The sequence below is a fragment of the Podarcis liolepis genome (genome assembly GCF_965112155.1).
Source record: "Podarcis liolepis genome assembly, chromosome: 2".
In the NCBI taxonomy this organism is placed as follows: Eukaryota; Metazoa; Chordata; class Lepidosauria; order Squamata; family Lacertidae; genus Podarcis; species Podarcis liolepis.
The window spans coordinates 56,229,748-56,366,191 of record NC_139555.1 but is presented as its reverse complement, the minus strand read 5'-3'; the positions used below and the strand labels follow the sequence as shown (position 1 = coordinate 56,366,191).

General features: G+C 42.6%; 1 protein-coding gene across 1 annotated transcript; it reads left to right on the top strand.

The window, feature by feature from the left end:
* The first annotated feature begins 59,827 nt into the window (after positions 1-59,827).
* PDLIM4 (PDZ and LIM domain 4) lies at positions 59,828-123,319 on the top strand. Its single transcript, XM_083487927.1, has 7 exons — positions 59,828-60,290; positions 74,665-74,816; positions 84,232-84,316; positions 113,390-113,568; positions 115,133-115,290; positions 118,409-118,529; positions 119,532-123,319. Exons 1-7 carry the CDS (start codon positions 60,198-60,200, stop codon positions 119,734-119,736), a joined length of 993 nt encoding a protein of 330 aa, XP_083344053.1. The 5' UTR covers positions 59,828-60,197; the 3' UTR covers positions 119,737-123,319.
* Positions 123,320-136,444: the final 13,125 nt, after the last annotated feature.

Genomic DNA, 136,444 nt, shown 5'->3' with positions numbered 1-136,444 from the left:
AGATCCTGATGATTTTCACAGACGACTGTGTGTGGTTCATTCATGGAAAACAAGAGAAGAAATGCAGAAACTACCTCTAATAGAAACAACTTTCCAATGAATATATTGTTATGTGTTTCTGGGTGCCAGACTCCATTGGGTTACAAGTTTCTGGGTGCCAGACACTGAACCCCTGGATTCAGCAAATGTTAACATATAAGCCAGGCCAGTTTCCTGGTGAGGAAATTTCCTGGGGTGATGGGCCATCAGGAGAACAGAAAGCGGGGGATGAGCCATTAAGGAAGCCAAGGAGAGGGGTGTCTGAGCCAGATGGCATATGGGTTGGGGGCCCTTCTCTATCCTGGAGAAAGTGAGAAGAACAAAAGCCAGAGTTGAGGGTTTGCTGTGATGTGACCTAGAGGAAGAAGCTGTAGGCTGGAAAGGCAAAGAAAAAGGCATGGCTAATTCCTGCTTGAATCCAAGGCTGTGACTATGGGAGAAACAAGATCCCCTGGGGGTGTTGATGCTAATAATAATAATTTATTATTTATACCCTGCCCATCTGGCTGGGCCTCCCCAGCCACTCTGGGCAGCTCCTAACAAAATATTAAAATACAATAGTCTGTTAAACATTAAAAGCTTCTCTAAACAGGGCTGTCTTCAGATGTCTTCTAAAAGTTCGGTAGTTATTTTTCTCTTTGACATCTGGTGGGAGGGTGTTCCACAGGGCAGGTGCCACTACTGAGAAGGCCTTCTGCCTGGTTCCCTGTAACCTGACTTCTCACAGCAAGGGAACTGCCAGAAGGCCCTCCGCACTGGACCTCAGTGTCCGGGCAGAACGATGGGGGTGGAGATGCTCCTTCAGGTATACTGGACTGAGGCCGTTTAGGGCTTTAAAGGTCAGCACCAACATTTTGAATTGTGCTTGGAAACAGACTGGGAGCCAGTGTAGGTCTTTCAAGACCAGTGTTATATGGTCTCTGCAGCCGCTCCCAGTCACCAGTCTAGCTACCGCATTCTGGATTAGTTGTAGTTTCCAGGTCACCTTCAAAGGTAGCCCCATATAGAGCACATTGCAGTAGTCCAAGTGAGAGATAACTAGAGCATGCACCACTCTGGCGAGACAGTCTGCGGGCAGATCGTAATAGTCTCAGTTTGTACATATGTGTAAATAAACCAAACATCTTAAAGGCATCACAGTCTCCACTGTTCCTCATTCCCAAAAGCTGAAGACAAGGGGGAAGGTGATGCCTCAGAGAAGGGTACACAGGCTGGAGTGGAGGAGCTGCTTCTCATTGAGTTCTCTCCTCCCTGGGAGCCTGCTGTGAAAAAGGGGGTGCAGGAGGGAAGTACTGCAAAGAAGGGTCAGCTGCCTGGAGCTGAGGAGCTACTGCTGATTTGATTCCTCCACCTGTTTCTGCTGTGTCTCATTTCCAGAAAGAAACACAAACCCTAGCTGAACACCTGGAATCTCACACTGCTCTGAAACGGGGGTGGTGGTGGTCTTGAAAAACAACTTTTAGTGAACCTTCTCCATTTGTCAAACCACATAACAGCCTTGCTTTGTTGGTGGACTTACAACAAACAATTGTGCTGCTACCTACAGATATATTGCAATGGGAGCATTTAAGTGGAAGGATTAGTATTTCCTTTACGCTGCTTTCAATACAATACATAAGAAGAAAACACTTGCCTGTATACTATTATTGAATCTGTCAGTAACATGTTGACTGACAGCCAGAGGAAAAGCATTCTTAGTAAGACTTCTTCTTACTAAAGGATCCTGTTCTTAAGGGTTGTGTTCATGTTAAATTACAAAACAAGAAGAGCATCTGGTTTGCAAATCATCCTTCAAACTTGCCTGGTTTGTTTTAGATTTTGAATTACTAATCAACAGCGGGCACTGTTCCTAGAACAATCACTTTTAAAACATACTGGTTATACTGAACAATGCACAAATCACGCTCTGAATGTTTTTCAAGGTTCTAGTCTTTTCGTTTAATAGTCTTTAATTTTCTTTGATTGCAATTCATCTCCTTTGTATTTCTCTTAACACATTTTTTCTCTCCCTCTGTTAAATACAAGTTTGTGTATTGATGTGACCCATGGGAGATGCCCAATGGAGTAAATATTAGCTTTAGATGGGGCAATTTCAATTGGGCAAATGGTGGTAAGGAAAGTCTCAAATCCCCTTTCCCCTTATACCATGATCCTACTCTGAATCAGGTGCCTGCCTGCCCCTACAACTTATTGTAAATTGCTACTATTTTAAAACAAACCCACTAGAAATCCTACTCACAGGTCTCCCTTGTCATGTTCAGTTTGGCCCTCAGTGATCTATAAGGTAATTGTCTTCATGTGCTTGCATTCCTTGATGGCAGAGATGTAACCATGAAATCAAATTGCAGAAATTACGGCAGCAGAATTACATTTCCCCCTTTTAACAGGTAGAAGCAAGAACTTAACTGACCAAAACCAAACTCATATATGATAGGAAAAAGCCCTGTTCAACAATAACATTCTTTTGCTTCTGCTAAATTTAAGAAACCAAGTATTGGCTGGCTGCAAAGTAACGGAAGCATTTAGAACCAAACCCAAGGGATGGTTTTGGAGGCTCATTTAATGTAATTATGGTAAAAGCAAATGATTCTCTGGCAGCCTTAGAAAGCATGCCCTCCTGCACGTTCGCAAAGGCACCAAACTGACATTTGGAATACGGGAAGCCCCAGCAATTGCCTGTGGCTTGCTTTATTTTTAAAATGTCTAAATGTTACCATGTGGCCAGACATGTCTCTGAGAGGTCAGAACCCACGGTGCATGTAAGGAGAAGATGGATTGATTTGTCTTTTTATGTGCAACAAATATAGCTTAAACGGTTATCACAAATGTTAGCATTTATTGTTATTCCACACCGGCAAAACTTTAGCAACGTTGTTCATATCCTGTTTTGTACAAGGTCATAGATCTACATTTTAAAATTGAGACATGATCTGATTCTCTCTTCTGCAGGAGAACCCCAAGCTGGGCTCTACAATTTTTGAAGGTATATATCAAATGGAATTTTCCCATTGTCTTCAAAGCGATGTAAATTACAGCTGCTGCTTAAAAATAGGCATGACTACATTTCTCAGTTTATAGTTACACGCTACTCTGTGTTGAAAAGAGATTTTGGAATATCTGAAGGTCATAGTCTATTCTTTGCTGCCAGCTATATAATATTTTAACAGTATTTCATAAACACGCCAGAAATACACACCTCATATTGTGCATGAGTGATGCCATTTTGGCCACATAAGGATGGCACTTGGAGAATGAGTTCACTATTAGTTTTTTGGGGGGGCGATCCCCTTAAATTCCTGGGTCTAATAAAAATTAGAATGAATCAAGGTTTGATTAAACTGTGCCAAACTCTGCTGGATTCAGTTCATGCTAACAATCCAGCCCAGTCTGGCATAGCTTGCTGAGTGTGGGTCATTGGAGGAACAAAGCTAATAAGGGCTGAGCCATTAACCCATCAAGAAAGCCATTAGGAGAGCAAAGACTATGGCAGACAAGGAGGGGTAGTACTCCTCCTCCAACTGTGTGCTAGTGGACAGAGACAAAAGGGTTTAAAGGGGGTAGGGTTTCAGTTTGGATGATGTGAGCGAATAGGAAACAAGGGTCAGTTTGGGAAGCTGGAGGGGGGCAGAAAGAAGGTGGGCTCAGTGGCAGAGCTTCATACTCTGGCATGGGGGGGAGAGCAGGCTGGGCTGGGGCTGGCGCGCATCCTGGGGGCGTGGCACACGTCCTGGGGGCGTGGTGCCCAGCGCGGGCGGGGGAGGCAGCCGCGATGACACCCCACCGGGACTGCGCTGCTGGGAGCGGCGCGCTCCCCCTGCACTCCTCTTCCTCCACCAGTGGGTGGGCTGTCTGTTTTATTCTGCAGAGAGGGTCAGACATGATTTGGGGGGGGGGGAATCGGAGGCTGCAGCAATGGAAGGAGCAGGGCCCTATTAGCATGTGAATGCTCTGTACTCTCTCCATCTAGACGCAGATTGTATATATGTGCAAATAAACTGTATATCATAAAGACACCACAGCGTCCGCTGTGCCTCATTGTCCAAAAGGAAACACAGACTCTGCTAAGCGAATCTGGTACCCTTGGAATCTCACACCACTCAGAGATTGGGGGTGACATGTAACACTACTATTATAAATGGCTAGTCCATATAGTCAGAAGCTGTGACTCATTACTCCCCACCTTAAATTAGCTCAAAATCTGATACAACGGTGTAACATGGAGAACTGTACGGGATTTGGCTTTCCCTTCTGACCACACAGCATTACTTATTTCCATGAGTCATGCTGAAATATTGTCATGCACTAAAGCTGTTCTCTGTGGAACACTGTAGTCTGGAGGTGTAGTTGATTCTGGGATGGGGGAGCAGTTGGTGGTTTTGACTTTGGAAAGGGAGTTCAGTTTTGGTCTAGTACAACTGTGATTCTGTTTTAAAAGCACTTTTCTCTCTCTACACATGAGCAGAATCCCATGCATGTGCTACCCAAAACTAAATTTTTTTTGATACTTTCAATATCCTTGTCCTCAGATCTGAAACATTTTCAGTAGCTTGATTAGATAAATGAAATTATTGCTGAGGTATCCTCAAGGTTAAAGCAGTAGGTTTTCTTCATTGCCTTGTCAGTCATTAGCAGGGGAAGGGAATGAGGTAGATTCCTCGAGAAATGGTTAAGTGATGGAGTTCGAAGAGTGCTTGCTGAAGTGTTTTTTGATTTTAAGCAAACTTCCTGGAGTTAAACTATAACGCCTTATTCCTTGTTGGCAATTCCTTGGGCCCTGTTTGCATAGCAGAAGCAAATAGTTGGATGACTGAGCATGTAGACTCTTCAGAGGGCTGATTTATTAAATAAATTAACCAGCACACTTCACAGGGGCTCTTAGAATACGAGAAAGGGATTTCTCCCCTCTAGTGTTCATACATCAATACACGTACAGTTTCTGGATTATTTTGAAAGGGATTTATTTTTATGTTAATCTTAGGATTTATGAGTAGAAATGCATACTTTGTAAAAAATAAATAAATCAGTGTTTGAACTCTTTCGTAGTTATGTACAGTGGTATCTCGGGTTATAGACGCTTCAGGTTGCAGACGCTTCAGGTTACAGACTCCGCTAACCCAGAAATAGTACCTCGGGTTAAGACCTTTGCTTCAGGATGAGAGCACAGAAATCGTGCTCTGGTGGTGTGGCGGCGGCAGGAGGCCCCATTAGCTAAAGTGGTGCTTCAGGTTAAGAACAGTTTCAGGTTAAGAACGGACCTCCGGAATGAATTAAGTTCTTAACCCGAGGTACCACTGTACTTAAGAGTACATTCTAGAAAGTTATTTTATAACTTTCTAGACCAATTAAAAAACTTTTAAAAATGGAATAATTCCTTCCTCTCCCTTGGGACTGTACACACACCATACCTTTAAAGCACACTTGGAGCACATACTGCCCCCCAAGAATTCTGGCACTGTAGTTTGTTAAGGGTTGCTGGGAGTTGCATTTCTGTGAGGGGTAAACTACAGTGCCCAGAATTCTTTGGGCTAAAGAACGTGCTTTGAATGTGTTTTAATGGTATAATGCATACACAACCAGGGACTAAAGGTTTCTCCCCCCCCAAAAAAAAATACTTATCCCCAGCCCCTTTGGGGTTCCTTTTCCCTGTACTACACTACAGTCACACATGCAGGGGTAATACAGGTTTTATTTACCACAGAAGCAAACTCATTCTGCCTGTACCATAGATGTCAGCTCCTAAGGGTCGAGGCACTTTCACACACACACACACACACACCGTGTTTGTTTTTTAGGGGGCTGGGCCCTTCAACGGTTCAGAGGACATTTGGCTCTGCCCCTGGCTTCACGCACTAACACTAGCATGACTTCAAGAATCACATTAGGTCCCCTCAATCATCTTGAGAAGATGGCACCTCTGGCCTGTACCAAGGGCTTCATGCTTTTAGTATGTACCAAGAGTGGCCTGTGTGTAGGGATGGCGCTGTGGAGCCACTTTCCTGACACCAAGATTGTTGCACAGCTACACGGTATGGTAGAGCTGGATTGGCTCCGTCAAAGCACCCACACAATCCCATCTACCCACCACCCTGTCCCACCTCAACCTCCATACAAGTGAGCTGCAGCAGTGCTGGTGTCAGAAGGGTGGCTCTGTCCGCGCCCCCCCCCCCATGGGCCACTGCATGTATGTGGCTAAATATATAACATGTGAATACAACACAAGTGTCTTTGCAAACACCAGAGTTATGCAAACGCACTAGACAGAGGAGTAGGATAGGATATGGCTTCCTGTCAAGGGTCCATGTGGTGGCAAACCCAGGCATGGCCTCAGTGTCATGTGAGAGACAAGCCTATGGTGAAATGAAGCCCCTGGGATGATGCTATTTTAGCCAAACATTCATACAAAACTAAAGGTTCTGCAGTGCAACCAGAGTACAAAATTAGAGTGGAAAATAATTAGTTTTTCATTGAATGTGCATGCTGTTGTTTCCACACTAGGTGTGTGGAGTGCCGCAGGGCGCAATCCTCTCCCCGATGCTTTTTAACATCTTTATGTGCCCCCTTGCCCAGATTATCCGGAGCTTTGGGCTGGGTTGTCACCAATATGCTGATGACACTCAGCTCTATCTGCTGATGGATGGCCATACCGACTCAATCCCTGACACACTGACCAGATGTTTGGAAGCTGTGGCTGGATGGTTTCGTGGGAGCCGTTTGAAACTAAATCCTTCAAAGACAGAGGTCCTCTGGCTGGGTCGGGATGGTATGAGAATGAGGGACCAACTCCCTTCTCTTGCGGGGGCCCAATTAGTGCCATTGCCTTCTGTTAAGAGTTTGGGTGTAATCCTTGACGCCTCCCTTTCCAGGGAGGCGCAGGTTACAACAACAGCCAAGGCAACATTTTTCCACCTTCGCCGCATCAAGCAGTTGGTCCCTTACCTTTCCCGCCCCGACCTGGCCACAGTAATCCATGCGATGGTCACCTCCAGGCTTGACTACTGTAATTCGCTCTATGCGGGGCTGCCCTTGAAGCTGTCCCAGAAACTCCAGCGGGTGCAGAATGCTGTAGCAAGGCTCCTCACAGGGTCTCTGCCATGGGAGCATATTCACCCAGTGCTTTTCCAGCTGCATTGGCTCCCGGTGGAGTACAGGTTCAGATTTAAGGTACTGGTTTTGACTTTTAAAGCACTTCATGGCCTAGGACCCTCGTACCTATCAGACCGCCTCTCCTGGTATGCCCCACGGAAGACCTTAAGGTCCATATATAGCAACACCCTAGAGGTCCCGGGCCCTAAGGAAGTTAGATTAGCCTCAACCAGAGCCAGGGCCTTTTCAACACTGGCTCCGGCCTGGTGGAATGCTCTGTCTCTTGAGACCAGGGCCCTGCGGGATCTGATCTCTTTCTGCAGGGCCTGTAAGACAGAGTTGTTCTGAGGCATCAGGCATAAGCCTGCATTTTATTAATGTTTGATCAGGACTTGTATATTAGAGAGAGCCTAAAAGATTTTCAAATGTTTCAATGCCAGGCAGAGAAAACCTTGGCCATTCTCCTAAGACAAGGGGCCCCTTTTGATTTATAGCAGAAAACAATTCTCAAAGTCGTAAAAGCTGAAATTACAGACTAAAAGCAGGACATTGACCCTACATGTTACAGAAGATAAAAAAACAGAGATAAACATAATTAGGAATGGGCAAATAGTAAAATGATACCATGGGCCTCTCTTAAACCTTGAGCTGTATTTTCTAAGGCCAGAGGTAAATGGGAGAAAAAACATCTAGCTGACAGAGAAAGAGAGGCTTTTTGGGAAGTCTTTTTAAAGCATCTAGCTGGGAAGTCTTTTTAAAGCTGTTTCTTCCTTAAACAGATAATGGGAAAAGCAGCTTGCTGAAGGGGGGGGAGGCTTCTTCTGAAACTGTTTTAAACTGAGTCCTTTTCTTTCTTTCTCTCTCTACTTTAAAAAGGCCTTATTCCTTTTAAGAGGCTATCTGTGTTGTGTATTAAATATGTTGGCTTAAATGTAATTATGCAAAGGATTTAACAAATGCTAGAAGAGTTGTATTTATCTTGAAATTAAGTCAGCCACCAGTCCAGCCTCTTGCCAGACAAGAAGACGCCATCAAATGCTGTCCTGATATATTAGCTGCCAGACATTTGTTTAGAAACCTTCAAATGAAGGATATCTTTCAATGTTGATGTGAAACTCAAGATCCTTGACATATGTTTAAGATAAAAATTTAAGATTAACCATTTGTTTTAGAAGGCAATAGGGCAGGGAGGGCAAGAGGTGAGCTGGTAATTAAGATTCCTTGTTGAGACACATGTAAGATATATTACTACTTATTTGTCATTTATAGATGTAACAATATATAGCTGTTTGTGTTCCTTATAAGGACAGAAGGATATGGGTGTATCTTTTTGTGATTGGTTATAGCAATCAGCCAATAGGAAATCCAACCAGGCTGATTGGACAGAGGCAGCCCAAGGAGGAGCAAAGGGGGCTGGATTAAGGGAATATAAGTGCTGGCCATAATGGCAGGAGGCCAGGCCAGAGCTTGGTAACCATATACCACTGTGCCTCTCATTTATTTGTCTGACAAATAAATAATTATTTTAATTTCTCTATTGCTGCGTTGAATATTTCATTCCAGCTAAGCGTTAACCACAAGCAGGGTGCTACATTTTATGGTGCCCTGTGACTCGGATAAGTGGTCTGCTGGAACGCAGCCCCTTCGCTCTACTGAGCAGGGTACAAGAGAGAGGATCTCTAAACTGCTTACCCAAGCGCGCACTGGTAAATTTTTCCAGGGGGAACGCAGAAGTCTCGTCTGTCTGATACCCTGCTCACTGGCGGCGACGGACCGGGGGGAAACGGAACCAACCAGGGGTAAGTGCACTAAGGGGTTTTGGCCCTCCAATTAATTGGGAGGAAGAGAAGTCCTGATCAAACTTCTGCGTCTCAGTAAAGGGGAACTGAGTACGCTAGGTGGCTGGGTATATCAGATGGTGATCTGGTGTAGGGAAAAGGGAAGTTGGGAGGTAGTGTGTGGTGAAGTATCCAGCGCATTGTATGTGTGAGAAAGTACAGAGCAATCTGTAGCTGACCTGAGTGTGGAGTGGGTAGTACTTCGGTTCCCAGTGAGGCGACTCCATCTGGGCAAGAAACCCCACGAAGCGTGTGTGTGAGTGACTGAGTGGATACTTCACAGGGCCATACAATGGGAGTTGGGGGTTCAAAAGGGGAAAATACACCTCTTGAATGTATGTTAAATAATTTTAAGAAAGCCTTCTCAGGGGCATATGGAGTCAAAATGACGCCAGAGCGCCTGAGAACGTTATGTGAATTAGAGTGGCCGAAGCAAAATACTGGATGGCCATCTCAGGGAACTTTTGATATAAATTTAGTAAGCAAACTTTGGTCTAACATTGCCAAAGAAATTGGAGGGTGCCCAGAACAATTTTCATATATAGATTCCTGGCTGAGCACATTAAATAAAAATCCTCCATGGATAAGGGAATGCAAAGTCCAACGATGCAAATTATTGGCTGTAAAAGCCGAAGCTAGGAAAGGAATCTTGCCAAATAAACTCAAACCCATTTTTGAGGGACCAGAGGAAGAGCTGCTTCCACCTCCACCCTATGCTCCACATCGAAGGGAGCCTAATCCAAACACTCCACCAGTTGTAACCCCAAGGCAAGAAAGTGGAATGAATAATGGGGCTGGAGTCACAGAACTTGATTCCTTGATAGATTATGATAAATATCTTCAGGAGGCATTGGAGTCCTATAATAAAGCCCAAGCAGAAGTGGTTATTCCATCTGTGAGTCCCAGTAGAACTCCATCTACAGTCTCTTTTAGTGAAACAACTGATTGCCTACCCCAAACTCCTGTACATCCAAATCCTAGAGAATTATTACAGAAGTTACAGGGAGACCTTAATCGGTCAGCAAGCAATACAGCCAGGCGTATAAAGCTGCTAAAAGAACGCCTTGGGACAAATACCATCCCCTATGATTTAAGGCCCCTAGAGCAAAGCGAAGAGAAAGATCACGTAGTAGCCCCTCTCAGAAGAGTATTTGATGCACTTGAGGAGCCTGTGCTGGTTAACGGGCTACCTGGACCAAGGCCACCTCGAACTTCGACCCTGCAATATATTCCATTCACGACTACAGATCTGATGAATTGGAAAACACACACCCCATCTTTCGCAGAAAAACCTCATGCTATGATGGACTTGGTGACTTCAATAATAAATACTCATAGTCCTACTTGGACAGATTGCCGCCAGCTCCTGAATACTCTGTTCACCACTGAGGAAAGGAGAGACATAATTGAAAAGGCACAGATATATTTGCGTGAGCAGGCCAGAGTGGGAAATATTTTTAATATTGACCGTCATCTCCAAGACAACTTTCCCTTGGAAGATCCTAATTGGGATCCAAACAATGTAATTCACCTGGCCAGGCTTACCACCTACCGCCAGACGCTTGTGCAAGGTATCCGCAGGGCATGCCAGAAGCCCACTAATATGTCTAAAGTCTCAGAAGTAGAACAGAAACCAAATGAGAGTCCAGGAGACTTTTTAGAGAGGCTGCAAGAAGCCTATCGTATATGGACTCCTTTTGACCCTGAAGCCCCTGAAAACAGCAGAATGATTACTGCTACATTTGTGGCCCAGTGCGCTTCTGACATTCGTAAGAAAATTCAGAAATCAGAAGGATGGGAAGGGATGCTGATGAGCCAAATTATGGCCATTGCACGCCGAGTTTATCGGAATAGGGATGAGGCTGAGAAACAAGAGAAGAAGAAGTGGCAGAAGGAAAAGATGGTAATGCTAGCCACAGCAGTGAAGCAAGACTACCGCCCCTTAAATGGAGGAAGAGGGCGGGGAAGGAATCCACCACTGGGAAGGAATCAATGTGCAAATTGCAAGAAGGAGGGTCATTGGAAGCGGGAGTGTCCTGAACCCCTGAGGTTGGAAGAAGTACGCCCAGGCCCAGGCCCAGGCCCAGGCTCCGGCCCAAGAAACCAGGGACGGGGACGGGGAATGATTCGAGATGGAAGATATCAGAGACCTGGACAAGGACGGAGTAGGGACAATGTCATTGGACTGGCAGAGGAGGATTTTACCCAAGACTAGGAAAGACCGGACTCCATAAAGTTAGGCTTCCAGGAGCCCACGGTCACGATCCAATTAGGAAGCCATTTAATAGACTTTATGATTGATACTGGGGCTGAATACTCAGTACTCCCAGAACTATTGCAGAAAAAGGCATCCAAAAGTGTAGTCATTAAAAGTGCCACTGGTCAGTCAGCTAAGAGGTCTTTCCTCCAACCTTTGGAATGCCAGATTGGGGGACATCGTTTAACCCATCAGTTTTTGTATATACCTGAGTGTCCAATACCTCTCTTAGGTAGAGATATGCTGTCCAAATTGCAGGCCCAAATCACCTTCACTCCTCGAGGTCCAGAAATGAAATTGCCATCAAAGGCAGCAGGAATAATTTCCCTCTCAGTACCTAAGGAACAATCATGGCGCCTAATGTCAGCCCTGCAAGTCCAACCTACATTGGATACAGAGTTAAACAAGCTCCTCCGAACTCTACAGGTGCCACCAGGAGTATGGGCCGAAAATAGCCCACCAGGAATGGCCAAGAATATAGCTCCAATTGTAGTAACCTTAAAACCTATGGCTACCCCTGTATCTGTAAAGCAATATCCTTTACCCCGGCGAGCAGCAGAGGGCATCCAGAAACATTTGGACCGCCTATTAAAATATGGTCTGCTTAAGCCCTGCCAATCAGAGTGGAACACACCCCTTTTGCCTGTTCGAAAACCTGGGACAGATGAATACAGGCCAGTGCAGGACTTGAGGCTCGTAAACCAGGCTATCGAGACCTTGCACCCAAATGTACCAAACCCATACACCCTGCTGAGTTTGATCCCACCAGAAGCAACATTTTTTACTGTATTGGACTTGAAAGATGCATTCTTCTGTTGCCGGCTGGCACCACAGAGCCAACCTATATTTGCCTTCCAGTGGGAAGACCCTTTAACAGGAACAAAAGGCCAGCTAACTTGGACAAGATTGCCCCAGGGATTCAAAAATTCCCCAACTTTATTTGGCACTGCCTTGGCGAAGGATCTAACAAGTTACCCCTCAATACCTGGAGAAAAGGTGGTTCTGCAATATGTAGATGACCTTATACTAGCAGCAAAGGATTTTGATACCTGTAAAGAAGGTACAGAGGAACTGCTCCACTTGCTCTGGCAAGCTGGCTACCGAGTTTCCCAGAAAAAGGCACAGTTATGTTTAGAAAAGGTCAAATATTTGGGCTTTGACATCTCACACCAACAACGAGCATTGAGGCCAGAGAGGAAAGAAGCTATTTGCCTTATTAAGGAACCTACCACAAGGAAACAACTCAGAGGATTCCTGGGAACAGCAGGGTTTTGTAGACTATGGATACCTGATTTCAGCAGTCTGGCCAAACCCTTACATGAAAGCACTCGAGGTGCAGAAAAGGACCCATTTGTATGGGGACCTGAGCAGCAACAAGCCTTTTTAGTTATCAAACAACGACTTATGGAGGCCCCAGCCCTTGGACTGCCTAATTCGGAAAAACCCTTTCAGCTGTATGTACATGAACAGAATGGGATTGCAGCGGCAGTCCTGACCCAGAGATTAGGAAGTTGGAACCGTCCAGTAGCTTATTTGTCAAAACAATTGGACTCAGTAGCAAAAGGATGGCCTCCATGCCTAAGGGCAGTAGCGGCCACTGCAAGCCTTGTCAAAGAAGCTGATAAATTTACCTTCGGCCAGACAATGTATGTGAATGTACCTCATGCTGTTCTGACACTCATGGAATATAAGGGTAGTTATTGGCTAACGAACCCAAGGATGGCTAGGTACCAAGGCCTATTGTGTGAAAATCCCAGGATTCATCTACGAGTAGTGAATATGCTCAATCCAGCGACTTTGCTGCCCCTACCAGAGGTAGATGATGAAGAATCACATGATTGTCTCCAAATAATGGATGAAGTTTATTCCAGTAGACCCGATCTGAAAGATGAACCATTGAAAAATCCAGATGTTGTATATTATACTGATGGTAGCAGTTACCTGCATGAAGGTGCCAGACGAGCAGGATATGCTGTGGTCACCAATGAGGAAGTAGTGGAAGCTGAAGCTTTGCCTGCTGGCACCTCAGCACAAAAAGCTGAACTTATAGGTTTAACTAGAGCTCTGCAATTGGCAGCCGGATGTAAGGCAAACATCTATACTGATTCTAAATATGCCTTCTTAACCCTGCATGCACATGGTGCTCTATGGAAAGAAAGAGGTCTAATAGGAGCCCACGGGAAGGCCTTGAAATATGGACCTGAAGTAGAAATCCTGTTAGAAGCAGTATGGGCTCCAGAACAGATTGCTGTAATGCACTGCAAAGGTCATGGACGAGGAAGGGATCCAATAACCAGAGGAAATCATGCTGCTGACAAAGCAGCCCGAGAGGCAGCCCAAAAGCCTGTGGGAGGATTTATAGCAGCCCTCATACCAGAGGTAGCTCCAGAAGAAGTTAAACCTCACTATACCCCAGAAGAGAGGAAGTGGGCTGAACAGGAAGGAGCAGTTGTGAAGGACGGTTGGATGATCCTGCCAGACAATAGGATTTATGTACCTCATCATCTAGCAGGCACAATTGTAAGAAATTATCATGAATCTACTCACCTTGGCGGTACTGCAACCAGAGAGAGTCTCAGTCGGAAGTTGTATATTATTAACCTATCACAATTAGCAACTTGCATTTCACAGAAATGTGTTCTTTGTGCTAAAAACAATCCCAGGCAGGGACCGGTACAACCCCCTGGAATCCAACATGTGGGATATGTCCCCATGGAAAGCCTAATTGTGGACTTCACAGAACTGGTCCCTTCTAAGGGATTCAAGTATCTCCTTGTGTTTGTAGATACTCTTACCGGATGGGTTGAAGCTTTTCCCACCCGAACTGAAAAGGCACGAGAGGTAACTAAGAGACTCCTCACTGAATTGATCCCGAGGTTTGGATTACCTAGATGCATTGGAAGTGACAATGGGCCAGCGTTCATTGATCAAGTAGTACAAGAAGTATGTCGAGTCCTACAAGTGAAATGGAGACTGCATGCAGCCTATAGGCCTCAGAGTTCAGGGAAAACTGAAAGAATGAATCGGACTCTGAAAACCCAATTGGCAAAATTAACCCAGGAAACGGGATTGGGATGGGTAGATGTGTTACCCATAACACTGTTTCGTGTTCGGTGTGCACCCACAAAAAGACTTAAGTTGTCACCTTTTGAGCTCCTGTATGGGAGACCGCCCTCCTTTGTTCAGGATATTCCAGCTGATCTTAAACAAATAGGAGACCATGTGACACAGGGACAAGTGCAATCTCTCTCCCGTGTTTTTGTTTCTCTTAACAGGTGGGTCCTCGAGCGCACGCCGTGCAGCATTGCCGAGCCGATTCATCAGTTCCAGGCTGGCGATAGCGTATGGGTGAAAGAGTGGAAACGTGATCCACTTGCACCTAAGTGGCGTGGACCTTACACCGTCTTGCTCTCTACTCCAACAGCGGTGAAGGTAGCTGAGGTGACCCCCTGGATTCATCACTCCCGTTTGAAGAAGTCCGAAGGCAGTTGGACGTGCAAAGGTGACCCCTCTAATCCTCTTAAACTGACTCTCTCCAAAAACCCCTGTATCTAGCCCTACCGGGAACGGGCTAGGTCACGGGCAACATTAGACGACCGGCCTGCTGCAGCCACAACCTGGAAGCTGGCTGACCTGCGCACGCCTGAAGCTTGAGGAGCATCTGAACCAGCGATTGTGAAAGGAAAGATTCTCTTATACAATTAATTGACTGCCCACCCCCTTGTGGAACAATTATCAGAGATATTACTCATTGGGGATCCTCGGGATATATGTTTTGGTCTTGGTGGTTCCCCATTTCTGTCACTGGGGGAATTATATTGGGACTAATATTTATTTGCTATCACTATAAGGTAATCTTTTGTGGAAGGAATGCATATGCTAGACATCAACATGATTCTATTATTAATCCTGATCCCTTGGGAAGGGGAAGGGTCCTTGAATCTGGCCAAATTGACTAAATATGGATTCCACCATGACCACAATATGTGGGTAGGTTTAGCTGAAATGGTAGCCAATGTTGCAAATAGGACCAATTGCCTTGTTTGCTCTCTTGGGCCAGATGATTCAGAGGGAGGTATGCCCTTATTACCGATACCATTAGATGCCATTGGTATGGTAAGCGAAATACCAAACCAGACAGAAGTACAGAATTTTCCCGGATGGAACTCAACTAAACCATTACGAGTTATACCTGTACAAGGGGAATTCTGTGTACATAAATCATCAGATGCAGCTGATTCTACCATGATAGGCTCTCCTCATTGTCACTATACTTGGGATAATATTAAGAATACCTGGGCACACGATACTACCTATCGAACTCGGGATGCCTTGCCCTGTGCACCTCCTTTTATTCATGCATGGAAAGTGGTATGGAACATAACTGTGACAGAAAAAGGCAATCTAACATACTGCACTGTGAACTCTCTACCTCTTTTGCTATTTCGCCTTCTGTACTCCACGTACCAAAGACCTCAGACACGATGGTTGTGGTGGATATGTGGAGAATGGGCATACAAGAAACTCCCCTCCAAATGGAGTGGGACTTGTTTCCTGGGATGGGTATTACCACCAATGTGGATTATGCCTACTAATTTGCCCAAGCGAACACGAAGAAACGCTGATATTTCTCGTATAGCAGGAGGAAGTACCCAAAGTTGGAGCGGTACTGATGATTGGCCACCAGAACGCATTATAGCCTATTATGATCCTGCCTCCTGGAATCCTGGTGAGCTCATACAAGGGGCACGGGATCCTATTTATAATCTAAACAGAATAATTCGATTGCAAGCAGTAGTGGAACTTGTAACCAATGCAACGGCCCGGAGTTTGAGACTTATTGCACAACAGTTGGATGAAAGTAGAGCCGCCATTTTGCAGCTGAAAATGGGAATGGATTATGTACTTGCCAAGCAGGGAGGCCTATGTGGAGTCTTGAACTTGACAGGGAATGCCTGTTGCTTTAACATTTCAGATAATGGTGAGGCAATCCGTGTGTTGGCCACAAAGATGGAGAATATAGCACATGTCCCAGTACAAACATGGGAAGGATGGGATATGGGATGGCTCACCAATTGGTTACCTAATGTCACAGGACTCAAAGGGATACTATTGTCTTGCTTGTTTTTCTTGACAGTAGTGGTAATGGTTTTATGTATGATGCCATGTATCATTTCATGTTTTAGAAGTACAATTAGCAAGATGGTTTCAAATGAAACTCTACCTCATATCATGGCCCTATACAGAGCTTTACCTCAGGAATATGATGAAGGTCAAGCTATCAAGGACACTTGGGACGAAGGTCCTTGAGCTTGAAAGGGGGGAATGAGGCATCAGGCATAAGCCTGCATTTTATTAATGTTTGATCAGGACTTGTATATTAGAGAGAGCCTAAAAGATTTTCAAATGTTTCAATGCCAGGCAGAGAAAACCTTGGCCATTCTCCTAAGACAAGGGGCCCCTTTTGATTTATAGCAGAAAACAATTCTCAAAGTCGTAAAAGCTGAAATTACAGACTAAAAGCAGGACATTGACCCTACATGTTACAGAAGATAAAAAAACAGAGATAAACATAATTAGGAATGGGCAAATAGTAAAATGATACCATGGGCCTCTCTTAAACCTTGAGCTGTATTTTCTAAGGCCAGAGGTAAATGGGAGAAAAAACATCTAGCTGACAGAGAAAGAGAGGCTTTTTGGGAAGTCTTTTTAAAGCATCTAGCTGGGAAGTCTTTTTAAAGCTGTTTCTTCCTTAAACAGATAATGGGAAAAGCAGCTTGCTGAAGGGGGGGGAGGCTTCTTCTGAAACTGTTTTAAACTGAGTCCTTTTCTTTCTTTCTCTCTCTACTTTAAAAAGGCCTTATTCCTTTTAAGAGGCTATCTGTGTTGTGTATTAAATATGTTGGCTTAAATGTAATTATGCAAAGGATTTAACAAATGCTAGAAGAGTTGTATTTATCTTGAAATTAAGTCAGCCACCAGTCCAGCCTCTTGCCAGACAAGAAGACGCCATCAAATGCTGTCCTGATATATTAGCTGCCAGACATTTGTTTAGAAACCTTCAAATGAAGGATATCTTTCAATGTTGATGTGAAACTCAAGATCCTTGACATATGTTTAAGATAAAAATTTAAGATTAACCATTTGTTTTAGAAGGCAATAGGGCAGGGAGGGCAAGAGGTGAGCTGGTAATTAAGATTCCTTGTTGAGACACATGTAAGATATATTACTACTTATTTGTCATTTATAGATGTAACAATATATAGCTGTTTGTGTTCCTTATAAGGACAGAAGGATATGGGTGTATCTTTTTGTGATTGGTTATAGCAATCAGCCAATAGGAAATCCAACCAGGCTGATTGGACAGAGGCAGCCCAAGGAGGAGCAAAGGGGGCTGGATTAAGGGAATATAAGTGCTGGCCATAATGGCAGGAGGCCAGGCCAGAGCTTGGTAACCATATACCACTGTGCCTCTCATTTATTTGTCTGACAAATAAATAATTATTTTAATTTCTCTATTGCTGCGTTGAATATTTCATTCCAGCTAAGCGTTAACCACAAGCAGGGTGCTACAGTTCCACCTGGCCTTTGGCTCAGAATCAGTTTGATTCCCTCGCCCTCTTTCTTTTTCCTTTCTCCTCCTATGAAGAGATTGCTCCCTAATTGTTTTAATGTTGTGTCTTAATCTTTTAAATTGTATTTTAATCAACTTGTTTTTATTATTGGTTGTTAGCCGCCCTGAGCCCGGTCTTGGCTGGGGAGGGCGGGGTATAAATAAAATTTTTTATTATTATTATTATTATTATTATTATTATTATTATTATTATACAGCAAGAGGCTCTCAATCTCTTGGTCATGGGTTCAAGTACCATCCTGGGTGAGGTGACTCTCATGGTCTTTTCCAACTCCACAATTTATGATTCTGTGATTCTATGAAATGTAGTAAGTAAGTAAGTAAGTAAGTAAGTAAGTAAATAAATATTCCTGAACTAAAACAAAGTAGGACAGCTTGGCTTCCCTGCGGGTATCACTGTATCATGGGCATAGCCAGGTTTTTTTATTAGGCGGGAGGACAGAACTTTTGTTGGGGAGGGGCAGAACCGAAGTGATTGGTCAGTTAGTTAGGTATTCTATTGTTTTACTTGAGATGGGGGGCACAGTTGCTCCCCTGCCCCCCTTGGCTAAACCCATGCAGTCTATACTGTTGATGTATTGCCTATGTACAAACAAAACAAATTCTCATTAGAAACTCCCATCTGATCATGATACTTGACTGAACCTCAGTTTGAAACTGACTGCTGCTCTAAACCGGTGGTTAGCTGGCCCAAAGCATCCTTCCAAGGAATGAACTATGTGTTAATACAGCATGATTTTTCCACAAGGGGGCACCAAAATGTATGGCACTATACTGTATAGTGGTACCTCGGGTTAAGAACTTAATTTGTTCCGGAGGTCCGTTCTTAACCTGAAACTTTTCTTAACCTGAAGCACCACTTTAGCTAATGGGGCCTCCTGCACGATTTCTGTTCTCATCCTGAAGCAAAGTTCTTAACCCAAGGTAATATTCCTGGGTTAGCAGAGTCTGTAACCTGAAGCGTATGTAACCTGAAGCATATGTAACCCGAGGTACCACTGATATAGCTAAAACAGGGAAACAACTAAATATGAACTCTTTCTTGCTTGGGAAATAGTTGCTTTTCTCTCTTCAGATTATAGGAAAAATACATTCATTCTATTCAGTATTTTATTTAAGAATAGGACCAGAATACAGAACACTGCTGCAGTTTTCTAGGCTCTGGTTTATATTTTCTATGTCACTACAGGACTTTGATGGATGTGTATTCTTTCCTGGCAGACCTTGATGATGGGGAGAGCATCCATCCGGGGGGGTGGGGACAAAGGAAAGGGTGTGGATTCTGACATTGAGTTTTCCAATCCAGTGCTCTGAGTAACAATATTGCAAGGTACTGAACAAACAGAAACAATGGATGGCAGTCACAAATTACAACCACATGCTCAATTTAAAAAACAGGTGATTTCAGTGTCGTATGTTGTGAATAACAATGTCTGTGCGTTCCACAAATGGAATTTAAAATATTATCATAGTAAGGTTTTATGTATCAGAGCAGCATAGTACAACATGCAGCTGAGTAATCAAGAATATATAGGAATGTTCTGACAATATTGGGCTACATGAAGGATACAGAATAAAAATGAGTCAGAGGAGGCTAGGAAGAGAACAAAAATCCAGCAGAGACAAGTAGGTAGGTATCTGGGACACCTGAATTAAAACCCCATCTTTAGCTTCATCCTGTCTGGGTAGCCTTGGGGAAAAGCTGTTCTCTGTCCATTTTTATTTCCCCATCTATAAAAGAGGAATAAAGTTAACTTAATTCAAATCACAGGCAGTAGTGGCTGGGACTTGTGGGGCTGAAGGCAGGGAATCTGACAGTGGGTGGTACCAGTTATAATTTTGTCCCCATCTTTCTGCCTACTGTGTTCTACAAGGGCAAAACTGAGCCTAAGGAAGAAGAAGCCAGCAGTCAGGTCCACCAGCCCCTACTGTGGATGTAAGTAAGAAGGCAGGGAGGTGGAGGCTGACTGAGGGCCGTGGAGGTTGGTGGGTCAGAGCCCTGTTTACCTTAGTGGATGGGTAATAAATGTGACCCCCGCTGGTCATGGGGATGTAAGTAGAATGAACAAAGTACCGGATCTTAACAGTGCCATACTATGCCTAAGTCTGCAATTGCACAATTGTTCTGCTGAACTCCACAGCGCTTACCTCTGAGCAGGTAGGCAAAGGATTGCACCAGAAACCAGTCAAGCATTTTAATTATTATATGTATTAATAATGACTAATAGTCAGTGACTAATGACTAATAGTCAATGACTAATGACTCGTTGTTCTACTGTGACAAGTTTGACGCATGAATTTAAAATGCTAGGTTCTCTTGCATTCTAATATTAAGCCACATATGACTTGCTTATTTTTTATATTAAAAGAAAACAACCAGTGTTTCTGTTGCATCTTTCCTACAATGTACACAAGGATATGTTAACAGTATGGCCATGAGGGGGAGCCTTGGCATTACAGATTCTCATCTGCAGACATTCCACTATGAAATGGTAAAGGAACAAAGAGCAAAGAGCAAGGCTTTACTAAAAATGCCTACCAACAATAATACTAAAATATTACTTTGGGTAACCCCCTCAAGGGTCCTTAATGTGCTCTCAGTTTTGCCCAGTGAATGCAGCTGGAGACATGGGACGCACGCCTGGGAAATGCAGGTACTTTTCCCTCTCTGAGAGATCTACCTTCCAAACAGGAAGATGGGCAGACACTGTTTAGATCTGTAGCAGTTCCTGGCAATAGTGAGACCTGCAGTTTCTGTCCTGGGCTCCTTTGGGAGGAAGGGCGGGATATAAATTCAGTGAATGCAAACAAACACTGTGGACCAAAAGGGGAGCAATGTAGGCAGCACTGCCCTTTTGGCATCACTGTAGCATGCCAGTTGCTGGGGAGCAGAAGTGAGGAGACTATTGTTGTACCCGGGTCCTGATTTTGATCTTCCCAAAGACATCCTGTTGGCCACGATGGGCCTTTGGCAGGCTCTTACTAATGTTGCTACTACAGTGTGTGTATATTATTATCATTATCATTATTATTTTAATTTATATACCACCCTATACCCAAAGGTCTCAGGGCAGTTCACATAAAAAGATCACGGTATATAAAATTAAAATATAAACAATAACCCAATAATACCCTCCCCACAAAAAGAGCCACATTTCAAAAGGGTATGGGATGTTGAAACAGTGCAGCAGCTCCCTACATCTGGGATTTGTGTTTGCATCTCTGATACAGAGTGAGGAGGGCGCTAGGGAAAGCATATAGCTGATTGCCATCAACATGACCCATCTACACAGTTTTGCATTTTGCTCTTGTTGCAGAACAGCTATGCAAGGTAATATAGGAAGCTGCCATGTACCAGATTATTTGTTCATCGAGCCTGGCATTGCCTACTGTGACTTCTGAATTTCGGAAAAACATCTTCCTACCCTGGGAGAGGCCAGAGACTGAACATAGTTCTTTCGCATGCTGAGTGTGTGTTCTGTAGTATTAGAGGAGATGGGCCTGTGCCCATCAACTGTCCTGCCAGCAAGGCAGGAAAGCCAAAACATTTCCAAGTATAACTGTAAATGTAAATGACCAGATATTGGGTTATCCTGGCAGATAGCAGAGCCAGGTGTCCCTGCCCAGCATGTCAGGTTTAGGATGCAGCTTTAGCAGTACAAAGCTTGCCCAATATGTGCTTGTTTGGACCTCCCAGTTTCTAAAATGTCAAGATTTACAATACAAATATGAGAACAAAGCAAAGAATGCCAGTACATTATCCAGGAGCAATCTCTCCCAATTTCTTAGGAACCCACACAGACTTGTATTCTGTGTGCGCAAAGGGGCTGAATGGGGTTGACACCCAACTGAAGAAATGTCGGTTAGTAGTGCGTATATCAACACGTTAATCAATTGGTCCGTCCATTCAGTCTGCAGAAATGTATATATGAATGGCAATAGCTGTAAAGAAAAACTGCATTTTGTTCTTCCATATGTAAGGCAGGAGGCACCATCTTAGGAAGCATTCTCTCCTGGGAAAGAGGATGGCCACTGTGTCCCCCACAAATAGCTATCTACATATTAGCATGTGGGTGAATGGTAGTCATTTGCAGCACTTTTAAAAAGATGTGGGTCTCTTTCAATGAAACCTAGCGGGTGGAATTCAAGGATGCACGATTCCGCTTGTTCCATCTGCACAAGCATCCCAGTTTGCCAGGTCTGCTGCCCTATCCCTGTACAGTCCTGGAGTTGTTCACACCCCTCTGAAACAATTTTGGGGTATGTGGGTACAGGGTCTGGGGGGGGGGGGGAAGAGAAAGATGGAGAAAAGCCCCACCGGGCAAGCAGAAGTCCTTGTGCAGGGTTCCACTGACAGGGCTTGTCGGTGAATCCCGCCCGGTGGCTTTTCCAGAATATTGAGAACTTATTTCGTAAAGAGTTCCAAGGCATCATGTGGATTTACCACCACTGGTATGAATGAAGCTTAAAGATTAACAACCACTGCATTTAAACTGGTTCTCTCATATGCCATAGAGAATTACACCAATGCAGACACATAAGCTGTTCTGACATACTCCCCTAATGCTGATCAGTGCCTTTGATGCACTCTCATAAATGCACTCTCACAAAAACCTATCTTTGTGGAACTAAGCCAGGGAATTGTGGCATGAGTACACAAACAAAGCCAGTTCATTGAGATGTGGCTGACAGCTCATTTATAAACCTTGGCATTGCGTCTCACTTGTTATTTGCATGCCACCGTCAGGTTTGTTTATGAAATATTTCCTGAGATTCAAGTCATGGGACTCTCTTTGAAAGTTGCGGGAGTCCTGAAGCAAACACCACACCCAGCTTTTTGAAAATGGCTACATTCCATCCTACCTCACAAACATTAAGCTTTTTGTCTCTTAATGTTTACTATTGGATAAATCCTATGGGCCTCAATCAATATTTTGTTCACCTTGGAAACAACACTTAACTCTATCAAAATGGCTGCCAAGCCCAACTATCAGTGCCTCCTTGAAGGCCAGTTGTGTGTCGAGACCCTGAGACCACCCCCTTGTTGATGAATAAGACACAAGGACACAGATATTAGGTTAATGTTATTGGGCAAATTGAGGCCACAACTTTATGGGTTACAGACTGTGAGCGGTATTGGCTTAGGCATTGAAATTGACCCAACTATATCTGACTCCTGCCCTCATGCAGGGAGTCCAGTAAGGGTCAACCACCGGTAGGGGGAGCCCCATCAATGCAAACCAACTCGAGTTCCCCTGGGTTCCCGTGGCATGGCCCTAGCCCAGCCCTGGACTTCGGACAAGATCCACACCCCTGGATTCCTTTAACGGAATACCCTTAAGATTGGAGGGGCAGGTGATGGCCACACCTCCCCTCCCCCATCATAAGTTCAACCAATGCCTAATCACCAAACCTGACAAAGCTGTGATGATTGCTACAAGGTAGGCGAAAACCAAATGGCCCGTGCCAATTTGCCAAGTGGAAAAATTCCTGCCAGAAAATATCCAGGGACAGAGAACATCCCTACTGAAAATACTAAGGTGGAAACCAGTACAGTGCAACCTGAACAGCAGGAAAAGCTGGATGGAGGGAAATACATATTGAAAGCAAATCCCCTATTAGAATTGTTAAAAACTGAGCTGCACAAACAGTGCTGGACCCCTTCAGGTAGCTATGACTTTAGGCATGATAGTAGAGGTCCAAGAGCATTTTGCCATGCATGGCTTTCTGAATGTTCCCCTTGGTTAGCCTTCTCTGTTGTTTTGAAAGCACCTGTATGCTGTTATTGCATTTTATTTCCCCACAAGGGGTACAGGGTACATTTAATACCAAAGTCTGTACCAAGTACAAACAGCACTTACAAAGTCGATGGCATAAGGTTTCACATGAAGATGCTTTTATCTTCCTTTCTATCATGAACAGGAAAAAGGTGTCATTTGGCTTAATAAATCAAATGCAAGAGCTATCGAGGAAAATAAACAGAAGCTATATTCTAGATAATATCAACCATTGTATATTGTGGATGACTTGACTTTGCTCTTTCTTGGAAAACCAGTACAACAGGTAACAGGATAGACCTTTTGAGTTCTTGTTGAGGAACAGGATAGAATATTCAAAAAACAGTTGAAAACAGGCAGGAAATACTAAGCACACATTTGCAAGAAGGCACAGAATGAGTTAATAAATTTGTGTGGCCAAATTTTGAGGGAGACTCTCAGTTTTAGCAGATGAAGCAGCATACATTTCTAGCATAGGACTGTCTCTTGGTATGAGATCTGTGGTTGACAGTGATGGGAATGCATATGTATATGCTGAATTCTTTGGGTTCATTTCAATCTCAGACCAAACTATGGTAGGCATATAGGCAATGCAATTTGATATACTTTCTGATTTTGGACTGGTGGAGGCGGAGTGGTCCCTTGTAAGGGACCGTAAATACAATAAACACCAATACATCCATCTTAATTTACACATACAGATTGATTGTATGCCACCCAGAGGTGCCTTTTATGCCTCTTTTCCAGCTCTGCAACAACCTTTGTGGGAAGCAGTGAACAGAAACTTGTTGGTGTTGAAATACCTTTTTGTATGGAGGAGCATACAATTGTGTGAGCCCCCAGCACAAATAGAACAGCCCAGACATATTTTTACTATTTTGGTGCCCAGCTCTAATTGTTGACACAAGCCTCCAGGGTGCAAGCCAAACTAACAGTTAAAGGATTTGTTTGTTTTTTGCTCCATTGCCTCCTGCTGTACACTGTAAATTATTCAAAAAAGGCTCCCTGCCAGCTTTTTTTTTTAAAAAAAGTCTCTTCATTTAAGCATTATTTATTATCAAGGTTTATAAGCACAGCTGGGCCTACCGGTATCTCCAGTGGCACCCACAAAAGGTTTCAGTAACTGTTTCCTCAGAAATCCACAGCACACAAGAGACTGTTCGCTTTTCCTGCTCAGTTCTTGTCTGCACTGCCTCAGTTGCTCTTACGGCGAACGCATCTGATTAACATGCCTATGTTTCATTGGATGCCAGGATTGAATGCTCACCCTCCCATCTGTTCTGAACAAAGAGCTTATCTCTGTGGGCCTGCACAGTGGTGGCTGATGCAGGTACCTCCTCAACCCCACCCCACCGCCGACATTGATGTGGCGGCTGATGTGGGGTTAAGGGTTGGTGAGGTATCTTTTTCTGCTCTTATAGACCCATTATCCCATGGCAACCATTTTCTCTCATGCCACATGCTCCACAGCAGCCATTTTGTGCTATGCAGTTCCCCCATGGCAGCCATTTTGTGATCTATCTGGCCTAGTGCCCATGGCAGTCATTTGTAACTAAAACTAGAACTTTTTCAATACTCCTTTGGCTCAAAAAGGTTGGCAACTCCTGGCACATATGATTCCCTTAGCATCACTGTTATGTATTGGGTTTAGCACTTTTTATGTTACGAGGTGCGTTCTAACCAATCATATAAGTGTTGGTAGACGAATGTTCTAATGGCAAGTAAGCGCATGCACTTTCAACTGTCAACTGTCAATGGTCAGTTCATGTTGGGGCTTTTATTGTGTAGTCCTGTGAGTTTGGGTTTTGTTTTCCTAAGAGTGAGCCATTGTCACTGACAATGTTGAATAAACGTAGTTGAGGAACTTATACTGCCTTGGGCTTCTGACTTTTCCAAACATTTAACATTGGCAATGAGGATGGGATGTATGAGCTCCCGCCGGCTGCCAGAGGCCCAAGACCGCACCGCAGCACCACCGCCTGCCACCTCGCAGTAAGCGCGACCTTACTGCCCCGCTGGACTCAGCAAATAGTCCTGGAAACAAGACCGTGCCTGCCACTTCTTCACAACCACCCACAATCGCACAAGTGACTGCTCCAGGTCTGAGGATGGCCACCAGTCATAGTTGGCCGCCACCGGACTTCGATATGAGCCATCCTGCAGAATGGCCACAGTGGCTCCACTGAATAAGGAGCTATGCCCGACTACAAGGCTTCACTAGGGAGGCAGACAAGGTGGAAGTGCTACTGACAGTGCTGGGAAGTTCCGCCATCACTCTACTGGAAGGTCTGATGGCACCCAGGGACATAGAGGCATGCACTTTTGATGAGCTGGCACAGGCTATGACAAAACACCTCGCGCCCCAGCCAACTAAGAACCACCGCCACTATGACTTTGTGCACAGAGAACAACAAGCGCAAGAGTCAGCAAGTGAAAACATCACAGCGCTCCAGGCGATTGTGATGTATTCAAGAGAGCAACAGAATTCACGAGAGTAAATTCAGAAGGATCCCTCCCTGCCAAAATCCTGTTGTTGTTTTTTATTTGATGGGGGAATTTTCAACAGCAGCAACCCTACTGTAAATAAACTATTGACTCTGTGCTATGTGTATGTCAGATATCACTTGTGCAGGAAAATTGAAGGGCTGGATGTATAGTAATTAAATATATTCTAAAAAGTGGCATTTTTTTATTTTAAAAAAGCCGTGCCAAGGAATTCCACATTTTCTAATGTCATTGCAAGCTAAAATGGCACAATGCTCTTAACTGTGCCTGTGTTTATCAGGTTCCTGTTCCAAGTTTCCAACTTTGTTTTCTGGGAATGGTCACTATTTCATAGAAGACACACCAGAGAAAGACAAAATAAAAGTGAAGGCAGCATAGTGTATGTTGTCTTGCTTATAAACAGAGGGGTAACTGTAAATATGCAGACTGCAGGTCAAACGTCTGCCAGAAGTTGATGAGAGCAGCAATTTATATGGAAAAGGTCACAGTGAATTAAGAGACTAGCAAGTGAATGAAAGTGGTAATTAGTCATTCATATTTAGCTTCTTAGTTACTTTGTTTTCCAAGACCAGAGCTCACTATGTGGCCGGCTCAAGATGTCAGCCTTCTTCACTGTAACCCTTTGATATTTTTGGTGTTCCCACAGCAACAGACGTTGGGCCATTATTGTTTTTTTCCATCTGCTCACACAGTTTCCACTAAGCTTTGGAATGGAAACCTATGTCACCATGTCTGTGAGAGAAGAAGCATGCCTGCGTACAGCATCTGAAATGCTTGCACAAAGAAAGGAGCTCAGGAGGAAGCGAAGTCAGACCCTCACCAGGTATAAACTGCTGGAACTCATTTGAATACTCAGATGCTAAATTTGATTTCGAGCACCTTGGTTTGGTTCCCATTCAATGTGACGGCAATGAAATATGGAAGCTAAAGACAATACAAAATGGAGCAAGTTTTTCAAGAGCTTGCTTAGGTATTGGCCAGATCATGAAGGGATGCAGATCAGTGCATGCAAAGGTCTGGGAGAGACACTTATCCAGAATCATGAATAGTCGCTGCAAGTCAGTGTGGACCAGCTTCACCCATATGTTGTTGAACTCCAGATCCAGATCATAAAGAATGATGGGAGCTGTAATCCAAGAACATATGGAGGATACCAGAGTGCTGTAGACAACGCTGAGCTTGTTGTTCTTCTGTACCATTTCCCCTGATTGTGGGATTGGCATCTTTAGAGCTTGTTTTGTTCTGTTGTCATATACTTGCTTACATCTTGACAGATTACATCTTGATCAGTCAGTAGAGCATGAGATTCTTAATCTTAGGGCATATTGGGCAAAAGATTCCTGCATTGAAGGTAGTTGGGCTTGACAACCCTCACGATTTCTTCAGATTCTATAGTTCTGTGATTTTATTATTCCCTCTCTTCACTGCAACACGCAAGAAATAAAGACCAGGAAGCTGATGCCCAGAAGTCCATGGCTGAAACGATAGCTCCAAGGTAGTGGCTAGTTTCTTCAGGATTCTGAAGGGGAAAAGTACACCCAGTGCAGGCCAGCTAATTGGGTATGCCCACATTATGAATAGCGTAGAAGTAGACAACTTGCCAACTGAGAAGAGTTAGAACCAATCAGCAACTCTCCCCTCTTCTACTTCCCCACTGAGCTCAGACTGCTCCAGAGACAGCTAATGAGTGCTTCACACAGTTGCAGGAAGATCGTTCCCTAACACCAGAGGCATTTTCAGGGAATAATGTTGAAATATGAGATGAGCCAAAGGCAATTTATTGTGGTCCGAGGCTGTTGCAATCCTTTCGTTGAGCATGCTTATTCTACACAAAGGCAGTTAATATGGAAACTGGCCCACGGCCAAAAAGGAACAAGAATCAGAAATAGACTTTCTGGTCCAACAACATGTTTACGTTTGGGGATTTGGGGTTTTTTTGGCGGGGTGGTTTCAGATGCTGTGAATCCCTTGACACTACATATCATTGCCTGCTGAGTTAAAGCTGAAGTCATTCTAAGGTAGGAGGATGTCAAAGACTGTTGTGAAGATGACTATTAGAGTTAGGAGCTAACAATCATTCACAATGCATTCAGTGATTTTTCAATTAGGGCATTTGTTATGGGGGAGAGGCAGAAGGTGAGAAGGCAGAAGAGTTGGGTTTATTTGAGGGCAAGGGGTTTGGAAGGAAGGCTATTGACAGTGTTTGTCTGTTTTTACACTGCCATCCCTTTCTACACAATTGTAGCATAGAATTCTCAGGCCGAACTGTCTCCTGAAAACTAAAGACACCATGCCAAATAGTTCAGAGCAGCTGAAACCATATTTTGTGTGATCAACCTTCTGCAGGAACAGACTGCCAAAACAGCTAGCAGCAGGCATGCAAGCAATGCTGTGGTTGTTTCACACAATAATCAGATCTGATCCACTCAAACATGCTTTAATTTCAGAGAGCAACTGTTGTAGCACTGTGGCAAGTCAGATGGTACACATCAGCACAAAATCAGCATTGCCATTGCTAACTTCATTCCCATGGTTTAGATTTGGACCTGGTCCTGCCATCACTGCCAATATGTTTAATACCTTCCAGAACCACCACTGATGCACTGACATCCAGGCTGGTGGAACCTCTGTGATGTGGTTGCAGAAAGTGCTAGATGCTGCTGAGTCCTTTCATTGGGATGGGAATGAGATTCTAGAGAAAGTCACTCAAATATATGCAATCTCCCTTGAAAGAGACACATATGCACCAGGCGAGTATATGGACAAAGTGATGGGGGACGTGCATATGTCTATTGGAACACAGAAAACTGCCTTATACAGAGTCAAACCACTGGTCCATCTCACTTAGCATTATAAACAGTGGCTCCACAGAATCTGAGACAGGAATATTTTACATCCCTCTACTGAAGATATTAATGAGTGGGAAGGTACATACAGGCAGCAATACAAGTATCTTGGTCCAGAGCCATAAAGGGTTTTGCATTGGGCTCAGAAATGAACTCAAAACCAGTGCAACTGGTATAATATGATAATAGCACCCGGGCAGTAATCTAGCTATCATGTTCTGAACTACAGTTTATTGTACCAGCTTCAAAGACAGCCACACATAGAGTGAATTATAGCAATCTGTCATGGAATGGTTGGGTGCAGAGTAATGGTGGGAGGAACCAGCTGGGGAACCCCCAAGGGAAGAAGGCTCAGAGCCAGGGCATTGGTGGTAGGACAATGACAAGTGGTCAGAAGGAGAAGAGGGAGCAGACTGTCAGAGGCAGAAGCTGAAGCAGAAGAGGAGGGAGGCCAAGAGGCAGAGATGAGTCTGGCTGGTGAAGAGGCACAGGTGTCGCCTCCTCCTGCTGTGACAAGCTCCCCTCCCTGCTGGTTTCCCAGAACCAGAAGAGACATGAAGCGGGAGGAGCAAAGCCTGACACGCAGGTCTCAGATTGCTTGGGGGCAAACCCTGAAGAGGAGGGGACTTAGACAGCTGTGAGGAGATGAGGACCTTCAGTCTCCACAATGGCTTCATAGGGGCAAGACCTGCCGAAGAAGAGTTGCTGTGTTTCTTAGGCATGACACTCCTGTGCAGATCCTGTTTTCTTTTCTTTTTTCTAATGAAGAGTTAACTCCACTTACTTTGTGTGATTCACTGCTGGCTGGCTTGCTCCTGGCACAATCTAACCTGGAAGTTATCAGAGCATGGATCACTGAGGGATGGAAGTCTCTGCCCAGGGAGTATTGCAGATGGCATACCAGCATAGACTGTTAAAGGGTATTCCATATCACAAAAGCAAAATGTGCCTCCGGTGTCAAAGATGGATCATGGAGCACCCTCAAGGGCCAACCTGTTGCTTTGGGGAAACTGTGGCACCTTCTGACAGAGGATGAACACACTCCTTGGGGAAAACGAACCCGTCTTGTGGTACCGCCTTCTTTCTTTTTTTAAAATTGAGGTTCAGTTTATTTGCCTCCAGCCCACCAGTTACTGCAGTTAGGCACTGATTTACCACTTTCAATATTTCATCAGAATATGATTTTTGGGGTTGTTGTTTTTGTTTGTTTCTAGGTCTTTTTTCATTTTATTGCATTTTGATATTTTTATTGTAATTCACCATGCTGCTAATTTATGAAAGGTGGTATAAAATAAAGGATGTCCATATAAACATACACACAAGTAAATGTGGGCTTTCCTAAAGTTGGGCCTCGGTTTCCTGCTGTGAGAAGGCTAAATTAGTATCTGTCCCTGCTTTTTCTGCTTTTGTATATGTAGCATGAGGTCCTGGAAGTCTTTACGTTGTCTCTGTTTTCCAATTGGAACATTCCTGTCATTTTGCATCATTCCTGGATCATGTTTTCCATTAATATAAATTAACATAGCAACACACTGGCTTCAAAACTGGCTTTCCCCAGCTGAACATCTGTTTCCTTATGCACAATTCATTTTTGTCTTCAGGAACCTGGTAAGAGAAATGCCACAAGATTTCTAATCTTAAACAAATCCAGGCAACAGATTTTTATACCCACCTAAAAGCTTGCCTCTCAACCCTCTCAGTATACAGAAATGGATTCAAGTGTTTATTTCAGAATGTATGCCTATATCGTCTCGGGCCTATCTAATGTGTAAAGTTGGAAAGACTTCTTCTTCCCAACAAGCCTGAAGTTCTTCTAGTTTAGAAAGCAGCTTTGCTTGGAAGAGATGCACATTTTTTATTTTCTCTGCTCAGAGGCGGTTTTATGGTAGTGCAACCGATTATAATAAATAATAATAATAATTTCTTATTTATACCCTGCCTATTTGGCTGGGTTTCCCCAGCCACTCTGGGCGGCTCCCAACAGAATATTAAAAACTTGATAAAACACCAAACATTAAAAACTTCCCTAAACAGGGCTGCCTTCAGCTGTCTTCTAAGTCATCTGATGGGAGGGTGTTCCTCAGGGCAGGTGCCACTATTGAGACGGCCCTCTGCCTGGTTCTGCTTCTCGCAGTGAGGGAACCACCAGAAGGCCCTTGGCGCTGCACCTCAGAGGCTGAATGATGGCTGTGGACACGCTCCTTCAGGTGTACTGGGCCAAGGCCGTTTAGGGCTTTAAAGGTCAGCACCAACACTTTGAATTATGCTTGGAAATGTACTGGGAGTCAATCAGGACCAGTGTTATATGGTCTCAGTGGCCACTCCCCGTCACCAGTCTAGCTGCTGCATTCTGGATTAATTGTAGTTTTCAGGTCACCTTCAAAGTAGTCCCACACAGAGTGCATTGAATTAGTGCAATTCCCTCACACTGGGCACTGAGTCAGTGTCCGGTATGCACTTTCCTGGCTACGGGAAGGAGGCACGAGGGCTCTGACTGTTACCATAAAGCACCAATGCTGCAGCAAGCAAAGGCTCCAGCAGCTCAGTCAGCTGCTTGTGGCTGGAAAGCCAGACAGGATGTTTGTGACTGTTGCCATGGAAACAAAGGGGCAGTTCATTCTGTACTGAGCACCGGATGTTAGCTCAGTGTGTGTGTGTCATATGACCCGTACTGGAAGTACATGGGTGGAGTTTCTTCTTGCTGTTGTCGAGTGCAGACATGTTTCTCTGTACTGATATGAGAGACAGAAATAAAAGATGTAAATAGTTTTCTGTCTGCTTCTTTCCCCTCCTGGGGGCCACCAAAGGGGAGAGAGGAAGAACGGTGTGTTCCTCTCACACATCTGAGAAGAATCGCCGAGACCTCGCCTGCTTATCAGCAGAGTGGAGACGCGGGGAGGTCGACAGGAATATCTGCCGGTGCCTACGCTGTGGCACATTCCTCTGACCCAGGCAGAATTCCAACAGGGTCCTAGAGTCCCTCTTCCCGCTTCCCAAAGCCTAATTCAGGCTTCCTCACCCTTCCAGATGTTTTTGGCCTACAACTCCCATGATCCCTAGCTAGCTGGACGAGTGGTCAGGAATGATGGTAAATGTAGACTCAAAACATCTGGAGGGCCAAGGTTGAGGAAGTCTGGCCTAGTTAATGCTTGTCCAACTTTGGGAAGGAGATGGGAAAGCTCTAGGACCCTGCCAGAGCTGTCAGACCTCCTTCCCAACGCCTGACATGGTGTAAGGGGCTGGGCAGGTTGGGAAGCAAATATTGGCCTAGCTCAAGGAGCCATAGTATCAAAGACCACCCCTGCTCTGCTATTGTCCAGTATCTGTCCAGTTGCATGCCTTCCTGGCTACTACTCATGATGGCTGTACCCTACTAACCCAATGTGTGTGAGCCAAGACATTGAGATAATCAGATCACTGGATCATCATGCTTTTCCACACAACTTGTTACAAATTGAAAGGCAGTCTCCTAAAGTGGGGAGCCTTATCTACTTCTGAAGGCTCCTTGCATTATTTCTTTAAAAAGTTAGACGAGGAATCCATTGGAGTTGAACTAAGGTACTGGGCAGGGTTTTATAATCCACTCCCTGCTGTTATTTTTGCAGTTAAAAAAAACCCCACCAGAAGCTATTTTCTCCATAAGGGAAAGGTTCCAAGTAGTATAGGAAAAGAAAAAACCTTTGCTTTGAACAACACTATATGGATTCCTTAACAAAAAAAAAAGCAGTATAGGTAAATAAGCACCTTTTAAAGATGATTTCAATTGGGGAAATAGCATAGGCTGAAGAGGCTGGGAAACCAAAGGAAAGTGTGGCTATATGGAGGTTAAGTTGTAATTAAGCAATCACAATATGACGTGAGAAGAAGTATCCTACTTATACTGCAGGAAGGAAATTAAACAGTGGCGTAGCATGGGGGGTGCAGGGGGGGCCGGCCGCACCGGGCGCAACATCTGGGGGTTAGGGAAATCCACGGGTTAGGGGGCGCAAATCCATGGGTTAGGGGGCGCAAATTACTTGCCTTGCCCCGGGTGCTGATAATCCACGCTACGCCACTGAAATTAAATCCGGCATTTTAACTTGCTATTTCTATGTTTTTGGGTGCAGGAGTGAATTTGCAAGCACCTTAATTGTTAGAGAATTTTAGAATTGTATTACATCTGTTTCTTTAGCTGTAAGGTAAAGGGATAAAGGGACCACTGACTGTTAGGTCCAGTCACAGACGACTCTGGGGTTGCGGCGCTCATCTCGCTTTATTGGCCGAGGGAGCCAGTGTACAGCTTCCGGATCATGTGGCCAGCATGACTACGCCGCTTCTGGCGAACCAGAGCAGCGCATGGAAACGCCGTTTACCTTCCCGCCAGAGTGGTACCTATTTATCTACTTGCACTTTGACGTGCTTTCGAACTGCTAGGTGGGCAGGAGCAGGGGCCAAGCAACGGGAGCTCACCCCGTCACAGGGATTCGAACTGCTGACCTTCTGATCAGCAAGCCCTAGGCTCTGTGGTTTAACCCACAGCACTTGGCACTTAGCAATGGAATAGCATGGAAAGCCCTAATTTAAGCTGGGGAGGGAAACCAACGGACTCTAGCCTTTGTTTCGGGTCCAGATACTTGTGTTTAGTTTCCTGTTTAGTTGCTTGGTTATAGATATGTGGTACAAAGGCAGCACTTCTCCTTATAATTAAAAAGAAGAATAAATAATACGTTGGGAGAGAAGCCTAAGAAGGTGTTACAAGAGATTTACTATGGAAGAGAGTTCTAATGATTCATCCCAAGCTTAATCCTTGTCCTCTGAGTGCACGTAACTCCCATTAGCATTCCTGGGAACTTTGCCAATGCACCAGGAAAAAATGGAATAAACAGTGCTGTTTGCACTTGAAAATAGTGTTGCTTAGAGAGTGCGGCATAATCCTTTAAAACAGCTGGAGCACGTGTGCAATCGATCTCCCTACCACCATGACACTCTTTGTTTATGCTGAACATCAGGCTTTCCTTGTCAGCCCGCCAGGGTTGGACCAGACCTCTTTGAGCAGATACTCAGAGCTAAAGTAGTCAAATATGCATGTGAAGCACAGCAGATCTCAACTTATTGTTGGCTATACAGATATCGGACTGCTGCCATTTGCCACAATTGTGCTTCAAGGAACGTCAAAACTCAAATTCTACATGACTTTCATTTGTTTCATGGAACAAAGTCCAGTGGCCTTTCCATCAAGAAATCGCCAGCCTTGGCAGCTTGAATTAGGGTGCACAATCCAAACGATATAAGAAACACTGGTAGGGCAGATCTATCTTTACTAGATAGGCAAAGAGGTAAAGTAGTGCCTTCCAGATGTTGTGAAATACAACCCCAGCCAGCAGGGTCCACCAGTGGCGTAGCGTGGGGGGTGCAGGGGGGCCGGCTGCACCGGGCACATCGGGGGGGGGCGCTCGCACTCGAGTGCTAAAATCCACAGGTTAGGGGGCGCAAATTACTTGCCTTGCCCTGGGTGCTGACAACCCACACTACGCCACTGGGGTCCACAACATCTGGAGGGCAGAAAATTGCAGGCTCTGGTATAGAATCATCTCAAGGCACATTCATGAGTATTTAACCAATAAGGTTTATTAAATCAGAGCATATATTGTAGAAGCAATATACTTTCGTATTGACAGCACAACGTTTTTCATGTGAATATTCCTCTCTGCTGGGAGAAACAAAATTTACATCAGAATCAACACATTTTAATTTTCTTTAAAAGGGGGTTTCCCCTGAGGTAATCCAAAATGACGGTGCACTATGTTATCCAGAAGTCCATAAGATTCTTCTGCCTGATTTATGTTGGGAGGGCCAAATTCCTGTTAATGCCACGGGATGTTTCTGTGCTTTGCACCTCCAGATTTGACATGGGAAGCTTTTCACCTTATTACAACACTGATACAGCAAAGATAGCGTGGCTGCCTGTGATGGGAGAGGCAGAGCAGGCGAGGCGGTACCTTTTCCTGGAGCAAGAATGTGCAAGTTCCAAGGAGGTCATCTTCAAACAGAAAAAGAAGTTGGGTGCAGGGAGAGTAAGCAGGTTTAGACTGCAATGAGGAGTAAGCCTTGTTGAACACAATGGGCCTCACTTTGGAATATGCATGCCTAGGACTGAGTGGTCAGGAAGCAATGGAGTGTTCGAACAAATGGCTGAAATTCTGGTCCACTATTGCAGTCACAAAGAAGTCATAGGCTGTGCACACATGACAATGGCATCTTTCCTCCAGAGAGGTCAAGGTGGCATACATGGCTCTCTCCCCACCCCCATTTTATCATCACAACAACCCTGTGAGGTAGGTTGGGCTGATCACCCAGTGAACCTCATGACTGAGTGGGGGCTTAGTGCACTCATTAAACACTCCTCCAAGCTAAACTCACACACTCCACACGGTGTGCTGACTTACACCAGATGAGAATTTATGCCACAGAAAAAGACCACTTGACAGTTTATAGTCAATGAGGCAGAAACTGATTTAGAGGACAGCTTCCAAATGCCTTAAGAAAAACCTAATAAAAAATGCCGTGCCTCCTAATCCATGTCTACTCATTTTTTGGGAAAGAGTTGAGAAGATCCAAAGCCAAACCTCCCAGCTGCAGTCACTGTGAGAAGACAGGCCAGAGCTCATGGTCTTCTATCTGAGAGATGTATGGACATGTTTTCTTTAATTCTAGGGTGCAGTGTCAGCAGGCCTGAAAAAAAGAACAGCTGGAAAGACACATCATGCTAGCAGCTGAAAATAAAATGCCATTTCAGCTGTCTGAATGTAGCCCAATAGCAATGGAGTTGTGTTATAACAGTCTTCATCAGCTAACCCCATTCGTAACCCACACCATCCCTACCTGGGCAAACGGGTGCAGTATTCTGCTCCAACAGCAAGCACTAACTCATAAAAAGTTGCTGTCCAAGATCTGAAATGGGTTTTTCTACCAAGTGAGCAGAGGCAACGGTTAGGAAACTGCAGGCTACATCTGGATAATTTGGCTTCTTTTCTTTCAAGAAACAGAACCCCGGAAGCCATTTGCTATGGCAGCACTACAGTTTTTCTGTTGGTATCTTGTAAATAATATTTGGCAAAACAAGTGGAACCATTCTTTACTGCTACATGCATGTTATTATTTCCTCCCTCCGGGATGGAAAAATTATGGCACAACACGCGATCAACTTCTTGCTTTCCTTAATTGCACAAGTAGATAGAGTATGAACTTGGAGACCAGAATTATTGATCAGTGTCACCTCAACTGGAAACTTAATAGCATTCTGATTGCATACTTCACAAATTCCTTATTGTTTTACACACACCTATGATGGTCTGGAACACACCATTCAGCAAAGGCAGAGGACAGCCATCTTCTGTGTATTCAAGCAGCATCTAATTAGTCATTTCTTCAGGAACACACAATGCTAGTTATGATGAAAGAATCACAAAACATGGTCTTAAACTGTTTTATGTAATCAGTTTTTTTGGTATTTTTTAAGATTTTGCCTGCAGCCTCAACCAAAATTTCTTTGCCCCCCCCCCCCCGGCCTGAAACGGTACCTCAGATTAGAGTATGAAATCTGATGAAGTCTAGCCAAGACGGCAAGCTCTGTAGGGGGAGAACTACAAAACACAGACCCCAAGAAGCTGATGACACATCCATGAAGTGGTAATGACAGAGAGACATGATACTCTGTTGTAATTGCTGCAAAATATTTAGGAAGCCCGAGCAGCATTTACACGGAGTTGAAAGGTCAAAGGTCAACACGCGTGAGAGCGCACATAGATCCCACTGGACTAACACATTGCTATAGCATAAACCATTCCAGATGTCCAGAAGAACCTCCGGCGGATATTCATTTGTGTCTGGGATCTGTACAGCTGAATTCCTTGATAACATCTGCCCATTGGTGGTCCAGGAAGACTATTTCCTATAAAAACAAAGAAATAAGAGGCAAGACCTAGACTTTTACAGGTCATTTCATGGCTATCTTTGACAGTCTGTGCAACTAGAAAAACAAAGGCATGACTCGGCATGCTTAAAAGCACAAAGGGGGCGGAAGATTATGATCTAATTATGATCTAAAACACCGCTATGTTTGTTTACTTTGTTTCCAGTAAAGAAGTTCATGAAGCAAGCCATGCACAGTCTAATATGAAACTGAGAAAAATCCAAAATGATTATAGATAATAGCTGTGTTCAGGATTACCTTTCAGTGTTCAGCAAACAAGTGAGGGGCAAGAAGTGGGAATGGATGTGCTCCCTCCCTCCCACTCATCGTCATTTCTTCATCCTCCCTCTCAGCGAGGGCAACTTTCTGAAGTCAGGAGCCTCCTAGACCTTGGGAAAACAGGGTTCAACTAAAAGGTGTGGGGTACCTTCATTAGTTAAGAGTGCTTCCACTTCTGCAATGCTTTCCCTGCATTAGTTGGAGAGCAACAGAAAGCATAATTGAAGGGGTCGAAGGAGACTGGGAATGGGGATTGAGAGGGCAGGGGGTCAAAGCCTGACATTTCTTATTCAACATTCAGCTCTCAGTGGGAATGAAGAGCTGAGACAGTACTGCCTCCAAACCCCCAGCTTTCTTAATGCACTGTGCCAAGCTAATCTAAGTGAGGATAGCTTTTGCATATCCGATAAGTTGAAGGTGATTTCATGCAGTGATATTTATTACAAGGGCATGCAAAATGCGTGTTCTAGCTATGGATATCCTTTTTCAAGCAGAGGATTGGATTTAGATGAGCTACAAGGCCTTCTCCAGCTCTGTAAGTCTATAAAGATTCATGGTTGCATCCAAAAGCTTCACTCCACACCTCCCATCCTCCTCTTTCATTGGAAAGATGTGGTAGAACAAAATACGTCAGATCTGATGTCATATTACATCCTTTGTTTGAATGCATATTATGAGGAGATAAGAAGAAGAGACACAAGACTGTGGCTTTTGGTGGCAGCCACACAGTTCCAGCAAAACCAGGTCTTTGCACCCAGAAATCATCACTAATCTTCAATTAGAAAGTGATTTGGTTGCATCACTCTGTTCAATGAGTAGGATAGCATATGAGGCAGATTCTTGTTCATTTAACTTTTTTTTTAAAAAAAAGGTTTTTTAGCAGCTAATAGTGTAGAAGTTAGAGGTTAGCCCTTTTGAAATAACAGTGTATAAGGATAGAAGGTCAAGCAGTACCAAATACAGCTTCAGTGAATCTAACAAAGTCACTACTGAGAATCTGATATTTTTAAGTAGTCTCCCAGCTGGAAAACTTCATATAAACCTAGCACTTAAGGAGTTATTTGGGGGGTACAAAATGAGCCTCCTAACTTGATTGGATTATCATAAAAAATTTCTCTCATCTCTAACAGCCACAAAGTAATGCAATATCCATGCTGAAGTAAACGAACTCCATAAATGGAAATATTAGCAAGAGTTCAAATTCAGACCAAAATCAGCTCTGTGGTTTTGCATAGGCTTTGTGCCCTGAATATTTCATGCTGTGATTAAGTACCAGAGAGCAGCTCTCCTGCTCCAGAAAGTTCTAACCCTCAGAATTCTTGCTGAGATATTATGTTCTGTGTCTTTCATACACATTTATAGAAAATAATTAACAGAGTAGCAGCATAAACAAAAAGGAAATAGCTTATGACAGACAGGCAAATAGGCAGTCACCAAGTAAAAGAAATGTCACTTTGATCCATCTTGGTATATCTTAGAAAGTAATGTTTCCTAGTAGGAAATTCCTGCCTTTATTTCAACTACAGTGGTGCCCTGCAAGACGAATGCCTCGCAAGACGGAAAACTCGCTAGACGAAAGGGTTTTCGGTTTTTTGAGCTGCTTCGCAAGATGAATTTCCCTATGGGCTTGCTTTGCAAGACAAAAAACGAAAACGACTTGCAAGTTTGTTTCCTTTTCTTAACACCGTTAATACAGTTGCGACTTGACTTCGAGGAGTAACTCATAGAACGCGGTGTGGTAGTTAAACTTTTAAAACTTTTTGGGGTTTTTTTGGATTTTGGGTTGGGGTGTTTGGAATTCAAGGACTTGGTGTTGGGGAGGGGTTTGCAAGAATCTGGAAGCTTGTGTGTGTTTTTCCTGCATTTTTATGATTTTCTGTGACCATTGGGTCACTCTGCTGTTTTTTTAAAAAAAAATCTGGATTTGAATTTCTGTGTGGTGGGTGGCTGGGGGAACAGTTGAGGAGGGGGTTCTTCAGCAAGAAGCAAAGAGTGGAAGAGGAACCTTCTTCAAGTTGTCCCCCAGAGTCTTAGAAAATGTACTGTACACTTTCTTGATTTTTAAATGTTTTTCTGTCATGTTTAGAAACTTAATTTATTGTTCCTTCAATTTTTGAAATGCTCTTTACAGTATGTGTGACTTTAAAGAGCACTTAATAAACTCTTGTACCAAATTTGGCTTTGTTTGGACTTTTTTTGACCATAGGAACGCATTAAATGAATTTCAATGCATCCCTATGGGATTTCGTGCTTCGCAAGATGAAAAATTCGCTAGACGAAAAAACTCGCAGAACGAATTAATTTTGTCTTGCGAGGCACCACTGTACTTGCAGCTACTACATAAGTGCATGGCATTTCAAGATATCTGTGAAGCCTGAAACAGTGCACTTATGGAAGCATTGAATTAGGCTAATGTATGGAAAAGGCCAGTGCAGGAGTGGACAAATTTCAGGCTTGCAGGATCTGCTTTGTTTTTCACTAGAACCTGAAGATCCACCAGCTGGAGCCCAATGCAAAAGACATAGACTTAGAATTACAGAATTCTGAGCCAAAGATTTTTTTTTATTATTCAAGTGCCAGAAGTAAACAAGACTCAACAGGCCTTCCACACAAAAATAAAATTATTGTTACCATCTTCCAGCTTTCTTTATTTCAGGAAGGTATATAATTTAGGGGAGGAGAATCACTCTGCTGCTACCATTGTTAAACACCAGTAATGATAAATCCTTAATGATTTCATATCACCCAGAGATCTGATTTACTTCCTGCCCACCCTTGCTTTTCCTAAAATGCTTATATCCAAGAAAACTCATTTAAAAAATTGACTCGCAGCATCCAGTGAACTTTTACAAGTGCCAACTATCCAAAATATCCAGCACAGAGGATGATTTTAACCCAAGCCAGAACCAAACCTATATTTAAGACTGGACATGGACTGCACCGAAGCAAAAGTTTAGTTGAAGTTCTGAGCCACAGAGACTACTGTCTATCCCATAAGGGCAGAGGGCATTTTATTCAAAGTGACGAAAGCAAGGAGTCCTTTTTCTGGTTCCAATACAAGAGAAAAGTGCAAGCAATGAAGAAACAACAGAGAAGGACTAAATGAGTTGTAGAACATGAGGGAATAGGGTGATAAAGAACAGGACCAGAGAAATAATGAGCTTTTGAAGAAGTTCAGAAGATGAGGCATTTCCTAAATTTAGAGTAGTCGGATCCCAGAAACAGTTGAAAAGTTGACCTTGAAGGGTAAGTATTGACTAGAAACTTTCACACCAGGTAATATTTAAAGAGTGCTGATGTGTTTGGTGTTTCCTTTGTGTGCCTAATAAAAAGTTACATCTTATTTGCAAAACTGGCCATAATCAAATATTGTCATTGGAAGTACATATGATTATCACCTGGCCTGTTCCTGCACTTTGCCATTTGATTTAACACAACCAACAAGTCCCACTTAACAGGAGAAGCTAAACATTGCCACCCACTAATTGTTGTTCTTCATGAAGCTGTGAAACGTTGGGTTAAATCTGTACTTGTTTAAGCGTGTATGATGGCCGTCTCAAATGTTCACTCTCTTCCAAAGTATGAAGCGAATGTGGCTTCAGTTTTCTAGCTGGACTGAGGCTGGTTTGAGAGGGGTGCAACAAATAGCAGTATTGGCCAAGAAGCTACAAGATCACTATGGATTGTGGCCAACATCGTGTGAACGTGGCTTCAAAAACTAGCAATTGGAACACAATGGATGCAAAGTAAGCAGTAATTTGTTTGTTTTTTAAGGCCTTGCAAAATATACATATATTAGGATCAATAAGCTGGAAAATGTCCTCCTACATATGTTTCAAAGGCTTACTCTTTTCCCCGAGATGTTCAGAGCATGCATACTCTCGTAACAAAAGCAAATGACAACATTATCAGCCCATCTCTCTCTCTCTCTCTCTCTCTCTCTCTCTCTCTCTCTCTCTCTGTGTAGCAAAATTGATACCTATCAAAGTAGTTGTGAAATGAAGCCTCATTGAGAAATATGATGCTCATTATTTGGGGTGTCTCTTTAGAATTCCAGATAGAATACCAAGCCACTGATAAAATGGGAAATTGCCAAGTTCTTTGATGTTGCAGCATTCATAGTGCATGCAATGGCAAAATATGGTAGTTTACAAGCATTTTACTCTCAAGAAACATTCAAGCCAGTGGTACACTGACATAAACCTTCTGGAAAGTGGGGGGGAGGGAGGTAACCTGATCGTTAAAAGAACATTAAAGCCATGCTGAAACTTTAATCTTCAAAGCTTCCGAGATGAATTAAATACCTAACTTATTCGAGCTTGCCATTTTATGAGACACAAAATTACTAGCTTTTGCTTGATCTTTGTAACACCCCCCTCGCCTTACCATTCATAAGCACCATAAAAAGCAATATTCCTTAGCAATCTTCTCCTATGTTCCATATCTTAATGATATAATACAATATTTATTTTGATGAATTAAGATCCCTTTAAGTACTGCAAATTAGTGGCTTTCTGTGTAGGTCATGTCAGGAAAAAAATACTTGGCATATAACCTTTGATGTGCCTTACACTCTGCTTCAATGAAAGATGAAAGCTAATAGAGATGTGTTCCTTAGCCTTAGAAGTTATAAAGAAAGCTTTTACTTAGTTTTGTACAACACTGGAGATCTTTTAAAGACCTTTAAAGTGAGTTTGGATTAATTCGTTTTGTGGGGCATGTTTTGATTAATTCCCAGAGAAGTGAAACACTGTGGAGGTAACTGTCTGGCCCTTGACCATATCTGGTCCCAGTTCTCTTGTCTGCTGCAGATATTCCTCCTGGAACTTACACAGGGTGACCAGGGGAAGAGCTAGCGCACTCATCCACACTCCTCCCCTCATATGTTTATTTAAGCCCCTATATCACGTGTGAAAACATCAGGATTGAGGCAAAACATGACCCTCCAAGGCCTTTCTGTCTGGCCATTGGAACTTCCTCCATGACACACCTTTCCTTCTCACGCCACACCCCTCAGAGTCCTACACCACTTTTAAGTGCTTCTGCCCAGCAAAAACATGGCATTGCCTCTTGCTTGCCTGGATGGAAGAAGAAGGAGAAGTGAGTGAGTGAGTGAGTGAGTGAGTGAGTGAGTGAGTGAGTGAACACCTCTACTCTCTGCCTGTTTGGAATCCACCCTACTATACAAGGGTAAGAATCATAGAATTGTAGTGTGGGAACAGATAATGACAGTCATCTAGTCCAACCCCCTGCCCAACATGGGGCTTGAACCCATAACCTTGAGATTAAGAGTCTTGTACTCCTGTCTGTAACAGGTTATAGCGATTAATTGGAAAAATGCAGAAGAGCTAGGGGTGAACCAATGGAGGAAAAAACTGAATAATATTATAATTTTATAATACCTAACTGTGAAGATACATAAAATGAAAGGGTTTAAGGTCAGTGAGAAAGAGGAGGATTGGTTTGAGAAGATATTGAATTATTTGAGTAGGTTTGAACAATTTGGGGTAATTAAAATGTTAAAAGTTAAATAAACCTTGTGGAAGGAGGAGTGTAAAGGTATATAGAAGTGTACATATGGTTGATTTGAATATGTTATTATTGAATGTTATTGAATATGTAGATTATTGAATATGTATATTATACCTAACCCTGGGGGGTTTCACTGTTTGTGTTTTGGTGGCTGGTAATAATAAAATATTAAATATTAAAAAAGAAAGAAAGAAAAAGAGTCTTGTACTCTACTGACTGAGTCTCCTCTGTTGCTGCTTTACTTACTTTTTGCTTCAGGCCACTGACATAGGGTATTAATTACCAGGCTCCGTAGTCAGCACAGCCCATATTCACAATTTAAAAACAAGGTACATCTCTATCCCTTCTACGAAAACAGTTAAGAAACAAAATGTGCAGGTACAGTGGAAAAGGGCTTCCATGTAGTGCTCACTTTTTATGTATAGGATTGTGGAGGAGGAAGAGCAGCAGCAGTATTCAGTTATGGAAATCAGGGGTGGGGCACCTGTAACCTTTCAGATATCACTGGAGCCCCAGCCAGCACTCCAGATGGCACTGGAGCCCCAGCCAGCGTGGTCAAGAGACAGGGAGGATGGGGGTTTGTAGTCCAGCAACATCTCAAGGTCCCCCAGCCTGATGTAATTTCTGAAGACTGAAGTAGTACCTGTGGGACTCAGGATTACCAATTTAGAGTGCTACGTGAGACCTATGCCCGGGTATAAGTTATTTTATGTAAACTCTTTAAAAATACTGCTTATATTCTACAGTCCCTGGATATACAGTGCAATGTTAAAACATTTCACTTTCACAGTTCAATTTTTAGAAAATCTATATACACAAAAGCCAAATATAAAATGCTTAAAATATTAGGATTTATATGAGGCATGAGGGACTGGAGTTACAGCTGGATAAACCTAAGTCTTTCCTCTGTTGCCTCAAGTGAGAAATAATATAAACATTTAGACAATTCTCCAAAGCATAAGTTGCTCATTTAATAAGAGACAGAATTCTTTATGTTCTAACATCTCCCCTAATTTATTAACAATTCTCACCTTTAATGCATTAAACATGTTGTCATTTTCAGGATCAGCATGTGCCTCAAAAGCCCTTAATCCAACTTTAAACTAGAAACAAGGAAGAGTAACATGGAATACGTGCAAGGAAATTAATATATTACGAACTAGATTTCTTTGAATCCCTGCCAAAATGGAAAGCAAGACTTAATTACAAATTTTCCTCGATTTCATGGCTATGAAAGGCAGTCATATTGAAAACTGATTTGTGACTATTTGATTCCAAGCATCTTCAACACAAAGTTAACTTAGAATTGCTTATCTTTCGACTAGACGCATCTGTGTGCTTTTTTTATTTTTCTCCAAGAATGACTCACTGTTGATTTAGATTTCTCTTTTATCTCCAATTTGATGGAGGAGTCTAAATCAACTAATAAAAGCTGTGAAACTAAAGATCTAGAGCAGCCTTGGCCAACTTGCTTCCCTCAGTCTAGCTGTTTTTGGATGAACACTCCCATCAGCCCAAGCCAGGTTGGAAAAGGTTTGCCTAGTGAGAGGTATGGGAGTGGTAAGCTGGTGATTTCCGTGGGATGGCCAGCTAAGGTTGCAAAATGTTTCTGAAAGCCAATCAAAGCAAAAACAGTCTGGAAGTATTTGGAGCAGGGAAGAAAATAACATGGGAAAGAGTAAAATCTCCTACTCGCTCACTCCCAATCACAGCCTCTGGAAGCAGAATTTCCTCTTCTAAAGAGCCGTCAAGGTATCAAACATTTTGAGGTAACAATTAAAGGGTAAAGGGACCCCTGACCATTAGGTCAAATCTTGGCCGACTCTGGGGTTGCGGCGCTCATCTCACTTTATTGGCCGAGGGAGCCGGCGTACAGCTTCCGGGTCATGTGGCCAGCACGACTTAGCCACTTCTGGCGAACCAGAGCAGCGCACGGAAACGCCGTTTACCTTCCCGCCGGAGCGGTTCCTATTTCTCTACTTGCACTTTGACGTGCTTTCAAACTGCTAGGTTGGCAGGAGCAGGGACCAAGCAATGGGAGCTCACCCTGTTGCGGGGATTCGAACTGCTGACCTTCTGATCAGCAAGCCCTAGGCTCTGTGGTTTAACCCACAGCGCCACCCACGTGGGTTTAGCCCTATTTAGGTTAGCCCTAAACCAGAAGACACACAAGACTGATTACAGAAGGACTATTTGACCTGGTAGCTCTAGATTTGTACTTAGGTCACTCTATATCTGTGTGAACATGCACATGCATGCCCACACATGTCCAAACACACTTGTGTTTATCTTTATTCCTCCAGTCCTGGAGCGCTCAAATCCCCAAGGCTGGGATCCTCAGACTTGTATGAAGAGTGGCTAACACAGCAGAGAAACAAAATGCTTCCTGAGGTTTAGAAAATTTCTCGCTTACAAAATACGACAGTAATGCATGTGTCTGAAACAGAAATAGAACGAAACAGGACAGAGAACCATTGTTCAGCACAGTACTATCCTGCAATTTATATCACATCAGAAGTTTTGACTTTCCTCACCCAACTACTGTTTCTTACAGGAAATGGATCAGTTTAATCCCATAATAAGAGTAATTAATGTTTCCAGAAAAACCCGCCACTGGCATAATTATATTGTCAACTTTGAAAATTACAATAGAATTTTCTTGGCCTGTTTGCATGTGTGCAATCATTTGGTTAGCTGCATAATTTATGGAAGCTGTGCCCTTATTTGTCAAACTGACCTTCCTATGGCAACTCATGACCTGGTGACCCCAAAGCCAAGTTCCCTGTAATTACCTCCTGTGTCTGTTTTTCGGACTTGTTCAGAATGTGCCAGCATTGTTACTACTTTTCCAGGCATCCACGACTAAATTATAAATTATGCCCATCCTTGATGTCAACAAGCAAAGTCAATAGGATTTTAGACCAGAGTGGGGAGTCTGTGGCCCTCCAAACCTTTTTGGACTCCAACTCCCCAAAGACCTAACCAGCATTCCCAATAGTCAGATATGTTGGGAGTTGTAGAGCTATAGATTCCCCATTCTGGGCTCAGGATAAGAACACAGATCATCTGGTTTGTAATGTGCTGCAAAACTAGAAAATAATAAATGGGTAGAAGTGAGAATTTTGTCAGGTGACACTAATGGACCTTTCCTTAATATCTGACCACAGACAGTAGATAATAGATATACCGTAATTAAACAGCACCAATGTTTTAAATGATCATTTACCCTCTCATTTCAATATCTCAGGAATGTGAGAAGAGGCAGGACAAAGCGGAAACCTGTAAGCAGTAACTCCCTATCCACATCTTTATTCAGTTCAGTGACCTTTTAGCCAAAAAAGAACAAAAACTGACCAGACTATTCATTTTACATCCTAAATAGGTAGTAGTGGCATATCAGCTAGGGCATCATTGTCTGGGAAATTAGGTTGGAAATTAAAATTATGTACAGTAAAATAAACTTGCTACACTGTAAATGGTTTCTCCTTTGAGAGACTCAAGAGAGATATACGCACCATTGACCCAAGTGAGGTGGTGTGAGTAAACATGCATAAGATTGTTCTGTATGCCTTCTTTTACCAGCCTTGTTGACTTATCACACCTTGCCTGGTACTGCTAGTCTGAACATACACATACAATGAAATCTGCAACCATTTATGACCCCAACATACACTCTGGTAGCCCAGTTTTGGGTTACAATCAATGATTAAGGAAGCATTTTGTGGAGGCTTTGCCTTTTTCTAATGACATTCAGAGGAATTTGTAAAAAATAAAAAGGTAAAAGCCCTTCAGCTTTAGTTCTAAGTACTACACAATGCAAAACATTGACTGACAGGTAGAAAAAAATGCTTGAGTAACTATACAAAAAATATCTTCAAAGTAACTGTCAAGTTAAGCATGTTTAATAACATACCTCTTTTTTCCCCATTTTGCGTAAACACATAAATTTTCCTAACAAATGCCTGCTTCTCATTGCTTTGACTTGTTTTTGAAAATATGGTTCTGTAGGCAGATAGGTACGTGAAAATGTATTTGGTCACCTGTTTTAGATTTGTGTTCATTATATTTGTGTTCATTTTCATTTGACTTATATGTGTACTGTTTAAAATGCCTCAGGGGCCAGAGCACTTTAGAAACTCAATAATATGAAACATTGCTATTCATCAAATTTAGGCTAGATAGGACCACATGTCCCTTTCCACCCCCACCGCCAGCCAGAAGCTAATTCATTTCCCAACCATTCATTTTCTCAAGTTCTTCAGCTGGGTCTGATGGCAATTTGGAAGAACCACAGTTGTTCCTTTCGTATGCCGCCAGATATGTGGCCAATAAGTTTCTTGTCTGAAGGTTTGAAAGGCTTAAAGAGCACTACTGGGGCTGATACTGATCCTTTTGGTGATTGCCTGGATATAAGAGCAGTTGGGTTTAGAACTAATGGGGGAGGGGTGGAGATTGTTGAGTATAATTGTACATTGAAATGGAGAATAACTCTGTATGTGTGTTGCTAAAGGGAACATGGAAAATTCCAGTGGAGCTAAGTGCCTAATGGGTTGATAATTACCGTATTTTTTGCCCTATAGGATGCACTTTCCCCCCTCCAAAAATGAAGGGGAAATGTGTGTGCGTCCTATGGGGTGAATACAGGCTTTCGCTGAAGCCTGGAGAGTGAGAGGGGTCGGTGCGCACCGACCCCTCTCACTCTCCAGGCTTCAGGAAGCTCTGTGCAACCCTCGGGAGCCCGGCGCCAAGCCATGCCGGGCTCCGGAGGGTTGCGCAGAGCTGCCTGCACTCCCGGGCTCCGCGCAGCTCTGCACAACCCTTGGGAGCCCAGTGGGAAGCCGCGCCGGGCTCCCAAAGGTTGCGCAGAGCTGCCTGCATTCCAAAGCCTGGGGCGCGCTGAAGAGCGCGCCCGGGCTTCGCGCAGCTCTCTGCAAGCCTGGGGTGACTGGTGCGGCTCCCTAGGCTTGCGGATAGTAGGCTGTTCTGGGGGCTGGGGTCGGGGGAAGCTCGGGATTCCCCCACGCCAGCCCCTTGCCTGGGGGGGAAATAATTTTTTTTCTTCATTTCCCCCCCCAAAAAAACTAGGTGCGTCCTATAGGGCAGTGCGTCCTATGGGGCGAAAAATACGGTAACTGAGAATGTATTTCTGCTGCTCCCTCATGTTGTGCTTAACTTAGCAAATCTCCGTTTTGTGTCAGCTGGTTGTCTTTGTTCTCAGGCCACCAAAGACAAAGGGTGTGCTAATGATGTCTCTCCTGGAGAGAACACAGCCTTGGGCTATAATGGAGTCTGTGTGGAGAGAAAGAAATTTGATTTCAGTTCTGTTTGAAATAATTTTATATTTCTATGATTTTCAGACTGTGCTTGGACTATTTGGATTTATCAATACTGTTGAAAGTCTGTTTTGGAATAAGTTCTGTTCATAAAGCTTTGGTACCATATTTTTGGTCTGGATAATTTTTATCTCAAGAGAAGTCTGTTTTTATTCATCCTGTTGCTTCCATATGTACAATATGAATAACCACATGGACAAATATCTAGACCTACATGCTTAGCCCCAAACCTATTGCTGGGCCTGCCCTGGATATATCTCATTTCTGTTAACTATAGCTCAAATGTAAGCCACATAATTAGAAGCATATCCTATTCTGGGACAGGGCATGACTAACCAACAAGCAAAATTCTGGTGTCCTGAGAAGGCCTAGACATTCCCCAAGGATGTTTTCCTCCAACGCTTTGATCAAGTCCCTCAAAACCTGCAGCTTGTCACATGGCAATCATGAATTCCCTACATGTTCCAGCTCCACTGGCGGGAAGTAAGCCTGGTTACAGATGCTCCATATTTTCATGGGTTACAAGAACGCTTGACTCCTCTGCTGATTGATGGCATGCTTCCAACATGTTTGCACAGACACCCATTCCCTTTTGCCCTGCGAGTAAGAAAATGTCCAAGTAGCATGTACCTGCCTAATTGCCTGTTTTCATCCTTGGGCACCATTCCAAAAACACACTATAGCATTTAAAGGCTGGTGAAACAGCACATCAGCATGGATTTGTCAATATTTGTCAAGCCTGAGCCCTTCAAAACTGAAATTCAGCAGATGCATGGGCAGGAGCCTCTGTATATAACTGGGCCAGTAAGACCCTAGGTCAAAGGGCACATTTGACCCAACAAGTATTCAGCTATGTTTTATTTAGAGTAGATGTGTGGGTTAAACCACAAAGCTTAGGGCTTGCTGATCAGAAGGTCAGTGGTTCGAATCCCTGCAATGGGGTGAGGTTCCATTGCTCGGTCCCTGCTCCTGCCCACCTAGCAGTTCGAAAGCATGTCAAAGTGCAAGTAGATAAATAGGTACTGCTCCGGCGGGAAGGTAATCAACGTTTCTGTGCGCTATTCTGGTTCACCAGAAGTGGCTTAGTCATGCTGGCCACATGACCCGGAAGCTGTATGCCGGCTCCCTCAGCCAATAAAGCGAGAGGAGCGCTGCAACCCCAGAGTCGGTCACGACTGGACCTAATGGTCAGGGGTCCCTTTACCTTTACCTTTATTGACATTAATTAGCATGACTAAGTTAAATTCATTAATTTCAACATGTCTACTCTGAGTCAAACTTACCTGAATACCACCCAAAGTACTGAATCAATAGCATAATTCACTGAAGCCCATTAAGGATGTGGCAAGATATATTCCAACCTGTATTCCCAAGGGACTTTCCTTGGCTCCACCCCAAATGGGGAGAGGCACAAATTTTGTATTTGTTGTTAGATATGTAGGCCTAAGACCCTCCCCCTCCTTGAGGTCCTTAGTAACTTGCTACGTTTCTTATTAATTGATTTAAGGAAATTATACCTTGCTTTTCACTATAGCGTCACATCTTGCCTGTGGGCCAGAAGTTCTCCACTCCTAGTTTATAGCATAAGAAATTCTAATGTAGTATATAAGTATTTAAAGTTATTTAATCTTTTACATTACCACTTGGCTTTTTTGCTATATATCAGTCTTATGTAAATTATTATAAACATTTTATAAATGTTTTAAACACACATGTGCAGCCACAGCTCTCGGCACATGAGGATGTTCCAAAAACCTTTCAAACGGCAAAATAACTCTAAGCTGAAAGTTTCTGCAGAGCCAAGCCTATAAATTAAGTAATCCTTTTCAAATCTCAAGTAAATTCTGCCTTAGGGTTCAGGTTTGCTGGGACATAGTCCAAACAATGAGATTCAAAGATTTGTCTATAAACTCTCTTGCAAAGATGCCATAATTTGAAAGAGTTATTATCAGACTGTTCATTTAGGTTGAATTATTGTCAAACTGCTGAGTTTGGGACTGGGTCACTGAGGTATATGGGGATGAACTGAATTATACTAAGTAATAAAAGCATTATTGTTGGTTGGACAGTGGACATAATCTAAAAAGAAAAGACCACCAACTAACAAAGAATTAAAAATACTATACAAAAGGAAGAAGGATGGTTGAACCAGAAGCTACAGTTGGTGTAAAATGTGATGGCTTGACTGCTCACTGGAACACACTATTGCCCACTTTACCCCACTGTTGAAAGAATTGCACTGGCTTCCTATTTTATTTTATTGATTTTATATACCGCCCTATACCTGGAGGTCTCAGGGTGGTTCACAGAACAAAATCAAAATATAAAACTACAAAATATATAATCAAAATGAAAACAATAACCCCCCTCAAAAAAAATCCCCCACATTTTAAAAGGGCATAGGATGTCAATCAAATCAATATTACGTATTGGCTAACAGACTAATTTCATAGCACTGGCAGGGCTTTTTTTTTCTAGAAAAAGAGGTGCTAGAACCAAAGCCATTGAGCTTACCTCCTCCACATAGCCCCAAGCGCAATGCCGGGGAATGGCTACGCAACATTGCAGAGGTGCTGGAATGCATAAAAGAGATGCTGGAACTCAGTTCCGGTGAGTTCCAGCTGAAAAAAGCCCTGTAGCTTGGGACCAGGATACCTGAAAGATTCTGTGACCCCTTATATACCAAATCCGTCACTGCAGGAGGTGAGGGCTTCCTGCTGTTGTTGGTTGGCATCTGTCTGTCTCGAGAGGTAATGGAAAAGTGTGCCTTCAGGGATGATGTCAAACCATTGGCGAGTTACAGTGCCTGTTGTGGCTGTAGAGATCAATACAGGAGAGGCTGGTTGTGTTGTTGTTGTTGATGATGATGATTTCATGCAAGTGTACCATGGCGTTACTTCTTTCTGAACTCCTCCCAGTGGCCATTCCTCCTCTGGTCACTGCTGTGGATACGCGACCTGTCTGCCTCCAGGCGCTTTGGTCATCTGCAAGGGATTCCCACATGGCAGGCCTGATGTGTGACAGCCGTCACGTTTGCAGACATCTTTGTAATGCAGAGTTGGAGTGCCAATGAGCCTGATGTCGGAAGCCAGATCCTCACAGTGCACGTCCCTGGGGATCCTGCCACCTTCCATTCTGTGGAAGTGACCAAGCCGGCATAGACGTTGCTAAAACAGGAGTGTGAACAGTCTGGGAATGTGGACTTGGGACAGCACATCTTTTGTGGGATGTGAGACACAAGAGCAGTCAAGTACAACATCCCTAGAGTGAACATAAAAGAGGATGTCTGGACCAGCCAGTCGAAACTTCCTGTTTCTCCTAGGCTGGGACAGACTTCCTCTGCATGTGACTAGAGGTGGGTGTGACCTCACCTGCCCAGGTAGCAAAAGAGCAGGACTGGTCAGCCATCTCTCTCTCTGACCACATTCGTTGATGACACAACATCTGCTTAGGACAAAGGGACTTCTCCTTATGGGATAGTTTCCAGGTGTATATTACTTTTGTAACTTAAAGTCTGCCTTCTGGGATCCATTTGTGAACAGAATGTGTGAGTAAACTCATTTTATACTTTTATAGAAGACTGTGTCAAGTCTATCTTTTTATGAGGGACTAAAGGGGAAATTATAAACAAAACATATTTTAGAGGCTTTAGCGAGCCTGAGCAAATGCATCTGCTGTGCAAGTTTAAAAAGGGGAATTTTACTCTGCTAAATTGTAGAACTTGTTAACACAAGTTGGAAAGGATATAATCAAACAATATATCCTCTCCCGCATCCCTGAACATTCCCACATCTTTGAGACTCTGTCCTGCCATGTGATGCCCAAAATCTTCCTAACACACAGCATGTGGTGTCTCTCCTGGTGAGTGCAAGTTGCCCACATATCACTACCATAAAATAGAGTGCTCAATGTACAAGCCTAGTAGACCTTCTTCTTGGTGCTGACTTTATCCTGCAAATGCAGGAGACCTGTTCTACACAATGTAAGAATTAGGCCTTTTATGTTGTGGCACCTTCCATTGAATATCAGGCAGGCACCATCTCCATTTCTTTTCAGTGTCTACCAAAGACTTTCCTCTTTCAACAAGGCTTTCAACAAAGCTCTTTCCCAGCCCCCATCTGTATTGGAATTGTTTTAAAGTGGTTTGTATTGTTTTATTGCTTGTTATTTTGCCTCCCTGAGCTCCCTTGGAAGGGAAGGATATAATTTTTTTAAATATATAATGAACTCAGTTATAATAGTGAGCTAGTTAGTGTAGTGGTTGGCATGTTAGAATTTCGCTGAAGATACTTACCTTCACATCCCGCATGTGGCAAAACTGAAATCCTGTGCATGGTTACCTGGGAATACATTCCATTGAACTCCGCGACCCCTACTTCTGACTGCATAGGTTCAACTTGTATAAAACACATTGTGGTTTTCATGAGAGTTCTTCCGCCATGTGAGATGCAGCCATTAGCTTTTAATTAGAAATGGAAACCAGCAAATAAATATTACCATTTAAACTGCTCCCATGAACCAGGAAACAGTATCCAGCCTCTGCTTGATCCTTTTCCTCATTCCCATATCCTCTACTAAGCTGTTACAAACAACAGTAAAAACATGAAAAGCTTTGTTATCACCTCATTCACTTATCAGAGCAAGGAGGGTCCATTAATTACCCTGGTGGACCAAGTGGCCATGTCATCACTCCTGCTCTGAATATGTCCCAGAGCTGTGTTGCCTTCCCTCTAGGCCTCCACACCATTGGCTTTGAAAGGGACTGCAGACCATGTCTTTATTTTCCAGTCCTAGTTCTGCCTATTGAATGATCTGAAATAGCAGCTTGCTTCTCACTGATGGGAAATGTGTCATTGTTAAATGGAGCAAAGCAATATTAACACCACTAACAGCATAAAAGTAGCTGATAAATGTGTGTGCTTAATTTTTTTGTGTAGTCAGCTGCTTCCCTTGAAGATATTTCCAACTTTTCAAATATGAAAATTGTGTTCTTATTAAAATATGCTCCATCATCCTTAATGATGCTTACATAATAACCACAAGTATACAAAATTGTTATTGCGATGGAAGAAGAAAAATCACACTCTTGTACCCAAAGGTAAGGCGTAAGGCAGCGGGGCTGTAAAAATATCCCCCTCCTATTCTCCTTTCCCCTTTGGCTTGCAAGCAGACTGTTTGAACTCTCAAGAGATAAAATTAAATATAGTTTGGTGTTTCATGTCTGCCACATTACATCTGAGTGCAATAAGAGCTCTTTCAGAAAACTCATTCAGCTGGAACCTTTGAGTGAAGTAACTATAACAAATGTTGCTGAACTTGATGGATGTCATTTTAAAAATGACTTTTCAGAGCCTGTTATTTTTCTTATTAAATAGGAAAGCACAGTTCTCTGAAATTTTGGAAGTTGCTATCTACTTGCGAAAGAAAACATGAAAGGGATATATGACAGATCCAGTTGGAAAGCTGCAATCATTTCATCCGTATGGAAGAAACAGGACTGTTTTACAGTGCTCATAATCTTTTCTTTTTCAAGTTTATTATTTTTCCTGCTACTACAGTATAGGAACAATGATAGCCATGCACCTTCATGACAGCATGGCTGGGAAATTCCGGACATATAGCAACCCTACCAGAATGGTGTGCCAAATGGGAAAACAGGTTCCCGTACTTACCTCCAGCCCACTATGATACAGTTAGCTTAAGGAGATGGAGTGGAATTGCAATATAAAGGCCAGCGACTTACTGTCTGTACTTATAATTATATGTACCAAATGATGTAGCTGTGATTTTCATAACATTATGAAATCAGTTAATCTTGATTAATCTCAGAACTCAGCGTGTTGCCTCAGACTTCATAGCTGACTTCCAATCCTGATGCTGATGAAGGAACGTTTTGAATATATGGAAGTGCCACCAATGGGGCAACATATTCTTCTTGTCAGGATGATAGCTGTCAGCTTGAGCTTCCATACTGAATCAACACCAACAGAGGAAATGGAGGGAAATGCTAGCTTAAGACTGGTCTTCAGCCATTCGCCTGAGAAAAAGAAAACCTTTACTTCAACATGTGGGTGGCAAATGGAAATAGTTCGCCTTAAAAATAGTAAATGAAGTTGGACTTTGTATTAAACACATGCCTTTTGTGGACAGATGAAGGGAGATATTTGCTTTAAAAGAGACCAGAATGGAGCATTGAGATAAAGAGATGAAAGCCTTGCAGTAGAAAGAGGAATGGGAAACAAGCGTTTATCAAAATTCTGGGGAGGCAAGAGGTGGGGGGGGGGGAGACACCCATCTGCTGTCAGAATTGTTAATAAATTCTATATTTTGTTTTAATGGCAAATATAAACATGAATGAGCAAATGTGTAAGCTTTGCCTGCAGTTTCTACATCGAGGCAGCACACAATAGGGCTAAACTAGTAATAAAGGAGAATTATATTTCAGTAAAGTCTTTAACAGCCTATCATTTCACACTCTGTTGATGCTTCTCAAGTAAGACAGGTGTTACTTTTCAAAAGGGACTCAGACTTCAATTACTTATTTTAATGACTTGCACTCCCATACAAAGAGTGACATAGACAAGGAACTACTACCATAAAAGAAATCATTGGGGGAGGCTGCTGCTCAGTCTATGCAGGATGTACGGTATGTTCAAACCCCAGCATCTCCTGGGAGGCTGAAGATCTTGGCTGCAGTTCTGGAAAGCTGCTACTAATCAGTGTAGATTAGGGGTTGCTAATTTGGTGCCTGTGGATGCACAGGCACTCATAGAGACCTTCTGAGGTGCCCAAAGGGTCCTATCTTGTTTCCAGCTGAAACTAGGATTGAATAAAGAATTTATTGAGGCCAATAATATAGGATGTGGCTTGTGCTTGTTTGCAGTGTGGGTGTGGTTGCCCGTGAGTTTCTTCAGTTTGCAAATGTGCCCCCAGGCCCCCAGAGATTGGCAAACCCTGCTGCAGACAATACTGGGCTAGATGAACCAATGGTGTGACTCAGTATAAGGTTTCTTACTACAGTATTCTACTGCGAGGTAAATGGCTATGGGTCCCGCCCCCCCTGCCCATAGTCTTGTCCATTTTACTTAGCATTCTCTGTTCAGGATACGCAAAATTCTTGCAACATATGATAACTGCCAATGTCTCTTCTGCCACATAATTACAATTCCTACAGATCCTGCCATCACAAATCCGTGGACACATTTCATGCTGGTTTCATTCAATACACTGAGAAGCAGTGCATAGTATTGCATTTCTGCATGTGTCCCAGTATTGCTAAACCAGTGGTTATAGGAACTGTCATGCAAGTGGCAGTGATATATGGAATCAATAAATCCCCTTGGGCAATCTGCACGTAAAATGTTGAAATGTGCATTGACAATACTAGGCATACTATTGTGATTGCATCAGCAATCATATCTTAGTAATGAGATTTGCCTAAGGTAGGCTAGAATAGTTGGTATACTGTTACCCAATATGGGCCTTTACAACAGGGTAGATTATAAATCCGGTCAATCAATCAGACTGCAATATCACTTGGGAAAGGTTTATTCAAATCAAATCAAAACTTTATTAGCAAAGCCAACAGGCCACAGCTGTACAAGAGTTAAAAGTGAGAATAGGGATAAAAGGAAGAAAAGAACAGGCAAAAGGAGGTCCGTCGGATGAACAGGTCTGTCACTCAGATGGTGGCCCTCAATTTCGCAGCTCTCTCGATGTACCTCGCGACCTTCTCTGTTATCTGACTATCCGTATCAGATAATAGAAAATACAGTGTAATGTCTGGTGAACGGCCGGGGTTGGAGAGAATGAGTGGAGTAATAATCTCATTCCTTAGGTCTTTGTAAAGGGGGCAAGAAAGAAGGACGTGGGACACTGTTTCCGTGTTACCATCTCCACATGGGCAGAGTCGTTTTTCAAGTGGAGTCTTTTGGTAACGCCCTTCGAGTACAGCAGAGGGAAGAACATCCCATCTAGCCAATGTAAAGGCACGTCTGTATTTTGGGATGGTTAGTTTAGACAAATATGAGGCTGGGGAGTCAAAATGAGAAGGGGGAAAGTAGGTATACCATGGGCACAGTTTCTTTAAGATAGTCAGGTTGTTTTGTCGTTCAATGTCTTTCAGGCGCTGGCCTATTAGACTCTTTGCTTTAATGAGGCCCATTGATAGTAGGGACTGTGAGTGCAGACCGCATGTAAGGAGTTTTTGATGCACAGTTTTAAACCACTTGCTTTTGTGAGGGTCTTGCATTACTAGCGGCAGTAGACCAGGAGGATTCAGATTAAGACGAAGCCAATAATTAAATGTTCTCTGCCAGGTCCGAGTTTCCACAGATGGAAGGCAGGCCTCGAGTCGTAATGCTGCATTTGGAACACAGGAGGGGACACCGAGTATCTGCCTTAGAAATTTGGACTGGACAGTTTCAAGACTGGAGCAATGGTTCCCCGTCCAGATTTGCGCCCCGTACAGTAACTGCGCCAGAGGTTTTGCTTGAAAAACTTCAAGGGCTGCTGGGATGTATCTGCCCCCCTTCGTGTAGAAGAAGCGGGACAGCATCTTGGTGCTTTGAGCAGCTTTTTCTTTGGCACATTTTTGATGGACATCCCAGGACCCGGTCGACTGGAAAACGATACCCAGATATTTGAAGGCTTTGACTTGTTCAATTGTCTGGTTATCCATCCTCCAGCTGTACTGTCTGTGTTTCCTTGCAAAAACCATGATTTTGGTTTTCTGATAGTTTATTGCAAGTTGCTCTCTCCTACAGTATGCTGAGAATTCACCTATGAGCCTATTTAAGCCTATTCTTGTTCGAGATAGGAGTACCGCATCGTCAGCGTACAAAAGCACTGATATTGCTTTGTCAGCCAGTTTGGGGGCGTGGAAGTCCGGAGATGACAAACAGTTAACCATATCATTGATGTAGATGTTGAATAAAACTGGGGCCAGGATGCAGCCTTGCTTGACCCCCTTACTGACAGGAACTGGTCCTATAAGATGGCCATTTAACGAAGTTCTTACATGCAGCACCGTGTCTTTGTATAAACAGCTGATCAGAAATAATAGTCTTTTGTCTATGCTAGAGGTGCTCAATTTATCCCAGAGTCTTACACGTGGAATTGAATCGAAAGCAGCCTTTAGATCGATAAAGGCTGCATATAACACCCCACGGGATTTTTTGGCATATTTGTCAATTAAATAGGCTAGGGTGAAGCAATGGTCTATGGTGGATCTGCCTTGCCTGAAACCCGCTTGCTCTTCCGCTAGAATAGCTTCAGTTTCCAGCCAGCTAGTTAGCTTGGTATAAAGATGTTTGGCATATAGTTTGCTGGGTATAGGCAGAAGGCTGATTGGTCTATAACTCGCCGGATCTGTCATGGGTCCTTTTTTATAGATTGGAATAATTATTGCCTCAGTCCAACCATCTGGGAGGAAAGGTTTATTACTAGGCAGCTGCTTTTAAATATCCATGGTGTTAGTTTTATGTGTAAGGACTTTTTTAAAGTGTTGTGTTATTTTGTTTTATTCTAATAATATGCTGTGCCCTATCTCGTGTCAATGACAGAGTTGCCTTTAAAACTTCAGTAATGAAAGGAAATGTGATTGCCAGTGGGGCCCTGTGGCTCACAAAAGCTGCAGAGGCTGGGAATTTTATAAGTTACTGCATTCCACTAGCCACAAGACCACAGCCACTTCTTTACAAAACTTGCACCTCTCTCTAGATGGGGGGGGGGTGATAGAAATGGAAAATGAAGTGGCATCAATTTAAAGCACTGTTTTACTTAAGTAGCACAACATATGAGGAAGTAGCTTTTTGCTTTTTTTTTACATCTTTTTCTTGGAAAAGGTAATTTGATGTAAATGCACTAGTTGAAATTGGGTTGAATATCAAACCACTAAAATCAATGAAATCAAGTTTGGTCATGGCAGGTTAATGTCAATGGAAACTTAAGTTCTACTGATTTCAATGGGCATTATCAGAGGGGGTGAAAATGTGAGGGAGTTCAGGTGAAATTCCCAAATTATGTGAATTCCTAAACTAATTATGAGGTTCCTCAACACATGACTATATATGTTTGGAAATTGCATTAAAACATTTGATACAAGCAAGCTGAAAGTGTTCAGAATCTGATAAAAATCAAATGAGCAGATATGAAGAAAGTCCAGTTTTGACACCTGTGCCTGAACAAGTTCTCAGTAGTAGATCTCTTGGTATATCGGGTTCTCTCTCTCTCTCTCTCTCTCTCTCTCTCTCTCTGTGTGTGTGTGTGTGTGTGTGTGTGTGTGTGTGTGTCTGTCTCAGAGTCCATTTTCATAGAATCATGTTTCAAACAAAGGCAAGTTTGTTTAGACTTCCTTGCAAGAATGACTTTCCTGTTCCTGCCTTTACTGGAAAATGAGGGGTTTTCCACTTCACTGGCAATGCTGATGTATTTCCTTCCCATAATTTCCATGCAGGTTACTTCCATGATTCCTGCTAATTGTAGTTACAGGTGCCAGGAATTATTTAACTCACCAAGACAATGTTCAGAAGAAGGTGATCACATATTCTATTTTATTCTCTCTCTCTCTCTCTCTCTCTCTCTCTCTCTCTCTCTCTCTCTCCCTCTCTCTCTCTCTCGTGTCTCTCGGCCTTTGCTTTCTCTATTACCGGTAACTCATTCTGTTCCAAAGGAGAAATTAATGGGAGCAAGTCCTTTCCTCCACACTCTGGGACTGCAAGAAGGATCAGATAAAGAATTGTTAGAGCCTCTCACAACTGCAACCCAGGTAGACTCTTTATACCATGCTACCTCTGAGAATGCACAGAGACCAGGTCAAGTAAAGGTCACAGAGTTGGGTTGCAGGAGCATTTGGCACCTTATCAATTATTTGCACAATAGCCACCAGTGAAGACAAGCCTACAAGTCTATGTGCTTGCAGGGAGCAATGTCAGCATGTGGTTGAAACAAGAGGGCATCTAAGGAATCTCCTTTCATGTCTTTGGGTTTTGGTTCTGTGCCCTAGACAGGGTGATTCCCAACCTGCCAAAATGTGCATGGTGCACTGGCATAGACTTTTCATGACCTTCTTCAATTATGCTACATTCCAAGAGGCAGGCGAAAAGGCATGTCACACAAAACTCCTTATTTTGCAAGTAGACAACTAATCAGAAATAGGTCTGTGCATGGGGGAAGTGACGCTATTGTTTTTAGAAGTCTATGATATGGCTAATTTGGGGGTGCTGGTTAGGGGCTGGGGCTTGTGGGTTTTATTACTTTATCCAAGTACCTCCTTTAGCAGAGGTGCTTTACGTATTCGCAAAGCAGATGGGGACACCTGTGGGGTTTAGACCTTGGCTTTAGGACCCAGCCCCTATTATAATCTCTCTCTCTCTTTTGACAGCAGGTGAGCTACTGTTTGCCAAGTTGTTTTAGAAGCCGTTTTCGTTAGAATTTTCCCTGGCTCTGCTCTTTCGTTTTATGTTTTTAGTCCGACACTCCCTCACATATGTATGCTTTCGGGTGGCTTTATCCAGCATTTATCTGTCCTGCAGACAGTTTTAATCACACTTTTGTAGGCCCCTGGGGAATGTTTTCTATGAAAGGAGAAGGTAAGAAATGTTCTATATACATAGCCCAGGCTGCTCATTTCTTCTTCTGTGTAATTCGAGAACTGGTGAGCAACCCACTAGTCCTTGGTGAGAAAACAACAGGTAGGAAGGGCTTGTGTGTGTTGCTGTCTAACTCCTACAGCTAAGAGAAGGGCCCTGAGCAGAAAGCCTGAGAGAGAGAAGTTCTCCAGCTTCTCCAACAGGGCTCCTTGGAGCGGGAGGGTCATCCTGAGGACACCTGAGCGCGACCCGTCGGGCTCCGAAGCCCCGACCGCCCTGCGCGCCAAGCGACCCGCCTCTCCCCGCCTCTCCTCTCCCGCCTCCTCCGCCTCCTCCTCCTCTTCTCCCCGAGGTGGAGAAACAGAGAGACGTCAGGCCGGACCGGAGATTAGCAGTCGCTTTAAGTGGATTAGAAAGCAGCCGAGTTTGGGAGAAGCGAGCGGAGAGTGAGCGGAGCAGGCGCCGCTTCCCCTCCTCAGGCATCAGCCTCTCTCTCTCTCTCGCTTTCTCTCTCGAACTGAGGCGCCCCGCCATGCCCCAGACAGTGGCTCTGAGCGGCCCTTCGCCGTGGGGCTTCCGGCTGGTCGGGGGCAAGGACTTCAGCACCCCGCTGACCATTTCCAGGGTAAGACTCCCGAGGGAGAAAGCGCGTCCCTTTGGTTTTCTTCAGTGTGGGGGGAAAGGGGCGGGCTGCTGGCTTGAGAAGCCTCTCAGGCACCGGCCGGCGCGAGGCTGTCACCATGCCCTGACCCGCGTTGGGCTCAGCTGGGCTGCCTTCTGAGGGGACGGCGACTTGCGCGCAGCTAGGCGAAGAACTCTGTCAGTTTGGGCAGCGCGTGAGGCGAGGGAAACCAGCAAGCTTTTTGCGCCATTGGGCTCTCAACCGACGGGGGGTGGGGAGACGACGGTGCCCCGTCTTCTTGCCTCCCGGGCGCCGCAGCCTCTGAGGCAACTGGGTCGCGGCGGGGAGCAGCAACGGCAACAAAGGCGGCATTCCAGGGACGCCAAGCGCTCCGCGGAGCATCGCTCCCCGCAGAGGCACTTGTTGCGCGCCTCGAGTTCCGCTCGTCGCTGCTGGATGCGGGAGGGTGGCATGGCTTGTGAAAACTTAAGACGACAGAGGAGGCAGGATCAAGACCCGCCTTCAGGGGGTGCTGAGGCAGGAGGCTGGTTTTGCCCAGCTGCTTTGGTTTCAAAACTCAGGAGTTTCCTCTCTGGTGCTGTAAGTGGAGAAGTGGGATATTATTTGGGATCGGAGTGTGCGCTAAGCAAAGCTGGGTAGCGACTTAGATTTAAAGGAGAAGGAGAACCTGGAACCGTGCTGAGCGGACCAGAAAAAGATGTTCTCCTTTAACAGCGATGGGCTGCTGCTGCTTCTAACTAGCGGGCTGGATCGCCTGAGATCTGTTCCAGGGAAGCAAGTGAAAGAGTTTGCACAAAGTGGTCTGACTGGGTGTTGTGTTTGGCCCACCAATGAATGCAGCGCGTCAGCGCAGAGCAGGGAACCTCCAGCCTTTGAAGCGATTGGATTTATCTGCTGTTTATCTCTTTTCTGCTTGGGTCTCAGCATTTTCGAGCGCTGTGCAGGCAAGGCAATCCTTGGACCAGTTATTTATCAGGAATGGCTCTCCTGAAATTATACCTGGGGTGCATGACTTTCATATCTGGTTTAAACAAGCTGATCCCATTCATGTTGACTGGGAAGTAAGTTTTCCTGACAGTCGTGGGTCTTAGCTATGAAGTTAACTTGTGTTGGGTTGGACTGATCACCTCAGCTTACAGTCCTAAGTATACAACAGGGCAGCGTCCTAAAATGTCTGAGAAACAAGCTTAGGATAATTCATATGAATGAAGCTTAGGACTCGTATGAATAATAACCATTACTAACTATTAACCACCCAAAGAAAATGATTGAAGGGTGGCTTGAAACGCCTACTGATTAGAATGTTTGATTTCTAGAAGTGTTTCAGAAAAACGCAGGTCTGACATTGTATAATGTAAAAACGGGTAGGGATAGTTATTTCACCATTTAATTTTATTTATCCCAAGGCAGCATTACACTTTAGTCAGTTTGGCCACTGTGAAAACATCCACATCTGGGTACTGTAGATAGCATGGCACTATTCCTACTATGTTTCATTCTGGCACAGCTACTCCTGAGCTATCAATGTAATACTTACCTTTAGGATTGTGGCATTATATATTGGAGATCCTGTCCTGAAGTATTCTGGTTCTTTTGCTCCATACAAGATCTCTGGATTTCCTTGTGAAAATGGCATTTATTTCATTTTTTTACTTTGTTGTAATGAAAAATGTCCTCTGTTTGGCCCACAGTTCAGTAAATCACAAATCCCTCCTCCAGATATGGATATATGTACACTTCTTGAGCTTCATTAAGCAAGTGAATGTACCACAGTGACAGGGAAACAGTGGTTTTAAGAAATGAGTAAAACTGTTTCCAACAGGAGCCCAGTAACTGGCAAGATGTCCTTCTCTCTTGGAATTTTTGAAGTGCCTACTTCAAAACATGCCTCTAACAGAAACCATATATTTAGATACTAGAGAGCATCTGATTCTTTCCCTCTCCCCCATCCAGCCACGCAATGACTGCAATCCTATACACGCTTTCTTGGAAGTAAACCCCTTTAAACAGAGTTAAATACATTTCTGAGTAAACAATGCATAGGCTTTGGATGCAAATGTCAACTCAAAATGCCATAAATATTTTCAGTGGTTCAAATTTGAAATACATAAATAGAGACCTATGCAAATTTGTGGATGCAGTTTTCTCTTTTGCTCTTACATTTGTCCTGTTCAGATATACACCACTCACAAACCAAATGGCCTGCTTGCATGTTTTCCTGTCGCCATCTGGTTGGCCTCTGTGACACTAGGATGCTGGACTGGGTGGGCCTGATCCATCAGGCTCTACTTATGTTCCTACATAAAAATGCATGGGAGGAGTACCCCCCCCTTCAACCAGCACCCTTCAGGCACTCCTCCCACTCCAGCTAATTAATTTCCTGTTTGACTCTTTCTGCAAACCATTCCTGGTGCCTACCATAATGGTATTTTAAAAGCAGTGAATATGTATTTGTTGTCATTTTTCAAGGGGGAAATGTAACAGGGCTTGCTGGGAGAAGAAAGAAAAGGTACAGCCAGTCTAGGCAATACCTGTCAGACTGAGTTTTCCACAGATATTAAGACATGAATTGCTAGACCAGACCAGGATTCATATAAATCTGTGGCATGGAAATTTGCAACCTGATGTAGAGGTAATGAGGGATATCTATCATTTCTGCCTAGGATCCAGCATTCTGTACTTCTAAATATGGAGTTTCTATTGAGCTACCGTAGTTGCCAGCCACTGACCAACTTTTGCCCCCTGAACTGAACTGTTGCAATGTTACAGAAATATGGGGGTCATAGGTGCCAGAGATATGCCTTAGTTTTATTGTAGAGGCCACATGTGAGTTCCTAAGCATAGTGGCCTGAAGATGAGATGAGAGAGGAACAGAACACGAATGAAATTTCTGAGAGCTGAAAATTTCAGGTAGGAGGAAACTCTCTCATTAGATCTGGCTCTCAGCCAGATCTAATGAGAAGAAAAGCTCAAGGGAGGCCTTCAAAGCAAGAAGCTTTTAGACACCTGAACTTATCACAAAGGTGATTTCACTGTGCTGGAGGATTGAAATTCATGTGATAAGACCAGCAGCAGGTGATGTGAACAGAGCTTGGAGCACTTTGAAACGGAATGAGCCATAGAATACAATGGTACCTCTGGATGCGAACGGGATCTGTTCCAGAGCCCCATTCGCATCCAGAGCGGAACGCAGCCTGCATTTGCAGGTCGCGATTCACCGCTTCTGCACATGTGCGTGACATCATTTTGAGCATCTGTGCATGCGCGAGCGGTGAAACCCGGAAGTAATGCATTCCATTACTTCCGGGTCTCTGCACAGCATAACCTGAAAATGCTCAACCTGAAGCAACTTTAACCTGAATTATGACTGTAATAGAGGGACGCGGGTGGCGCTGTGGGTAAAACCTCAGCGCCTAGGACTTGCCGATCGCATGGTCGGCGGTTCGAATCCCCGCAGCGGGGTGAGCTCCCGTCGTTCGGTCCCAGCTCCTGCCCACCTAGCAGTTCAAAAGCACCCTTAAGTGCAAGTAGATAAATAGGTACCGCTTTATAGCGGGAAGGTAAACGGCGTTTACCGTGTGCTGCTCTGGTGCCGGTTCGCCGGAGCAGCTTCGTCACGCTGGCCACGTGACCTGGAAGTGTCTTCGGACAGCGCTGGCTCCCGGCCTCTAGAGTGAGATGAGCGCACAACCCTAGAGTCTGTCAAGACTGGCCCGTATGGGCAGGGTACCTTTACCTTTATGAGTGTAATAGAATTGTAGAGATGGAAGATATCATGAGGGTCATCTAGTCCAACCCCCTACAATGCCCGAATCTTTTGTCCAACATGGAGCTCAAACCCATGACCCAGAGATTAAGAGTCTCCTGCTCTACTGACTGAGCCATCCATCATGAGCCATCTTGCCAGTCAGTGATCATCAGGACCTGCCAGTCCTGTTAATCAGATCAAAGCTTGTTCAACTTCTGTTAAGCATGGAGGGATGCTCCCTTACTATTTAGGAGGGTGCCAAATGGTTGGGTAGTTGTAAAGATTTTTCTTGTAGGCCTACTGCAAGCTATGCGAGGAACCTGGGCAGACTTTACATTGTGGTGGCTATAGTCATGGCTGTAGTCATGCCAGCTTTTTAAAATCCTAGCACTCTTTTTTTTGGTTTTTTTCCCCTAAGGAGAAAAACAACAGTGCTTTGGAATACCAAACAAATCATCTGTTTAAAATAACAGAACTTTATATTTTAAAGTCTCTTCCCCACCTCAGCTTGAGAAAGGGAATCAGTACAATAATCTCATGTGATAAGAAAACAATTGAGGTACTATTTCTTATTCACCTGGAAACACAAAGCACATGACATGTGACCACCTGGCCAGCAGCTTTCCAGTGTCGCACTAGATTCTGCCTGCAGGAACACTTTTGAAATCTTGTTTTCATGAACTGAGTTTCAGGGAGAGGAGACAGTGCAGAATTTGGCACGTTGTGTGCTACAGGCTTGTTAATACAAAGTTAACCTTGCTATGATTTAACCCAATGGTTAGTAATTAAAGAGTAGGGCTGCATTTTGCCTTTCAGAGAGGCCTTTTGAAGCAGCTTCATCTGCGATTATGACCATTTTAGTAGTTAATAAAAATTAACTTTGAATCCTCCTCCCCAAAAAACAAAATGTTTACACTGATAAAGCTAAGCTATCCAACACATTCCAAGCTCTTTTCCTAATATTGAACATCAGCTACTGTCCCAGAGACATAGGGAACATTTAATCTAAAACTGAAATATAAAGTACTCCTACAATAGGTTGTTACCCATTTCTTCTTCAGGCTACCTTGAAAAATGGATATGTAAAAGTCTTATATACATCACAAAGCAGCGAGGAATTTTTTTTAGTATTAAAGCAGTACCGTATTTTGTCACAAAAATACAGAACTTGGTAAATGAGTTAGCAAACATGGTACTATGCTATTTAGACCATTCCATTTTGAGTATTTGTTGTGTCAAAAATACTAACCTCCTTTGTCTTTTCATTGCAAAAGTTTGCGAACTTTGAATCTTGGGAGTGTCTTAAAGGACTGAACATTTCTCTTTGAAGTCAAATAGATAACTTGCCTTTTTATATCACTTTTGTAGCCATTTTGTGTTTGGGATAGGTATACATAATGGCTCATAAAACTGTCACATACATTGCAAGGAGAAACAGCTGCTAAAAGGTGTTTCCCCCCATGCAGCCTGCAAAATTCATTCTCTGTAGCTGCATTCAGTCTGGAAGAAGTCGCTGCAGTAAATGGGAATCACATCCAGCAATCCTAAAACAAAATGTCAAAGACAGGCAAATGAATAACTTTTCAAAACTATTCTATTTGTAATTGTTACAGTCAATTTGAATATATTTGGCTGCAAAACTCTATATATTCTTCTTAATTTAGATAGGTTTTGCACAAATCCCATTATTTTAATGGGGGATTTTAATAACACAGACCTTGAGTAGTAGCAGGCAAGGAACATGTGACAAGGTACTGATGAGGAGTGAGTAAAATAATACAGACATCTGTTAAACAAGCACATAATAGATATGCCCAGAGGGAAAGCAATTGGTCTCTAGGCATCAACACTTTTTGTTTATTTAAAAAATGTTTGCTAGCTCTCTGCCATTCTCCTTGCCACCCTTTGGTCTTAATGGAATTTATCATATCCAGAGAACCACCAGATAACCTATTCTTAAGCGGTTTTAAGTGTGATCCTGTTCAGGTTCACTCAGAAATTAGTCTCACTGTGTTGTGAGGTTTATTCCCCAACAAATGTGCATTGGACCACAGCCTTACAGAGCAATCCTATGAATGTTTACTCAGAATTAAGCCCCACTAACCAGGCACTGTGAAAATTTTGGGCCAGTGGGCACATCTGGAATTTGGACAAAGGGCTAATCACAAAGTTGCTGCCATTGGGGCATGGTGTCAGGGGCGTAGAGTGGGTAGCTGGAGCCTGGGCCAGGGCAAGTGTTGCATCCCCCTGTGTCAGGAACTGGCTGGATGAGGAAGAGTGGTGGAATCCACCCAACCAAGAGCCCCACAGGGAAGGCACAGAAGAAGAGGATCTCATGCCTGGGGACTGGTGGTGCGACTCTGGTCTTACCTCAGGGGAGGGGAGAAGCTGGGATGTGCTAGAAGTAGGGTGCTTGTGGGATAGTAGGGTGCTTGAGGGATAGCAAAGAGAGGACAGGGAGAGGAGGTTCCCAGTTTTGATGTAGGTGCTGATAGTGATGACAGAGGGGAGGTAGAACCTGCGATTCTCCCTCAAGGCCACTTTTCTGCTGACAGCTTCCTATGCCCCACCGAACAACTGCTTCGTTAAGACAGGATTGCCCTCTGTGTGTTCTTTGTTCTGCTTCCTTAATAAAGAAACTAACTGCAAGTTAGCCAAGTGTTTCTCTCTCTTTCTCTGACTTGCAAACAACCTGCTCTCCCTGTCGGCTTCCTGACACCCTGGTGGACTGGGCAGCAATCAGTTCATTTGCTGGCCAGCATCTAATCAAGGGAGTCTCTCCTTGCAAACTAGCCCCAACCTGGGAGCAGAAATAAGGCAGAGAAACGTGAAGCCAATAGCAATGCTGTGTCGCCTTGACCTCCTGTCCTTGCAGCTAGGTGCTCTGGGCAACACACGTGGCTCTGGCATTGCTTTCCCACCTTCCTCTTCCTCCCTGCCTCTTCTGTGGGTGGTGGTGGCACAAGTGCAGCTGTCCATCTGCCAGCCATGAGGAGGCACTGCCACTGCCCAGCACCAAAGGCCTGTCCCAGGTGTGGCTTGCCTCCCTACAGCTCTGGCCTCAATGTGGGAACCTGTTGTGGAGGTGCCTGGTTGCACCCCCTCATAAATTTGCGCCCGGGGCCATGGCCTCCCTGGTCCCACCCCCACTACATGACATAGCACAAACATGGCTGTCATGGCAGCATAGTGTAATGGCTGCTTCATCAAAGAAAGCACAAAAAGAGACAGAACTATAAAATAATGCAGGTTTCTCCCTTCGCCATCAATGGGGGAAATGCACCTACATCCCACTGTCAGAGGAGATGGTAGGATGAATGTCCAATCCTGGCGTCCATGAAATGTGATCATGTTTAAGGGAGCTAAACTAATGCAAACAGGAGCTGAGCAGGAAGTCCAAGCAGTCTCTCATGTGGATTTTTGATGGAATATTTCTTGAAACCTTTCATGAGTATCATAGGATGTATTGGTGGGCACACTGATGCCCATGAGCATCACATTGGCAACCCCTGTGCTAAAGGGAGATGTTTCCAGCTCATTCATATCACAGTCATTTGTGTTTAGGTTGGGAACATGTGCCAACAACTATCAATGTCATAAAACGTTACAGATATATACACTAGAGCAAATCTAGCTTTTGAGTGTTAATTTGAAGCAAGGAAAATATTGGTTGGCTGGCATCCATCTGTCTTGGGAGACAATGGAAAAGTGCCCTTTCAGGGGTGAAGTCAAACTGTTGGAGAGTTACAGCGCCTGCTATGATTGTAGAGACCACAAAAGAAGCCTTTGTGTCTTATGGCTGGAATATGCTTATAGATCTACTTGTGCACTATCATGTAATCCATGTGTATAATTTAATCATGCAATACAGCATGGGTGGTGTTTCTCAACAAAAATGGTGTAGCTGCATTAATGGTTATTATTTCCTCTATTTAACAGTGGTTGGCTCCTGATAAATTACTAGTTTTTGGATTTACTGTAGAAAATTCAGTTGTGTTTCTTAAGTAGTAATGTGCAGGTCTTTATGACTCAATTTTAAATTTCCCTTCTTTTGAACATCATTATGAACTACTCTTACCTTATGCACTTAATAGTGCTTTTCCCCCACAGAAAACTAAGATAATCTTGACTTTGTGCATAAAATGAATTACTTTAATTAATCAGTCCCACTGATAATCTGGGATAGGAAATCAGACAGAAGAGATGATTCATGTTGTTCCATTCCTTCAAGGTCTGACCTTGGTGGAAGCTTAACAAAATAAACCTCACACACCCTAAACATTTTCAAGCTTTGCCAAGCTGGACAAAACAAAACACATTCAGCCTAATGGAGGGGATTTACAGAACTTTTACAATGTTAGTGTAATGACATCAGTATTTTAAAAACAAAGTTTAAACTATTGTTCTCCTGATGCAGGTGCTCCAAGTTTCTGTGGAAATAATATGCAAACATCAAGGTTCCCACTTTGAACCAAGACCTGAAACCATTTCATCCATTTCTCAAGTAGACTGTCATGATTTGACATTTTCAACAGAAAAACAACCAAAAACATTTTAAAATAGAAAGTGTCACTGAGTCCAAACCTTGTACCTGAAATAAAATGGGAATAGGACAGGTTCCCAGTTTATGACAGTGATGTTGCTAACACATAAGTATATTTGCAATATGTAAATTTAATAGCTTGGTATAGTAATCAGATCAGTCCAGCTACTCTGCTTATATTTATTCAAAAGAAGCAAAAACAACAGCATCCAGTTTTAAAAGGATTGTTTTCATACTCAACCATTTGTTGTGCAAAAGCTCTAAAAGGGAATAAACAGAGGGCAGTGAATTGAATTACAGAAATGGTAGTAAGAAATAATATATATATATATATATTATTGCCAGTGATAAATTGATACACAAAGAATATAAATATATTTATATTGTTAGAGTGAGTGCATCAAGAGGTACTAATTATATGATTCACAAATGAGGGAGATTTGTTTCATTTAATTAGATAAGCACAATGGCTTTATTGGGCTGGGTGCATGTGGTACCTCTTGGGCTCTCTTTAAAAATATTTTTCCAGCACTGGGTGGCACAGGGTAAACACTCCAATAGGAATAGAGATTCCTGTAAATAAGGGTCCCCTGCTTTGGCTTTTGAGCTTGGCAGATGGGTTTGAAAAGTTCTTGTAACAAGTCACAGTCACCAGATAGGTCCACTAGGGCTCATCCTTGAATAGAAGGCCCACTGAGAAAGGAAAATGCTCTACATTTGTGCATTCCCTAACAGTCAGGGGTGGCCAACACATGGAGCCAAGTGAGGTGATTGTCTCAGGTGGCAAGGTACCCAGGGCCAGTAGATCCCAATGTTGATCTTCCTCTCTTTCCCCCAATCCGTTCCTAATGCTGACCTTCACTCATTCCTTCTTCACTGGCAGGGAGAGGGGTAGCTCCATTCTGGGGTTGCCTGAGGTGCTGAAATGTCTTGGGCCAGCCCTGGTTACAGCCCCCATGCTTGCCACTGGCCCTCAACAACACCAGCCCTATGTCTCCACTTCCTATCTTTCCCATAACCTTTGGTACAAAATGTGTGACATGATGTCACTGAGCTGAGAGTCTCTTTATCCATTCTCCAATTGATTCCCTTGGCTTTCGAGGGTTGGGATTGGCACATTATATGCTTTGTACTGTTAAATGTTTGCCGGGGGAGGAAGGGAGAAAGAGCTGTAAGGTTGCTGCTTTTGGCAACAGCCATATGATTCCTGTAACTGAAACATATAATTCTACCATTAGAGGATGACATGGATGGGGGAAGCCAAGCACTGTGGTGCTCTGCTTCCTTTTTCCTCACTCGTGAGATAACTCAGCTCTTCTTGGCTGGCAACAAGATTCATAACTAAAACCATACATTTTAGCAGCAGGCTCTTGCAATCTCTGGAGAGGGATAGCTTTATACTGTGAATGTGAAGGAAATGTGTCAGTCTCCGGGGGACAGAGCTGAGCACTCCACACATCAGCAGATGGAAGCAGCCCTCACAAAGGCAGTCATTGATCCTGTTCTCCCACATTCATGGCTAGAAGAGAAGTTGTGGGTAGTAGCATTCAGAAGGTTGGAGGGATAATGGGATTACAAGACCTTATAAAAAAACAAAAACACAACCCTAACTCTTGCCTTTCCTTTACCAAGCTCGCACAATTAACTGGAAATATTTAGTGTTCCTTTGCCACTCATCGGGTTGGAGTCAAAGAAGAGCAAGCAGAACGCCACTCATGCAGTAAGGCTTTCCTGGCTCCTTCCACCGTTGTACCCTCATTCACCCTGCAAAAAGACATTCTTGGGAGTTGAGGGACCCTTTGGAACAGCATAGGGTGTTTGCAAACAAACCAGTATAAAATACCAGCCATGCATTGTACTGAAATATGATTTACTCAGGACTCTTTTCTATATTTTGCAAGAAAAAAAAGCAGGGAGAAAAATTACAGCAATAATTAGCACAGAAAATCATATTATCATTGACAGCCAAAATACATGCAGCACCATTTTAACAGTAAATAGCATGTTTAGGAGGGTTTGATCTATGCTGGAACCCTAAAGGCATAGTAGGTGGCTCTAACCTTTTGCCCCTCATTGTGGTTACAATCCAGATTGGGTACCCTGTGTCTGCTAACTGCCACATAGTAAGCTCTTTCTGATTCATAGTTCAGTCTCTAACACTATGCTAAACCAGAGAAAATGCAAACAATATATCTTACCTTCGGAGGTCATGACTTCATTTCCCTCATGTGTCAACCCAACCATAGTAATCACGCAAACAGATGAAAAGCAAGGAACTAGGCTGGAGGATGCCTGGCATCCCTTTCAGTCCTGCAATGAAAGCAGAAATGAAGGTACCATTGTCTGTTAAATAGCCCTGCTGTGCTTGGCTTTCTACAAAATACAATAGAGAACTTTCAAGTTCAGAAACTTTTCTAGTCTAGACAAAACATCCAAAGGAAGGTGTCTGTCATGCACTGACTCACTTCATTCAGAATTATGTAAGTTCATTTTAAGTTTTCCTTTGGCTTGCATACGTTTTCCACCCCCATACCAAGAGAGTTAAACTTGCATGATTGTCAATTGCAACTCATCTGCTTCTTGCCAAAACTGCCTGTGGCAATTGTAATCAATAACAGTCAGTGATATTTGCAATCCACTAAAACAAACTCTTCTGTGTTGTTTTAATAGAACCCAGTTAATGAATCTTGTTAAAAGCATATGCTTATTTTAATACAGTGGTACCTCTGGTTAAGAGCTTAATTCATTCCGGAGGTCTGTTCTTTTTTTAAAAAAAACATTAATTTTTATTAATCTGATCGGAGGTCCGTTCTTAACCTGAAACTGTTCTTAACCTGAAGCACCACTGTAGCTAATGGGGCCTCCCACTGCCGCCACACCGCCGCCGCACAATTTCTGTTCTCATCCTGAAACAAAATTCTTAACCCGAGGTACTATTTCTGGGTTAGCGGAGTCTGTAACTTGAAGCGTCTGTAACCTGAAGCGTCTGTAACCCGAGGTACCCCTGTACAGTTTTTGTCTGGTCTCCTTAAGGAACTGCTAGTTAGGGACAATTCTAAACTTAAACCATTTTATGGAACATTTTAGTGTTTGTGTTTTGGTTAATAAAAATATGTTGCTACACAGGTGTTCTTTTTTATGCTTTTTAAAAATCTAGTCCTTTAAAAGTCAGCAATAAGCTATTTATTCAACTTCCTCTCGCCACCATCTCAGTTCTGAAAGAAATGGGCCTATAAGGGGTTTAATAAAAGGCAATGGCTAGAAGGGTCAGACTGAATGTTTAGGTTTCATGACACAGCATCTGTGTAATATTGTTAAGTTATTCTATACAACATCTGAATAGAAAAGTGACTCTGTCAGTACATACTTCCAGGGTTGCTGCATGGGAGTGTTTTTTATGAAATAGAAAGCTTGAGAAGCTGAATAAAATGCTTCTTATACAGCTGCTGAGGTGTATATAAAGTAGGATTATAACAGACAACCCAAGACTATAGCAGATTAGATAGCAGCCAAAATAGCTAGGGGAGTTCCAAAGCCTGATTTATTTATTTATTTTTTAAAAAGCTTTAAGTGCCTTCCTAAAGGTAAGGAGTGAGGGGGCTATTCAAGAGGGGAGAGTTCCAGAGGTGGTGGGCCATCACAGAAAAGGACCTGTAGAGTATTGTCACCTTAGGAGTACCTGAAGGTATGGTTAGAAAGGCTTTTTAATCTTGGGCAGGATTATAGTCCTAACCTGACACAGTTCCAATGGACAATTCTGCAGTGCCAATCTTGCATACGTTTGGGTGCTGATGTTAATGGGGGGGGGGGGAGACAGAGAGATGAGGGGAATTGCCTGAAAGGCAAGGAAGGAGCTTGCCTTCTGTGGATTGAGGGGTTTGCTAAATTCAAACAGAAAACGCTGGGTTTTTGTTTTGTGGCTTGGACCCTACCTCTGTTTTATACTTAATTTTGTTTTGTGATGGCATCCTCAATCATTTCTATATAAAAAACACTCATCTAACCTAAAGAAAGCAGGTTTCCAATCTTACATCATTCATGTGCTATGCAATTCGTTTCTGAAAAGCCTGCTTCAGAGAATTCTGCTCTTTTATTGTTTGTTGTTTATTTGTTCTGTTACTTTAAATTATTACTGGCATTCTGTGAATTAATAGAAAAGTCGTATATAGTTACAGTAAGCTATTAACTAAAAATGACTGTGGTGAAAGTTTTGTCATCTATGATCCATATTAAGCAGCAAGTGCTTATTTATTTGTAAGAAAATAATTCTCAGCTTATTTAAAAGAAGTTACACATCTCTTGAGGAAACAGAATTATGGTTATTGCGATAAGAATGATCTCTTAACACAGCAAGATATAATTAACCAAAACTCCAGATAAATGTTTCATTAGATAACACTGGGGAAACCCAGGCGGATGGGTGGGGTATAAATAATAAAATTATTATTATTATTATTACCATAGTAGTCTAGCTTTTCATGGCAATTGTGCTTGGAAGCAATAACATGCTGTGAATGACTGTGGAGAAAGCTAGAGGGTAAACATGGAGTTAAATTATTCACAAATTCATTGGCCACTAATCTACTTCCATTATATCATAATAGATTAATCTTGTGCACGAAGATTATTTGTTCTGATACCCAGTGGTTCAATGGAGTGTAGAATCCACTCCCCATTTTTCTTTCAAATTCAAACTACAAATTCAAATTACAGGATGTGTCATTAGCCTCCTTCAAAGGGAGTTACAAGCTTTGCAAGATTTTGGCATTAATACAAAAACAGCAGGAGGGGAAGCGATAAAGATTTAATAAACAGCATGATATTTCATGCATGACTGGAAAGTGACAGGTAATCAGGGGAAGTCGTTGTGGAAGATAACACCCTGGCAGAAGGCTGTTAGAATAGTTGCCACCATGTTGACTGTTTCTTTCAATTATAGAAACAATTTCTCATTTGTCCCTTGAACTGAATGAGCTGATCCGAAGCATGTGACAAAACAGTGAACCTTGGCAATAAAAATGGGGGTTTCCAAGGGCCAAATGCATTTGCAGTCTGCTCATAGTATAAGATTCAGCTTGGATTTATCTAGCTTCTGAATGAGTCTCAATTGCAAATCCCCCCCCCCCCCCCGAATATCACTAATAAGTTAGCAAGGTGCAAGTTATATCCCTGTGGCTGTTGTCTGGTGCTGGAATGCCCAAGCTGAACATCTACATACTCTGTCTTCAGCTGCATATTGGACAGAAAGTGTGCTTTATCACCTCTCCGCTAGTACACACCTCCCCCATAATGCAACACTGACTTCCCACTACTCTATGGTCCTTATTCACCAGGCCATGGAACTGTGTTGGAGTACAAATGCTGCACTGGTGGACTCTTGTATGGCAACCGCCGGATGCTCTTGCAAACAAGGAGCATGAATACATGGTGCTGGAAGTCTCTACTGGATCAAAGAGCATGAGAACATTGTTGGGTGAAACCTAATTCAGTACAGTGAAATTTCAAAAATCCAGCAGAAGCAGATTCCACAAGCATCCTTAACACTCTTTATTGACTCCAGTGATTCTCCAGTGATACTTGGCCATACAATCATGGCCTGGGTTTCAAGCTTCTAACCTGAACTATTGTCAATGGAGACTAAGTTCACCAAGCTGTTTAACTCAAAATAGGCATCATGCTGGCCACATAACATATGGCACTCGAAAGAGAAAGAAAGAGAAAGAAATAAGCCAATACATTTTAACCTTAGTTACAATCCTTATGAGCTGGAAATCGTTGCAGATAGACTTTGGCCGTTTGTAATGGATCAGCAGTTTTCCTGTGGGTTTCTCTGTTCTTTTCTGCTGGCTCTCTCAGTTCAAAGCTGCTTGCTCAGGGAAGCTCTAAAAACAGTGTGCTACCAGTTTCTACTCTGCTTTCTTCACTCTCACAACCCCAACAAGAATAAAAGTCAATAAATGTCCTGGACCTGCTTTTTCTCCACATGCAGTTTACATTGAGGAACAAATCTGACTCGTTCGCTATTAAAACTTCATAGTAATCAAACTTTTCTTTCTCTCATGCAGATTAATCCTGGAAGTAAAGCCGCCCTTGCCAGCCTTTGCCCAGGTGATGTCATCTTGTCAATTAATGGTGTGAGCACAGAAAACATGACACATCTAGAAGCACAAAACAAGATCAAAGCATGCCTGGATCAGCTGACCCTATCTGTGAACAGGTAAACTATCTGTGCTTGCCTCTTCATGCTGACGCACTACGTCTGTGCACATTCACCAAAATGTATGTACTGAACCTGTGGCTGGACTTATGCATCTGCTTGCACCTCACTCACAAATTTGCCATGTGTAGTATCCTAAATGTTGGAGGGTACATTCCTATATCCATTGAGTGGTATTCAAGCAGGTTTTACTCAAGAGTAGACCCATTAAAATAAATGAACATGATACGCCCATTAATTTTAATGGGTCCACTCTGAGTAAGACTTAGTTGAATACTGCCCATTCTCTCAAAATGTTCAACTTTTTACTTTCTAGGAGTAAAGATGACCCTTTTAAAAAAGTCAACATGCATAGGGATGTGTGCATAGACATATCAGAATGTGTGAAGCAACTGACAGAGCACAATCAGTCGGTCATTTCCTACCTAATGTTCACGATACACACTTGTGGGTTGTATAATGGATTTTTATCACACTACATTTTCAAGTGCAACCTGTCCTTCTCTCACCCCGAGGAGTCGCCCTCAGGGCAAGTGAGCAACCTGCCCCAACAAGGGTTGGAAGTGAAGCTGAGGCCTTTTGAGCCTCTGCCTCCTAGACTCTTCCCACCTTTGGAGAACTAGAGCAGATCCACACCATACATTTAAAGCACATTCAATGCACATTTTAAAGCGCATGAATTCTAGCAAAGAATCATGGGAACTGTCAGGGCTTTTTTTCTAGAAAGAGGTGTTGGAACTTGCTCAGCACCCACACAAAGCTGTTGAGCTTTTTTTTTTTAGGGGGAACAGCCACTTTTGGCAACCCTGCTGCCGACTTCCACCTCCGGCGCACAGCCACAATTACATTCACTGTGCCAACACGATCGCTGCAGCAACCCAATCGTCACACTGCACAGCCACAACCCTAAAGGGCTGCTGGAATGCACCTAAGAGGTGCTGGAACTCAGTTCCGTTGAGTTCCAGTTGAAAAAAAGCCCTGGGAAATGTAGTCTTTTAAGGATGATAGGAATTGTAGCTCTGTGAGGGGGAAACTACACTTGCCAGAATTCTTTGGGGGATGCCGTGTGTTTTAAATGTATGTTGAATGTGCTTTAAATGTATAGTGTGGATCTGCTCCAAGTATTTTAAAGCTCCAGTTGCTGCCCTTAAATATTTGCCGCCTGAGGCATCTACCTCACTCTGCCTCTTGGTAGGGCTGGCTCTGTAGAAATGTAGAAAAGATCAGAGTGGTAGTAGGCGGAGGACATTACAGGGAAGTGTCTCAACTCTAATGATAGCTTAGCAATAGAACACACTCAATAGAGAAGCTTTAAAATGCAAACTGAATTATCATCAGTTTCAGTGAATTTAAGTATTGCAAGTCTACAGATACGCTAGATGATATCTGGGGCCCTGTTTCTTGCTATCATTCTCATATTGTAAGACAATGAGCTATGTGGGGGTGTTTATCTCTAGTACAGCAGGTCTCCAATAACTGTGATTGAATGAGACCACATTGTTAGAGACAACATGATGTAATGCTTTCAACACCACATGTGTTTTCACATAACTTTAACTAGCATATTTCTGCACCGAAATAAACTCTATTGTGGCTAAAGTAGATTTCTGCCCTTTTGATAAAAGCTTAGCTGAACCAGGGAAATGAGTTTTGTAAACATTTGTGCACCCCTCAGAAACTGCCTCCCATTTTGGCTTCATCCCACCACCACCACCCTAGAAAGGATATAAAAGCATTTGCCCTGGGGGAGGAATAACCCTTGCAATATCTGAGAACTGGGAGGGCAGCTTCTAACATCTTTGCTCCATCTGCCTTCAGAACCAGTGAGAAAGTCTTGGCCTGTGAGGAACTCAAACCTAACTGCTTATGCAGCCATGTTTTCTAGGAGACCTCCAGCCAATTGGTAATCAGAACATCTGGCATTTTTGCTACCCAGCGCCTCCTGCATTTGCACTGACCGGATGTCACTGAGTAGCTAAATCAGGTTGGCTCTATGGCCCCAAGAAGTCATCACAATAATTACATGGTCTCTGAAAATTTTATCAATTATTGAAGGAGAAATTCATGGAGGACAAGCCTATCAATGGCTACTAGCCAAGATGGCTATGTTCTGCCTCCACTCTTGGAGGCGGTATGCCTCTGAAAACCAGTTGCTAGGAATCATGAGTGGGGAGAGTGCTGTTGTGCTCAGGTCCTTCTTTGGAGCTTTTCATCGGCATCTAGTTGGCCACTGTGAGAACAGGATGCTGTACTTCATGGGCCATTGGCCTGATCCAGCAGACTCGTACATATTTAGGAAGACAAAGCCCAGTTAAAGTGTTTTTTTAAAGTGCCAAAGTTTGAGGGAACAATGGCTGCAAACGTAATTAAAACTGGAAAGAAGAGTTTGGGGGAGTGCACACATTCTCAGAAATGTGTGAGAATGGAAATTCAACATAGTTCTAATTTTGATCACAAATCTTTTGCTTTGTAATTCTCCGATCTGTTGGAGAATAGAGCTGTTACTTTTCCACAATTCTTCACTATTGTACTCTGCTCTTTCTTGTAAGGATTTGATTCCTGTCCTGGACCTACTAACATCACTGGATGATACAGGAGTTGGGGTATCTTTTGTTCCTTTCACTTCTCCATGTCAGGTCATTATTGCATTTATGAATGCTTTATAAAGAATTTGAATCTAAAATATATTTGCCTCCAAAATTGAACAACTGCCTCTTTGTAAAAAGCAAGGTCTCTCCTAATGGGGAAAATCAATTTGTTTATTTTGTGCTTCAGCTAAAGCAACTACAGTAACATTTTTATTGATTCTGTTTTTAGACTGGACCAAATTAAACATAGGGGTGATGTGGGTTTTTTTATTTCTCCACTCAGCATTTAGCAATTTGTTGAATTCCTAACCATTCTGTCTGGCCAATAAAAGTTAGTCACTATTCAAGCCACATCCAGGTCTATTTTGTCACTGAGAATGAGTCATCCTTGCATAGCAACGCTTCTCAAAAGAAATGGGAAGCTACCCTTTTGATAATTAATCTAGACCTCCCATATCCAAATACTTCTATAAAATCAGCATGTTTAACATCCATTCCTTACCAATAAAAATACATATGTGTTTTATGTCCACAAAACCCCTGCATTGTGATGTTCAGACATCAGAAGCACAGAATGCATTTGCTTTCATTTTCCTACTTTCAGAAAAAATATTGCATTCTATTACATAAAACGGATTTAGCATTTACACTGAGCTGACTTTCACTTATTAGATGATTAGGAGAAATGTTCAGCTTACTGTTGGGAACTGGCGTAACCTACAAATACCTTGCATTTCCCTCCAAAGTAAGTCCTGTTGAGTTCAATTGGACTTCAGCCTTGGCTGCATCAGTGTAAAAAATAATTTAAGGCCCAGTCTTCAGAAACTCTATTCAGTTTGGACCTCACTGAAAGGAATAAAACTTGCAAGTACTTAAGAGTTCAGTGATACACATTCCACAGCTTATAAACTGGGGGCTACTGTTTTAAGAGCATTAACAGTTAGCTGTCATTTATATTCTGTGATTCAAAAAATGTTTTTTGAAGGATTCCTGTTTATGTTTTAATATAATAGCCTTCTGGAACCTAGTGGATGCCTCTTAATGAAGTATGTTGTTCTTCTTAGTACTTCACAAAACAGATATCATAGCTTCTCATTTCATATTTTTTAAATTCTGTTATTTCTTACCTTGGCAGACTTGAGGGACTTCAATGAGATTTGAGATATTAAGTTCCAGTGCCAATTGGAAGTATGATGCTTTGGTTTTCCTTCAGGTTGGAAGGATGATTATATTTTTATTTTTTTAAAAAAAGGCCAGTCCTGTAGGCCAAATTCTCAGCTGGCATGTATTAGGATAGCTTAGTTGGTACTAAGATTTTCACTGATTGCATATGTACCCTTTAGGTTTGGATTCAAGCTAAACTTCTAAGAAAACACAGACAGGGAGGCTGGCTGTTCTTAATAGTTTGGATAAGTAGTTCCTGTAGTTTTGAGACACTGTGTTTTCACACACATGCATTCCTATCAATGAATTATGTTTCTGCTTTCCTGTTTATGTCCTTGACATGTTCTACTTTGTTTTCTTAATTTATTTTCTACCAGACAGAAAGGAGGGAGGGAGGGAGAAGAGAAGTGAAATAATAATAATAAAACCACTTTCCTTATTTTCCATTTAGTGAGAGTTAAGAAAAAGCGCTGGGGGGACTTCTGTAGACCAATTCAAATAGCCTAGTTGTTTATGATTTTGTTTCTCTTTATATATGCTGAGTGAATCCTCATGGAATTTGTTGCTGCTCACTCTTTGCCAAATAAGGTTCCATGGATACCCAGCTATGGCCATGTGATTAATGGTCATGTCAAGAGAAAGGACATGTCTCAATGAACATCTTTCATCCTCTGGCAATTGTTTTTCCATCCACTGTCCTTCATTAAATGAATTATTCCCATTGTGATATGTAAGAATCGCCCCTCCCGCGGCCCCTCTTCATACTATGTTCAGCCAATGCCCTTTCACTCCCATTGGAAAGTTCAGTAGGAAAATAGCAAAGTGACAGAATATTTCCATGTTACCAGTAAAATAAGGATTTTAGTTTTGAACAGTGGCTGGGTTAGACACCAGAATCATTGTTCTAATTTCAGAAGTGTGCCTTAGTTATCATTTTGATATATTTCCATATAATAAAATTTGATTTTATTTATTCATATATTCTGCTCTTCAAGGATTCTCAGAGAATCTCTCTCTCTCTCTCTCTCTCTCTCTCTCTCTCTCTCTCTCTCTCTCTCTCCACCCAAACACACATTCATTTAAGTGTAAATGAAACTATAAACATTAACGTTAGGAATAATGAGAACAGCACTGCAGGGACAATGCAAGCATTAAACAGACGTCAGACTAACAAATCTCAGAGACCTGCTGTATTCATACATTATATTTAAAGGTGTACACTTAAAAGCATCCTTGGTGTACATCTGAATGTGTGAAGGTAGAACACCCACTGACTTCAAAGCATAAGGATTAAGCCATAGATATGTGAGACTACTGTGTTGACTGAATAAGGGTAAGACAGTAGCCCATTTGTTCAGATATGAGGCAGTGGAAAATTCTGACCAGTTCCAAACACATCCAGCTTATGGAAGTGATTCATTTGTGGTAACTGACATAGATGAGGAATTACCTAGACATCACCATGAAAGCTAGCAGATGGTAGGTCTAAAGTCCTTTTAGACGCAGGGGCAAAACGTCAAGGCAATACAGTAGTAAGGTGAGCTAGGAGTAGCACACATCAACCATTTTATGTGGGAGAAAGTAAGTGATGGGGGTAGGTGAAGTTTTAGCAGAGCAATTTAGGCTATAAATCAACTTATTTGCTTCTGTGTCTTCTTTGAGCCAGCGTAGAACATGGTTTCATTTATTACTCTGATGTGGCCAAAAGAGACTAAAATATCAAGTTTATAGCAGATGTTTAAGGAAAGTTTTCTAACACGATTCTCTATGAATTCTGGTTCACAGAAATGTGATGTAAAGATATTTGCTGTTTAGCTGTTAATGATGCATTCAGGGGACTTTAAGAAAACATTTTCTTTAATAATTCTTCTTGCATGTCAGCTTTATGAACAACTGAAGCTGTTTTCTTCAGTAAGTAAAGAAAAGCATTCCAAACCAGTAAAGAATGCATGATATAATGCAGAGAATTGAAACAATATGGGTTTAGGAATTGACCTTCCAAGTTTCCTTAGGCTGAAACTCTGAAGGGTACTACTGAGCACAGTGGTCACATAATAATGATGTGTAGTGCGCAGAAGGGGTGCAGTATGTGAGGGCAGTGGTTTGTCATTGCGATGAGTAGAGGGAATGCCACACTCTGTGCTGTGTGCCCTTGCCAGCCCACTTCCTGGCAGAAGGAGCACAGGACGCAGGAGCCAATTCCACTTCATGGCAGCTGAAAACCACAGACCCAATCCATTAATTTAGGCAGTGTGTTTGCAGCACATTTGGGTATAAAGCAAGGCTCCTTTGACAGGGATGCCCTATATATGTTCGTTCTGTGCCGAGTATGGAAAGTGTTACTATGCATGACAGTCTCAAGTTTCCAAAGAAGGTGCCACTGAGAAAGTGAATCACACAATTTTCTTCTTGTAACTCCTCAAATAAACATGTGTGTGTGTTAAAAGTATGCAACTAATGGTCCAAGGGCAATATAGGCAGCTATCAATCAACCATTTTAATTAAAACCTATTATTAGGAGAAAAAGAGATACTACCTTCTAAAAAGTTTATGGGCATTTCAAATAGTAAGCAGATTTGGACAAGCAATCTCAATAGTTCTGTGTATTCTTTTTATAGCATGAAGGAACTCTCCCACATACATGTGGTTCTCCTCTGATGAGGACTAAGTTATGATGTGACCAATTTGCATCCCATTTTATACTAGACCAAGACTTAGGGTTTGTGAGTTGGACACCCCATATGTGAAGGTACAGCGCTGCAGATGTATGCCCCCCCCCATTTTTCCAGGGCTGCTGAAGTGGGCAGAAAGGATCTCCGTGTCCAATGATGTGCAGTTGCCAACAGTCAGATCTCATGATGGAATAGAATTAAGCTGAAGTAATGCATTTGTCTGGTGATTCAGAAGTGTCTGGTTGGAAGAACTTTCATGGTTGTTCTCCAGTGCTTTTTTTTCACAGTGCTGTAAATCAGTACTGTAATATTTTTACCAAGAACTTTACAATCAAACTGAGATGAAGAATTGTCTCACTGTAGTTTGTTTCAGACAGCTGTATGGCCAAAAAATGAAACTCAGAAGCATTGTCCTTGCTTTCCTTGGGCATTTTTGTATACCACTGAATCAGATTGTTTTCCAGTGTTTCTAAGTAGAAATTTTGATGGGGAGAAAATGTGTCAGCTTTGGCCCTGGCAGCAACATTCACAGCTATACAGATTCTTTGCAAGCCCAAAATCTAAATTTCTATAATACCCGTAATGTCTCTGCTGTTCTGGCTTTAAACCTAATTCTGAATACATTTACTGACTACATTTATTTGAAGTTCTCCTTGATCACAGTAGAACTTGCTTCCAAATACTGTATGTCTGTTTAGAACTCAGTTGTGGGCATAAATTCTTCATGCAGCTGTGGAAAAGTTTATTTGTGTGTTTCATTGTATCTTTCATTGTGTCTATTTCCTGTTCTGCTTACTAGCAAGATTTATTTAAGGATTTTGATTATATAAAAAAACCACTTACTTGCCGTTTGATTGCAATCAGAACACAAACACTGATTCTTGCCACAAGCAAATATCAAACTAATTGGGCTCATTCTGATGTAGCCTGAAACCATGGACTTTATTTGGGGGTAAACAAGCTTTGAGTTTCTGTGTTCCACATTCTAGACAAACTGGTTAGTTTTAGCTATGGTTTAGGGAAACAAGCCGACTTCAAATCATGGTTTATGATCCTGGTTTGCATTTCTAAACCATTTGTTGTTGTCGTTTAGTCATGTCTGACTCTTTGTGACCCCATGGACCAGAGCACACCATAGTTAAGGTTAATCATGTCTTCAGGTTCATGCCTAACTATAAATCACAAATAATTGAAAATGGAAGTGAAAGCTTCTTACCTCCTCATGGCCGCACCAGAGAGGGAGGAGGGCACTAGACCAAGGGTTGTACATATGACACTGAACCATAGTTTAGCATTACATTTGAGCCAGATCAAATGGATGGATGGAAATATATACACACTGCCAGTCTAAAAGGAAAAAGTTACACACACACACACACACAAAATTGCTTACGTACACCTACAAGGATACTTTCTTTTTGCAAATGCTGGCTAAAACCAAAACAGCAACTTGCAACTGATTATTTCAGTTTTAGATGCCAACAATGATAATGCACTTGGGCGGTTTCTGTTCAATAAGATACATAAATGAAAATTCAACTGTGTTAGGCTTCACTCAAGAGGAGCTTAAAGCATCAGAACCCTTCCCATGGGTTTCAGTGGCTCTTCTATTAGACTCAGCATTTTTCAGAGTTCTGAAGTTAAAGCAAAAATCACATTAGTTTTGAAATAGAAGTCCCTCGGTTAAATTTCCTTGCTTAAGTTGCACATGTGTCCTACAACCTTGCTGCTTAATAAATGCCATCAATTCATGCTAAATACAACTGTAGTGTTGGGCAGATTGGGACTGAAATCTAAATAAAAGATTATGGGCTACAACAGTAAAGCTGTACCTACCAGGAACAAGAAGATCCATATTTTCCAAAGTGACATGCATAGGTCTCCTAAGGCTGAATGGAAAGTTACACGTTATACACAGAAATAGTCCAGTTTTTCCCTAGATTCACTTTCATGGCCAAAATGAGAAATACAGAGGCTTGGATCCAGACAAGTGCCAATGGAAGGAGGTGGGTGGGAGCTACTCACAGGAGGTGCCTCGACCCAGTTTTCAATGTTCCCCATTTCCTACTCATCCCCCTTTCTCCTTAGCCTACCCTGAATTCAGGAAAGTCTTGGGGGGGTGTTGGCAGAAGTCTGAGATAAAGCTCTTTGATCCAGCGGTGACTTCCATCAGCAGAATGGGAAAGGAGACAATTATTACAGTATTATTATTAATAATAATATTACATATATATTTATACCCTTCTTTCCTCCCCCCCGACAGGACTCAAGATGGCTTACAGATAAAGACAAGAACCGCTAAAAATTAAACACTGATAGAATTAAAACCATATACATATAAAAGCCCAGTAAAACCATACAAGTATTTACAATACAATACAGCATGGCACCAGCCCTTTCATTACAGGGAATTCCAAAGTCTGGGAGCTGCCACCAAGAAGGCCCTCTCCCGCGTCCCTACCAAGCTTGCTTGTGAGGATGGCAGGACAGAGAAGGGCCTCCCCCAAAGATCTCAAAATCCGGGCAATTTCTGCTAATCCCTCTCCCCACCCCCTGCCACAGACCCCTTCCCATGTTCTTCTCAGGGGTTCACCAACCCTTTGTATCAGTTTCTCAGCAAAAGCTAGAGTTCCGTGGGCAGCAGCCTGGATGGGGGAATAGGGCTGCTGCCCATACATCTATGTGATTGGTGTTTGTTGTATTATGGTTCTGTTCTGGGTATTTCAATTCCTGCTCACACTAGGGGGCAGGAATGAAGCAGGAGGTATCCTCACATTCACAGTAAACCATTCTATGGCTTACTACAGCATGTAAACTGGGCCAGTCTCCTCCAGGCTATTGATTTGACTCTTGGATGTGTATATATTTTCATTAGAAGAACACCAATATCTTAACTCTGCTCAGCTTCAAGTTTACTGGAAAGTAACAAGCTATATTGTTATATAAATATATAAATTATATAAATATATGACTTTGTGTTTCGTATTGCAGAGCTGAAAGCAAGGCTTGGCCCCCTAATATTTTAGAAGATGGAAAAGCACAAGCTTATCGAGTCAATGTAGAACCAGAGCCACAGGTATGTGACCCTTTGACACTATACTATCTGTGCCATTTTATAAGATAAAGCAGGAGGCTACTTCCTCTCACCAATTAGCTGATCAACAAATAAATAGACACATGAGATGAAATTTTAAAAGATAACATTTTTAATGTACAAAGTGCTTTCACTCGTATCCCGTATACAGTGGTACCTCGGGTTAAGTACTTAATTCGTTCCGGAGGTCCGTTCTTAACCTGAAACTGTTCTTAACCTGAGGTACCACTTTAGCTATTGGGGCCTCCCACTGCCACTGCGCGATTTCTGTTCTCATCCTGAAGCAAAGTTCTTAACCCAAGGTACTATTTCTGGGTTAGCGGAGTCTGTAACCTGAAGCGTCTGTAATCTGAAGTGTCTGTAACCTGAGGTACCACTGTAGTGCCAAGTGACTGTTCGTCAGCACAAGGGTTTCTACTTATGCAACAGGACTCTCCCCCCCCCCCCGCTCTGGGTTCTGTTCTGGATTCCTCCAACCCTCTGGAGCAGATTTGGGGAGTGTGCAGTAGGAGGGGGGAGTCCTCTTGCACTAGCAGAAATCCTTGCCCTAACAGGGCAAGGGAGTTGAAAACATTTACTGTATTTCATTCATGTTCACTACAAACCTTGGCTTAGCTACCCTGCCACACTGAGCTAAAATCTTGCTTTTCTCATGATATGTGACTGGAATCAATTTGTGGTTCTCTCAAACACATGTCACAACACACAATCAGTTCAGTGACTAATGGTACATTGTTCTATGAGGCTTTCCTCCAAGCCTCTGGCTGAAGTGAGGTGGGCAGCAAGGGGAGGCTGGGGCTTTTCCATTGTGACACCTTGTCTTTGTAGTTCTGCCCAAGACAAACTTGCCTGGCATACTATCAGTTCTCTTTTTCAGCACCACTGGCATGCGCGCGTGCACACATACAAAGTCAAATCTTTTGTTCTTCATCAGGTTTGCTTCTCTGGAGATTTAACATGAGAAGCAAAGTGGCATTTAAAGATGTTGTGGTGGCTAGAGTAACAGCTGAAATTAATCCACCTACTACCTGCATAGGAAATGGTGGTGATAAGAACTGATTTGTTCTTTAACAGTTTTCACTTCTTCACTGTAGTTCCTGGATTACTGGAGAATTTGACTGCTGGTGCCAAAATGGGGTTCTGAGTGCATCTTGTGCTAATTGCTATGAATGTCTGATAGCAAATTAGACTGAGTAGGAAGTTCAGTTTCAGTGACACTTTAGCCAAAGCAGCTCAACACTTCTGCCTGAACAGAGTTGCAGTAGAATACCAAAAGCCCAAGTGCACAAACAACCTTTTAACATAATATTTTGCCACTCAGTTAAATGAGCTCCTGCTGACCAAATGTGCAAGGGACTCAACAGAGAGAGAGGGTTAGTCACTAAATCAGATGGCCATTATGTACAAGGTGTTGAATGATGATGCGTACATGGGGGTGTGTGCTTTAAGTCATTACATTTCTTGCTTTTCAGTTTACATTTTCCTCTTAGTATTTTTGGTGATATGTACAATGACTTTGTATGTGGAGCCAGCACAATCTGAAATGAGGAAGGGGGAGGGGGGCAGCAGAGATGGTGAGGACTGTAAATCTCTGGATTTATGGGAGTTATGGTAAACCATCAGACAGATTGGAGTAACACCCTGGGGTGGGGGGAACAAAGGCTGGTTATAAAGCAGGCACAGGAACGTCTGTCCACTTCTGGTCCTTATCACATTTTTACCCATAACTGCATTCAATTTCTGCATTATTTTTAACTATCTAAAAAAAAGTTCCCAGAATACAAGAGGTGCGGATCAGGTCTTTCCAGATAGAAACTTGTAAGCATCAAATCCCTCAAGAATTCCTGCTGAAGAATATTAGGTGCTCTGACTGAACTCAGTGACACTTTGTTCTGAACAGACTCGCATGGGATTGTGCCAAAACAGACTGAGTTGTAAACCAGGGAGTATGTTGGGCTAGGTCCTGAGAGACCAGGATTCAAATCCCCATTTTGCTCTGCCCTGAAGCTTACTGGGCGACCCTGAGTCCATCGCTGTCTCTCAGCCATTACCTACCTTCTAGGGTGGTTGTGTGGATAAATTAGGGAGGAAATGTGGAATACGAATGTAACCATAACAACTCTCCTTTAAAAACTACAACAGCTATCTCTGTACCCGAACACAGCCATTTTCCTCCTCTAAAATAGAAAGAATGCCTGTGCCACTGAGGAAAGGAAATCATTAGTATAAACTCTTATGTGCTTTGTCTCTTATAGATTGTTTTTTAGTCAAAATACACCCACATGGTGCTAATAAAAGAATGGGTTGTTTGCTTTCTTGACCACTTGCATAGTGCCGGATTTGACAGCTTGCTGGCATAACAGAGATTGGAAACTCATGTTTCAAACTGTGAGGTCAGACTCTGTTCTTGTTAATTGACAGTAGTTGCTGATTCCTGGTCATTAAGGAGAAGTGGGGAGGGGGGAGATTGCTGAAAAATGGGCATTAGCTTTGTGGAAATTCACAAGGCTGAAACGGGAACAAGGAAACAAAGGGTTTGGCAATACATTGCAGAGCCTTTCACTGCACAGACACTGGTTCGTTTCCACTCCAAAATAAAAGTGATCAAAAGGTTTTGGTGAATTTAGTCTTGGGTGTCTGTGGTCAAAGATCCCTGATAGTAATAATAAAAAAGTTAGCCAGCCAATGGAACCTGGTATTTAACTATCCATTCCTCTTGATTACAGCTTTATCAGAAAGGCCTTGGGGTCTCAAAAGCAGCACACAGAGCCCAGATTTGTTTGCTTAAAGTACACATCACTCTTGGCTTCCGGTGAAATAAACAGCTACTTTTGGTTGGGCCAGTCATACCACCCACATAAGTGTCTTTTCATTTGTCCTTTTGAAGTCCTACAGGACAATAGTTATAGCATTAGTGTCATTCTACTAGTCAAACATGCCACTTAGCTGTGTTTATTTCCTGTGGAACAGAATTCTCTTAATGGAAGCACCATGAAACAATGAGTTAAATATTAATTATTTTTTAATAGATGTAGCTCCAGTTTCTCCTCTTGGACAGACAAAGAAGATAATGTTTCATTTAGAGATAATACTTAAAGCATGTTTTCAGTTGTTATTCTTAACATAGAGTAAAAAAGAGAGAGCTATAAATGAGCCATGACGTTTCTGAAATAAATGGCAGGTTGGGAGACGCCACTAAACCATTTTGAAAACAAATTCCTGCTTCACTCATGAAAATTGAGCAAGCCTAATTATCCCTGCATTTCATATGAAAACAAGCACTTACAATACTACATCTAACGTATGTTTAATTCTGCTGTGCTAACTGTAATTGGTTGCATATGTAGTAGATGTATTTTGAAAGCAAGGCTTTAAAACATAGCTGGTTTTAAAGAATTTATCATAGAACCTTAGGGATGATTTCCTTTACCACTTGAAGCTGCAATGCATATTTGGTTTATTTCAGTTCACACTAATGCCCCAGTTCTTTGCAGGTGCCACACACGTGGGACCAGATTTTCTGCATGACATTGGAAAAACCACCCTAAATCCATATTTAGATGGGATGGAATTCAGGGTGGGGAGCCATGGTCCCCCCACTTATTTGGGGCCTGCCTTTGTCTTGAGTTAAAATTCCATCCTGGGGTACGAATAGCTGTGTGCTAAAACTGGGTTCCTGTGCTTGATGGTTACTGCACAGAATCAGTGGGCACAGCAATTCCAAGTGGTCACCATGTGCCCATATGATTATGTGAATGGACTTTTACTCAGGATTGCTTCCTTGGTTATTCTTTTTGTTCTCTTACTTCCCAGTGATAGCAGACTTTTCATAATTTTCATTGCAGTTAATTTGGAGTAAGGCATAGAGGTTAATTGTCATTGTCATCCACATGTCTTGACTAAGGAGCTTTGGAACAGATTTCTCTTATTAGCTGACAGTTGGAATGAGAATGTCCCATCTGTATGGAGTGTTCTGTTCTGGCAACCTTCCAGTATTAGCTGATGTGGAAATGATCCCATGATATGGAAGTGGTGGTGGTCCCTTTGGGGATATACTTTATAGTGGTGGTATGGAGAAGATCCCACAGAGTCAAATTCAAGCAACATAGTGTTGCAGGCCACCCCAATCTCCGAGTGGTGTGAGATTCCAGGAGTTCCAGGGGTTTGTGTTTCCTTTGGAATGAGAAATAGTAGAGACTGTGGCATCTTTATGATATGTGCTTTATTTACCGTATTTATACATATATACAACCTGACCCTACAATGGAGGAGTTCACAGCATAAACACTCCAAAGAGTCTTGTTTCTCCCATAGTCTTGGATTCAAACAGAAATCAAACATTGTTCCTTCACTTTCTCCAGCTTGCTTTTCCTCTAGTTCCTGTCACTCCAGACTCTGGTCTCAACTCTGCCTTTGTCTTTCTACCTATTTGCAAGTTGGGAGAGGGGCTCCACTCAATTGCCATCTCACACAGAGCCCCTTTGTTCCTCTTAATAGCCCATCACCCAGGTGATTGCCTTACCAGGAAGCTAGCATAGCATGTATTTTAACTCCTGCTGGATCCAGGGCTTAGAAGGGTCTTGGTATACAGCCTATTTTCCCCTGCCTAAACTCATAACATGGGACGCGGGTGGTGCTGTGGGTTAAACCAGTGTTTCCCAACCACTGTTCCGCGGCACACTAGTGTGCCGCGAGATGTTGCCTGGTGTGCCGCGGGAAAAATTAAAAAATTCGAAAGTTTTTTTTTTTTAAGTCAAATTTTCAATTGGGGCGCCGTCACTAGATGACCCCTGGGGTTCCCTCCCTCCTCCTCCGGGGAGGCCCTTCCTGGCTCTCGGCCAAGGCTTGGCGGCTGCCACTCACTCGCTCGCCCACCCGTCCCTCCATCCCTGCACCCGGCCTCTCCCCCTCCGTCCCCGGCGCGGGGGCTGCTGGGATCCGTAGTCCCCTCGCCCTTGGGCTCCGCGCCTGCGCGGGGTGCGTGAACTACGTTTCCCAGCGTGGCCTGGCGGGCCGGGCGTTTTGTTTGAAGCGCTCTTCTCCCGGCCATGGAATGAGCACAGCGGCGGCGGCCGGGCGGGCAGGGGCTCTTCCGCGCAGACCCCGCGCAGCCTGCCTGCGCCCCCGCGGAGATCGGGCGGCAGGATGGAGCCCGGGGATCCCCGTGGAGGCGGAGGGGACGCATCGGACCGCGGGGAGACCCCTTGGCGGGTGTGCAAGGCAATGCATGCGTGCAGGCGTTGCATGGAGTGCAGTGCAATGCAATGGCAACGCGGCGCCCTGCATGCATGCATGCAACTTCCACCGGCGCTCCGGACTTGGCAGGTGAGGGGGGTCCCTAGTGGGCAGCAGAGAGAGCCAGGAGGGCGAAGGGGAGCCGGGGGGGAGCAGCGGTGCTCCCCGAGCCGAGCCCGGGGGGAAACTTCGGCGTCGTTGCGCCGGGTGTTGGAAGCGGAGGCTGGCGGGGGCCCCTCACCTGCAAAACCTGGTCGCCTCTCATATATTTCGTGCATTGCATTCACCGCCCGCTTTCTCCTCCCAGGAGCTCCCGGGGGCGCGCGTGGTTCTCCCCGTGTTATCCTCGCAACAACAGCCCTGCAAGGTGGGTCAGGCGAGTGGCCCAAGGGAGCACCCAGGGATTGTCCTGGCCAGGTGGGGTGATTTGAACCCTGCTCTCTGCCCGGTCTTCGTCCTCATTTAGCCCCCACATGTGCATGACTGTGCATGACTGAGGTTTTCCCCCCTCGTCTTGGCTATGGTGTGAGTCTGTGCTGTTAATTAATGGGGTTCTGCCTTCGGAGAAGATGAGCCAGCCCTCAAGGAGGTGATTATGTAATTTGCTAGCAATTCATGTCCCTCCCGGCGTGACGCTGCGCGCTGACGTCACGGGGCTGTAATGGTGGTGTGCCTCAAGATTTTTTTCATGAAACAAGTGTGCCTTTGCCCAAAAAAGGTTGGGAAACACTGGGTTAAACCACAGAGCCTAAGGCTTGCCGATCAGAAGGTCGGTGGTTCGAATCGACAGGGTGAGCTCCGGTTGCTCGGTCCCTGCTCCTGCCAACCTAGCAGTTCGAAAGCATGTCAAAGTGCAAGTAGATAAATAGGTACCGCTCCGGTGGGAAGGTAAACGGCGTTTCCGTGCGCTGCTCTGGTTCGCCAGAAGCGGCTTAGTCATGCTGGCCACATGACCCGGAAACTGTACGCTGGCTCCCTTGGCCAATAAAGCGAGATGAGCGCCGCAACCCCAGAGTCGGTCACGACTGGACCTAATGGTCAGGGGTCCCTTTACCTTTACCTTTAAACTCATAACACTACATCAGTGGCTCCCAATCAGCTAATCACCCTTGTTTTTCAAAAGCTAAGCCTACCCCATACTTTTGAAAATGTTGATATCTCTGTATAGTTTTTGTTATGTGAATGGTGCCACGGACCCCCTGGGTGGGTTACGCCGACCCCGCAACTAGGAACCACTGCACTACATAATATGTGGGTCAGCATGGGTGACAGGGCTGCCTAACTATTGCGTACACTAGGAGCAGCTAACCTTTTTGAGCCCAAGAGCTATGTAGACCTCAGGTCAGCTCTCTAGGGCCCATATATTAAGTATGCATGGCCATAGCCAATTTTTTTTTTTTTGAAATGAACTTAATTTCAACCACTGACACATTCTTCTTATTCCTCACCTATTTTGCAAATATAACAGGAGAGAGGGGAGATTTAAAAAAATCATTGGCAGCTGACATTGACAATAAGAATATTCCACCAGTGGTAACTTAAATGGGATAAACAGTCCATATGTCCAAAAAGATATCTAAACAGGATTGGTGACTATAAACATAGAAAAGACTATGAAATTTTCAGTCCACTGAGTAGTACATGGTGGTTGTTTATAATTCCAGCCCTGCACTATATGGGTTGTATTCAACTAAGTCCTACTCTGAGTAGACCCATTAAACTTAATTGGAGGAATTCAACAACACACTAATTAAAGTCACCTAGCAGTGTACTGTTTACGCTGGAATGGCTTGCACCAGCAGAATGGCTTGTGGAATAAAAGGCACAAGAAGTCAGCATGGCCCTTGTATCTGATTGCACAACCGATACTTCCTGTTGAGCAAAACGTCACACAACAAACCTCCGCTAGCACAACCACTGCACTGCATTTCATATTGTGCAACCTTTATTTCTGTCCTTATGCTAGGCTAGCACAACAACTTTTGCACTGACAGTTGGAGAATGTTGACGTTAGGTCAATAAACCTAAGTCATTTGTGCCCACTAACTTCAATGGGTCTACTCTGACTAGGCCTGGCACTGAATACCATCCATAGTTTCTTTGCAACCATAAGGCCTCACAGGATACACTTTGTTCATTAGTCATTACTAACATTAAATATTAAATTCAACAATTTATTAAGAAAGCACTAGCCACTAAACTAAGAGCGTCCCCAAACAAATAATTATTTTAATTCCACTTCATAGCTGGAAGCTGCTTTCCCTCTTACTCACTCACACAATTAATTTCATTTCAATTTACTTCTGAGCTATAAGCACCCTGTACCTCCCCCACCCACATAATTAAATTCATTTCACAAAGCACTGGCCTGTTTACTCATTTCACTTTACAAAGCAGTGACCTTAAATTACATTGAATTGTGCTATTTAAAAGTTGCTGTTCAGTGTCCCTTTGGGTGCCTCTGAATGCTTGTTCTCTACTTTGGTTGGCATCAGCTGTCTCCAATTGCTGATGGAGAGATATGATCTCTCCTGATTGTTCCTAAGGGGAGCCAATGCATGAAGCAGCAGGAAAAACAACATACTGAGGTTTCCAACTGCTGCAGAAGCCCTTGTCAATAAGGAAGTGACAGGCAACTTACTGGATATGCTGCTGCTCCCACTTCTAACAACTTTAGGGGATTTTAGGGTGCTTTGGGACCCTGTGAAAACTCACTGAACAACTAGATATGACAGTGGGAGACAGTAAGGAAAAGGAAATGATACTTAAATAGATTTCAAGAGAGCCACCTTGGAATGGCTTGGTGACATGGACTGGCTAAACACAGAAGAATGGTTTTTATTTGTTTTCATTATTTATGCTCTGTAAAATGTGTTCTTAATGTTGTACACCTCCCTGGGATATTATGGTAAAGGGTGGTATATAGATCTAATAAATAATAATTTTTAGTTGGAGTTGCCTCTGGAAATCGAAGGCAGGATCAGTGGATGTGCTACGTGTTGTAAGTGTCCATTCATTTCTACTACATTCTACCTATATAATTGTAAATAAAATAATGAAGATAATGTAAGTCTTAAGTGCTGTCCCATTCCAAGGAAGCTGTGCCCTGAAGCACTGGCCCCAAGTCTCTTCAGCACTTCAGGAATTAGGAAACAATATTATTGCCAGCATGAATTGAGATATTAATTGTACCATTCTCCTGGGCAAATATAGTTTTCTTAGTTATAGTGACCTTTCTATAAGATACAAGCTGGGGTGGGGGTGTGTGTAGTATTGTATATGAATCTTTTTGGGAATTATACAGTATCAAACAAAAACAGCATATACTGCATAAAATCTCCAAATGAATTCAGTTAAATGCATCACCAAAGAGAAAAAATAGTTTTCATACTTTTGAGAAAACAAAACATGAGATAATACCCTGGCACAGTCCTAGATTCCCAATCACACGGGAACTGCAGGCTTGACTGAGGGCTGATTTAATGGTAGAAACATGCAGAAGCATTACAGCTACTGTTATTCAAATCAACCATGAATGGAAGGAATTTGTACAGAGTTCTCTCCCCACCCCTCACCCCAACACCACAGCCATTCAATGGCATTACTATTTTGGAGACAACTAATTCCTTCAGATCAAATTGCTAGAGTGAAAAAATGGCAACAAAAAAGATTAACAGTTTTTTGCTTCTTCATAAAGGTCACATTAAATATCGCATCAAAGCAGGATAAATAGTATAATATAATGATGTTCTTGCTAGTACTGGCAAGACCACTAAATTAATCTGTTATATAGCTTAGCCTGTTGACACTATTAGGAAAGTTTTATTTGTGTATTGTCAATAGAATCATAGAACTGTAGTGTTGGAAGAGACCCCGAGGATCATCTAGTCTAGCCCAACTCCCTACAATATAGGAATATGCAGGTGTCCCACATGGGGATCAAATCTGCAATCTTGGCATTATCAGCACTACACTCTAACCAACTAGGCTATTCTGCTTTTGCATCACGACCCGCATCCCATTGTTTTGCTATATTTGAGCATCGTATGAGCCATGAAGGGTTAAATAAGGAAATGGCCGGGGGCATGTATGCCCCCCAACTTCCTCAAGCTGCAAGAGAGTTTTTAAGTGAGTTGAGCTGAATTCCTTGGTTTAGTCTTGTTTTGGTCTCTGTGCAGGAGGCAAGGGGGAAGCTAGATATCCAGTACTGTACAGGTGGATAGCCAACTCCAGAGGATTGAGGAAGCAGTCCAGTATCAGGGCAACCCAGAAACAGAGGGCCTTAAGAAGAAGCCAAAGCCAAGTAGAGTGAAACAGTTTAAAAGTGGGCACGATGTAACAGCAGGGTTGTGAGACAATGCCAAAGTCAAACACAGCACAGCAGCCCGAGGTGTAGTAAAGATTCCAAGAGCAAGGTGCTAGCAGAGGTCAGTAGCACAGGATCAGTTAGGACAGGCATCAGAAGCAAGAAGCTGGGTTGCACAGAGCTAAGGTCCTGCACTGATCCAGCAGGCTAACAAGTCTGTAGCTGTGGTCACCCAGACCCTACTCAGGCCCAGCTGCAACTGGTTATCTCAGACTTCCAGGTTCCTTGCTTCCAATGAGTCCTTTGCTCCCAAGGATGACTCTTACTCCTGAGGAACCTGGTTCTTTGGGGCCTTAAGGCATGCTCTCTGTTGAATGAGAAGTCAGTAGGGCACCTCCTACAAGAGCACAGCCATTGCAGGGAGCATTTCTAAGTGCATTCAAGTAAATGTGCTTGAAAGCTATCTTCAGAACTTTTTGCTAATCACTCAAAGATCCCAAGAGCAGCTGGTCTGCTGCGGGATGTGGGGAATGGGGTTTGTGTGCCCACCCCTGCCCTCCCCCCTGATTTAATGCCTGCACGTGGCTATTGTTACCAGCACATACCAAAAGTAGGGATGTTGCTAAAATAAATGGGGGAAAAATCCAACAGCAGATTGTTGGGTTCAACTTGAAAATTTGGGGGAGTTCTTGGGTTTACATTTCTTGGGTTAAAATGCAGCTGCTGCCACCATGATCACAAATAAGAGGGGATGAGTTAGCACGTAACTACTCCGTGGGTTACAGCAGTAGCATCAATAGCAATGGTTTGCTGGCCCTCGCAAACTGATGTTTGTCATTGTCATTATTAACATGGTTGGCACCTCAGGGTGTCTAGTCCTAGAATAATCCATATCTCCTAGAGGATTTACAGAGTTTCAGCAGATATTCTCATGAGCGTAGCCAAGGGGGGACAGCTGCCCCCCTAAATCAGTAAAAATCAATTAAAAAAACATAGCTAACTGAGGTTCTGGCCCCGCTAACAAAAGGCCTGTCCCCCCAACAAAAATCCTGGCTACACCCATGAATATTCTTCATAATGAGCAGCAACGCTGTATTATTTTCAGACCTGGTTCAGTGGGGTTGACCATCACAAGTTTTTCCATCTTATTTAACCAAAATTCTCCCCAGATAAGGAAAATCTGGAGTGGCTGAATCTCATGAATGTTAGATTTTCAGTTACATTACAGTGAATTTGTATAAGCTGTCACTTAACCCATTTTTAATCTGCTACAACTGATATCTATACAACAGTTTCTCTCAAATCAACCATCTTAATGCCAAATAATTACAGTATATGTTAAAAATGCAGCATTTAGCTCAGGAAAGACTTGTTTCCAACTGAAATGTCTTTGTAGTCAGTTCTTTTTCCTGGCTTCCATACCTCCTGCCCTGGCTGCCATAAGTAGGCAGGGCTGTGGATGTGGTCCTGGCTGTGCCACTTCATCAAGTATTACTGGCCTAGAATTGTAGGCAAATGTGCTGCTTGCAAATAGATTTGGGGAGAAGAGTTTAGTATGCTTTCTGTTGCTAAAATCGCTACAGTTGTGTAAAGTTCAGCTCCTTAGTTTTGCTGTGCTTTACCTATGTGGCCAAAGCCCATGGGAGACATAATGATGGCCTTGGTTAATAATGTTTCTCTGTTTTCCACATAGTCACTTCCTGTGAATTAAGCACTGTGTAGCCATTTGTTACCATTTTCATACAGCTCCATTTGTAACCAAGCAACCAATATTGTAGGTAAATAATTCTGATCACGGTGCAATACTTTGGTTGTTCTTCAGGGGAAAAATTTCTGTGATTTTTTTTTTTCCCTTCCCCTTTTTAATGTGGTGCTGAATCATTTGGAAAATCCTGTTTTTCATAATAATATAAAAGGGTAATTTGTCCTGTGTCCCAGATAAGAAAAGTTGTTTCTCACAGTAGGCTCTACGTACAAATCATATGATTATTTACTAGATATGCATTTTAAATTATTATTTCAAATATCCAATCATTAAGGTTACCATATGTTCATGGGCTACATTTTAATTAATGTATTTTAAGACTTTAAAAAAACAACAACTACCACCACCTGGAGTCAGAGTCACTTGAAATAAAACATTAGTATAATATATGTCATGGACCTAGGAAAATGCAAATAAATGTCTAGTAAAAACAGAGGTGGTTTATTTTTAAAACAGGATCATATACAAACTTGAAAGCTAACATTTAGGCCACTCTATTATCTTCTCTGACTGTTTGACACAATCTAGTTTAGAATTTTAGGTTCGTCACACCATAATTTTAAAACTTTATCAATATGAATATAGAGATTTTTCATTATTCCAGATTCATAGTTGAATTCTGAATAAAAACTGCTTGTTGGCTATGGTATTCCATGCAATCTTGATAAAGGAAGAAAAAATAAAATTAAAACAGCTTTTTTAGCAAAAGATGAACATGCAGATTTTAAGAAATTAATGCTATATTCAGTTTCATTTACCGGTAATATGACTACAGAATTTATTATCTCTTAGGAACTGACCATCGGGCCCACAAAGAAACTGGGCCACAAATGATCTTTGTAACTCAGCCATTTCAGTCTAGCAGTTGTCAGAATTTTTTTATGTTAGTAAATTGGTAGATCCAGATGGACAATAGAAAGTGCTTGTGTTTAAATATATACTCAATGATATATAATCAGTGAAGTACACGTAGAATGAAACCAGTTGAATAGAAATGGAATAGAAAAGTCCTTTTAAAACTGAAAACTAAATATCTAGAATCAGGCACTGACGTTGGTGGTGTGATAACATATATAGGGACCAGTAACTAAAGGCTTAATGGCCAAATTTGGACCTCAGAGGAATCCCACCTACAGGGGCACCCCTTCCTGCTTCACTACCTGAGATGTAATGGAAATATGTCCTCTTGCCCCCACACTGCCTCACCCTGCCCCCACCACCTTTGCCCCCACTGTAATGCCGCCCCCTTTCACCGAACCCGTAAGGCGTTGCTGCTCCTCTTCCCCACCCTGGGGAGGGGAAGACGAGAGGCAACACAGCACACCAGAACACCTTCCTCTCACAGGTAAGAGGGGGCGCTCTGGCAGTGGTAGGAAAGGTGGTGCTGCCGGCTACTACCTCTTATACTTCCTCTGTCTGAGGTGGGTGCTTTACCCTGCCTCATTGGTGGGCTGGCTCTGATCACCTGACAGTACAGAGGCAGTTGGTCAATATAAATGCATTACATGTACGTGGAGAAGGCAATGACTGTAGATGGCAGCAGAATGTTCTGCAAGTCTTCATTGGGAGTGGAGGTTAGGCCTAGATCACCACTGCCTTCATCTCCTCCTAAAACTCTTATAGAAGTAGCCCATGCCACCTATGGACTGATTGTTGTTAGAACCATTTCAATGCAGGAACAAATCTCTGAAGCACCCTGGTGACATGGAAGTTGCACCCAAGATTAAATGTTCTGTTAGTAAATCAATGTTGAAAGTACAGCATTGGAAAAGTTACTGTTTTGTTTGTTTGGTGTCTTCGGTGTGACTTAGCATGTCATGTCCCATTTTGCAGAGGATAATGCAGTATTTGGCACAACTCTGTGCATTTGGAAACTTACATATGCTTGGATTCTGTAACCTTGATCCAAATGGCAGTATTTTCCTTTAGAAGTGATATATGCTAGATTTAAGAGCCAAATGAAGTGAGAACCTTATGCTTATGCATGGTGTTTTGTATTCCTGATATCAATGAGTACCTGGAGTTGAGTAGGAGGGACAGTTTAGGAGATATTCTCTTATTCAGCATGGTTGCAGAACCTAAGCAATCTTGAATTACTATCATGATTCTTACCATTTTTGGATTCCAGTCAGTGATTAAAGGGATGGGAAGGCCTTCATTCACTTCCATAGAACGTGTTCTGCAAAACTACTAAGAGCAAACTTTTACATTATTTGTGGTATTTATTAATTCAAAGATAATTAATAGTTATCTTTGGACATAAGATGTATTGTTCTGTAAAGATTGTAGATTTGGGGTGAATAGTGCCATAATTTTATCCATAGAAAGATACCTTTTACATTTACCATCTAGGTTTATTCTAAAATCCTTCTAAACTTATTTTCCAACTGTTTTATACCTTTAAATATTGCATATCAAAAATAATTTTAACCACTGGGATGTACAAAATAGAAAAATATAATATGAGTGTTACTACAACTTGTTTGTGAAATATTTTAATGCAGTTTCTTTTAATAATTTTTAATAAAAAGGATATCAGTTTAAATCTTCCAATCATCCGCCATCCCACTTCAAAGCTTGTGAAACCTATTTTGCCTTTTTAAATCACAGTTCATTAAGCATTACAACCACACAAGCCATACTGAAGTTAATGAAGGTTAGGCAGGAGTAGCATTTGGTAGATTTGTATCCTATGTTACGATAGTACTGTACTGGAGTTTTCTCAGCAGGAATTTGAGTACTGAAGATATATGAGGCACAGTAACAGAGCATGATTGTTTAGGCACAGAAGAATGACTTTTCTTTCTAGACCGTACTTTCACTAGAGATGTGGCTCAGATTTGTCTAAAAAATAAAGTACTAGGCAAATAACAGAATAAAAAAGACTTAGTGGTTCAAGACAAAGGTTGGCTTCCTGTCAGAAACAAAAGGAGAGCACAGCAAATAGGAGAAATTATTGGTTGCCTTTCAACTTCATGGGGGGTGGGGAATGAACTGTATATACTAGTATCTTCAAACATGTTTTAGGAAGAAAAGGTTTATATATATATTTATTGAAAAGCCTATGAGCTGACTTTGGTTGTTCCATTCCATACATCTATTTGAATGGAATGGAATGGAAAATTCTTTGTTAATTATGCTTTTCAAGGGTGTAGAGAGACACCACTAAAATTTTATCTTGTGCTGGATCGAATACTTGTATGAAAGCATTGCAAGCATACAGGGCAAAAAAGTTAGCCTAAATAAAACACTGTGTACTGTGTTACAGTTATTTGAAAACATGCCAGGCATATTCTTCTAGCACCCAAGATGCCAACAGCCTAACATGTCAGAATTTGGTCCATTTTATTTTACTGTGAATGCTTGCATCTGTATAAGCGCTTATTCAGTTCAAAAAGTTTGAATGCTTCCAGAAATGAGTTGGTGCAATGAAGTTGTTTGAGAAAAGGTGTTACTGTAATTTCTTTTCTCGGTTCATATATACATTGAAGAATCCAAATGGACAACCATTTACATTATGTCAGTATAGAGGTAGCCCTGCCAAGTGAGTTCTAGAATGGTCTTCCAAATAGTTCAGCTGAGATTATTTCCAGTACTACACACAGTGGTTAACAGTGGGAAACTTGGTAACAATGGAAAATAATGACCAATGTATTCTACTGTTAAGGTACTGTAAAGGGACCCCTGACCATTAGGTCCAGTCGTGGCCAACTCTGGGGTTGCTGCGCTCATCTCGCTTTATTGGCCAAGGGAGCCGGCGTACAGCTTCTGGGTCATGTGGCCAGCATGACTAAGCTGCTTCAGGTGAACCAGAGCAGCGCACGCAAATTCCGTTTACCTTCCCGCCAGAGTGGTAGCTATTTATCTACTTGCACTTTGATGTGCTTTCGAACTGCTAGGTGGGCAGGAGCAGGGAACAAGCAACGGGAGCTCACCCCGTCGCAGGGATTTGAACTGGCGGCCTTCTGATCAGCTAATCCTAGGCTCTGTGGTTTAACCCACAGCGCCATTCTACTGTTAGCATCTTATAATTTTCCAGCCACAGAATTTTCCTGTAGACAACATGAAGAAGTTGTAAGGGCCTTCTCAGTATTGGTGCCTGTCCTGTGGAACTCCCATCAGATGTCAAACAGATAAATAACTATATGACTTTTAAAATAAAAAAATTCCTTCCTGTAGCACCTTAAAGACCAACTAAGTTAGTTCTTGGTATAAGCTTTCGTGTGCATGCACACTTCTTCACACGAAAGCTTATACCAAGAACTAACTTAGTTGGTCTTTAAGGTGCTACAGGAAGGATTTTTTTTATTTTGACTATGGCAGACCAACACGGCTACCTATCTGTAACTGGAACTATATGACTTTTAGAAGACATCTGAAGCCCTGTACAGGGAAGTTTTTAATGGTTGCTGTTTTATTGTGCTTTTACTATTTTCTTGGGAGCCACCCAGAGTGGCTGGGGCAACTCGGTCAGATGGGCAGCATATAAATAATAAAATTATTATTGTTGTTATTTCAATTTACAACAACATTAATATAAGTATTTTCAGCTTTTGTTAAAGATGAAAGGTTATTCCAGTTGTTACAGGGATTCAGACTGTAAACATCACTATTTGGTTCTTTGTTTCCAAAGTATTAGTTTCCTTGGTCATCTTTCAAAGGTTTTGTCGATGTTCCTATCAAGTATGGCAGCCCAAAATGTTTACAAAAGTTGCATGAAAGGTGCAGGCAACTCTTGTGAATAATTATTTTTCTACCAGAAAGTGCATTCAAAATAAGACTGATTTATCACACACAATTCCCACCCAGATGTTTCATACATTGTAGCAGCTTCAAAGTTATTGAAAATATATGGGCATACTGTGTTGCCACGACCATTTCAGCATATGGAAATGATGGGGAGGGGGAGCTCAGCACCAGTGGAATTCCAGTTTCACCCACCCATGACAAGACAATTGCATACATGTGTTTGCAAGATGCTGAATTCAATCCAGATCAGCTTTTGTCATGCCACCACACATATTTCATTACGCTTGTGCTGGCAGGCCGAGGGCCAACTCATGCTCCGTTCCATGCAGGGCGGCAGTGTGCATGTGGCTGCCTTGCCACCAGCTGAACAAGGATGAAATCAGCATGGGTTGAACTGTTCCCTGACCATCACATGGTGAATATAATTATCAGAACAGGCAGTATCTCGACTTAAGCAAAAGTGAAGACAGTCCTTATTTACCGTATTTTTCGCTCTATAAGATGCACCAGACCACAAGACGCACCTCATTTTTGGAGGAGGAAAACAAGGAAAAAAATATTCTGAATCTCAGAAGCCAGGACAGCAAGAGGGATCGCTGTGCAGCGAAAGCTGCAATCCCTCTTGCTGTTCTGGCTTCTGGGATAGCTGCACAGCCTGCATTCGCTCCATAAGACGCACACACATTTCCCCTTACTTTTTAGGAGGGAAAAGGTGAGTCTTATAGAGCAAAAAATACGGTATGTAAAGCACAGCATCTTTTTTTGGGGGGGGAATTGAGATTAGCTAGTTTCATTACGCTTCCACTTTCATGATGTATATGAAGACTGATCTCCTGACACAGCTTCCTCTCAAACTTTTACTTGACCTGCTAATATTCTGCTAACATGCAAGTATGCAGAAACCACTTTTGTTATAATCAAGCTGCTGAACAACGCACATAAGGATTGCATTGCAGATTTCAGTTTCATGGGTGAAACCACAGATCACTGAAATATGTATTTCATAACTTTCACACCAGCCTAAACAGGGAAATCCCAGCATCCCAAATCAAATTCTTCAGCCAGGACTTAACTCACTCTGTTTATATATTCTTATTACAAAATGTAAGCCTGATGCATCTGGCTTTGCTGTTCAAGGTCCTTTAGATGTATTTTGAAGCTCTTTCAGCTATGGATGTTTTGATGTGGATATATCTGGAGCAGTTCAGTTTTCCATGTCCACACCCCACCCCCAAAAGCCCAATACATTTTGCTGCCTGAGGCAGATCGGTAAATTGCTTCCTACCCCCACAAAACTCAAGGTGCAGAGTTGCCAAGGCAAATCAAGTTATTTTAACACCGGAGGCTAAACCTCCCAGGAGTGTTTTTTCCCTTTCCCTGGCAGCAGAAGCACAATAATAATAAATAAAATAAGTAGCCCTTTCATGAAAAATCGGTTGCCTCACTCTGCCTAATGGCAGGGCTGGTATAACAGCATTCTTCCTAACCCCATCAACTTATTTTAACAGTAATATTTTTAGATGGTCTGCGAACATCTTTTTCTCCTATACCCTGTCATATGGAAAAACTGAACCTTTTCTGATGTTCAGGCCATCAATTTTCTTTTTCTTTTCAGAATTCATTAGGCTGGGAACAGCTAAACAATTCTGATGGAGTAATGTTCACTGATGGCCAGGCCATTAAATTTTTGTTTTTCTCCCGACCTGTGTTTGCTACCAACTGGTATTCAGAAGCACACTGCCTCTCCTACTGGTGACAGTGCACCGCCACCATGACTAGTAACCATAGATAGCCTCATCATAGCTGTCAAGTTTTCCCTTTTCTTGCGAGGAATCCTATTCGGAATAACGGAATTTCCTTTTAAAAAAGGGAAATGTTGACAGCTATGAGCCTCATCCTCCATGAATTGATTTAATCCTCTTTTAAAGTTTATGGCTTTCATTACCTTTAGAATAGAATGTTGAAGTCTGATAGGAAGTATAGGTGGGAAAAGGAAGCCAAGCTTCATTTTGTATTCCTGGATTTGTTACATTGCACTTGAATATGCACAGTAGCATATAGTAAAGAAGTATGATAGGGTAAAGGAAAATGATATTACACTGATCCTGCTCGAACATAAAAAAGAAGAATCTGAATGCTGGATTCTAACTCCCACCAGCCCTAGCTGCCATGGGCAAAGGTCGGGGTGATGGTAGTCCAGCAACATTTGCAGGGCCACAGGTTCCCTACCCCTGATGTAGAGAGAAAGCCAAGACTTCAGAACAGTCTCCGTATTAGAAGATTAAGTTTTAGAACAACTCGGTTTAAGCTTTGCCTTCTGGGTACAGTTGCTTTTTACCTATTTACATTTCAGCTGTTTTGGATTTATTTCCTTTTGAAAAATCCTACAGCTGAAGCACATTTATTTCAAAAGGCAAGAAGAAAAAGTTCTCTAAGCCATATAGAAATGGCTTTTCTCTTGGTTACTTTTTCCTTTCTGTTTTAGGAATCAAACATTGCTGCAATTTGCGGGCATTTTTGGTTTTGTGTGTGCCTGAGGGAAAGCTTGTAAGGTTTCAATTCATCAGTGCAGAAGCATGGGGGAGTGTATATCATTTCAGTCCCTGCTCACATCATCGTAGTTTCCTTTCCCAAGTTTTGTCTCTTATAAGGATTTATTTTTCCTGAACAGAATATACACAGTTAATTCCCTGCAGGAGAATTAAATTGCACTAAGTCTTTATGAGCTAGGGTTTTGGAGCTGATTTCAAGTACCGCTATTCAAAATTGCTCAAAACCAGAGGTTGAAGAAGCAACCCTGGGAGGGAGAAGCAGTTTCCAAGCACTGCCCATTGGCTCATGGGTGGTGGGAACATGTCTTGCTACAGCAAAGAAACAACTGTGCGCTCAATTTATGATCAGGAGGTCCTGCATGTTCTTTTGAAGCCCGGCCCTTATCTGCCTGTATGATGAACAGGCATGGCTTGCCAAACATGGCCTTGCTGGCAAAATGGGGCGGCCAAGCAGACTAAGTTTGGAGGTTCTCCAGCCTTGGTATAATGTCTGCTTAAGACACACGTTAGCAACATGGCCGCAGGATGAGTTATAGCTGACAGGGAACTCAAGGGAAGGTAGAATGGAGGCCGATGCTTAAAGCAAGAATGCAGGTGGGCCAGTGGGCAAAAAGAATGGAATGTGCACACCATTTGTGCAAGGTCTACAATGGCATAGTCACACCACCAAGTAGCTAAGTTTGGATCCTCATCAGACCTCATCTCCACCCAAGCAAGCGACTGCCAAAGGTCCTCCCACCAGTGGCAGATAGCAGAAAGTCCAGAATGGGCCTTTGGAGGGCACTGGAAGCTTTGACATGCAGGATCCTGAGGGACGTGACACGTGAGCTGGTGCAGCAAAAAATGGATGGAAAACAACCACCCCCAACCCACATCTTCTGCCCTGACCGGCAGGAACCAGCTGGGCCCCAGGTTAAGTTCTTCCAATCCAATGACCCCGAGTCCCATTGAGGATGGCTTGACCTGCCAAACAAGGGGGCGGGTGGGGGGCGGGTAGCAGGGAAGTGTAAGCTCTGTGAAAGAAGTAACAGACAAGACCTTCAAAAGACTATCTCATCTGCTAGCTATATGTGTACTGATAGAGATTTAGGAGGGCAAAAAAGCAAAGTGCTACTTATTCCAAATATTTTAGAAAAAGTTATCTGATTAAAAAGCCTTCCAAGCAAGGAGAACACATGCCAAATAGCACCAAAATAGTTCATGAACATGGTGAGATACAATGCTGGCACCCGCCACATCTCATTGTTAGTAATTTAACTAGAAAGACAGAGTAGTTCTGATTGCCAAGAAAAGGATTTCAAATGCAAATCCCTGACTTAAGATCATTTGAAATTTTGAATCCAGCAGGATTCCCCCTAGGCAGACAGTCTTTTGGTCTCAGGCTCTCGATGTCAGATATTTTTAAACCTTAATATGTTTTATATTTGTGTTGATTCCACATAAATAAGTCTATAAAACATGACAAGTACTCCATTCTCAAAATGTGTATGAGAGAATACTTTTCTACTCCTTTTCCAAATTCCTTGCTGATGACACCCCCCCCCCATTATGGGACCCAGATATTAATATTAAAACTGTTCCGCTTGATGCAAATGCTTTGCTTAAAGATTGGATTTCATATGTTAATTAGGAATCATAGGGATTATTAAATATATATTTGCTTCATTCATTCAACTAGGTCAGAGGTCATTGTAAAACCTTAAATAGTCTAATAAAAAGCTGAACACACATTCCTCTTGGATATGTGTTTCAAAATGTAATAAGAGCCAGATTATATTCTCTCATTGGGCATTTTAACCCTCTCCTGCCCCACTTAATTATTCTGGTATATTTCTCTATTACTTGGCCTATCCCTTCTGCTAAAATGGATGACTATGAAGATGCTATGAGTGAACAGCATTGGCACCTAAGCAGAGTGCTGAAGTTGAATACAGTGGTACCTCGCAAGACGAATGCCTCGCAAGATGAAAAACGCACAAGACGAATTTTTGAGTCGTTCTGCAAGACGAATTTCCCTATGGGCTTGCTTCGCAAGACGAAACATCTTGCGAGTTTGTTTCCTTTTTCTTAAAGCTGCTAAGCCGTTAATAGCCGCTAAGCCGCTAATAGCCGTGCTTCGCAAGACGAAAAAACCGCAAGACGAAGAGACTCGCGGAACGGATTAATTTCGTCTTGGGAGGCACCACTGTACTTACAAACTAGTACAATAGTAATAGTAAAGTTCAACTGCGTCTGCGGCTAATTTTAAAATTCAGAACATAAAAATATGTCATCTCTCTGAAAAGTAAAATAAGACCATTCTGAGCACTTGTACAGCAACACTGTCTCTTCATTTGCTTCAGAAATGAGGTATTTTTTTTTGTTGAGCCACCATTTGAGAAAGCTTTATGTTAACAAATAAAATTCCTGAGACTAAATGCTGCTACTAGAGCCAAAGTTCCTTTCTGGTTATTTGATTATTCCATTGATCATCTGCAAAAACACATTTTGAATACACATTATTCAAGCTTTAGATTCTAAAAATTCTGGGAGACACGGCTGCCCTTATAGTTGTTCTTTTTGTGAATGTCTGCACACGAGATACCACACAGAATGATAGACTGACTCTCCAGAAATGCCATTTTGGCTGGATCTGTGTGCTTTTCAGAGGGTGTGTTTCTTCGTGTTGGGGTGGGGAGTTGAGAGAGGAGGGAGATTCCATGACTATAAACACAGAACAGAACAGAATTCTGAGCCACCTCCTCTATAATCTGATTTGCCTTTTATATGTGGTTAACTCATCTCATATGTGCTAGATTACTGAAAGAAGCTTCCAAAGCCTTTGTTTGCTCTTACATTTACTAGCTAAACTGGTTTGATTCAGCTGACCTTTTAACGAGTAATCAACACAATGAATGGCTTTTCAGTTGACGTTATATACACCTGCAGAAACTGCTGCTGAAAGACTACTAAGAAGTAGTCTTAATCTATTTATTTGTTTATATGCAATATAAATACACATATATATTTAGTATATTCTCTTTCACTCGCAAATTACTTCTGCAGAATTAAAGGTTTTACTGGTGTAGCTCAATCCTATGCATGTCAACACAGAATGAATAGACTTTTCAGATAATTGAACATTCATTCTGACTCATTTACACAAAACTTTGTGTATAGTTTATACAGCATTGCTGTTTGTTGAGCATTCATTCTGATTTGTTTGCAGGGAGGTTACTGGATATTGCTTGACATTGTTGCTATCCCATACATTCCAGTACAGCTTCCTGTCACTTTTCTGTTTGTTTGTTTTTAATTCGTTCGTTGTGCAAAAGCACCAAATTCACTTTAGTGGTGCATCCTCAATTTGCTGGTATGCAATTGAATCGTACCCACAAATAGTGACTGTCTGGAAATGGCCTAAGTCCAACTAAATGTAAGTGAGCGTAGAATTGATGCCCAAAGCCACAAAGAAGAGGCTTCTTGCATTCACCCATATTTTTTGAACCTTTTGAAACATCCCCTGCATTAAAGTTGATTGATTGGAAACAATTGATTCATTGTTTTCTTTCTTTCCTGAAGGTTTTTGTAATATGATGTTGGATGACCTCACTAACTCTAATAGGAAAGGAAATTGCATGTATACACCCAAAGCCTTTTTCAGTTCAAACAGAAATGAGGCCAAGTAATCATGAGCCTCCCCCCCCCCCTTTTTGGAAGCCTACCACAGTTTCAAGTAAGATGCTGCTGAACATGTGTAAAATGTGCCGAACATAGACCTTAATGAATGGATTTATTGGAAGGAAATCCAGTAGCTTTGAATGCACCAGGCAATACAGTACCTCTCCAGAGACAGCACTTAAGTCAGCCTGTGATTCAAGTACAGTACCTGCTTGCTGCTAGTGTTGCTATTGCGTGGACAGGCGGAGTCCCCAGATCCTGAGCGGTCCCCCCCCCCATCATGTGGAATAACGACTCAAGACAACGTGCTATGGGATTAAATTGGCCACAACTTTATTAAATTTCAAATGTGGGTAGACCTTGGCTCAGACATTGGGCGTTCTCCTTCCCCAGTCCCCAGCCGGGGACCTAGGGAGCTTCAGGGTTATCCAGTGTGTGGGGGGGGGGGATGGGCCGGCTCTGGAGAACATATGTTCAAGCAGAGATGGCCGCCCCCGTTACGCCGCCGCCGCAGGGGAGAGCAATGACGACCTTTCGGCGTACGGTCAAAGCCTCCCTTCAGAAACCCCTTTAATGGGGAACCCTGGTATCGCCACCGCAAAGAGGAAGATGGACTAAAGGATTCCGCCCAAGGCCTGATACTGCCAAAGTTGTGACGTTTTGCTATGGGAAAGGCGAAACCTGCCAATGCAGAGAAATTCCTTTCCGGCCCTTTAACAGCGACCTTAACGTAGCAGCGCCCGCATACCTGTGAAGATAAGTTAACCTGCAAAACCGATGAAGAAAGGTTAACTTGCAAAAGAAGACATTAACTGAGGGTGGGTAGGGTGGGAGAAGCTCTGGAGCCAAGTGAGGATTCCCAGGTAAGATCCCCCCTCTATTGTGTGGGCAGGTAATCCCTCCCCTACCTGGCCTGGTCTGCTTGGCAACGCTTCCCCCAGGTGGGATTGGACAACTGACTGAGGTAGGCGGAGACCTCCAGGTATCCCACCTGAGGGAAGGCAAAGCCAAGCCTATGCTGATGGGACTGCTCCAGATCTAGGGCTGTGCACATCCACGCAAAGGGCGCCCCCCGTTTTAAGCGGGGAGCGGTCATTACTATAAAATGCATATACAGTGGTACTTCTGCTTACTTACTTAATTCGTTCCAGAGGTCCGTTCTTAACTTGAAACTGTTCTTAACCTGAAGCACCACTTTAGCTAATGGGGCCTCCCGCTGCTGCTGCGCCGCTGCCACGTGATTTCTGTTCTCATCCTGAAGCAAAGTTCTTAACCCGAGGTACTATTTCTGGGTTAGCAGAGTCTGTAACCTGAAGCGTATGTAACCCAAAGTACCACTGTACTTCATGCACAGCCAAAAACAGTGGATGCACATTTTTGGTAGTCCCTACTTTTTCTACAACTTTTGACAAAACTTTTTTAAAAAACAAAACACCTCCAGGATACACAAGTTTTATCACCCAAAGCAAACTTATATGGTGAGTGAGTAATAAATCACCGCATGAATCTTAAAAAAGAAAACTGTGAACAAGTTTAAATGTTGCTTAAGGAGAAAACAATGACTATACAATATGTGGTACTTGAGCTGTAAACAGCAGTGGTAATAGTGATTTCTTTTTTTAAAAAAGTTTTGGTTGCTCTGGAACAGTTAGTTTGGAAAACTGGCACAATAAGCTGATGTGGAGGAATCTATTTTCCTATAAATATTCTCAGTGTCTTTGTTTGTCTTCCTACACAGAGTAGTTTATACCTCCGGAGGTAAAGAAGTATGTGACTGTTTCTCAAACAATGGGGAGACAAAAATGATATGTAAAGGGTTAGCCTAGAGCTAGCGATGAAACATGAGAGCTAGCAGTGTTCATTTAATTCATTTGAAACACTATGAAATAACAATAACTTTGTTGCATTCATACGGGAAACTTCACTACTTCAGGAACATTGCATTTGAAACCACAACTTCTAACTCTTGATTCTGCAGTAAGTTTACCTTTTAGTACAGATAACTACCATTTTATTTTCATTCATTCATAGAGAGATAAAACTGCCAGTATCTAACACATTTGTCCCAGTTCAGGCTTTCCACTTCATAAGTCTGACAGGAGAGGAAGATTTTCAGATGACACTGACAGGTGGAGAAGTTGGGTGCCAGCCTTCCCCCAACTGGGTGGGACCCAACTGCAGAGAAGAACTTCTGGCAGGTCACAGGTCCTCTGGTGTCATTCAAAGATGGTATTGACCAGAGGCACAGAAATAGTACCTCGGGTTAAGAACTTTGCTTCAGGATGAGAACAGAAATCGTGCTCCGGTGGCGCAGCAGCAACAGGAGGCCCCATTAGCTAAGGTGGTGCTTCAGGTTAAGAACAGTTTCAGGTTAAGAATGGACCTCTGGAACGAATTAAGTACTTAACCCGAGGTACCACTGTATTATTGTTCCTGGAAAGTGTATTACCTGAGCTCCTCAGCACTCCTGTGTGTGACAAACACACACATTTCTCTAGCAGGGTGTGGTGGGTTGACCTCTCTGTGTGCAAAAAGATTAATTTTAATTTGAAGAATGGCATTGCTAAGTGTCTTCTCAAAAGCATAAAAACAAAATAAATCAAGGCACAAACTCCTTTTCTAAAAAAGATTTTTTTCTTTTTTAAAGGAAAGGGAAAAGGAAAATGCACCAGAAATTTTATACAAGTCAGATCAGTTAGTCTCCAGACTGAGGAAATGTCTGTAATTTTAAACTTTGAAAGCAAGAGAAGAATATGTCCCAATATGTTGCAGCTACTCCATCGGAAATTGTGGGGGCAAAGGGACCACAATCCAAGAAGGAAGTCAGGAAGGAGAATAGGCAAAAGGCATGGATAAGAAAACCTGCAGGGCATCCTATTTTTGAAACATGGTTCCCTGGATAGTTTGAAAGCCATTGTTTTCTTATTATCAGGTGCCTGCTATTTATTTATTTATTGCCCATCCTTCACCATTAAGGTCCCAAGATGGGTGACAGCATTGAAAACAATTTAAAACAACTTACTAATACTAATACAATTCAATAAATTTATTTTAAAGTTAAATTAATCCCAAACCTTGGATTATCAGGGACTCTCACCAAAAGGGTTTTTGCTTATGATGATGGCAAAGAAAAACTTGAAACAAAGATGCTGAATTTTGGCTGTGTAGTCAAGAAATGTTAACTTTCACTTGAGAAGCCAAGTATCTGGCAAAGCTATTACAGTTATAAAAGTGCTGCGTACTAGTTGACATGACTCAGCAGGAAATACGATAAAACATAAGAAAGGTTTTCTTCTGGGGGAATAAATCTAGTTTATAATGGTCAGTGAAGACAAAATGAATCATAAAAGAGACTCATGAAGTCTACTTTGGTAACCAATATAATGAGGGGTAAGGGCTAACCAGTCTAGACTCCTAGGCAAATTGCCATGTACCAAACGTGATATCCCAAACATTTTAAAAACATAGATTTCTGAGTTGGTCTTTCTTGTACAAAGCTTTGTATTTAGGCATGACCAAAAGCCATATTTTCTGCCTCTTTCCATTCTCCTTCCCTGCTCCTCTGCTATATTACAGGGGCAAAGAACAGGAAACATATGCAGACAAAGTTAAGTCGAAAGAGATCCACAGGCAGTGGGAAAATCTCAATAGGTTTGGAAGCTGGAACACATGGGGGAGAAAGCATGAAGAAACTGGACACTTCCAATGGAAGGGACAGAAGTTGATATTGAAACCGATAGCTCCAAGTCTGGCAGATAAATATGAAATCATATCACTTCTCATAAACCAGTTCTCATAGTTGCTCTTCCCACCAGCTTTTGTACAAAGTTAGTACCGTTGAGCATACAGTAGTAGTAAAACTAAGACCTTTTATGTGATTGCTTATGATGGCTATTTGGTAGTAGGAACAAAATTAATTTATTAATCTGAAAATAATAAATCCTGCTCTTCAGCCAACAAGGCTCCCAGAGAGGCTCACATAAGATCAATAAACGTAATAACAAATCATTAAACCATACAAACTGTTATGTATTCAGTGGTTTGTGACTTCACAAACTGCACATTGTCTTTAGATACCTTATTTAAATAACTTATTTAAAGAGGTGGCAATGATAATACTTCCCTTTGCTTGCTGCTGTTGGTCCTGAAGGTCTCTGTGGCAGACAAAGCTCTTTCAGCCGAGCCCCAAACCAATGGACAAGAAAGGTGCTTCTGATCTCTTTTACGGTATGCTTCCTTTTTCATAGTTTCACAACGAGCAGGGTACACTTTAAGAAACAGAGGAATTGTGTGATACCCACTGTGCTACTTTACAAGAGAGAATGGATATTTTGAGGCATCAAATGGGGCAGGGGAACGAGTGGCCTTCCAGATGTTGAATGATCACTCCCATCATCCATGACCACTGGCTGGAGCTGAAATAATTTCGAGTCCCACAACATCTGTAAGACCACAGGTGCCCCAGTCCTGAAATAGGGAATTATGTGAAACTGCTAACCATACTTGCTGAGATGAAATGCTCCTTTGCTATTTATAGTAGGACTCTGGGATTGGTGACTCAAAGTTTAAAGGGTTGTTTTTCATGTTCAAATGATCCTGATTTGCTGTTGTCTGGCCACAAAAAAAGCCCACAACTGGTGAAGTCATCCCTTGTAAAGGTGTATTAAAAGACCTGGTATTTCTTTACAGATAAATGTTGTTTTTTAAATTGCACAGTGTAGCATATTTGAGCAAAACTCCAAAATAATCTTACCCAGTGCTTTTTTTCTATTAAAAAAATGTTTAGGGGTATGTTCATTTTGACTCAAAAAAATCACTATTTTATAGTTCAAATCAGGGAAAATAAATACAGTAAATGGACAAAAGTACAAAGATTCACAAAATGTTTAGGGGTATGCGTCCCCCCAGAAAAAACCCACTGATCTTAGCATCCTTATGCATATCAGTGAAGTTTTATGCCATCTGGGAAAAAATAGAGGCAATAATTATAGTTTTGTAGTTATTCAGTGTGGATTCAAAACTCATTTTGTTTAATACTTGGTGGTTTACAAAATGCCTAGAATTAAAGGAAACCACAGAGAATGTGACTCTCTGGATTATTTACAACACAATTAATTTTAGTTTAATGTCATTGCAAGGTTTTTAAAAAAGTAATATCTCACTGAAAGAAAAAGCTGTGTGGTTGGGAGGCAAATGAAAATGTAAGTGTGGTGTAGTGGTTAAGAGCCAGTGTGGTGTAGTGGTTAAGAGCGGTAGTCTCGTAATCTGGGGAACCGGGTTCACGTCTTCGCTCCTCCACATGCAGCTGCTGGGTGACGTTGGACCAGTCACGCTTCTTTGAAGTCTCTCAGCCCCACTCACCTCACAGAGTGTTTGTTGTGGGGGAGGAAGGGAAAGGAGATTGTTAGCCGCTTTGAGACTCCTGAAGGGGAGTGAAAGGCGGGATATCAAATCCAAACTCTTCTTCTTCTTCTTCTAAAAATGGATGAGGATCAATTTTGGGGTTTCTTTATTCCATCAAGAAGGTATGGAGGTTTGCCAGATTAGTTTTAATGTGAGGAAATGCTGTATGTACATCAGCTGTAAAAATAATTCAGCAGTTTTCTGTAACCATGTCTGTTCTTTTATTGTGCAGTGTTGGGTTCCTTTGGGCATGATGCTATCAGTGACCAACACCACCCCTAACATGAGTAAAGCCACCTCCTTGCCTCTGTCAGCAGCATTGCCCTACATTCCCTCTCCCTCTGACCCCAGTCAGCAGCACTGCTCTGATGAAAAGGGCAAGCCTAATGCTGGCTCCTCCTCCTGCTTTTCACCACTTACACTTGGAGAGACCAGGTCAACAAGTAGCAACAGCAAGGAAGAGAAGGAGAGTCAGGGGGCTCTCCTTGGGGTGTGGATCTTGACAAAGTGCCTCAGTATCCCAGCTCCTTGCACTGGTCCTCTCACTGGTCCTTTTCAAGAATGGCTGAAAACACAGCCACTCTGTTTAATGAGCTATAGTTAACGAAGTATTTTTTTAAGCTTGTATTCTAAGTTCTGATTGCAACCATAAACACCCTTAAGTGTTGCCCGCTCTGTTATCCCTTTTGCTGTTTATCTTTTGCTTGTAGTATTTTTTCTTCGATGCATTAGAAGTTGATGCAGAGGGATGGGTGTGGAGAGCTGGCCTCTGAAACTGAGTTGAGTAGAAGGAAGAGAGGGAATTGGGACATTCAAGGGGGAGGTATGTTAGAATGGGAGTGATGAGTTGAAGAATTTCTCTACACTCCACCCATAAAATCTGACAGGCACTAGCTAGCACTGTTCAAGAACACGATGTTTCCTCAAAATACAGTAAGATAAAATTGTCTCTCATATACATACTTAATGTCCCACATCAACAATGGCTTGTGTTGGCTTCCCAGTGTTTATGAAGCTCAGCTAATCCCACATGGGTCTGCTCACATTAATCAAGGACCAAGACACTTCTTCAGATACAAACTTGCTGTTAAAACTTGAGTATTGCGGCCAAAGCCTAACTAAATGCAATACCTCAACAAAAACAGCAGCAGTCATTCCACAAGAGCTACAAAATGCAACAAACATTTATTTCCTCCTCTTTTCTCTCTGTAAATTCTTTATCTACCAATAGCAGGCTGCATAATACTAAAGCAGTATTGTTAGCAGTTGAGAGGCTCTACGCACAAACTACTGTTGCAGACAGGCGTGGCATTTAGCAGAAGAGGTTGCTTAATATTGGCAATGACAACTAGTGTTACAAAACCTCTGCTTCTTTCCCTGTTTAGGATAATGGACCTGTTCCAAATAGAAGACCAGCGACATTTTCACCTGGAGGAAGTCCAACAGACAACAAACAGATATCGAACGTGCAGTACAATAACCCCACGCGGCTATATACAAACAACAATGCAGATTCCAGTTTACCATCACAGATGAGTAGCCTGCATATCACATCTCCCCACAGGTATGAGAGTCAAACATGACATGGTGATGGAGATTATTTTTATGAATAGCTGTTGTGGGTGGGGAGAGGGCTACACTGTGGCAGCAGGGAGGTTAATCCCTTCTCTTGGACTATTCTTTCAATGAAAATTGCATGCAGCCCCCTCAGAGCTGCTATTTGCTTCAACTGAAAAGCATGTGAAGCAACAAAGAGGCTGACATACTTATACAATACTGTGGTACCTCAGGTTAAGTACTTAATTTGTTCCGGAGGTCCATTCTTAACCTGAAACTATTCTTAACCTGAAGCACCACTTTAGCTAATGGGGCCTCCTGCTGCCGCCACGCCGCCAGAGCATGATTTCTGTTCTCATCCTGAAGCAAAGTTCTTAACCCGAGGTACTATTCCTGGATTAGCGGAGTCTGTAACCTGAAGCGTCTGTAACCAGAAGCGTATGTAACCCAAGGTACCACTGTATAAATATACCAAATTATTAGGACCAAAACACTGCCACAAAAGGGACCCATTCATGCAAAAACATACCCATTTCATTTGAAGAAAACAGCTTGTTTAATTTGCTAGAACATACTGTTAAAATGGAATTTTAAAACATTTTTCTTTAAAAAAAGGCTGCTTAGGGACAAATAGATGAAATTCACACTGGAAAGACAAATGTGAGCACTAAAGAATCATCATAAAGTAGGATTGCCAATAAAAGTGCTAAATCTCATGTTTAGGGGCCTTCAAAGCAAATTTGCCCTAAGGCTGCTTTGTACATTTTAGGAATGAGCACAGGAAGCTGTTCAGAGATGGCAGAACACATACATTGGAATGACCCCCCTCTCCTCCCCTGCACACAGTTCTGGGAGTTCTCCCGACCCACACAAGCCAATTTCAGGGGGCCTGGAGGGGAAGGAGAGGTTACGTGAACCCGACCCCTAGTATTTTAGCATTGTTTAAATCTTGAGGCTTTTTAATAAATATATATTATGGGTACTTTAGAAAATGTGGACTAATCCAGGAGGAAATGTGCTACAAGGAAGTATTTTAAGACTTTTTAAAAAGTACCCTTGAGACCATGTTTGGCAAAAAAACATATAATGCCCTAATTGCCAGATATTTTTCAATGGTTGGGTGGCTTCCAGGTTCTTCAGTAATTTAATTTAATGCATTAAAAAAAAAAGATCCATGTGTGGCATAGTAATTCACAATGAATAGCAGCAGCTGGCCTGTCTGTGGTGCGTATGTTCACAGGTCACTCAAGCCCCACTGCACAGGGGCAAGTAGAGTATGGCTAGAAAGTTTGTCCTTCATAGTCTCTACAATGATCTCTACATTAATAAAAAGCTAGTTCAGGAAAAGGAAGCATTGTTAACTAAATCCCCATTAAAATAAGCATAGGGTTTGCTTAGGGGTGAGTTATGGGTATTCAGTGCGCTGTTGCCTTGTGATGCAAGAAGCACTAGAAAATTTTGTTTAAATAACCCCTCACAGTTCACAAGGAATTAACTTTCCCCCCCTAAAGAACTGATTTTATTTCTCTAGTGTACAACAATCCTTTGACCTCCATTTTGTATTTAAATAGTGCTGACCCTTTGAGGTCCCTACCAAGAAGCAGAAATGGAATTGACATGGACTCAGATGTGTACAAAATGCTGCAGGATTATGAAAGACCAGTTTCAGAACCCAAGCAGTCAGGATCTTTCCGATATCTGCAAGGCATGTTGGAAGCAGGGGAAAATGGTAAGGAACACAACATGTTCATTTCAAAAAAATTGTTTAATATCCCCCCCCCCGTACTTTATTTTAAATTTCAAAGGTGCTTACAAGGAGTAATTGTGCCCATGAAGGACCAGGTGCACAGCCTGACACATGGGCAGCTGTCCAGGGCAGCTGTCTACCAGCTCCATCTGATACGCAGGCTGAGACCCTATCTACCCGCAGACTGTCTTGCCAGAGTGGTGCATGCTCTAGTTATCTCTCACTTGGACTACTGCAATGCGCTCTATGTGGGGCTACCTTTGAAGGTGACTTGGAAACTACAACTATTCCAGAATGTGGCAACTAGACTGGTGACTGGGAGTGGCTGCCGGGACCATATAACACCGGTCCTAAATGATCTTCACTGGCTCCCAGTACGTTTCTGAGCACAATTCAAAGTGTTGGTGCTGACCTTTAAAGCCCTAAATGGCATCAGCCCAGTATATCTGAAGGAGTGTCTGCACCTCCATCATTCAGCCTGAACACTGAGGTCCAGCTCCGAGGGCCTTCTGGCGGTTCCCTCCCTGCTAGAAGTAAGGTTACAGGGAACCAGGCAGAGGACCTTCTTGGTGGTGGCACCCTCTCTGTGGAAAACCCTCGCATCACATGTCTAGGAAATAAACAACTATCTGACTTTTAGAAGACATATGAAGGCAACCCTGTATCAGGAAATTTTTAATGGCTAATATTTTACAATTTTTATGTGCTGTAAGCCACCCAGAGTGGGTGGGGAAACTTAGCCAGATGGGTGGGGTACAAATAATATTTTACTACTACTACTACTACTACTACTACTACTACTACTACTACTAAGTGGCTAAGATTCCATGGCTGCTCTTTGTTTGGGGCACAGCTAAAAGCAAATGGGATGGAGGAGAGAGAGACAAGGAAAGAAAAGAAAAGAAAAGAAAAGAAAAGAAAAGAAAAGAAAAGAAAAGGTGAATGTGATCAGACACATATTTCAGACTTTGCTCTTCTGTTGCCCTTTCTATACTGCCAGTGTACTTCTGAATGTGTCTTACAAGTCCTACAAGCAGTTTCAAATTGTGCTGAACTGATTAAAAAGAAGATTTTAAAATTTTTATGGGAGAGAGAGAGAGAGAGAGAGAGAGAGAATTACTCTCACATAAATCCCCAGGGCAACTAAAAGTATCAATAATTCAACAAATGTAACACTGTTACTGTCACAAATACACATTAAAATGCAATGCAACAGTCATTGATAAAATAGGCAAATAGAGCCACTATGTTCTGAAGCTCTGCATAAATAAACGAGTTTTTAGCTGACACCTGAATGAAACCAATGTGCAGGACAGCCAAGTCTCCCTTGGGAGAGGGTTCCATCTGCTTTATAAATATGATTGAAGGGACGCTTTCTGGAATGATGACACCCCATGCATTGTTCGTACTTAAATGATTCAGTTTTAATTTATCGATTTTCTTACATGGATTTCCATTTCTGTTGCTTTAAAACTAAATCTTCCATTCGTCTAACCTCTCTGATACAAAGCCACTTATGAAGTACCTATACGCAATCCCAAAGAAGTTAAGAAACTCCTTAGAATGTTATGTTTCTCCCCCAGGAGCTCTAGGGTCTTTTCTTTCTTTTCTTTAATGAGTAGCAACACACTGTGTCTCTAATAAGAAATGTTTCCTGCAGGGAATCAGACAGGATTTGTAAGGCAACATAACAGTTACCTCGGTAGGTGCCCCTCAGCCGTGAAAGATGAGCCCTCAAACCACAAAGCAGAGAAAAGAATGTTTGGGGTTGTTCGATCACTTTTTGCAGAGTTTTGTAGCTGCCTAGTTGAGAAGTTGAGGGACATAAATTTGGGGGCGAGAAGCGTGGGCATGCAGAAACAAAGGAGAAAAACAGCCATGAATGCAGCAAAGTTCAGCATTACTTTTAAACTCCTTCCTCACTCCCTAAGGTGGTGAGGAGACTTTTCACTAAGTGCTCTGTAAATTGCCTGCCATTTTGAAGCCTTTATCATGGACTAGAGCTTCTGGGAACCTTTGCAGTAAATGTATCAAGAAGCTATAGTCACCTAAAGCAAATTAGTAGTTGAGTGAATTTACTTCAAAAAAGGAGGCAGAAGGGATCGTGTGGCAGATGTTGGAGTCCCATCAGTCCTAGTCTGCATGGCTAATAGTCATGAAGAGATGTTACAATGCAGGTATCATAGTGCTGCTTCATTATTTCATTTTTGAATGAAAGTTTAATGTAAGTGTCCTATTTTGAGTTTATTCCCTACCAGTGAAAATTCCTTTTTAAAAAAAGCACTGCTGTGAATTTCCAAATATACGCACTTGTGTGAATATATACATGAACATTACAGGATGCATCAATAGCTTGCCAACATACCCCTTTGTACATAAAGATTTCATTGCTTCCCTTTTTCTGGTTGTTTTTGAACACATATGAAGCAAAACCGAACGCCAAGAAAAGAGCCAGCGTCTAACATGCTGCCTTACTTTTGTTACAGACTCTTAAAGGTCTTCCTGAGTCATGACATTCAATAAAACAAATAAATCTCTCAAGTAGTAAAAGTGCACTTTAGCAGTGTTATTGCTGGGCTTTCCCCCCCTTGCACAGCAAAAGGTTTTAAGCTTTTTTCCATGGGGTTGAGCATATATCAAAATCTTACTAAGTTAGACAATGTCTTTTGTTCTTCTATGGTTTCATGTATGTGCCTCTTTTGTACCAGCTCTCATTCTTTTTCCTTGGCATGCTTCCCATTAAAAGGTCAATCTCTGGTTTATCCATTTAAATCAGAGCTCATGTGTTTGCATGCCTTTTTATTATTCTTATGGTCATTCCATCATTTCATTTTTTCAAGTATTGTTGTTAGCATATGGAGCCTGCTTACCTAACACTACTAGGATCAGAGCACTTACAGCCCCGTCCTAACCATGTTCACTCAGAAATAAATCTCACTGATTCCAATAAAATTTACTTCCAGGTAATGATACTGTGGAGTGCATCCTTTGTCAGAGTTTAAGAATAAATCACCCCTTCAGTTGAGAAGCTTGTGTGTTAGCAACATTCCACATCCCTTAAACAGATAACTCCAAAAACGCCGTCTTAAATTCTTGGCAGGTGAAAAACATGACAGGCTGACGAGTCCAAGACATGTTAAATCTCCAGTATCCAAATTGGGTGGAGCCATGCCTGGCTTACAGATGCTCCCTGAGTGCACCAGATGTGGCAATGGAATTGTGTAAGTACATGAATCTCCCCAAGAGCCTTGACGTTTAATATACCATACTTTTCCATGTATAAGACAAGGGGGGGAGGGTTAAAGTTGAATTAATGTGTAAAAATTGGGGTCGTCTTATACACGGGTAGTGCCGTGTTGGGACGGGGGAATGATTGCTGCCATGAGCAAGAGATTGTCGGCGGTGGCTGTGCGAGTGATTGATGGCTGCGGCATGGGCTTGCATTGATGGGCTGCTGCTGGAGGCAAGCGGTCGAACATTTGGTGTTTTTTTGCGTCGTGTGCGAAAGGAAGCATTGTTCAGGCAGGTGAGTGATTTTCAGCAATCCCCCCCCCCATAAGAAGCTCAACAACTCTGGGCAATCCTTCCCCCAAAAAAGCTCAAGAACTCTGGGCAATCTCCCCCCATTTTCTATATTTTGAGTCCCCCAAAATAGGAGCGTCTTATGCACGGGGGCGTCTTATACACGGAAAAGTACGGTACTTTTTGGTAAAGCTAAATAAGGAACACACTACCTGCTTAACTGTAAAATCTTGTTATAATGTAATTCCATAAGGCAATGTTACTTGAAGGGGGGGGGGGGAGAGACATACACAAGTAGCATGGCATTTGTGCTGCATGTTACAAAGAGCTTTTAATATTAATCAATGTTATCCTCTTGATCCAAAGCCACTTGGTTGCTCCAAAGTGCACGTGGAAGCTCCATACAAGAAAGAACTGTCCTGCACACTTACAGTGCTTCACACACAGCATTTTATTCTACAGCATTCAGAATGGAACAGCTCCTATTTATATATATATAAATATATATAATCTGCACCAGATTCCTTTAAGGCAGGTTATACAATACAGGAGAAACAATACTGTGTTGCAGATGGGGAGAGATTTGTGTAAACAGCCCCTTCTGTGGGGCCCATAAAAGGCAAGCCACTAATAAAAACCTGAAACGAATAGTAATCGTTTGAAATGTTTGCATTCTAATCTTATCTTCTTTCCTGCGACAGTGGCACAATAGTGAAAGCCCGTGACAAGCTCTACCATCCAGAATGTTTCATGTGTGATGACTGCGGCCTCAACTTGAAGCAAAGGGGCTACTTCTTCATTGAGGAACAGCTGTACTGTGAAATGCATGCCAAGGAAAGGGTTAAGCCGCCAGAAGGATATGATGTGGTTGCTGTTTATCCCAATGCTAAAGTTGAACTTGTCTAAATAGATGCTCTTATTTCCTGGAGAGGTCAAGAGGTGGCACACCCACCCACAGGCACAGGCACTGTTTTAAAGCATGGCTGTAATCAACTCTGATTATTCAAGTCTCAGTAAAATGTCTTTTCAGAGATAAAATGGTTTGCACTTGGGATCTCAAGGGGATAGTGCTGAAAGGCCTCTGAAAAGGATTTCTCTCGCCTTTTGACACTTGCTTTTGGGTTGCTGTGTTGCTGTTTGGGTGGGTTCTGTTTTGTTTCATTTTTTACTGCACATAGTTTCCATCATACCCCAGTCCAAAACCTGTGTAAATATGGGTGCTTTTTAAAACACTGTTTCATATAAAACCAGTATTTCTTTTATTCTGGACTCAGCTCGACTGGTAAAGAAAAAGCGATTTATATGCGTTGTATGTGCGATATAACATTGTGTCACCAGGTGGCGACGTGGAGTCCAGTTTTTCTCTATCTGTTTTCCCTGTTTAAATTTACAACGTTTTAAAACTGAAATGCTTCTTTGATGCGTCTAGATCCAGCCTCTGTCTCATTATAAAATATAAAGAAGACTGCATGAAAGCTCCATGAAAAGAAGGCACTTTAAGAAATGACATTGACATTTTACATTTTAAAGCATTGCATCACATTTACTTTTGTCAGTAATAGAGATATGCCACAAAGATTGCTTTGTGGCTTTCAGAGTGATAGAAAACTGAGGCCACGTGTAATGAGAATTTTAAATATGAAGCTGGCTGCATGAGTTTCACCAAGAAACTTCGGAATGAACAGGTAAAGAACTCGCAAGAACACAGATATATATATATAAAAGGTAATGTCCTGGTTGCCACTTCCAAACAATACTATTTATTACATGTAAGACTAATCATTAACATTTATCATTCTGGCGATATCTGCCAGTAGCAGCTAGAGCTATCCACTGGGGCTTGTGCTCCAATACTGCCTTTCTTGTTATACCAGAGAAAATATCCTGGGAATCCCAATGGATGGTCCCCCATTGACTGGTAGTAATGAACAGGCTGGAGACCCTGTTAAGTTTCCTCAGGTCTTTCCAGATCAAGGGGACACTAATATAATTCCCATTGTGGCACCAAACTATAACCGTGTAAACCACTGTTGTGCCCTGCATAAAAATGTTTAAGAAAGATTTCACATATATATATTGTACATGTGGTTTTCTGTCTCTCATCTTTGAGAAAGCATGGCTTCTTTTGCAGATATTCCTGGTTACTGAATCATCTAGGCACCTGCATTTATTCTTTCTTTTTCTTTTTTTTTAATAAAGCTTTGAACAAAAGGCTTTACATGCCAGCCATAAACACTTTACTTAAAACTGCTTTCAGACACAATGAAGTTGACCTGGTCAACACTATGTGCAGAACATCTAAATCCAGCCTAGGATGAAAAGAAAAATAATTCATTCCAGATTCTGTTCTTAGGGTGAGGCATCAGACCTAAATATCATAGACATTTAGGAGCTTTCAAGACAATCATTGTGTAGCACAACAATTGCACATTTGTTATTCATTTGTTACATCTGAAATTGCCGTGATAGACACAAATTGTTCATTTCTTGAGAGGAATTATGTCATCACCAATCCTGATTACAGAGCTATTGGGGGAGGGAACCCCTGCAGTTTTTGAATAGAAGGATATGACCGAGACCTTACAGAAGTCAACTCCTGAACTCAAGTATAAACAATCCAGATGTGAAAATGAGGGTGGAGTGCTCAGTGGCCCTTGTGCTTTCCGAAACAGTGATTGCCCTGGGCAGCCAAACTGCTAATCCTAAGTGTAAAGGGGAGGAAATAAACTTTCTATGTCTAAATGTTTAAGCCTCAGCTGCATTTTGGCAACAGCTTATACACCATTTTTAAAAAAGACAGAATGCATTACATCTTAGGCAATACGGTCACTTTATGGAAGCGGATCCAGTATGATGTAGTGGTTCAGAGTTGGGAGGCCAGGATTAAAATCCCCACTCAGCCATGCAGCTTGCTCTGTGACCATGTGACAGTCGCAGTCTCTCAGCCTAACCGACCTTACAGGGTTGTCATGAGGATAAAGTGGGAATGGAGTAAACCATGCAGGACACCCTGAGCTCCTTGAAGGAAAGGTGGCATAGAAATGTAAATCTCTAATGAAACTATGGGCATATTCTGTTCAGTGGAAGGCTCTGCACAAGTAATGGTCCAATTCCTAGTTAAGTGCTAGGCACATGTAATACCAAAAAATATAAAGAATGATGCATCAAGCTTTGTATCAGCAATGTTGTTTGGCTCTTTGAGGGGGCATAGGCTTTTCTCAAAACACAGACATATAAGAAATTCAACCAGGACTGCTTAAATCCCCCCCCCCCCAAGATGGGAATGAAGGGAGAGTTCACTGTTTGCCATTCTAGATTTATGGCAGCAGAACATCAACAGAACTCAGGGTAGAGAAAGGCAACGCTCACAGCATTATTATCCAAGGGTTCCACTATGTGGCCTGCAGGTATAAATTTTTTAAAAATATAATAAGCAATTAAGGTTTTGTGCAAACAGAACAGTTCCATTTGTTTTAGGAACTATAAACTCCTACACCAAAGGGAAAGACGTGTACTTTGCTTAGAAACAGTATTGCTTATCCATTTCACGAACACCATTGCTAGTGAGAACAAGTGTGAATCTACGTTGCTCTGTGTGAACAGGTATAATATAACTTAATTAAGAGAGAGAAATGTGGCAACAAGCTAAAAAATAATTTGCTGTTAGTTAATCCATATTGCTCTTTACAGTGAATACAGTTCTGTGTTTTCTACCCAGTTACCTTAGCTAATTAAACAGATGAGGTTCAACTCATTAATTGATTGATTAAATATGCACAAAGTTGTACAGTATATGCAAAATATTAGATTTAAAAAAGCATACCGTCAATGCCTTTGGATGATGTATACATCTGCCACAATAGGGATAATTTTCAAAGAAATCATTCTTTCTCCCAAAAGGGACTCCTCTTATGGTGAAACTTGTCATCTGCAGTTGTTATACAGTGCCTCTATTAAAAATAATCTCAGTTTTTAAAATTCTTTTGACCCATTAATTGGTGAATCCTTTTTAGTCGGTCAACATTTTTGTCGATTAATCTAACTGATTTACTAAGCATTGGAACCATTAATATTTTCACATTATGTCCTAGCAAATCTAACATCAGGTGATCTTTGAAATTCTACTTTGAAATTCTTGTAAACACATTGAAGGCAGCTTTGCCACCAATGTAGTTTAAGTTTGCTGGTCTAGGGGTTTTTTGTTGTTGATGATGGATCCGTATCAGTACAAATGAACTGAAAAATTATAAATGTTTATCATTTATTAATGGCATAAAAATATTGTTGATGTTTTATTTACTGGTTGCTAACAGAAACATGTTTCTTTGAGATAGTCATGAACATTCATCTTAATTTTGTTTATTAACATTGTTGGTCCTCAAGGACCCAAGCTATTTTTTTGTGGGTTTCTATATTAACTAGCACTGGAAAATGCATCTTATGAATCTTGTTATTCTTTTCAATAACAAATACACAGTATATTCCCTTTACGAGGTAACTGATCGTTCATATGGCTAAGCAAACCTGTCCTTAAAGTTTATCTTCCATCTTTCACTCATTGCCATGAGAAAGTAAGCTCATTAATCTTGTATTGTAGGAGCTAGAATATATTGGGGAAAATTCATTGAAATTAATGTTACAAAGGTTGCATGCCACCCCCAATCTCTGCTGAGTGGTAGCAAGATTCCAGGTGGTTCTAGGCCAGGGGTCAGCAAACCTTCAGCAGGGGGCCGCTCCACTGTCCCTCAGACCTTGTGGGGGGCCAGACTATATTTTGAAGGGGGGGAAAGAATGAATTCCTATGCCCCACAACTAACCCAGAGATGCATTTTAAATAAAAAGGCACATTCTACTCATGTAAAAACACGCTGATTCCCGGACTGTCTGCAGGCCGGATTTAGAAGGTGATTGGACCAGATCTGGCCCCTGGGCCTTAGGTTGCCTACCCATGTTCTAGGCACTAACCCAGGGTTGTGTTTCAAATGGGAAATCAAGGCACAGCGGAGACTTTATTGTACCCATATTTGCCCGTGGGTCTACTTTGGAGAGAGTTCAGAGCATTACATCTCAAGAGGAGCTTGCTCTGACCTCCATCTCCATGCCTCTGTCCCAGCCTGCCAAGATGACTCTGCCTTCACAGCAGTTCATGGAGTCCTCTCCCTTCTTCCCCAACCTCTACATTTCAAAAGGATGCATTTTTCCTGTGTAACCTCTCCTTCCCATCTTTGCTATTTACCCAGAGCTCAGGCAGAGGGTCAGTGACTGGCCATTCTCCACTGATGGCCCTTGTCCCCAGGTGATTTCCTTGTTTAGCATGCATTTTAAATCTAAGGTCTGGCACCCAGGAACTTTAGGCGATCCTTGCCCCCTGCAAACCCATGACAATAATATCAAAGCTCTCATTCGTACAGCTAGGACTTTGCCTTCAGTTGTAATCCTGGAATTCTATTGAGTGACTGCCTCTGGCAAACTTTTAGCAACATCGACTTGTGGCATTCTCCCTATGATGGCAATAACATGATTTTACAGGAGTTGATGGGAGGCCCTGCCACCCATATGCCTTGCTATAATCTTTTACAGAAATGCAAAGTTTTCTTTTTAATCAAATCTGCTTCTCTTTCACCAGACCTCGAGTCCCTTCCTCTCACTTGAAACAATTCTTTCTTTCAGGAATTCACAGCATGGTCCCATACAATAAAAAGACACAACCATATGTTTCACCATGTTTGCTCGGACTATGAAGACCCTGTTTTTCCTTCTCCTTCTTACATATGTTTATTATCTGTTTAAAAGCTACAAATGCCAATCGTATATCTCATTTTCATCGTACTTATTTTCTCATTACTCAGCTATTTGCAGCAAGAGAACATGAAGACTAAAAGGCCGCTATCTAATGCATGTGTAATAATAATCATATGGTTACTTAACAGAAAATAGGAAATAGTAGAAGTTTGTAAACAAACGAATCCACCTACATCTCAGTCACAGAATGTGTCACAAGCCTCATGCAACCAGCTTTTTCTCATATAATGTGAGACCTACATTTTTGACATGTCAGACCAGTCCCTTTTGTTACCTATTCAGCTCCAATTCTAAGGCCATTTTTCACCCTGTAGGTTCCACCGTCTACCTCACATGTGTTACAATAGTACTAAAATATGTACCCATCTTAGAAATTCATAAGTGGTTCCATTACCCCTGCATCCAGAGATTATAAATCACAAAAACCTGTTCGGGTAGGTATTCTTTGGCGATCTTTTCAGACTTCTTACAAATAACAACCCTGGCAAAGAAACAAAACATTCTTGGGCTCCCATCTGAATACACTTTTTTTAGGAATCAGAATTTCCACACATTTTTCTCCTGGCTATGTGTGTGTTTTTATGAATTGACAACTCACCAGATTTTCCCAAGGCACATCAAGAGAGCTGCCTTGCACAGTAACATCCTGTAGCTAACTGGCTTCTTTCTAGATGTATTTTCTTGTGCTGTGTTGAACTTGTCACAAATTACAAAAATGAGAATGCAGCTTTACAAACCTCTGCCAGCACAACTGAGAAAGAATCTTTTTTATTATTGTTAAGTGGCTGCTTAGTAATGCAGCAAAGCATTTTTAGGGAGACAGTTTGTAATAGGCTTTAAATGTATTACTAGTCCTTTGGGCTATCAAATTAATTGTGAATGGGCAATTAACTTTATCACAACTGCAGAGGCCATAACAATCTTTCAACAGTATATCATATTTTATACTTGTACACTGAAGAATGCTGCATGTGGTACATACATTCCAGTCCACCTGGGCCTTGCCACTACTATTAATCTGTTTTTCTTTGATTCTGAACACATATTTAACTTCTATAACAGGAATTCCTCTTGAATAATAGAAAAGCAAATAAAAACATGTAAACAGACCTGAAACATTCTGAATATATAGTGCAGCTTACTATCTAATGTGTATATATACCTTTTTTAACACAATTAACTGGTTCTTAATAACTGTTAGGGTTTTGCAGCAGGCAGCTGTTCTGAAGCACTGAATGCGCCAGTGGTCTTCATCCAGATGTTAACAGGCAAGTGCCCATATTACATTCAATCATATATAAGGGGAAAGATCAGGAAGGAAATGGGCATAAAGGCCATGTCCATAGCACAGTACAGTGGTACCTTGGTTCTCAAACTTCATCTGTTCTGGAAGTCTGTTCCAAAACCAAAGTGTTCCAAAACCAAGCCACACTTTCCCACAGAAAGTAATGCAAAACAAATTAATCCATTCCAGACTTTTAAAAACGATGCCTAAAACAGCAATTTAACATGCATTTTACTATCTAACAAGACCATTGATCCATAAAATGAAAGCAATAATCAATGTACTGTACTATAAAATAAATAAGACAGTATTGTAGATGATAAAAATGAAAATTACATTTTTTCTTCTTCCCTGCACTGATGATCGTCATTGTTTGGATTGGGGGGGGTATCCATTTCCGCAGTCACACAATCAATCAATCAATAGCTGAACTGGGTTCCATACAGTCACAAAAACATCTTAACTGAAAAAGCCTCAAAAACAAAAATGGCAAATGTAATCCGTTCTGGAAGTCCGTTTGACTTCCGAAATGTTTGAAAGCCAAGCTGCAGCTTCTGATTGGTGCAGGCGCTCCAGAAACAATAGCCAACAACCACATCGGAAGTTCGGCTTCCAAAAATCGTTCAAAAACTGGAACACTTGCTTCCGGGTTTTCAGAGTTTGAGAACCAACGCCTTTGAGAACCAAGGTAGCACTGTACAAACTTGCTGCTGCAGCATGTCTATGAGCGGAAGAAACAGGAACAACTAGACTTGGCATCATGAAACGAAGACAATGGTTTATATATGCTCCTGAAAGCAGCAGACTTAGCAAAATAAAAACCATGAGGTTGGAATCCCCTGTTGTGTTAGGGTAGCAGGAAAACAGGCAAGGGCAAGGCTTAAGTAGGTCTTTGAAATGCAACTCTCTCTTATTGCTACATTTCATGTCTGGGCTAAACTCCACCTATGAACATGCAGACTACAGGAGTTCAGAAGCTTCAGTGAACACTAATACTGAATCACAGTGTCACCATATAGTCAACGAGACCAACCAAAGTGCAGCTAACCTAACATAGTCAAGATGTGTAGGACAATCCCGTGCATATTTACTTAAAAGTAAGTTGCAGTGTGGGATGCGGGTGGCGCTGTGGGTTAAACCACAGAGCCTAGGACTTGCCGATCAGAAGGTCAGCGGTTCGAATCCCCGTGACGGGGTGAGCTCCCGTTGCTCGGTCCCTGCTCCTTCCCACCTAGCAGTTCGAAAGCACATCATGTGCAAGTAGATAAATAGGTTCCGCTCTGGCAGGAAGGTAAACGGCGTTTCCGTGTGCTGCGCTGGTCCGCCAGAAGTGGCTTAGTCATGCTGGTCACATGACCCGGAAGCTGTCTGCGGACAAATGCCGGCTCCCTCGGCCTATAGAGCGAGATAAGCACGCAACCCCAGAGTTGGTCACGACTGGACCTAATGGTCAGGGTTCCCTTTAAGTTGCAGTGTGTTTCCTGTTTGTGGACCCGTGGAATTTACTGCCAGGTAAGTGTGGACAGGAAGAAGCTGATTGAGGCTGCAATATCCTGGGAATGTGTACACAGCTTGTGTGTGTAACCAGCAGTATATTGAGATGCCCCCATCCACCAATAGCAGGAGGAAAGAAACCTGATGTGTTAGGGGAACCACAAAATTCACCAAATCATTATTTCAGACAGCAAAAGGCATTCTAGTTTGGGAGAAATTGTCAGTTTCTGAGCTCCTTCTGGGCTGAAAGAAACACTGTAATTGTGGCAGAGCCGCTATCTTGAGGGAAGATTTCGGGATCTTTGGAATGATAGTTGTAGATTTATTGTACTATAAACCGATGGTCTGGAAAAACTCCTAAAATGGGTTATGGGTTGAGCTTTTGAAACTGCACAGATTACAGGAGCGTGGTAGCTACAGCAGAGTTCAACATAAGGCTTCCAGGTGAAGACACAAAATGATCACCATTGCAGCCCCTTCCACAAACTTCTTTATACTATGTATCTCGTTCACTTCCCATACAAATGTCTACACTGTGACAAAATATATTTTGAAAGTCAGGGGTGACCATCTTCCAACATATTTGCATGTTGCAGAGGAGCAGAAATCACAGGGTAAAGAGGATTTGCCACCAAATGCAGCTTTTATACTTGAAATCAAAATAACCTCCCACCAAGACAGTCCTCCAAATGGGCTTGAAGCAGATAGCATTTGTGTTGCATTGCTACCTTGGTCTCAGCCACACATGTACAGATATCTTCCTGCACAATACATCCCCATTCAAGAGGGTGGCTTGTCGTTGTCCAAAAAGTCGCTTCATATTGGATGTGGCGATAAATGTTCAGCCATACACGGCATTTGCTATGTAGCCCTTGTCTAATTTTGGCCCATTGTGGAGAAAATTTCAGAATAGTACATCTCACCAAAATCTGAGCTCTCAAAATTAAAAATAGTAGAGCCTATCCCCTCCTGTCTCTCTTTGTGAATATTGTCAAAAGAAGATTCTCCTCGGAGTTTTCAAGGAGAGGCGGCAGGGCATATCAGTGATGCTAGAACAGTGGATTTCATTCAGCAGCAGGTGACTGAACTTCCAACTCTATGATTACAGGTGTAGGAACCCCAAATGTGGTTCAGGCAAGTCCTCTATGCTCTAATCTGGGCCAATTTATCTGCCAACTGAGAAATAGCATAGGAGAAGGGTGATGTGTCCAATCGATTTAACAAATGCAATGAGGCAAGAGCTGTACATAATGTTCCGAGTGTGGGTGTACCTGCCACACGACGCCCTATGCAAGAAGGATTTGTGTGCTAATTAAGCAGAGCTATCACTCAAGTAAAGAGATGTTAATGAGTTTTAATAAATGATTCACTTAAATGTCTTTTTCTATTAAAGGGAAGATTTATTTGTTTGTTTCTAGATAATGCAGACATGTAGCATAGCAACCAAACAGAAATCATTAAGTCCACAGCTAAATAAATATTAAAATGGAAAAAGTAAATTGCTATGCATGTTGAGGGACTTTAAAGAAGATTGGGGGCCATTTTCGCCTCTGTGAACTGGAGCTTTTCACATGGTATCTGTGCCATGTGCAACGGTAGCGAAGGCAGAAGATAGCATGGTTGTACACTCCCACCGATATAGGTTTTTCCAATTCCATTACAGAAGGTGGCTGCCCCAAAAGCACATCAGCCACTCATGTGAAAATGCCCTTTGATTTAATGAGCTGTCTCCCTAATATAATAAGCCCCTGTTACAGACACTGGAACAAGTTCATAAACTCCGGATAGCAACTGGCAGCTGGGAGCCGCGACACAAGACTGGCTCTTTGCCACTTTTTACCATGCCAGGACTGACTGCCAAGGCCTGGTACAGACTGCTGAGTTTAGCCCTCAGAAACCATCCCGACTTGCTCCCCCCCCCCCGATTTTGCTGGGAAAGGACAAGCTATTGTTTGCCTCAAAGCAATTCCCTGATGCAACTAATAAGCTTTCAAAGGGGATCAGTCACACTTGGCACTTCATGGCTACTTGCGGGGCCACGACAGTTGCGTTTTCCGCTCAAGATTGTTTGCAGTATCTTTTTCCCAGGGCCTCAAGGTAAGGCATACCAGATATGCTTCTGTGCTTTCTCTTACACCCTAGCCCCGCTCTCATTCTGCGCACACCGAGTAAATGATCACAGCAGCTCCTTGATGACCAGGCTTGCCTTACATAAAACTGGCTGGGTTTCTCGGAGGCCCTTCCGCCGCTTCATGTTTGACTGCACTGTGCTGCCTCGGTCTCTATTCCTGCCAGTTTACTTCTTTCTTTAATTGTTTCTGACTAAGAGGAATGTGGGACAACATCCGAGGCCAGCCAGGACAGGATGCCAAGAAAGGGAGGGGGGTATTAAAAGGTTAGACTACGCACTGCTTCTCCTGGGAGAAAATTCAAGCCTGAGGGATAAGGGGGTTTCCATTTGGCCTCACAGCCAGACTGCTCCAGCAAAAGAGTTTGAGTTCACTGAACTGACCAGGCCGGATATGGATTTGAGCAACCAGTGCAGAGTTTTGCCACATTCCAGGACCTCAGAACTGGGTGGCCTGGTCTGCATATCATGCAAAACATTTGCCGTTTATGCAAAACTTTTATTCAGATTTTGCATGGGAAATGAACTTTATGAGTTTTTAACATTAAAAAATGAAATGCATCTGCGTGCCATTCAATCGAGCGCGAGGCTTCTGCCTTCAGTTAACTGCTGGATTTGGGCCTGGGGAAATTAAACTTTGCTGTGACCTTGGGTGAATTGGGGGTGGCAGTATTTGGGACTGGAAATTCAAAGCAACCATACAGAGCAAGTGAACAGAAGGGGCGCGATGGGGGTGACCAAAGAGAAAAACTGGCTGTCATAAAGCAGTAACAAATATTCTGAGAAGAAGTGATCCTGCAGAGACTGTGTGGAGAATATTCACCCTGGGGGTTTCCATTTCACCCTGTTCTTTTCTCAGCTGTATTGTCCCTTACACAGCACAAACGGATTGTAACAGCTAATATGATATTTGTAAAATATGTGTCAGGGAACTGACATCGGAGCTAGAGGCGGAGGGAAGGCTCTCAAATGATGCTGGAGAAGGGCCCAGTAGGGAGGCAGCTCCGCAGATGGGGAAGCAAATCAGCGCAACACCAGGGATATAGAGGGGCTGATGGGGGAATCGGCGAGAGGGCTCCAGGACTCTTCACCGGACACCAGTGGGGAGAGCACGGGTCCTCCACTACCCACGCCCACCCTGCGCAGAAGACTTATGCGCAGAGAGAGTAGGAGGAGACTGGGTGTCAAACAACTTTTATGTTGGAAAAGATTTAAGAAACGCCCACTGACGGATTCTGCTAGCGACTGAGGCAGCCACGAAGTGAAGGGCTGCCCAGACTGAAAGGTTTAGCAAGGCAACTAAGCCTGGAGAGGCGGCAACTTACGCACGAGCAACCCATACACATTACAATATGGTACCAGATTTTGTATTTAATGCTAGTAACCGCAATTCAGTTTGAATCATGCTTAGAAAGGTCTTTCCATGACTAGTTGCATTAGACTGTAGATGGGGCTGTGCATTCCAAATGGTAGTAATGTAAATGGGATAGCGCAGGCATGTCCAAAGTCTGTTTTGGGGGCTTAATCTGGCCTGCCACTTGGTTTAATCTGGCCCCTGTGGCAGTTTATTTCCTGGGGTAAAATCCAAAAAAAGCCTCAACAACTTCAATCCTAAAAATAGCTCAAAAATCCTTAAAAAAGGTCAACAACTTTGGTCGGCCCTCATGGCCCTTCACTTCATCAGATCTGGCCCTCTTTGAAAAAGGTTTGGACACCTCTGGGATAGTGGATAGATGGCACTTGGACTCAGATGTAGAGTGTGATGCATATTTGAGCACACATCAGATTTACAGCATCTGACACACAGCAGATGATAACCCCGTAGAGGCCTGCTTACATGAGCCGAGAGCCTGATGCTGGATGAGGGCATTTGTTTTAGCTGGAATTAGATAAGCATTATTTGTGCATGCCTTCAAAATATGTGTTTCCATTTTTCGTGGCAATAAAGAACAAAAGAAGGCCAGATGCGACCTGCTAGCTTCTGTTTCTTCCGCATGTTGCCATAACCGAAATAAGCATTCTGAAAACCACAAACACGGTCTGCAAAGAGCGGAGGACGGGACATTGTGCAGAGGAGCTATTAACAAGATAGGTGGTCCAAAGAGTATAAACAAGTACAAATCATGCTAGGTCACGCATAGCGAAGAGCATCTGGAACTTGGAAATGTTAGCTCTTTCTCTTTCCTAACATTTTTAGACAAGTTTCTCCAAAGAGTCTCACGCACCTGCCAGTCATTTGGCCGGACTTTGATTACTGCTAACAGTGAGTAGGAACAGAATAGCCTGTGTTTCATCTCTCACCAGAAAACCACTAGGCTCCAGGGGGAGAGGGAAACATGTGGGGAGAGATCCAGCAAGAGCCTGTTATAGGTACACAGCTAAAGGGCTTTCATAGATTTCTGTTTTGGCAGCAGCCCTTCCTCTTCTACCCTTGAATTCACAAAGAGAGAGAGGAGTCAAAATGAATTTGGAGGTTGGGGAGAATGGCTGTGGAATAAATGATGGGCCACATCCAACTAAGTCACTGCAGGAGCAGAAAAGAACTTATGCATTGAAACTGCTCTCCCTGCCATGCCCCCAAATCTGCTCTGCATTTCTTCCCCACATTCCTCTGGAGAAGTTTTGTATAAAGGAGGGGTGTGCAGGGAGAGGAGATGGAGAGGAAGTTCTGTTGCATATATAAAGGATTCAACCCTTTATATATTTATGTACCTATATACTACCTTCTACATAACAACCTGAGGCACAGCACAACAAAAATAAAACAAGAAGTTGTTGTTGTTTAGTCGTGTCCGACTCTTCGTGACCCCATGGACCAGAGCATGCCAGGCACTCCTATCTTCCACTGCCTCCCACAGTTTGGTCAGACTCATGCTGGTAGCTTCGAGAACAATATCCAACCATCTCGTCCTCTGTCACCCCCTTCTCCTTGTGCCCTCCATCTTTCCCAACATCAGGGTCTTTTCCAGGGAGTCTTCTCTTCTCATGAAGTGGCCAAAATATTGGAGTCTCAGCTTCAGGATCTGTCCTTCCAGTGAGCACTCAGGGCTGATTTCCTTAAGAATGGATAGGTCTGATCTTCTTGCAGTCCATGGGACTCTCAAGAGTCTCCTCCAGCACCACAATTCAAAAGCATCAATTCTTCGGCGATCAGCCTTCTTTATGGTCCAGCTCTCACTTCCATACTTTACTACTGGTAATGTACAAGAAGTTAACACAGTTTAAAACATCTAAACAGCAGTAACAACACAAGGAATAGTGACAATGCAAATCCTGAAGTGTCCATAGCAGTTCCACCCATGTGCGGCATATATACTTAATATGGGTCTTCCATCTGATATTTGATATAAACTGGTATCTATATGCCACAGACAACAGTTACTGCAACTACTGGACACTATATCTATTCTCCTCCTACCCTTGATTTTTTTAAAACTGTTCATCCAGTGTGAAAGAGTAATGGCTGAAATGTAAAATACATGGTTTAATGTTCAAGTGGACTCATGTGCAGTCAGCAAAATACAGAGAGAGAGAGAGAGAGAGAGAGAGAGAGAGAGAGAGAGAGAGAGACTAAGGTTTACTCAACTATTTGAGAGATTTGGAATTGTGGGGTTTTGTTTTTGTTTTGTTTTTTAAAAAATCAGTTTGTGGTTTTTTTTTAATTACGATTCTTCTCTGTTACAAATTATCAAAGAACAGTAAAACAAACAAAGCTATCCCTCCCTCGCCCTCCCCAGGAAATGAAATTACTAGATTACCGTGAAGCCAGCAACCATTAGAAAAACACAATTCCAATTACTTATCCAAATGAATAAACAAATTATAGAATTACACTAGCCAGAAAATTTTGTAGCATGAGGAAAGCTCCACTGCATCTTCTTTAGCTTTATACATAATAAAGGTTTAGCAATCCATTGTAAATGTGTCCTTTTGTATCAAACGGGTCCCTCCCAAAGAGATAGCAGACCTCCAGCCTTCTGCTCTTCTGATGCACACCACAGAATAACTTGAAAATAAGCACCAGGAAAGTGAAAACATGCATGTACTTTCTTTTGCCTGCCCCATCAGCTCCTGCATTTGCTTTGTGTAGGACAGAGACTCTCACTCAGATTATAGAGCAGCAGCAGTGACATAATCAGCATGCTATCTGCAGATGTTGCTGGCTTTTCTGAAGAATATTTTCCTTTGACCACATCTGTAAAAATCTTTCTCCAAAAGCATGAAGTCACCCTCCTCGTTCAGTCACTGGAGCACATCATATATCCCAAACCAATCTTCTATGATAACATGCTCTAAATTTAAACCTGAAGCTCAGGAACTAAATGGAGAGGCTTTTATTATTGGTCTCCATACTGTGTAATCTGGGTTCCACTGAGGAAAATGTACAAAGAAATATGAGCAGATAGCAGAGGCAGATGCACTAGAGGAAAGGGGCTTTTGAAAACTAAGCAGCTTTGTGTTGAGCAGGGCCCTTTTGCTTTCAACTTTAATAAAGGACTTGGGCTTGTAATCATTTCCACCTGGGGACACTTCTGCTTTGGAAAAGGCAATCAAGGATCTCCATCTCCAACTTGGTGAGCTGTAGGATCAGCAGAGTCCCTCTCATCAACAAAATGCTAGACAAGCTATATAAAAGTTTATTGATGTTCTATGGATTATGTTCTGTCCACCAAAGGGTGTCACCCAGAAGAACAAAAAAGAGCTTGGCTGCTGTATCAGGTCACAGACCCACCTAGTCTAGCATCCTGCTCTCACATGGTCAACCAGATGTCCATGGGATGTACCTGACTGCCACAGTGCTCTGCTCTCCCCAGTCACAATTTCCAACAACTGGTTTTCAGAGGCATACTGCCTCCCAGAGAAAATGCAGCCCTCATAGCTGGTAGCCATCAACAGCCTAGTCCAGGCATAGGCAAACTCGGCCCTCCAGATGTTTTGGGACTACAGCTCCCATCATCCCTAGCTAACAGGACCAGTGGTCAGGGATGATGGGAGTTGTAGTCCCAAAACATCTGGAAGGCCGAGTTTTCCTGTGCCTGGCCTAGTCCTCTAATGATTTGTCAATTCGTAGCCAGTACTATGAGAGGGTGTTTGTACTCACAGCTGCAGCACCTGTCAGGTGTCAGGAGTTAACATGGGTGCTCTAACAGCCCTATTCAGGCATTCAGTCTGGTCAGGGGAGTGCTAAAGGTGTGCAGGGGGGCAACTCAATGCCTTCTGCATGCTGGACATGTCCTCACACACACCCCGATCTTTGGGTGTGTAGCACTAAGATCGGAATATGGCTTCTGGACATGTTCAGCTGTTTCTAGATCAAACAGAGCCTTCTAACCACAACCAGCTGAACGTGGTTAACTGCCCTCTTCAGACCTTTGTGCTAAATTCTCAAATTTTGTTGGAGGAGATGGAGCCAGCCCTCCCTACGCACACTTAGCCCATCAGTCCATCTCATCACCAGGCTAAGTGCCTGAAGAGGTTATGTATTATTTGCATATATTTTCTAAATTATTCTGGGTAGGTTACTGTAGAAGTCATCAGAAGATGCACCATCCATTGGTCTTAATTACAGCTGGCATCCTTTAGCCCAAAGGGAGAGTTTTCCACATGTAATGCCACATGCTATGGACTTGGCTCCAAGCAGATTCAGAATAATTTCAGCTATGTGGACTTCCACGCGACATGTTTCTTCCTCTGCCAACAATGCCTTAACAAAACTGACAAGGGATGGAAAGAATTAAGAAAGCAAGAGAAGTCATTCATGTGTGCTGATTGTCTGCTTCCCCATCTCTACCACTTTCATTCTTTTAAGGGTGTTTCATTTTCTGGTCTCCTTATAATTCTCACTTATTGCCTGGGCTGTCATTTTTCTAAAAAGGACCATTTGCAAATATTTTACATTATTTTAAAATGTTGCTTCCCTTATGCAGAAAGCTAGGGTCGTATTCTCTTTAACAAAGACAATGCAGTATACAGTGTATCCTCTTCTTACCCCTTTCTGTAACTGGAAAGGAAGGCGAACGATATCTAGAGAATATCGGCTGGATCACCCCAGAGGTCCTTCTTGTTCAGCATTCTGCTCTCACAGTTACCTATAAGAAGCCCATAAGCAGGACATAAGAGCAAAAGCCTTCTCCTTGGGATTAGTTCCTTCACTTATAGTTAGCTGTAATATGAAAGGGAAATTTTATAAGGTCGTCTAGCGATGATACCAGCTAGCAAGCAAAGGTCACAACCGCCAGCACACTTACATCCATGCAATGTCCTTAGGACCAAAATATTTGCATTCATAATGGTGAGAAATGTGTTTTCTTCTTAATTTTATTTGTTTATTTATTTATTGAATTTATATACCACCCTATACCCGCAGGTCTCAGGGCAGTTCACAGAATAAAATCAAAATCTAAAACCACAAAGTACATAATGAAAAGAAAAGCAACAACAAGCCAATAACCCCTCCCCCTTTTCAGTAAAATGTTTATTTGTGCAGTTTCCTGGGTTATGCAATCATGTTTTCTGAAAACCCACCTTTTCTGTAAAACCTTTGGCACAACGCCCGAGTTCCCATGCCCTGATGCAACTCAGCCTGACAGGGTCAGGGTCAATATCTGGCAGGGTGAGGCAAATGCCAGGGACCAACACCAGCTTTTTATTTTGAGGGGAGGTGATGTTCTTATGACCTGACACTGTGAAGATCTGCAGTGGGCTTGGTAGCTGTGCAGCCTCTGCCACCATTATCCCCAGAGGTAATTGTCTGCCCTTCCCAAGTACACTAAAACAATTTTGTATTGCTCCCTGTGGAGCAGCATGGGTGGTGCTGCATTTCTCAGCTGGTTTCAGAACACTGCAGCTCACTGCTTCTTACTATGAAGTCAGCAGGGAGGTCATCACAGTGCAGGTGCAGCAGC

Excerpts from the sequence above, each read along its gene's own strand:
- PDLIM4 (XM_083487927.1), top strand. The coding sequence starts at position 60,198 with ATGCCCCAGACAGTGGCTCTGAGCGGCCCTTCGCCGTGGGGCTTCCGG. Across the intron at positions 74,817-84,231 it reads CTGACCCTATCTGTGAACAG|AGCTGAAAGCAAGGCTTGGC; the intron begins GTAAACTATCTG and ends TTCGTATTGCAG. Across the intron at positions 84,317-113,389 it reads ATGTAGAACCAGAGCCACAG|GATAATGGACCTGTTCCAAA; the intron begins GTATGTGACCCT and ends TTCCCTGTTTAG.